Source organism: Prinia subflava, chromosome 9 (assembly GCF_021018805.1).
Source record: "Prinia subflava isolate CZ2003 ecotype Zambia chromosome 9, Cam_Psub_1.2, whole genome shotgun sequence".
In the NCBI taxonomy this organism is placed as follows: Eukaryota; Metazoa; Chordata; class Aves; order Passeriformes; family Cisticolidae; genus Prinia; species Prinia subflava.
In genome coordinates, this window is record NC_086255.1 from 1 (window position 1) to 143270 (window position 143270).

The 143270-nt window shown below is 39.1% G+C and overlaps 5 protein-coding genes across 36 annotated transcripts in view; 1 reads left to right on the forward strand and 4 right to left on the reverse strand.

Annotated features, from left to right (window-relative positions):
- Positions 1–4157: 4157 nt before the first annotated feature.
- On the reverse strand, positions 4158–13990 carry LOC134555068 (collagen, type I, alpha 1a-like). The gene is made up of 8 exons (XM_063406421.1): positions 13903–13990; positions 11306–11545; positions 9166–9617; positions 8371–9047; positions 7619–7741; positions 6476–6569; positions 5830–6031; positions 4158–4275 (listed from the first exon to the last, which is right to left on the reverse strand). The coding sequence occupies exons 1-7, from the start codon at positions 13988–13990 to the stop codon at positions 5981–5983; spliced, it is 1725 nt and encodes a 574-aa protein (XP_063262491.1). The 3' UTR covers positions 4158–4275; positions 5830–5980.
- Positions 13709–43499, reverse strand: LOC134554493 (mutS protein homolog 4-like). Of its 6 annotated transcripts, none has more exons than XM_063404997.1 (20): positions 41077–43499; positions 37651–37815; positions 36696–36859; positions 33254–33364; positions 32388–32503; positions 31615–31788; positions 29309–29481; positions 28489–28556; positions 25742–25816; positions 24616–24680; positions 23894–24063; positions 22956–23092; positions 22444–22547; positions 21492–21616; positions 20456–20656; positions 19197–19315; positions 18557–18685; positions 16895–17069; positions 15180–15268; positions 13709–14832 (listed from the first exon to the last, which is right to left on the reverse strand). In XM_063404997.1, the coding sequence occupies exons 1-20, from the start codon at positions 41222–41224 to the stop codon at positions 14647–14649; spliced, it is 2694 nt and encodes an 897-aa protein (XP_063261067.1). In that variant the 5' UTR covers positions 41225–43499; the 3' UTR covers positions 13709–14646. The 6 variants fall into 6 exon arrangements, with proteins under 6 accessions (XP_063261067.1, XP_063261068.1, XP_063261066.1 ...); XM_063404998.1 differs by lacking the exon at positions 41077–43499 and adding an exon at positions 39759–40626 and having other exon boundaries at positions 20456–20524; XM_063404996.1 differs by lacking the exon at positions 41077–43499 and adding an exon at positions 39759–40610.
- Positions 43500–43717: 218 nt separating this feature from the next.
- On the reverse strand, positions 43718–78192 carry ALDH18A1 (aldehyde dehydrogenase 18 family member A1). 7 transcript variants are annotated; one of them, XM_063405005.1, is made up of 20 exons: positions 77546–77676; positions 72709–72855; positions 71500–71657; positions 68261–68384; positions 65447–65670; positions 63795–63944; positions 63600–63704; positions 62126–62284; positions 61502–61592; positions 59760–59884; positions 57224–57368; positions 55513–55586; positions 54761–54860; positions 53482–53702; positions 49793–49930; positions 49488–49683; positions 49219–49340; positions 46142–46328; positions 45454–45549; positions 43718–44513 (listed from the first exon to the last, which is right to left on the reverse strand). In XM_063405005.1, the coding sequence occupies exons 4-20, from the start codon at positions 68352–68354 to the stop codon at positions 44332–44334; spliced, it is 2409 nt and encodes an 802-aa protein (XP_063261075.1). In that variant the 5' UTR covers positions 68355–68384; positions 71500–71657; positions 72709–72855; positions 77546–77676; the 3' UTR covers positions 43718–44331. The 7 variants fall into 7 exon arrangements, with proteins under 7 accessions (XP_063261075.1, XP_063261074.1, XP_063261076.1 ...); XM_063405004.1 differs by lacking the exons at positions 72709–72855; positions 77546–77676 and adding an exon at positions 77964–78192; XM_063405006.1 differs by lacking the exon at positions 72709–72855 and having other exon boundaries at positions 77546–77681.
- Positions 78193–79166: 974 nt separating this feature from the next.
- TCTN3 (tectonic family member 3) lies at positions 79167–94182 on the reverse strand. 6 transcript variants are annotated; one of them, XM_063405010.1, is made up of 13 exons: positions 94025–94182; positions 93239–93360; positions 89561–89691; positions 88517–88625; positions 88324–88442; positions 87193–87228; positions 86780–86854; positions 86552–86677; positions 85813–85908; positions 85518–85615; positions 84787–84952; positions 83993–84130; positions 79167–80732 (listed from the first exon to the last, which is right to left on the reverse strand). In XM_063405010.1, the coding sequence occupies exons 1-13, from the start codon at positions 94126–94128 to the stop codon at positions 80511–80513; spliced, it is 1542 nt and encodes a 513-aa protein (XP_063261080.1). In that variant the 5' UTR covers positions 94129–94182; the 3' UTR covers positions 79167–80510. The 6 variants fall into 6 exon arrangements, with proteins under 6 accessions (XP_063261080.1, XP_063261081.1, XP_063261082.1 ...); XM_063405011.1 differs by having other exon boundaries at positions 89561–89668; positions 94025–94161; XM_063405012.1 differs by having other exon boundaries at positions 89561–89668; positions 93239–93295; positions 94025–94159.
- Positions 94183–99203: 5021 nt separating this feature from the next.
- The window catches only part of CFAP46 (cilia and flagella associated protein 46), a 72026-nt gene continuing 27959 nt past the window's right edge, over positions 99204–143270 (forward strand). For 2 of the 16 annotated variants that reach the window (XR_010081271.1, XM_063405027.1), the window contains exons 1-35: positions 99272–99604; positions 99942–100066; positions 101482–101613; positions 104408–104472; positions 104984–105148; positions 106468–106591; positions 107965–108059; positions 108824–108931; positions 109843–109942; positions 111627–111725; positions 113120–113310; positions 115278–115506; positions 116530–116650; positions 119022–119145; positions 120041–120171; positions 121465–121610; positions 122131–122264; positions 123818–124030; positions 125342–125552; positions 125885–126034; positions 126796–126903; positions 128489–128670; positions 129623–129691; positions 130498–130629; positions 131954–132119; positions 134889–134973; positions 135067–135205; positions 135704–135887; positions 136321–136480; positions 137708–137931; positions 139712–139834; positions 140222–140389; positions 140752–140900; positions 142339–142437; positions 142697–142781. Coding sequence is in view for 13 of the 16 variants with exons in the window: in XM_063405027.1 (XP_063261097.1) it covers positions 99556–99604; positions 99942–100066; positions 101482–101613; positions 104408–104472; positions 104984–105148; positions 106468–106591; positions 107965–108059; positions 108824–108931; positions 109843–109942; positions 111627–111725; positions 113120–113310; positions 115278–115506; positions 116530–116650; positions 119022–119145; positions 120041–120171; positions 121465–121610; positions 122131–122264; positions 123818–124030; positions 125342–125552; positions 125885–126034; positions 126796–126903; positions 128489–128670; positions 129623–129691; positions 130498–130629; positions 131954–132119; positions 134889–134973; positions 135067–135205; positions 135704–135887; positions 136321–136480; positions 137708–137931; positions 139712–139834; positions 140222–140389; positions 140752–140900; positions 142339–142437; positions 142697–142781 (4785 nt within the window). In the remaining 3 variants the exon portion in view is untranslated. Of the gene's footprint in view, positions 99605–99941; positions 100067–101481; positions 101614–104407; positions 104473–104983; positions 105149–106467; positions 106592–107964; positions 108060–108823; positions 108932–109842; positions 109943–111626; positions 111726–113119; positions 113311–114743; positions 114949–115277; positions 115507–116529; positions 116651–119021; positions 119146–120040; positions 120172–121464; positions 121611–122130; positions 122265–123817; positions 124031–125341; positions 125553–125884; positions 126035–126795; positions 126904–128488; positions 128671–129622; positions 129692–130497; positions 130630–131953; positions 132120–134888; positions 134974–135066; positions 135206–135703; positions 135888–136320; positions 136481–137707; positions 137932–139711; positions 139835–140221; positions 140390–140751; positions 140901–142338; positions 142438–142696; positions 142782–143270 lie in introns of those variants that run through there. The other 14 variants (XM_063405019.1, XM_063405023.1, XM_063405020.1 and 11 more) reach the window with 11 other exon arrangements.

Below are 143270 nucleotides of genomic sequence, written 5' to 3' on the forward strand. Positions count from 1 at the left end.
CTAACCCTAACCCTAACCCTAACCCTAACCCTAACCCTAACCCTAACCCTAACCCTAACCCTAACCCTAACCCTAACCCTAACCCTAACCCTAACCCTAACCCTAACCCTAACCCTAACCCTAACCCTAACCCTAACCCTAACCCTAACCCTAACCCTAACCCTAACCCTAACCCTAACCCTAACCCTAACCCTAACCCTAACCCTAACCCTAACCCTAACCCTAACCCTAACCCTAACCCTAACCCTAACCCGTCGCCATCTTGAGAGTGGTGTCACGTGACTTCCGCCCGTCGTCGTCGCCATCTTGGTTGTGGTGAAGCCACATCCGGTTTAGCCGCCATCTTGAGAGTGGTGCCCCCGAAGGCCCCGGGTCGCTGGTTACTCAGGCGCCTCACCAAAATGGCTGCCTCAACCGCACCGCGGCTTGGCACAGCGGGCACACAGCTCTATCGCGCCGGGAAGCGCCGCTGAAAATTGTTCCCGGGCGGCGCCGTGACTTCCGCCCCGTCGCCATCTTGAGAGTGGTGTCACGTGACTTCCGCCCGTCGTCGCCGCCATCTTGGTTGTGGTGAAGCCACATCCGGTTTAGCCGCCATCTTTAGAGTGGGTGCACGTGACTTCCGCCCCGTCGCCATCTTGAGAGTGGTGTCACGTGACTTCCGCCCGTCGTCGTCGCCATCTTGGTTGTGGTGAAGCCACATCCGGTTTAGCCGCCATCTTTTTTGTGGCACCCCCGAAGGCCCCGGGTAGCTGGTTACTCAGGCGCCTCACCAAAATGGCTGCCGCAACCGCACCGCGGCGCGGCACAGCGGGCACACAGCTCTATCGCGCCGGGAAGCGCCGCTGAAAATTGTTCCCGGGCGGCGCCGTGACTTCCGCCCCGTCGCCATCTTGAGAGTGGTGTCACGTGACTTCCGCCCGTCGTCGCAGCCATCTTGGTTGTGGTGAAGCCACATCCGGTAGAGCCGCCATCTTTTTTGTGGCACCCCCGAAGGCCCCGTTAGCTGGTTACTCAGGCGCCTCACCAAAATGGCTGCCGCAACCGCACCGCGGCGCGGCACAGAGGGCACACAGCTCCCTCGCGCCGAGAAGCGACGCGGAAAATTGTTCCCGGGCGGCGCCGTTTTCAGGGTCGGGCGCAGGCAGTTGGAACGACGCCCATGGGTGGTCCTTGTATTTTCCCGCCTTTTTTGGCCGCCATCTTTGGAAGGTCGAAGGCGGCTCGACGAGCCGCCATCTTGAGCGGGGCATTAGGTGACTGCCCATACTTCCGGCTGCCATCTTGTTTGTGGCTCAAACCATTTCCTGTTGGGCCGCCATCTTTGTTGTGGCACGGCCAAAGGCACCCCGGTTTTAAAGGGGGGTGCCTGACAAAATCGAGAAAGGAGAAATTAGAAAGGAAAACATTAAAAAGGAGAAAAATTAAAAAGAGAAAAATAAAAAAATAAAAAATTAAAAAAGAAAAAATTATAGAGGTAAAAATGACAAAGGAAAAAATGACAAAGGAAAAAGTGACAAAGGAAAAAATGACAAAGGAAAAAATGACAAAGGAAAAATTAAACAATTAAGGAAACATTTAAAAATACAAAACAACTGCAAACATAAAAATAAAACATAAATCTAAATAAAAATTTAAAAGTTATTGAAAATAAAATAAAAAGTGAAATCATAACTATAAAATATTAAAGTAAACTAAAAATCGAAAAATTAAAAATTTGAGGAAACATTAAAATATTTTTTAAAAGTCAAAACAAAAAAACATGTAAAACTAAAACACAATAAAATAAAATAGCATGAAAAAATACAACAACAACAACAACAAAGGAATTCAATAAATGCAGCTCTCCCCTCCTTCCACTGCCTAACACAGCTCCAGGAGTGTTCTTGACTGTGATGCAGGGATAGGGAAAACAAACCCAGTGCCTCCCACAAATTCAGGTTTTCTAGACAACCCCCAGTTTTACCGGGAAACCAATTCTAGCCAAGCCAGCAACTCCCCTGGGATGAACATCTGCAGTACCGCGCTGTGTCCACAGGGCGGCAGCACTGGGACGGGCACGGGGCAGAGCTGCAGCACCGCGCTGTGTCCACAGGGCGGCAGCACCGCGGCCCAGCCCGGGGCTCCCCGCGCGTCGGGGACACGCAGACAGGGACCCCCGAAGAGAACGTGCCCAGAAACCCCCTAAAAGAAACGCCCCGAAAGACATCCGGCCGCCGCTTACAAGAGAACCCCTGCCACCAAGCAAATTCAAACCAAAAAACCCCCTCTGTTTTAAGCTCTATTCCATTATTTCTTTACATTTAGTATTTTGATATTGATCATTACCCTGTCTTTTTTCTAGTCATATCTATGGATATAATATATAGACTACTGTATATAATATAAGTAATGAGAAATATTATAGATTGCATTTACTTACGATATTATTTTTCATATTTATATTTGTTTTATTATATATATTCATATTTTTGTACTTAGTTTTTAAAATTCGTGTTTATTGCTGTATGTTTTAAACTCTATTAATTCAGTAACCTAAACACGACAGCACCCCAATTAAGCAGAATTACATTAGCCTGGTTTTCTAAGGGGGAAAGTGGTTTTAAATTAAAATAATATTGGTATAATTTCTCTTTCTCTGTTCTTTTGTGGGGTTGGTGGATTTTTTTTTTTTTTTTTAATGTTTGTTTTGTTTTGGATTTCTTTGTTACTAAACAATGAGAGTTACAAGATCAAGTCTACTTTGTTTTCTCGCTACCTGTGAAATACACCTCGATTTCAAGGTTATGTTCCTGATCCTGTAAATGGCTACAATGAGAATTGTTCGGGGGAAAAAGGAAAAAGAAAAAAGAAGGCCCCTTGGTCTTTAGAGCTTTCTCTGTTCAGGATTTCTAATTTAGCAGAAAATACAGAGATTTCTCTAGCTGCACTCTCAATTCTATCCGGACGTGGAGTGGACATGGATTTCATTTGTCACCTCCTCTGTTCCCACCAGCCAAACTTCTACATACTTGGGCTATAAAAAAGTAGATAAAAGAGTAGAGAGAGAGGAAAAAACCAAACCAAACCAAACCAAAGCAAAACAAAACACACCAACACAAAGAAAACGTGAAGAAAAAAAAAAAGTTTTCAAATAAAATTTCAAGTAAAACACAGAAAAAAATAAAATTAAAAAGTTAAAAAGGAAAAATTAGAAAGAAAATAAAAAGCAAAAATAAAAAGGAAAAAATTAAAAAGGAAAAAGTTAAAGAGAGAAAAAAAGAGGAAAAAATAAAAAGGAAAAAAATAAAAAGGAAAAAATAAAAAGGAAAAAAATAAAATAGGAAAATTACAAAGGAAAAATTACAAAGGAAAAATTACAAAGGAAAAATTAAAATAGAAAATTTTTGAAAGAAAAAATTTAAAAATACAAAAAGACCTCACTTATTAAAAAAAAACCCTACATAAAAAATTCAAAGTAATTAAAAATAAAAAAGTATAATCAACTTTACAAAGAGATTCATTATGGCAATTCAACACTTAGCAAGTTTCCCTGGGAATTTACAGACTTGTGGGCATATGGTGCTGAACAATGCCTGATTTACCAACATGAAATTGGTACATTTCCTTGGCAATGTGCCCTGAGCAGTACAAAAATTCCAATCAGCATGGAAAATATGAAAAAAAAAAAAATCCTTTACTAAAATGAGAGAGAGGAAAACCAGCAAATCCAAGGAACAAAGAACATCTAAATCCCAGCTTGCCTGGAAAACAAGCTCAGGAATTTCTAACAAGGAAAACTTTTGCAGCTTTGGAGGAATTTGGTGCAAGTTCATGGAATGATGATTTCAAATCTGCTTCCCCTGCTCTGATTTTAAAGGGAAGCGGCATTAAACACGTCAAGTTACTCCTGTCCAAGAAGGATCCCTATTTTGTGTGAGTAACAATCCCAAGAAACTCCAGTCTTACTTGTATTTGACATCTCAAAGTCTCAGCAGAGTTGGGAAGTTTCAATGAAACAAAAGAGCCACAATGCCTGGAACAACAAAATTCTCCTTGGCCAAAATCAGGACATTTATTTACAAATCCAGGGAGGAGGAGGAGGAGGATGACACCAGGAACACACTCCAGCTGAAAGTCACCGTTTATTGGAAAAGGCAGGAAATAAAATGGACACTCTCTGGTTCTGCTCCAGCAATTCTCCGGGAGTTGGAGAGAAAAGTGGGAACCTCAGACCGGGACAGGGCATTCCAGGGGCTCTGCCTCGCAGGGGCTCTCTCCTCTTTTGCCAGCTGCCTGCAAGAGGAAAAACAACGGGAGTCAAGTGTCAAACCTAGGCAGGATGTCCTTGGTTCAGGCAGATGGAACAGGCCCCCCCACAGAGCGAGTCCAGGCTGGGCGCTGGGGAGCTCCGGCAATCGGGGACCGCCCATGGCACCAAAGGGCTGGAAAAGCAGCCCCGGCTGCGCTGCCCGGGTTTGGTGCCGGCACACGGCAAGGTCTGGCCACAGGGGCAGCACTCAGTGCTGGGACCGCAGGAGAACGGCCCAAAGCCGGGTCCAACATCCAGCAGTGCAGGCAGCACACCCCGGGAGAAACTCGGGGGGAGAAGCCCCCCGGATGCTCCCTGCACACTCCACGTTCCCGGCCTTTGGCAGCTGTGCCAGGGCCTCCCTGAGAACACCGACCTCACCGTGCAGCTCCTGCTAAATAGGAGAACCTGGGGAAACCACGCAGAAATCCAGGCATTTCCAGTTCTTGAGAGCCAAAGCGGCAGCAAAATGGGTGCAAACTTCGTGCTGCTGCGCGAAGGGAAAACAAACCCAGTGCCTCCCACAAATTCAGGTTTATTAAAATAATCCCGGTATATTTTCTCTTTCTTTGTTCTTTTAGGCAATGGGTTTTGGGGCTTTTTAGTGGTTTTTATGGTTGTTTTGTTTTGTTTTCAGACCCTGAGTCTGAAGGTACTGGTTCTGCTCAGAACAGTTCATTTCCAAAAAGCAGTGAAACTAGGAAAGGTGCTTCCAAGAAAAACGTGGCCTAGGAGACACATGCAGCTGGGTTCCACAGTTCCAGTCCCCCTCCCAAAGGCTCAAGATATTTCTGTACTTGCAGCACAGGACTAGGAATCAGGGTGAACGCAAACTGGTTTGCTGGCTTTTCTTCTGCCAGAGATACAGAGCGGAGCTTTCCTGTTCCTCGGTTTCTTTTGTGTGGTAGCAGGGGTAATTGCAAGTGTTAAGAAAGTGATCAAAAATATCCATAAGCCTTCTTATAGTGATTAAAAATATCCATAAGCCTTACCATAAGGTAAACTCAAGACAATTGCTGCTGCCTCTATTTATCTGTCTTTTGAGTTGCTCACAAGGTGATCCTTCGCAAATGCTGGCGCTGACAAATCCAGCAGATACATACAGCAGCCCCAGAAGTATGTGTGGGCATTTATGAGTATTGATGTGGGCACTTGCCTCCCAGATTCTCATCTGCATGGGAAATAGATGGTTTGACAGGAACAGATCCTGTCTCAGCTTGGCCAGTCCCAGCTGTCTCTTACTAAAGAGTCACAGAGACCAGGAATGCTCAGGCAAGAGGTAATTCCTCAGATTTGCTGGATGTAAATTTGGGAGAAACATGGTAACTCATAGCTTGTACTGCTGGAACTCCCTCAAGATCCAAACCACAGGCTCTGTTCTCCTGTGTGCTGCTACCAGTGGGGCAGAGTGGGGAAATTCATTCTGAGTTTTTGGAGAAAACTTCAAATCTCACAGTAAGTAAGTAAGTAAGTGCTAGGTAGTGTTAGGTAACAAAAAAACCACAAACAAATCCCAAACCCAAAGAAAGGGCTCAAACCTGATCTCAGCAATTCTTTCCATTCGATTCTCTCCTCGCTTCTTTCATCCTGTGAAAGCTCACCCGGCTCTAACATTCTCTGTCCACACAGTAACTCTTTCCAGCCTTGGTCAGTGTCAGAGCCACACACTCAGCTTTGGCTGGACAACCTTCAGCTTCCACAGTCCACTTCCTCAGACTGTTCGCTCCCAACTCTTCCTACCTGCAGTCACAAGATTTTAGTAGAGCAAAACATCAACCTGATTTACCATGATTCATTTATGATTACTATTTCAAGATAAAGTTACAGCAAAAGCATTAAGTCCATTTCCACAGGAGGCAGAAGAAACATGGCTAAAAGTTAAATGAAGATCTGGAGAAGTGAATCAGAACGAACTAGAAACAACTGATCCAATTTCTGAGACAGCCAGAGGAACCTAATAGCTGTGCTTGATAAACAGAAAATGCTAACTACCAAGAAAACTGAAGGAAAAGTGGCTAAAAGTCTTGCAGAGCACAAGACAGCAATTACAGGAAGCAGTCCAGTACATGTTACAATGCACTGAATTGCTCTGAGTGGAATAAGCTGTTCTGCAGAAACCATTGAAGCATATTAAGACTTCTCAGAGGTGATTTCAACAAAGAATGATGTAAGGTTAAAACTCACCCTGTGCGGCACCTCTTGCAAGACAGCTGGACTTTCAAGAGGAAGCAGCTCCTCATGAATGCGAGCTTGCTTTTCCAGGGTTCCTGGCCTACAGCTGAGATGCCACAGGTTACATCAGGTTACAGAGCACTTCCCACTCTGAAGCCAAAAATCCAAACACAGCACTCCTTTAGAACCCTGAGAGACAGCCGTGGATTCTGGGGATACGGGATACAGTGAAAAATGGCACCAAGACACCAAGAACAGTGCAGTGCTGGCAGGCAGAAGCAGCATCCCTTTGCCAGAAAATGCCATTCTGCAGCCAAGTTAGTGCATGAGAGAATTTTACTGCCATGCAATAAAAAAAGTACTCTAGCAGTGGAATGAAGAAAAAAATCTCCAAACCCTGTCCAGAGTACCAAGGGGAATATCCACAGCAATACAGCAAAATAAATGGGAACTTCAGAAAAAAAAAGAGACATTAAAACCAGTCCAGATGAACAACCACTGTCTATTAGGACAATGCCTGCACAAAAGGACTCTGGTGCGGAGCCTTAATTGAGGATACAGTTTTTAATAACCCCTTTGAAGTGCTATAAACCAACTAAACCCAAGCACACTTTCATTTTCTAGACAGATTTTAAGACAGCTGAGTGAGAGTCTCAAGCACGTACTCAGTTGTCAGAGTTGCCTTTGCCCATCTTAGCAAGGACAGAGCAGATGTGGCCAGCACAGGGCAGAGCCACCCCAAGTCCTGCCCGAGCCCCTCTGGCCACACTCCCTGCTGATCATGCGGACCCCTAACAGGCTCCAGCCAGGCCTCTTTGGTGCTTGGTTTGTGAACTCTTCCAATCAAATGCGAAGGAACCCTCTAGTGCCCTGGACCTGGTGATATTTTCTGGGCTGGAATGCAACTTCCCACACAAAAGGCAGGCCAGGTTGGTTTGTTTTGGTTCTTTTTCTAGGATGTGCCTTACACAGGTGATGTTCCCTACAGCTGAGCACTGGGATGCCAACAGCACCAATACAGAAAACCACCGTGGGACAGAGCAGCAGAAGAAGCTCCCTCCAGCCTTGCCAGAGATGTAACAGGAGCACCCTCAGTGCCATGCCTGGTGAGGTCAGTGGAGCTGGCAGGCTGACCCATAAACATTCTGCACTTACCTTTCAACAGAGTCAGTACGGACACAGAACAAATCCCTCTTGCAGTCGAGATGCCTTGAGGCGTGCATGTATCTGCTGCCAAGGGTCCTGGAGCAGCCAGAGCAGAGTAGGGTTTCTACCATGCTGCAAGCAAGGAATAACATTTATTCAGAAGAAAATAAGGCACCTCTCCCCATCCCTTTTCTTAAAAATAAAAAAAAAATTTAAATCATGCATTAGAACTTTTTTAACCTTTCATTCATGCTTTACACAGTATAAATGATGAGCACTCATCTTTTAGCCTGAATTTGCATCAGCTCCTCAGGCTGGCTAACCTCAGCAAGACCAAGACCATCAGAATCGCTGAATTGTGGAAGGGGCCTTCAAGCTCACCCCATTCCACCCCCGGCCCTGGGCAGGGACAGCTTCCACTATCCCAGGGTGTTCCAAGCCCCGTCCAACCTGGCCTTGGGCACTTCCATGGACACAGAGGCAGCCACAGCTTCTCTGGGGAACCTGTGCCACGGCCTCACCACCCTCGCAGGGAAAAATTTCTTCCCGACATTTAATCTAAAGCTGCCTCCCTTGTCCATCACTACATGTCCTTGTGAGAAATCCCTCTCCCTTAGGCCATACGCGGCTTGTACAGCCCACCCCAGATAAGTGCTCCAGGGGCTCTCGGGCCACACGAGCGCTCCGGGCCCTTTGCCGGTCCCCAGCGCCGGGAACCCCCGACTCCCCCGGGACTGTGTCCAGCCAGGCCCGGCCCTCACCATCCGCACTCTCCGGGGAGCTCGGAGCCCTTCCGCCCCGGGTCCACGGCGACGCTGGCGGCCGCAGCTGCGGCGGGAGGCAGGGAAGGAGGCACGGCGGCAGCGACCGCGGCGGCGCGGGGGTGGCAGCGCTGGTACTCACTGCGCAGCAGGATGGGACCGCTGTCCTCGACACTGAACCCCAGGTGCGGGTGTCGCCCACGGGGCGCCTGCAGCCGGCGCACATGAACACCATGGGCGTGGGGGCCGCGTCCGCCCGCCGCTCCTGCTGCTGCCGGGCCCGGCCGGCGCCCGGCTGCAGCAGCGACAGCGAGCGCTCCAGCTCCGGGCACAGCGCCATCGCGTCCCGGCCGCCCGCCCGCCGACGGGCCGGCAGCGAGCCCGACAGCGCCTTGGAATCGCCCGCCGAGAAGGCGGCAGTGACGGCGCACACCGCCCCGGGACCGCCCCGGGACCGCCCCGGAACTGCTCCCGTTTTTTCTTCCTCTTTTTTTTTTTTTTTTTTTTTTTTCCCTCTTCCTTCTGTCAAACAAAGAGGAAAGATGTCTCGAATACACCTGCAGCAGAGCCTTGGTTCGGCCGCGGCTATAGGGTCCAAACCGGGCGAACTCGGCGAGGTTCGGCGGGGCTTGTTCGGTTCGACTCCGTTCCAGTCGGCTAAACGCGGTTGGGTTCGGCTGTTATCAGTTGCACTCGGCCATTTTCGGCCGTTCAGCTTAACTCGGCCGATCTCGGCAATGCTCGGCTCTTTTCGGCTGTTCGGAGATCCTCGGGTGTTTTCGGCTCTTCGGCTACACTCGGATCTAACCGGCACAGCTCGGCTATTACTGGATGCAGTGCCTTAGATTCCGCTCTTCGGGACAGCTCGACACGGTCGAACCGCACTCGGTGCCGCTCCCCGCGCTCCCGCAGCTCCGCTCGGCTCCCTGAGGGCGGCGCGGGCCGGGCCGAGGCGCCGCACGGGCAAGCGGGGCCGGCTCCCTTTAAACACGCAGCGCTCGGTGTTTTCCTGCTGCCGAGTCCCGCGGGCGACCCGGCCATCGCACGGACACGGCCGGGAGCGCGGAATCGAACAGGAGCTCCCGGGCAGTGACTGCACTCGGGCACTAAGAACCAGCTTCCAGCCCGGGGCCCCTTGGGGCCGGGCACGGGGGCAGAGCTGCAGCACCGCGGCCCGGCCCGGGGCTCCCCGCCCGTCGGGGACACGCAGAAAGGGACCCCCCAAAGAGAACGTGCACAGAAATCCCCTAAGAGAAACGCCCCGAAAGACACCCGGCAACCGCTTCAAAGACAACCCCTGCCACCAAGCCAATTCAAACCAAAAAAACCCCCTCTGTTTTAAGCTCTATTCCATGATTTCTTTACATTCATTAGTTTTATATTGATCATTACCCTGTCTTTTTTCTAGTCATATCTATGGATATAATATATAGACTACTGTATATAATATAAGTAATGAGAAATATTATAGATTGTATTTATGTCTATTCATGATATCATTTTTCATATTTATATTTCTGCTGTTATTATATCTATTCATATTTTTATATTTCTGTACTTATTTTTCAAAATTCGTGTCTATTTCTGTATGTTTAAAACTCTGCTAATTCATTAACCTAACACGTCAGCACCACAATTAAGCAGAATTACATTAGCCTGGTTTTCTAAGGGGGAAAGTGGTTTGAAATTAAAATAATATTGGTCTATTTTCTCTTTCTCTGTTATTTAGAGTGGGTTTTTTAATAATATTATTTGTTTTGTTTTGGATTTCTTTGTTACTAAACAATGAGAGCTACAAAATCAAAAGTCTACTTTGTTTTCTTGCTACCTGTGAAATACACCTCGACTTCAAGTTACTGCTGCTGATCCTGTAAATGTCTACAATGAGAATTGTTAGGGGGTAAAAAGGAAAAAAAAAAAAAAAAAAAAAAAAGAAGGCATTTTGGTCTTCAGAGCTTTCTCTGTTCAGGATTTCTAATTTAGCAGAAAATACAGAGGTTTCTCTAGCTGCACTCTCAATTCTATCCAGACTTGCAGTGGACATGGATTTCATTTGTCACCTCCTCTGCTCTCACCAGCCAAACTTCCACATACTTGGGCTATAAATAAGTAATGAAAAAAAAAGGGGCACAAAGAAAACATGAAAAAAAAAAATTTGAAATAAAATTTCAAGTAAGACACAAAAAGAAAAATAAAAGGAAAAGTGAAGAAAAAGGAAACGTGAAGAAAAAGGAAATGTGAAGAAAAAGGTAAAATTTACAAAGGAAAAATTTACAAAGGAAAAATTAAAATAAAAAAATTAGAAAGAAAAAATAGACCACATCCCTTATAACATCTACATACAAAATAAAAGTACACAGTAAATTATTAAAAACCACCTTAAAGCCACTAAACAGAAAAAAATTTTAAAAATTAAAAACTGCATCTAACAAAACACCCAAAGCTCCACCAGGCAAGCTGGCCTTACCAATCTGAACCCTTACATACAATAAACAAAAACAAAATCCCAATAATACCTTTCAGAAGTCTATTTTAAAAAGCTACTTAACTTAATTCTACCTCAAATACAAACAAATCCATCTTCTCTCCAAACCCAAATGACACAAAATAAATACCAAAAAATAAAACAAAACACTACATAGCACCAAAGAATGTAATATTATATGAAAACCACATATATATCTTCATTTAGGAAATAGCATAGCCATTTATATTCTCTACATTTAACTGTACCTATATATAAGTGCATATTTTTGTTTATAATATATGATTTTGAGCATTAAGCTGATGCTACAAAAGAAAATACAAAATGCCCTAAAATGATATTAGAATACGGTATCCTCTATCATCCTCCCCCGAGTTCTCTCTCGACTATATTGTCTAACACAAAGAAACCATTTTTTTACTTTTTTAAACGAGCATCCCATTTGTTTGCCAGAACCGCTGCTCCTCCTGAAACGATCGCGCTCCTCCCCCGGCGGGCAGGGGCGGCCCCGCGCTGGGCGGGGAGCGCCGGGCCGGGCAGAGAGCTCCGAACCGCGGCTCCCGCCCGCCGGCCCGGCACGGCCCGGCTCGGCTCGCTTGACTCCGCACGGCTCGCCTGGGTCAGCACGGCCCGATTTAAACCCTTCAAATGCTGCCAAAGCTGAGCTTTCCTTCAATTTAAGCCCTGAAACTGAGGCAACAGCAAGTACTCACCTCACCCTAAACCAATACAATGGCAAATAAATGTATTCTCCTCTTCAATTTAATCCCCGACAAGAACAGAAAAGGAGCTTGTTTCCTCAAATTAAATCTCTCCAATGATGGGAAAAGGGAGATTTTTACCTCAATTCAAACCCTTTAAAAAGAACAACAACAGGGCTTTGCACCCACTTTAGACCTTAGCATGATAAAAAAAGCGGGGGGGGGGGGGGTTTCTCTGGGTTGTTGTTTCCCTGAGATTCTCCTTGGGGTTGCTGGCCTCCAAGGTACTAAGGGTTCCCCCAAGGTTGCTGTCCCCTGGGAGTTTCCCCTGGGTTGCTGTTCCCAGAGGTAATAAGGTTTTCAGTCTTCTCTTCGCCCTGGGTGTTTCACACCGAAGCCAGAGACGACAAGTTGAGTCCAGCAGTTTGTGTTACCAAGCTGTTTATTCTTAATTCTCTATCAGTTCTTGTCCAGCTTTGCAAGGCGTCCCCAGCAAAGCAAGACACGCGGCTGGACCACCCCAGGTCAGAGAGCCCCGCACCTTAAGTACAGTATCTTCAACCCAACCACTGTCCGAGACGTATTTTTTATTTACAAAATTTTACCAATACCTACTACCTTTACTAACATGTCAGTTCTACTCTAAGCCAATCTCTAAAACCCAACTCAGCACAAGATGGGGGACGAGAACAAGAACAAGGACGACAAGGGACCACTCCCCAATTCCTCCATCTTGCCTCTTCAGCCCCATATACTAAGAATCCTAATTTCTATATTTATATTCTATAATAAACCATCCACTACTTATTTTAAATTCTTAGGATTTGTGATTCTTCCTGCATGTGAGTGTTCACTCCCATGGACAGCTATCAGAGTCAGTGTCCTCCTGGGATCTGTGTGGGTCTAACTGACCCCCCTGTACAGATCCCAGACCCCCCTGTACAGTCTCCAAACCCTCCTGTACAGCCTTCAAATCCTCCAGGGCGGCCAGAGGAATATCCTGGACTCCAACAGGGGTTAACCCTCAGTTCAAACCCCAAATACAACAATATTTTCCCCCTTCCATTTAAAATAGAACACAGGGATTCCCTGTCAACTGATACCCTTAACACCCTAGAAAAGCCAAGTTTTCCTTCAACCAATACCCTTAAGATCCCAGGTGAGTGGGGATGCCCCCCACTTTAAACACACGATACCAGAAGAGGAGTTTCTTCCCTCTATTTAAACTCCTTTGGTTCTCATAACCCCCATCTTTTTCTGGGGGCACCGGGGAGGGATTTCCAACACGAAACTTAAAAGGAGAAGATCCCCCTCTCAATCGCAAACCCACACTGGCTCAGCTGCTGCTGCCCTGTCTAGCACAAAGGTTTGGCCCCCATCATCTCCTTCAAGCAATGCCCCACACCCAAGTGCATCCAGCTGCTCCCCCAGACCCAAGGAGAGGCTCTCACTGTTGCTCCATGAGACAGCCCCGGGAGCCCACCATAAGCCTCTCTCTTCCAGCAGCTCCATGCCAAAGTGAGTTGAGACAACCCCCTCTTAAAGCAGCCCCGGCAGGAGCCGCCCCCTCCTCACCGTCACTGCTAATACCTGTGGCTGCAGTCTCTTCTGGGGCTGCAACGCACTTTGGGGGCAGGCAGAGAGCAGAGGCAAAGGTTGCCAGAGAGCCCTCTCTATTCCCTTCACAGCCTCAGCATCTGTTCTTATGGTTTCAGGCACTTGATTGGTTCATTCCTAGATAAAAATGTTATGGCAATATTTTCAAAACTACTACTAATGTTTAGTCAGAGTTTCCTACATTCCTGTATACAATAGAGTGGATAGAGAGAGGGTTTCTTTCCAAATGAATTTAGCGATTAATTCCTATTCTTTGGCAATACCTATGAAACAAAAAAACTTGACAGGTTTTAGTATTCTACACCCACCCCTCCCTGTGAATTTTCTGGCAGCTTTGGGATCCTCTGGGAGAGGGCACCCAGCACGACCCCTCCTTATTCCGCACTCACTGGCTTCTCCATTGCAGCGTGGCTCCCTCTCCTAGAGAGCACCAAATACTGCCCCAAAAGACATCAGAGTCCCCAAGTCTCCACCCCCTCCCCTTCAGCCTTTTTTCCTCACCCCCCCAAAGAAGGCACAGAATGAGTCAAGCTGCTTGGGACAGCAGCACGGCACTTTATTCCAGCCCTTTCCACACGTACATCCCCCCAAAAAGGGATTCTGCTGCAACAAGAAAGGGAGGAAGCCCCCAGAAGGGCTGAAGTTCCTCTCCAGCCCCGCTGTGGCGGGCCACCAGCCGCCCCACGGCACGGGCCAGGGACGCTGCCACGGCTCTGGCTCAGGCTCCACTCCTGCGCTCGGGCCGGTGGCAGCAGGTGGTTCCTCCCTTCCCCACGACGCTGCTGCTGCTGCCCCCGGGAGGCTGCAGCACCGGCATCCCGATCTGCGCTCATGGACCCATCCAGTCGTGGGATGGGAGCACCAGGGACGGACGATGAGAGGCAGAAAGAGGGAGTGGGAGCAGAGAGGACATAGGAAGAAAAGGAAGAACAGGGTGCAGGATGAAAACGATTTTAAAAATCGAAACAAAGCGGATGGGCAACATGGCAGAGAGGGATAAAATAGGAACAGGCACAGGGAACGAGACACAAGGATCCAGTGGGAAACAATGGCACAGGGAGCGTCGAGAATAAAACAGGAATAAGAACAGACAGCAAAAACTGCTTCGAGGCAATTTGGACACAGTTTTCCCTTTTTGCAGTCTCAGCTTTCTTTTGGGTCATGCCTGAAATTCTGAGTTCCTTAGTATTCTGCCCCAGTCCTTCCCTCTCCTCTCAATGCTGCTCTAAAATGATGAAATGATACAATTTACTGTCAAAAAGAATTGTGTTCCTCATAGAAGGCAAATGCTTTTCTTCCAGGTATGTCAGAGAAGAGAGGGAACCCATAAAGGATATGGTCTTCCATTACTGAGTGTAATTTAGACTAAGAATTAAAAACATAACACGACGTGAAAAGACAGTACTAATACTTTGGGGAAAACCAGCATCATCTTGCAGTCATAAAAGTTAGAACAACAGTCTATGTTATACATTACTGTTGCTCATAATTTTTTCCAGGTGTAGGACAACTGGCTTCATACTTTTTCTTCAGGGCTTTCAAATATACACGCAAACTGTCAGGGTCCAGTCGAGAATTTCTGGCGGTCTGAACCAATCTCATTGCTAACTGGTATGCAGCTCTCTGTTTCATCATCTCAGGAGTGCTTTTCTGCCTGTGCTGTTCTTAAAAATATACATACATTAAAATATGAAATAAATTATGTTCCATTATAAAAATACCAGTATTACCTATTTTTTACCTGTTTTTGATCTCACAGTTCTTGGGCTGCATACAAACATTACATCCAATACTCCTTTACCCTAAGGGTCACTTGGGTTGTCAGCTAACAGGGACCTTCAGTATAACAGGGACTTTCAGAACTGGTTCCAGAAATACTAAGTTTAATGAAAACTGTTTTCACTAAAACAAAGGCAGTGCTTATCCTGTATCCTTACAGAAACTGGAAATACATTTGAGTTGTATAGAAACTGTAAAATACAGCATTATAATTTTCTACTACGTACCAAAATTTGTTTTGCAATGTGATTTGTAATTTCCTTTGCATCCAAAATTATGGATGATGGTAGGGAGGACACTTCTGCAGCTTTTAGTCCTAAACATATAAAACACAAATCAGGATTTTTAATGTAATTTTTATCCTTACCTTCCATTTTATGTCTTCCAGAATTAACTTCACCAGTTTTTCTAAGGGATAAAGATTTAACTTTTACTAAAATAATATTGGTATTGTTTTTCTTTGTGTGTTGTTTTGTTTATGTTTGTTTTCGAATTTTTTTGGTTAATAAACAATAAGGTTTGGAGAGTTATGAACTAAGACGTCACCTTTGTTTTAATACTATCTTTGAAATACACCTCAACATCAAGTTACTGCTGGTAATACTGTAAATGGGTAGAATGAGACCTATTAGGAGGTTAAAAGGAAAAAAAAAACGGCACCATGGTGTTTACAGCTTTCTCCGTTCGGTTTTTTAATTTGACAGAAAATACAGAGGTTTTGCTAACTGCACTCTCAATTATATCCAGACGTCTAGTGGACATGAATGCCATTTTTCAACCTCTTTGCTGCCAACAGCCAAACTTCCAGATACTCAAGGTAAGAAATAGATATTTTTCCTGCCCTAACATGATTTTTTAACTTTTTCCTTTGTTTGTACCCCAGGAAAGTCTTTGGTTCATTGGGTGGTTTAATACAGCAGGTTCAAAAATGAAAAAGGGTCATGAAGAGCCCTTGTACCCTTTCTTAGAATGTTGCTCAAGTAAGGTAAAGCCAAGACATGAACACTGAGTTTCTAAAGGTCTCCTGCTCTCAGAGATTACTCTCTAAACATACGATTCTTCGGAGTTAGGGGTGGCATAGCATCTAAAACTGCGCTTGTGGCATCAAAGTTTAACTTACTCTAAAATTCTGATCAAGAAAAGTTTTAAGTCCTATTACTTGAAGTTTAACTGGAATAATTTCTAGTCTTAGGTTAACAATAGCTTGCAAAAGTCATGTGCAGCTGATTTCCTCTTGATTAAATATTACCTAAATCAAGGAATCAACATTCAAATTTAGTATTTGGAAACATACAGATTTCTTTAAATCTTTGTCACTCACTCTTTTCTTCTTTCTGGACCCACAAGTAATCAATCTGTACAATCTACACTATAATTTATTCTATAGTTGAAAGAAAAGTAAATCCACTTTTCAGAGAACACTGATGCTTTTGCAGACCCGCTCAAAATTGTCTTAGCCTAATATTCCATAAAATTCCTCTCCTTTTTTAAAGAAACTTGCTTCCTTTTTGCTAATCAAAAAGGGCCAATCTGCTGTTAACCAGTCATATCACTGCTTATGACAGACACATCTTTAAATCTCTCCAGCACATTCATTCACTTCCCTAAGTGCAGATTAAATGAACTCAAGTAGCATATGCTCAGACTCAACTCATTCAAACAGACATGAACCAGGGAGATACTAACATCAGTAAGATGTTTTTTTCACAACCAAATATCATATAAGTTCTTCATACTACCCGAAACTACTATCTAACTACATGGTTACTTAAAACACACAATTATTTGGAATAAATTATAGATCTGGAGATCCCTGTATCTCTCTGAGAGACACAAACTCAGGGGAAATCTGTCATCAGAAAAAATAATGTTAGATGCATAATAACTTAAATAATATCTTGTGCAACTTTTGCCAACTGTAAGTCACAGTGGAATCCATTACCATAGTTCTTTTCCTCTGTGTATCCCTTAGAAAGTGTGTAAGTGTAAGCAATTTTCTCCTTATTTCCAGCACTGCTTCTCACATGTTGCACTTCAAAATGGTAGTTTTCCACGTTAGGATATAAAGCGTCTATATGACATAGTTCCAGGAAATGTGTAGCAAACAGTGTAAATGCCTAAATAAGGAAACAAGAAAGAAAATTTATTTTGGCAACGATCCAGAAATAAATTATAATAAATAAGAAAAATTAAATAATCTCATAGATGTCCAGGTTTTCTCCAAAACACCGAAAAGCTGTCTTTACATTACTAAAGCAAATTAAAATCCTTCAGTGATGCATTCTACCACTGGCAAGTACACCTTTTCCAACTGGGGATTCTCCTGTTCATTTCTAAATAGAAGGAAAAAAGTATCAGAAACAAAAGAAAAACCATGATGATTACAAAATCTGACTGGTGTGGATTGGAATGACTGTCAAACGGTTGTTTAATTCTCTCAAGGAATTCTTTATCAAAAGTACAAGTGCCAGAAAGTATCTGAGCTTTTCAAACCAAAAAACCCACAAAAGGATGCTGAATAAACTCTGAGGAGAAACAAACACCTGCACACTCAAAAGGTATGTAACAGCCATCTGAGGTTGATCCCATAACTAGCAACAGATGTGAAATTTGGGTTTCATCTAAAATTATCTTCCAGTTTTCTAAACAACTTTATAACCTCTGTGACCAATTCATAAGTTGTGCAGAACTACCACTGTACTTTGAAAAGTAACCACCAGGTAGAGAGGTTCACTTTTAATATTCAAGGATACAGCAAAACTAAAACCAAACTAAAAGCAAAATTAAACTAAAGACTGGATTATTCTCTTTCTAGACAGAGTTACAAGCTTGCAAGTTGGAAAGATATTGTATTGATCAGTGTACTGGTTTTAGATGGACTAGAGTTAATTCTCTTCATAGCAGCTTGTGTTATGTTGTTTTGGATTTGTGACCAAGACAGTACTGATAACTCACACATGTTTTAGCCACTGCAGAGCACCATTCGCACAGCACCAAAGGCTGTTCTGCTCCTCCCAGCAAGCAGGCTGGGGGTGTTCATGGACCTGGGAAGGGACACAGCCAGGATGGCTGACCCAAACTGACCCCAGGGATATCTCACACCATACTACACCACCACAATAAAAACTGTGAGGAAAGAGGAGGAAGGAGGGACATTCAGCGTTGTGGTAACAGTCATTGTGAGGAAACACGGCATTGCAGGAAACAACTGAACATCTGCCTGCCAATAGGAAGCAGTGAATGAATTCCTTATTTTGCTTCTGCATATGGTTTTCTTTACTTACTAAACTGTCTTTATCTCAGCCCACAAGTTCTTGTATTTTTACCTTGCTGATCTCTCCCCCACAGCAGTATGGGGACCACGCAAGCAGCTGGGTGGTGTTTAGCAGCCGACGGGTTAAACCACAACAAGTGAACAGAACTGCAGCTTATGTCCTCAAGTTTCCTCTATCACTGTAATTCTTACTATGCACCGGTTATGAAAAATACCATATTTAGCCAAGAAATCTTTGCAAATGTTAAATTATGAGAAAATACTGTATATACTTTCAGGATGACAAAACAAGGCTTAAATTTGTTTCAAAACAGAATTAAACAGAATTACCTTTAAGTTCAACAGATATTCACAGGCAGCATAACAAATGCCAATACCTTCTTCGGCACTGGTACCTCTGCCAAGTTCATCAATAATGATGAGAGATTTATCATTAGCATTTTGTATGATGTACGTTATCTAGAAAAATATTCACAGTGTTATCATTCTTATGTGTTTTATTTAAAAAGGATTTTTTTTGTTATTCAGATGGAACATAATGCAGAAATTTTTAAAAAATCTCTTGAGATACAGCAATTTTAACTTTTCAAAGCTTTTAAACAGCTGTCAATTCTAATCAAGCAGACTCACACTACAGCACTCTCTTTTCCACTGAACTTACCCTCAAAATGGTATCAGTTTGTGAGTGGAAATTCAGAGAGCTCAGGCCTCTACAAATGACAACTTAAAGTTTAAGCAAACCCAAAAATGTTACCAAATACTATCCAACAAAGCACTGATTTTTTACTCAGACTGGAATATCTTTCTATTTAAGAGATGCCTGGGTTTCTACGGTTTATCATAAAAGAGGTGAAGGCTGAATTTTTGACTATTTTTCAAAGTGCACTTTCTCAGTGGAAATACACTAGTACCATTTCTATTAGCTTAACAGTAAAAATGGGCCTTGGCCTTGGACAGCTGTATTTCATACCTCTTTCATTTCCTTCATGAATGTTGATGCATTTGTTTCAATATCATCATCCATACCTATTCTGGTAAAAATCTGCTCTGCGATTCGAAAAGAACAATACTCTGCTGGGACATAAGAACCTACAAAACAAGTAAAATACAAGTTTCTCTCATCACTAGGACATTTGCCTGAATACGGCACTGAGAAAAAAAAAAAACTTTTACACTTGGTTTTTGTGCACATCAGAAAATGCATCTTACTTGATAAAGTTTGGTAAGAAAAAAGTTATTATAGAGATAAGATAATTAAAGCTTATCAGTGAAAGTTGTAAGAAATCATATGCCTGAAGCTGTTGGTCAGTCTGAAGGGATACAGAAAAAAACAATGAACTCTAGGATTGTTTTACATTTCTGTGGCCACTGGTTTGCTAATCCCGAGAAACATTAGTTTCCCCAAATCAAGATTACGTTGCCCTTATAAGACTTCAAAGCATAGAACTTTTACTGAATAGGAAAGAACAGGAACCTCTTGCCAAAAACTTCCCAGTTTGCTTTATTCATATTAAACTCATGTTTTTGAGAGCAATTCCTCAAGAACTTGCAATTATTGGGGACTGAACCCACAAATGCATGATGGATAAATTTTATACTCCACTGCTAAGTACCTTCATTCTATAGAGTTGACTTTTGCTACCAGACTAACTTTTAGAAAAAAGTCATGAGGAATTCCTGAACATAAGGAGTGAGTCTCAGTCAGACTTTACAAATAGTTGGTTTCCTTTTATAACTTTAGTAACAGAACCTTGCAGTATTTGATACGACTTTTATCCAAAGCAGTTGATTATTTATCTATTCATTGTACTTGTCTAGAAACATGTTTCTCTATGTAATTTAGGCATGCTTAAGGTCATGTGTTTCTTCTGGATGACTAACACACGTCTGACCAGCATACTTGAAGGACACTCACTATCAGTCTAGCATAAGGTGCTAGATTGGGTTATGGTGCTCCAAAGAACTAAGGCAGGTAACCGTGCTCCTCTGAAGATAGACTGGGGAGGCTTTAAGATTTACATAAGTAAGTTTCTGATGGCAGATGAAAAACCTTACAGTTGCCTCTGTCAGCAACACAAGAGCTGACAGAAGAAAATGGGCTACGTGTTATTATTTTATTTAGACATAATGTTATTCTGGAAGCTAAATCATTCAACTTTATAAATATTTTGAAGGGGGCGGGGGGAAATGTGCTGCAGAAGATGATTAATATTGTATACTCTTACTCACCAATCTGTGCCATAATTTGACAGAGAGCAATTTGTTTCAGGTATGTTGATTTTCCACTCATATTTGGTCCTGTAATAATGACAAAATTGTTGCCCTCTGTCAGGTATGTGTTGTTAGACACAGGTTTTTCCATAGCTATCTTTTCAAGAATGGGATGCCATCCCTGCTTGATTGCTAAAGTATCGGTAAATTCTGGACGAACTAAATGAGAAAAAAAGATGTAAAACACTGAGGAGTTAGTGTGGGAACTTTTACATTATTAAACCAGTATGTTTTGAAATAAAGTTAATTCTTCCAGAGCAGAGCTCTTGGGATGAATTACCAGCCACTTTTAGGTACAGATTCTGATTACCATTCAAGCTTTCATGATTCAAGACTACAGAAAGAAACCCATAACTAAAACTTTATTTCTAAATTAACATTCTGTGGTTTTGTTCCCTAGTAAGTAGAGCTGGACTCCAGTAATAAAACCACAAAGAGCTAAAGTATTTTTATAAAGTACAAGGGTTGTGGACTCCTGTTACTTCCACATATGTACCCTGTATTTGCATGGTAAACAAGAAAGTAGCATTCTTTCTATTTTTGTTATATGCTACCATATTGATTATTTGGGAATATACCATGCCTACAAAAGTCTATTTGATGCTGGAACTATCTCTATGGATTTCTGTCAGAATACAGTTATTTTCTGAACCGATTACACATGGCTCCTCTTTATCTACCAGCATTAATGGAACAGAAAAACGTGTAAACCGAGAATGTCCATACACTTCACGCTTTTGAACAGAATATGCTTAAACTGTCTATTTTGACAAGAGCGACTGGGAAGGCTTACGGCACCTAACTAACAGAATTTAATTTGGATGAATGGAAGCAGAAAGAACATCAGCATAAAACTAGCAAAGACAGACCAGAGACACTCACCTAAAGACTACTGAGATACAGAAAAAGAAATGGAACCAGACAAAACAGCCTGGTTATTCTCCATCAGAAGGGTCTTTACCTGGCCCATAACAGAATCAAAGAAGAAACTTACCATAATCAGAAAGAGTGCAGGCGTGGGCAAACGAAAGCAGCATATCCAGCATAGACACAATGTCGGACAGCTTGTATAAGCAATGAATGTGTTCATAGATCTCATTCAGTAGTTTACACACTATTCTGAAGTAAGACACTGATTTAGCTGTTGCACAGCACATCCTCAATTTATACAACTTACAGAAATAAAGAAACTATAATGTTCATACTGCATACATTAGGATAAAATGTCACTCATAAATCACAATCATGTCCCCCAGATGCGAGCAAATGTATAAATTTCTTTGCAGTAAAGATCTTGTGCCATCATCTCAGCTAACATTCTGCTCATCAGACACAACACACATACCTCAAATACAACAGCTCATATGAAAGCTTCACACAGAGAATGAACTAAAAATATAGCTATAGGATCAAGTATGTTTTATTAACATGTGAAATGTGACTCTAATTCCCTTAGATTTAGATTTTCCCTTTTTAAAAAACCCCTACATGGTTGCTAGAAAGAATTTCCATTCAGCTGACAGGTAACCTTACACTTACTAAGTTATGAATCAGAGAGGAGAACAAGATCACACGCAAGGACAAGATACAGAAATACTTCTACTCTAAATATAAGGAACTGACTAAAACTAACAATTCTGATTTTTACTGATGCAAAACTAATGCATTCATTGTGCCATTTTGTACAGATAATTCACCCATTAAAATTTTATATGATGACCACTTCTATTAATAAATGCCAATCTATCTGCAATCATGTTTAATACAATACACAATTTATGGGTTCTGTTTGTCTCAGGAGTACACTTGAACAGTGTTGCTTTAGACTATTTCTGTAAGTAACCGTAACTTAAAAGAAAGATAGCTTTAAAATCCCATATAATTAGCTGATAACTGGAGAAAATGAACATACTTAGCAAATATTAAATAGTTTTAACAGGTCTTACAAATAGGTCATGTGATAGATTTCTCTCAGGGACTCCTGACATCTTTCATTCATTTTTATTAAATCAGCTGAAGTGAAGCTGTATGTGTTTTTCATTTTCGTGATCTATGGGGAATTGAAACCAGTAATAAGAGCCTGCCTTATTATCAGAAGGAAAACCAGCTTCTATAAACCAAATTATGAACCATATGGGGAAATAAAAAACAATGCCCAGTTTCATTTTTACAATGTAATTTTCTATGAAAATTTCACTTAAGATAACAATTAGCAAGATATGCAACTTTATTCTTACACAAAACATAATTGCATGTACTTACACACTATTGATTATATAACTGAATATAGAGTAGTTATAAAAACATCCGAATTAAAACTTCATTTACTTTTAAATATCTTCACTGAAATTATTTTTATTGTTGTTTACTGTATAATGTATACTTTATTATTAATGTATTACATATAACAAATAAAGTATACAAATATGTTATGCTAAAACGTATTTTCTGCAGATACCTTTGTAAATTCTGAAGGAAGCTGGCCATTAGGTAGTGTTGAACAATCAGCATTCATCTGGATAAAAAATCCACGAGCAGAGCTGAAACTTGTTTTCATTGGTAGGCTGTACTTTTCTGCAAGTTGCGTTATCATACCTACATACCACATACAAAGATTTAACCCAAATTATATACATTCATGTACCCCCCTCCCCCTCACTCCCCACTTGTGCTGGTACAAAGTTGGAAACTGTTAATGGAAGGTTTCAGAAATACAAAATCTGTATTTTTCATGATGTATGAATCTGGGATTAGAATAAAACAGAAAGACAGGTGCTAAAGTTTCTGATGCTCTTTTATGTTTCCAACTACAGACTAAACTAGGATGGTACTTTAGCTAGAAATCAACAATTTATACTGAAAAAAGGAAATCAGTTTCAGAAGAAATTTTTTCTTCTATTTTGACAGAATGATAAACAGGAAGGTTACTAAAACAAAATAATGCACATCATGCCAAAACTCCTTTTGTTCGTATTTTCTGACTTTTAATACCTTCATCCACAGATAGATAAGGACTGCTTAGAATATAAAGAACAAAGAACTCAGATATTTTAAATGAGGAAGTTAAACCAAAGAGTTACATGTTTTATGCAGAATGTTTTAGGTGGAGTAATTCTGTTCTATTACTTCAACTTTTTTGCACTTTAGGAGGACAAGGACTAAAAGAGCTTTGAATATAGGAATCACCATACAATTATTCAATTTTATTAAAATAAAACTGAGTTTTTATCCAGAAACGGAGACTCTCAGTTGCTTATCAATGACAATCAATTCATACCACTATTAAACACTTTTTACATATGAGAAGGTTATAATACATATAATTACATGGCTTCTATATGTCAAGTGCAATGTACTTTAAACTCCAAATGAATACAAATTTTAGTTTAGAAATACCTGCTATGTCATCAACAATTTCTGTATATGTCCTACGAGCTATGTCAAGGAATTCACTGATGTTAGGCTTAACAGCATAGCACTTCTGGGTCCTCATACTCAGACATCCTTTTGTGTATCTTGTATCATCATTAATTACAGTTGTAATCTTCTCAAGTATAATTCCAAATCTGCAATATCAGTTGTATCACTAATTTTATGATATTTACTTGCATTATCATCCCCAAATTACAAGTAGCAGTATTGCAAATAAGTGAAGCTACTTTTAAACTTTCTACTGTTGAAACAAAACATTACATTTCATTTCTGTTTTCACCTCAGAATGAACTGTGACTATATCAAAGTCTGACTAAAAATACTATTCACATCTTTGAGACATATAAATTATTTCTCAAATATACATTTATTTCAAATACACAACACTTGATTTTTGCATTATTATGGATACTCTAGGAAACCACTACTCTTGTCTTTTCAGAATTATTTCTAAGGGAGTTCAGTTCAGCAGCATCTCCAACTCCACTATCACAGCTAGCTCTCTTGCTTGTATCCCTCTATTCATTAGCTGAAAATTAGATTTTCTGACCCTTAAAATCAGCTTTGAGCAAAAGAACTGAGCTATACCCATAACTATAAACAAGCAAAGATGCAACAACTTTTATCTTACATGCACTTTTGAGATAAGAGTTTCTAACACAGTAGCTAAGTATTATGATAAATACCTTGTATCTTCAAGAGAATTGTAGTAAGCCTTTAGCAGCTGTGTGTTGCAGCTTCTTAAAGCAGCCTGTTGAAGATTAAAATATGGACATAGCAGTTACTTCTTTTTGTAGCCTTTTTAGAGGACTGAAAGTTTTCAGATTCAGTGAGGCTATGCAGCAGTTGCATAAACAGTCTGTGGAATCTGAGCAGGAGTTTCAGTTAAATGTTTGTTATATAATCAGTTATTCAGGTAATGGTAGGAATCCTGCTCTTCACACTATAGACACAAATGCGTATTTCTGATTGGTGTTAAGAATCAACATACTATGTCGACATTGTCAGTATTGTGTTCTGTAATTACATTCTTTTTTTATTTTATCAATCCCTTCTGACTTGAGATATTCTATGAAATTTAATAAACTGCTGTGAAAAAGGCATATTGTATATGTGGCTCTACGCAGATATTTACTATATGTAATCTGATAGATAGAAAAGTTATACTATATTAACATTAGAATAATGTAGTGAATGTAGTTTTGTAATTAACAATAAGTTATAGTACAATAGAAGCTGTGTATGTGTGTTATATTTTTTTGCTCAAGAAGAAAAATTCCTCAGCAGAGAGATAACATTCACAGAGGCCCCTAAACCTTACAGAGGCCTCTAAACCTTCTAGTGAAGAAGAATTTATGGCCTCTTATCCACAGAACCTAACTTTCTCAAGGACGTATGCTCTCATGTGTTCTTTTAATTAACAGAAAGCTTTTGTGACAAGAAACAGCTGAAAATTACTTGTTTTACGTAAGATATGAATAGTCATAAACTGAAGGCTTAAAAAAGAAGACTTCTCTTTGTTCTGGGCCCTTCTCCTTCCTAGCCTTTGTCTGGGAGGGAGGGGGGACAAAAGCCCGGGCTACCTTCTTTGCTCTTGTTGTCTCATTATTTGTCCTGTCTCTGAAAACTTTTTTTAAACTTTTATTATTGTATTAATATTTTTGTAACCAATTTTTATTCTTTATTAAATATTCATAAATTTAAGAAAACGAGTGATTGGCATTTATCACACTGCACTTCATAAAAATAAGGACAAAATGGTCTGTACTTTATTAAAAAAAAAAACAAAACAAAACAACAAAGACTGCTTACTTTTAGAGGCTCCACAAGTTCTAAGGTATGCTTCAGGTAGATTAAATTAGTTATTTTTGATTCAGCAGTTTTAACCTGTTGAAAAATATTTCCAATATTGGAGGCGTTTGTATGACTGTTCCAAAAAAGTACTTAAGAACTAGTAAAACTCCTATTCTTAACAGTAACAGGCTTATACATTTAATGCAAATTCCTGACATGCTTCATAAGCTCCCTTTGACAACTTTGTGTCTGCACAAAAAATGTTTACCTAAACTTTACACTGCCTGCTGTGATAGTTTGTCCATCAATAGTTCAGATTTTCCTATGTTTGAACTGATGACTGACTCCAAGAACACCCTGCTAGCCCAAGCTGGAAAACTTTTCATCTTCTCTGTATAGTTAACTCTACACAAGTGCTACACAATTTGTAGACTTTTTCAAAGCAAATACATTAGGTATTATAATGAAGCACACAACCTTTTCCCATTAATGCTGTTAAACACAACATAACCCCGTTTGGTTGATTTCTCTTTGATTAATATACATACATTCTTAAACATCTGCTCATAAAGTAATAAAAAAAATTCAGTAAATATTTCAAAATCTTTCTCACAATAGTGACTGTTCTTCAGAATCTTTCATTCACAGAAACCCTTAAACTTTTTTTGTATGTCCCATTAAGACTCATGATAAAGAATTTTGCTGCTGACATTAGGGCATAGCATATGCAGTACATATGCATTGTGCAACAGGATTTTAAGGAAATAACACAGATAAACATAGATTGCACATGAACATAGGAGCATGATCCCATGTGAAATCTTTTCTCATTCATGTATAATATCTCTTTACTCTTGTGACTGAGGGCATCTCTTATCTTACAGTCATATAAAGGTTTTGGTTTTTTTGTTGTTGTGGGTTTCTTTGGTGTTTGGGGTTTTTGTTTGTTTGTTTGCTTGTTTTTTTGTTGGTTTTTTTTTGTAAAAGATAGAACTAAACAATGCTAAATGCATGAATGGAAGAATGTTAATCTCCAAATAAATATGGGCTCTCAGTCCGAAGAAAGAATCAGAGATCAAAAGAACCAATGTGGTCACACATACAAAACTGGCAGTGGAATGGATCTTTGACCAACTAATTCTTATAGGAATTTTAACTAAACTAGGGTTACAAGTGAATCTCTGCACATGATACACTTAACCCCAAAGGCAGTAAATTATTTCACCATCGACATGATTTTTTAAGTACCAAATCTCAGCAGGACTGGATCAAGCACAGTTTTTGAAGTGTAAGGCTTCTGTCTCTTGGAGTAACCTTGAAGTACCAGATGTTATATGTATGTAATGAATATGAATGTTTTTTTCTTAAAAAGACGATTAGTCCCTTTTGAAACTCATGCTTTTTCCTAACTACTTTGTAATTGCATGACATAACCTGGAGAGAGAGCAGTTATTAAAAAAAAGTTGACCTTTCCAAACCTATTTTTTAAGTACTGGAATTGTCTGCCTGGGGAGGTGGTGGAGTCACCATGCCTGGACCTGCTTAAAAAAAGGACTGGATGTGGCACTCAGTGCCATGGTTTAGTTGAGGTGTCAGGGCATGGGTTGGACTGGATGATCCTGAAGGTCTCTTCCAACCCAGTGATTCTGTGTGACTGACACCCTCCTTAGGACGAGAGAATGCTCATGCTGAATATACCACTGATAGATTTATCTGAAACTGTAGGCTTCTCAGAGTGCATCTCATCTGCTGACTGGTGGAAGGTTTACAATGAAACCTTTTATGGAGAGTAGGAATGAAACATACTGAATTGCCCAACCTAGCATTTGATAGCAGCAACTGAGCTAGCACTTGAATAAGCATGTCTGTTGCATGAATACTAAGCTCTGCTATACTGGAAACAGTCAACGATGAAAGCACTGCAGTAAAAATGTTTGGTGTACATGGTCCTATGCATACATAAACGCATCCTATGTGACAGTTTTAGTCATACAGATGAACTTACAAATTCACGTTACACACTTCTATAAGGAAAACTGGGAGCAATAAACCTTCTGGGTTTTGATTATGTCATTAAAGAGATTGATCTGCATTTATTACTGTCCTGTTTGAGTCTGTACCTGATTTGTTCAACTAGAATTGGACAAACTGTTCATCTAAGCAGGTAAATCAGCATGTGAGAAGACACTGAGAGGTGAAAGAGTTTTGAGTATCTAAGATGCTGGCACACAAGCATAAACATAAGGAATCATCAAAAGCAGCGGCAGAAATATCCAACTCAAGCACCGTAGGCAAAAGTAGCTTTTAACACCATCGTTTCAGTATGCTTAGTGGAAACAAAGTTGAGGTTCAGTAACCTCAGGCTCACTGTAGTTAACTGTTGGGTCTGGTCTCAACCAAGATTCACTGGTGAACTGTATGTATTTATTCAATTTTGGTATTTTATTACAAGTGTTAACATACAGACTGATATATGAGGCAAGATCTGATGAAAAAATAAGCTTGCTTTTAGACATAAAGTCACTAGGACTGTAAGTCACTGAATACTTTTTTCACTTATGCCGATGTGAAGAAAATTCCTCTCTCTCATCTAAGTACTGTTGAATAAAATGTACACTTATGAAGAATAAAGGTGAGGAGTGATGAAAGAGTCAACATTTTTGGAAGTACATGTGCATAAATTAAGATGAATTATAGACATCATATTTATATATTGCATGTTATAAACAGATAATTGATATTCCAAAGTGTATTTTGAAACATACTGTATCCTGCTTTGGAATCTGTACCAAAACTGAAAGTAGTTGTTCTGTATCCAGGAATTTTGAAATAACTGTAAAACAAAAGTATACACATCAGAAATTAAACTGAAATTGTAAGAAGATGTATTTTCTTTGAAAGCACACAATTACTTGGCTATACTAATGCTAATCTTTTCCTTACATTCTGTGGTCACAAATTATTTACAGGGTAAAAACTAGCTTAAAATAGCTAGTATCTGAAGTATTTTGTCGTGACTATACTTATGACTTACTATACCTAAGCATGCAGACATCTGTCAATTCAGAAATACTTTTTTTTCTTAGATTGAATTGTATTTCTCTTGTGACATAGATAAAGATTATATGATCCAGTTTCAGGTGGACTAATTTCAGTATTGTATTTTACCTTTCTCTGGACTGCATGTTTTATGAAGCCATAGGAAAAAATATTTATATGCAAGTATTACTTAAGGAATGTGTTAGCTTTTTCATGTATATATTATATATACTTGTATACATCAAACATAATGCATACCCAGCCACAGAGGTAAAGAGACCAACTCCAACTCTTTTAAAAAGCTCTTGGCTCAGAGACTTCTATATACTTTATCAGAGAAATTCAACTTTTCTAAGCAAAATACTTGAGAAAAGTATCACTATGATAATATAGATTACTTAAAAAAATTAGGTGTTCACTATGTTATCCAACAAACCATTAAAAATACTTTTCGAACATCCTGATTCACACTACATATCTTCTTATATTAGAAAAAAATGTTTAAAAAGACTATATAGTATTAGGTGTTACAAAATAAACTACTACCTGCTTGAAGACCAAAAAAGAGCTCCTCATCCTGGAGTAACTCCTGAACACAGTCCAGTCTTGTGTTAATTGTTTCAGCATCAACTAGAGGTTCCAGGATATTGGATCTAAGTCTTCGACTTCCACCAGGAGTTTTAGTATAATTTAGAACACCAAGGAGTGTGTGACCATTCCTTTGAAAATAACATAGATGTGAAGAATACATGTACCAAAAAAAAAGAGATGGCAAGTGTAAGGAGACATTTACAGGCAAGAGTATCCTACAAATCTGAGACATGTTTTGGCATGCTTAACATCTCCCTGTTTGTTGTGTATATTATATGAACTACAGCAGTTTAGGAAGCTAGGTAATTCAATGTAATTTAATATAATATTAGCCCTCAATTATATAAGTACCAAAATACATTTGTACTTAGTATTTTATTCATAGTAGTATTTCATTATATAGTAGTATTTCATTGCTACTGCAGTGGTAAAGTTCACATTTTCTCTCTAAATTAAACTAATTAAAAATGAACACAAGGAGGCAAATTATCAAGTTATAATCAGATATGAAATAGTAATCAGAACAATTTACTTGAAATACACCTCTGAAAATAATTTAAAATACTTAGAAGTCAAAAAGAGAAATAATTTTTGGTTTTATTCTTTTAAAAAACATATTTCAGTCAATATAGGAGCTAAATAACATGCTTATAATTTGTAAGTATTAGTTTCATCTTTATGGCTTTTATATGTTATATATCCCAGGGTTTCACACTTAAGGGTGATTACATCTATGTAGAATAAGCCCTCTATAATATTTACACCTACTACACAGTTAAACAGTTTTAGAAACCTGAAATCTTCCATGCTATTAGCTGGAAGAAGACCTGTGAAACACCAGGGCCATAATAACATATTCATTTAAACCAGAACTTCAGTAGGAAGACACAAGTACACAAAACAAACACCATGAAGACAGACACGTAGTTACATAGGTATATAGACAGAGTGAGCAGAAACACCCTGAAATACCATAGTATAAAAAAGCAAAGCAATAGTCAAAGAGAATTAAAAAAAAAAAGGGAGGGGGAAATTCAAACTCAGTCATATTAAGGGTGCACTTACTGTACGATGTAACCTGTGACAACACTGAAGTGGAATTCTACATTTGGGAGAGTATCCACAGCGCCTATCTTTAGGCAGCTGAGGACTTATTTCCCTGCACAGTTAAATGAAGAAAGACAAGTCCCTCTAGAATTAAGACTGGCACACAATTTGACTTAGGTATTTCTGGTTGTGCCTGTACTATTAACTTTTATTACTATTAACCATTTTATTAACTATTAGCTTCTGATACCTAAGACAAAGATATCTAACCAGGCTTCAGGGGTAAGATCTATGTAATAAAAAAAGTTATGTTTGGCTGATTCAAACTTGCCAGTGGATCAGCAAAAATTCTGCATCAATGATGCTAAAAAAAACCCAAAACAACAGAGAAACTTAATGCAGTTTACTGTTACTCAGTTCCTCCTGTAATCACCTTCCTTTCAAAACCATCTGTGAAATTAGGAACAGAAAAACATTTTTTCAGAAATGTATCACTTCAAAAGTACTTTCCTATGCAAGGCATTCTGTGGTTCTATTGTATCTCCCCAAGGGGAAAGCTCTTTTTACATCAGGGTGATTAAGTGGACATCTAAACAGGTGGATCTCAGAACCTGACAGGCGGCAAAATGTAAGTTCCAAGTATTTTGCTTGCTAACCAGAAGTGTAACAGTCTGGAGAAGGCAAGCCTTGAAGTTTCTTCTGCTGATGAAGTGCTCCAAGCATTTATCTCAATGTGGAAAACTACCATGCAATCAAGTACCACATTGTACATTCCCATCATTACAGAAATTACTCTTTCCCACTATTAGACCCAAAAGAAAACAACCTTTCAAGGCTGAAGCATGTATCTTGTGTAAAATGAGTAAAATGTAGATGTTTTAATCCAACATAAGAAACTTGCAGAAATACTATGTCTTTCATTTCATATTGTGAAATTTTGCATAAATAACATTTTAAAGTCTGAATAAAACATACACATCAATGTAAAGATGATTATGCATCATCTCTTTCTACCATTCACTTCAGGATTTCCTGTGCTAGAAATTTTGTGCTGAATTGTTACATATTTTAAATACTTTCTTTAGAAGCTCAGACTGGTATGCAAATTCTCTCATATAGAAATAAATATAATGGTCAGCTCTTTGACACAAATGTCAAGGAAATTTAGCAAAATCCATCTTTATAAAAACATAACTTGGAAAAATTATTCTTACCGCGAATCTCTGTTATTGATCACTAGTTCAAGATTTTGTGCTGATGATGAATCTATCATAGCGGTTTTCTCACTCCCCTGGAAACGCACCTTTAGTGATTTAGGAGCATAAACAGCGTTTTGAATAAATTCAACATATTTCAGCAAAGCTGCAGCAGCTGCAAGACTGTAATACCTTGGAAAGAAACAATCTTCTATGAATGTTGAATACTGCTATTGAAATACCACAAAAGTAGTGCATTATAGAAATAACGTTCATACTACTGTGGCTTGGCAACTACTGTGATTGATAGCACTGAAAAAGCAGTATATTTCAAATATGCACAAACCCATGTCTAGTGAAAATACATTCATCAAATATTCATAAATGTTTTAGTTTCTGTACACTTGACAGCCTACACTATATTGCTGATATAGTGAACATACATATTTCAACAGATACATGTGACTTGAAGACCCTGGTCACCAAGTATCAACACTTAAAAATGTTGATACATAGAAAATGATAACTCTTGAAAGGTATCTTTAAGGAAAGAATGAAAAAGTAGAAAGCTGAGAAAACTCAAAAAAACACCCAACTATGTAACAGGATTTCTATTTACATTTCTAGATATGTCAGAAACACTGGAGGGCAAATAAAAAGACAGCTCTGTTATGATTTTCTGACTCTTGCTACATGACAAAGACACGTCACGAGTACATGTAATGAGTACATAAAATGATTCTGTTAAAAACTTATCTGGACACAGTATGCTTTTCCTTATTTAAACATACTTTGATTGGACTTCCATGAAAATGGTGCTAAATTCAGATGCACACAATTGTTCTATATACTCCAAACCCTTTGTTTCATTGAAGTATTTTCTCTGGACAGTTGAAAAAGTCACATTCTGTGAAGATGGGGGTGAAAGAAAATAGTTTTAAAAGTTACATCAGAGAGTCTTCTGTATTTTTCTAGTGATATGTTTCCAAGAAACTATCAACTGATCCTGCAATCTGTCTTCATAGAAGTATTCATTCTAGCTTACGGGCACAAGTAGGTCAATGTAACTGAGGGTGTGTGATGCACAAGTGATCTATGTGACAAAAAGGGGAGAGAGATCAGGAAGCAGAAGAGCACTCACAAAGAAGCTATCAGCTCTGTAGGCATGAAGCAATTCAGGTAGTAATTAATAGTTTTTTTTAAGGTTCTGAGGCTTTAATACTCATAAATGACTTAGACCAATTCATCTCATCCTCTTTTACCCTGACAGTGCTCTTTTTCCTATTCTATGATACACAAACCTCATTGATTTATCAGGTTGAGAGAACAAGGGAGAAACAAAGGAGAATATTTATTTTTTTAATTTCTGTATCTTTCCTAGGTTTGGTACTACTCAAATTACCCAATGCCACAGTTTCAAAACTTCCAGGTTTCGTCAGCAATATACCTATCTCTGTAATTGTCAGTATTAGGAGTGGCAGCATGGGAGCTCCATTTAGTTTATTAACTGTCATTCTAAAATTAGACCTGAAAATCATAGAAAACAAAATCTGTCTGCACTTAAGATTCTAAAAGTTGTGCAAAACTCTCAAACCAACCATCATTTAATAGTGATCAACAAGAACTCTAAAACACTGAATGAAATTTTAGATCTTACCTTGAAATGTTCTGTTATCAGATTGAACAATTTTGTTGTGTTCCCTGCGTCACAAGCAGTGTTTGACATTATTATTTCTAGTGGTGTTAAAATCTTGAGTTTAGTAATAACCTGAAAAAAAAAATCAAAATAATTCAATTAAAAAATTATATAATCTAAAATATTTTAGACAATAATGAACAGCAATAACAAAATACAGAACCCTTGTATTTTAGAATCAGTTCAAGATTGAAATTTTCTGCTAACTTCTACATTAATGAGTCAAATTCATATGTATCTAAATATACACAAAACTAAATTAAAAACAAACAAAGAAAATTTAGAGCTTGTCCCCTGTTATTTGAACACAGAATCATGCTTGTTGTTGAAGCAAGAGATGAATATCCAAAACTATCCCATGGCTATGATGGGGGAGAAGGACTTATTTCAACAGATGTCAGCTTTCTGGGCTTGCAGCTGGAAGGTTAATTGTGCTCTGGATGAAGAACAAATCCAACATGTCTGAATACTACTAATCTTTTGATTGAGACTAGTTTTTTATTTTGTTTAACCTCCTCTACTAACATTTATCTCAGTATTAACATGGCAAAAAAAGTGTATATTTTACCAGCTTTATGTTATGCACACCCCCTGTAGGGATTATTAGTAGACTATATGCTCTTCTACTGTATAAGAAAGGACAAACATGCATTTATGTTCATTTATACCAGCATTCACAAATTCTCAAGGGAGAAACATGAAAAATCAGACTACATTTTAACTGCTTAGAGGTTAAGATGTGCACAAAGGGACAGATGATGTCCTAATGAAAAGGTAAACAAGCATAAAAAATACACAAAATAAATCATCTAAGGGCATTTGGGATGGGAAGGCTGTCATTGCCCTTCATATCTGCTAACCACTAGGAAGGTTTTTTCCAGTGGCATCACAGTTCAGCAAATCTTGAAGAACTTAAAAGTACAGAAAATTTTCCTGAATGTATTTGCTGAACATTCAAAAACAGAAGTATGCACAAGAAAGAGAAAATACAGTAGGCTGGATACCAATCACTAGGTAAAGCATGGATTCTGAGAGTGTAACAAAACAGCTGATCAGCAGATCAGACAGAATTGTTGAAAGGAGTAAGATGAATATGTCTTTACAAACAGATTGTGTGAATCTGCTTGCAGATAGGCTCAGAGACTTGTAGATAAGGAATTAAGGGGACAAACCATCAACTTCAAAAAGTGTTACTAATTGACATGGACTGCTGCTTAGCCAAGGTCATGCTCAGCTCCTGAACTTTGAGAAGAACAAACACTTAATAGGTTTATGAATATTTAACTTCCCCACCCAGGATGGATTTAGCTCTTAAAGCTGATTTTAATAGTCACCTATCATATGTTATACACAGGAGAGCATAGTAAGGGGCACATTTAGCAGGCAGATCGGGAAGTCTGTACCTCCCAAGTACCTCAGCCAATAGGGAATGGGCAAAGGTTCTGCAGCTGGGAAGATCAGGAAAAAAAGGAGGCTACAGTCCTCTAACAATTTGAGAGACCCCATGGCCTTTGCCTTTGTTCAAAAATAAAAGGTACAAGACTCCTCTGTCTCCTCCTCTGGTGACATAAATTTTTTCACACATTGTTAAAGGTGCAAGAGATTAAAGCAAAAAATCAGGCTGGTAGGACACTTCCTGCATTAGGGGAAAAGTATGCTACCATCTCTCTTTTTTTGACTGAATGGTGAATGCAGTATCAGGTATGAGCATAATGGAGAACTCAGTAATCTAAATGGAAAATTAGGAACATATGTGCACAAATAAAAACGCCAGCTGTTATAATGGCTAGGTGGGAAAACAATGAACAATTCTAACCATGGTGTGCGGGGCAGTTATAAAGGATGTTCAATATGTAACTGTGTGTGTTCAGACCATAACAGGCTCTAAAAGCACTAATACTTAAATATAAAACAAAACAAAGAAACCCATTATACAACATGTTATGTTACCCATTACAACAACTGTAACGTACAATGTTGTACAATATACATTGTACAAGGACATATTACAACATCTGTTTTAGTAAACGTATTTGATAGTTGTTTATATCCTGAGTCAAAGCTACTTACTGTACTAATAGAGCTTTTGTTTCTTTGAATATTGTAAAGATGCTACAAGCCATGTTATTTTCTAGCATGCTTAACTACAACAGAACCACGAAATAAGACATTCCACTAATGCTGTTGCTGCATAATCCAGAGATTACTCTCTAAATTAATGTAGCATATGCAGTGCTGGCTGTAAATTGAGTGAATCTGATTTCAAACTTGTCGGAGTCTGGAACATCCCTCTGGCCACCCTGGAGGGTTTGGAGACCGGACAGGGGGGTCTGAGATCTGTACAAGGGGGTCAGCCAGCCTCACACAGAGCCCAGGAGGACACTGCCTCTGATCCCTGGCCATGGGAGTGAATGCCCACATTGTATGAAGAATCACAAGCTGAGAGAATTCAAAATAAGTAGTGTTTCGTTTATCATAGAATGTAAATGTAGAATCTAGGATTTTTATTATATGGGGTTGAAGAGACAAGATGGAGGAATTGGGGAGTGGCCCCTGTGCTCCTTGTTCTTGCTCTCGTCCCCCATTTTCTGCTGAGCTGGATCTCAAGGATTGGTTTAGAGTAGAACTGACATGTTAGCATAGGTAGTAGGCATGGGTAAAATTTTGCAAATAAAAAGTACGTTGTGGACGGTGGTTGGGTCGAGGGTACCGTACATAAGGTGTGGGGCTCTCTGACCCGCCCAGTCCTGCCACGTGTCCTGCTCTGCTGGGGATGCCTCACACAGCTGAGAAAGAACTAAGATAAGGTACCCTGCCAGGGAGGCTTGGCAGAGCTGAGAAAGAACTGAGATAATGAAGAATAAACAACCTTGGAAACATGCACTGGCGGACTCAGCTTGTCGTCTCTACCTCTGGTGTGAAACACTTAGGGCAAAGAGAAGACTGAAAACCTTATTACCTCTGGGAACAGCAACCCAGAGGAGAATCTCAGGGAACAGCAACCCTGAGAAAACTGACATGGAATATTTATGTAATCAACGCCAGAACTGTAATTACTCTTGTGTGTGTGTCACACACACACACACATTTATGCAGTTCTGTTCTCAGAGTTCATTTGCCTGATGAAGAATACTTGCAAGTTCTACTACCATATACTGCCCAGTGCTCTTCAAAACGAGGCATCTCAGTCCCACAAGAATGCATTTTGCAGAAAGGCTGTTTTTCTTTTGAAAAACATTCTTTCTTAATATCTGAGGCACAATATGGAAAACAGCAGTCTTTTCAACCCTGCACATTTTCTAGAACTTGTTACTTCCACTTTTGAGAAATCCCTTTCACAAACTAGAAGTTTAATTTCCCATTTTTCAAGAAAGTAAGTCATAATAATTAACCCATAAAATACCTTGGCATAAGTAGTATTGTCTGCAAATTGAGATAGTATCAACTCAGGATTTTTTAAATCTATACTGGCCATTCCTACTTCACCTCTGGCAAGGCCTCTTCCTTCCACTACAGCTACAATAACCGATGCAACAGTATGAGCAGAAACTGCAGATGAGGATGTAACTGTAAAACAGTTGTATATGTTCAGTTACATTCAATACAGATCAATGAAAGATTGATCAAGGAGCATCACAAATGACAGGGCAAGAATAAAAAAAATACAGATACATGAAAGAATCATTACCAGTTCTGTCTTTAAGAATACTAAAGACTGAACTGATAATGATTAGTCAGACTGGGAAGGAACTAACTTTAAATCCCATTATTTCTGCATTACCAGAGCACATATGATACGTATAACATGGCACTAGGCACCATTACCCTGTAACACCATTTTGCTCACATGAAGCACTGCAAAATGTCCAATCAGCTACTGTGTAAATGTTGTGAAGGACTAGTGTTCTACACCTCTGAACATGCCAACATAAATAAAACTTGCATCAAGAAACTTGAGAACTATGTTATAAATTATGTCAAATGCCATTACAAGCCTAAAAATAAACCTTGATTAGAAATGTGCATGAATTTGGGCTCTTAAGTGACCACACTACATGTCCACAAATATAATTTGATTTTGGACAATTTGAAAAATGTCTGAATTCTAACTACACTGATAATTCAGACATGAATGCAAGTAAGTAGCAAGAAGATGCAACACCAATGCATCTTCTCAGTACATGAAGTAGTATTTTCTTGTTGGTGTATTGTTCCTTGGCAGCATTCTCTGTGGTACAACACACGTGTTTTGAGTTTATTTCAGTATCTTAACATACAACATTTAAAATAGAACTGTTTAATAAAATAAAGTCAGAAATGCAAGTTAGCCTGTTTCCTCCAAGAGCTGTTAATCTTACCCGAATATCCCATAAGAGAAGTATGGCTTCTGCAACCAGATCTACCAGAAGAGAGAGGTGTTTTCCCTATACATGTGCTATTCAGACCTCGCACAGAAGAAGAACTCGTGAGATTCAAAGTATTAGCATTTTCTACACAAGAACTTTTGTCCCCAAAATATGATTCTGAGGGGAGAGAGAAATAAGTAAATTATGAAAACAGCCACGAACAATTTTTATCCACAAAGCAATATACAAAAAAACACCTTACAAATCTTCATTTTTTATAAGCAGAGATATGAAAAAGTCCTTCTATGAAAGTTCTCCAGAGTATAAAATGAAATAAAAGTCAGACTGCTTTGAAAACAAGCTTGCATTAATATGATTTTCTACAAAGAGGTTACCTGCAGTGCCAATAAAAAAGGATTTACATTGTTGAACTGAAATAATACAACAGAAGTCACTTTACTAAGAATCACTTCCTATTCTAATGAATTCTAGGTTTATGAAAGAATGCTATAAATCAACTTTATCTCACATTTGCCCATTATTTGAAAAAACATTACCTAAAACTTCACAAGTGTTTATGAAAACTTTTTTTTTTGAAAGCTGAGCATTCCTTTTAAAAAACAGGACAATAAGAAAAAACAAAACAAAGAATCAATTGGGAATGATAACCCCTTGAACTGATGGGGATCAACTCTCAGAAATCATACACTAATTTGGGATGTATTTAATAGCAGTTTCTTTTACACATGTACTTAAGATCTACCAATGTTTTTAAGTCCTCCAAAATACCTTTGTCTCAAAGCACTTTTAAGTTTCAATAAATTATTTAAATAATTTACTTGGTTTTTTTTAAATTCTCTTGACATGACTGAAGACATCCTTAACCTAGTTTAGATAACTGCTTTTTAAGATTTTTTAAAAAATTGAAAACACAAACAGCAGATCCACTTAAAAAACTCCAGGTGTCATAAAAAAGCCAAACACAAATGTTTCTGTTTCTTGTATTACATTAAAAACTGACACACAAGACAAAATACTTAAGTACTGTCTTTAGATGATCAATTAACTGCATGACTCTATTAAGGCTCATTGGTACAAAAATATCTACAATACTGGGGTTCTGGAGTTTGTTTGGGTTGTTTGGAGGGTGACGTGGGATTTTGTGTTTGTTTGGTTGGGAGTTTTTTTAATCTTAAAACTGTGACAAGTGATAAAAATATTAGCTCTTTGGTTGGGGATTTTTAAAGAGTGGGCACATCACCATTGGAATGCATACTGATAATTTTTTAAAAATAGTATTCATTTAGATTTCGGTGTAAGTTCAGTCAGAATTTTGGCAGAAGAGACTTCCTGTAGAAGGTACTGAATCTGGCATAACAGGGGGAAAACAGTAATTCTGAAGACCACATGAACCAAATCTGAAGACCACATGAACCAAATCATATACAAGTATTTCTCAAACCCAACATTTAAATCATGCCCCATTCGAATTAGCATTCTATCTGGGATTTTTAGGATTCCTCAGTAATCATATGTATTACCCAAGCCCATTTTCCCTAATTTCCAATTTATACATAATTTATACACACGTACATCAGAATTCATTGCAACAAGTGTTAAAATATTTTCCAACGCCTTTCATAGCTTCTTTTGTTCTGAAAATATCACAATTTAAACTTTTTTTTTTGCTGCCTGCCAAGATACAGACTTTGATAGCAGATTTTTGTAAAGGATGGCAAATCGCAGTATTGCATTGTAGGAGCACAAGATTCTTACCACACATCGGGATCGACAGGCACTTCAAACTATTTCAAAGGCTGGGCCAAAAAGATAAAAACAAAACCCAAACCAAACACTGTGCAGTAATTCAAACACGTTTACGGTTCCCACCAGAGAACTCAGCTACTATTATCTAAAGAAAATAAGACAGATTTCTTCAAAGAAGTGCAAGGAACGATTTCAGTTGTTCTGACCGGCTCAATGAAAGAGGTCGCTATGACGGTTAGTTGCTGCTGCCCCATCTCAGTAAGCACAGCTTTTAACAGCCCCTTCGGAACCCGACCCTAGCAAAGAGAGCAGGAGCATAAAGAAACAGATGAAGGCCCGGGCAGAGACCGTACCCCCCCTTTCGGAAACTGCCGGCTTCACCGCGCTGCTCCTGGCGGCCCGGCCGGCTGCGAGGCCTTCGCCGCTGGAGCCGCCCGGCCGTGTCCCGCCTCTGGAGGAGCCCCCGGTGCTCTCCGAGCCGTGCGGCGTCTGCAGAAGCCCCAGGGTGTAGTGGGGCGTCTGCTCCGCCCGCCCGCCCACTCCTGGCGTGGAAGAGCCGCGGCCCGTGTAAGACCCCGAGGTGGCGGAGGCGGCCGCCCGCCCCCCCGCGCCCGCCATGCTGCGACGCCTCAGCACCGCCTCAGCACCGCCCCCGGCCCGCGCCCACCGCCGGCGATGGCGGCACAGGGCCCCGCGGTGCAGCAGTACACAGAGCTGCTGGCCCTGCAACGGGTTTCATTAAAAATACGCAAGGGCCACAGCAACGCAAGGGAAGTGCTTGCTCTGCTCTTTAAAACAGGAGTACTGCACTTAAACGTAATTTACCCCGCATTAATTCTTCACCATTATGACCGTTTTAGCAGGAACTTCAGCAATGTTTTCTTCCTGGTCAGGAGTTTGGATACAAAAAGTTCCCCAAAGTAACCCCAATGCTTGTTTACCTCTGTAGTTGTCTTAAAACACGTGCTTGTAAGAATGCTTTAGAACCCTAACACTGCTTTGTATATTAGCATCGTGTAACATACACCACTAAAATGTTTCAATTCACACTTTGACTAGGCACAATTTTGTCTCTGGCACTAAATACACCTGCATTATGAAACACTCCACATACTCACACCTTTTTAAACCTATCATCTTACAAGATCTTTAGAAATCACAGCAGAATTAGGAAATTACATTGACCAAAGTTTCATCAGAGAACTCCAATATTAATTAGATTTCAATCTAAAGTGAAATGTTCTACACTGCTATATCACCCTGTGAAATATGAAGTTTCATGTCTGGGATATGAAGAACATCTGTGTAGTTGTAGTTGTGGAACACGGACATGGGACAATTATAAAGATGAGTTCTAATAAACAGCCGAGGAAAGCATGGAAGGAAGTTTTTGAATAACTCATTTGCTTGCAATTACTTATTATAAATCTGAAGCTATTCTGTAATACGTGTCTTTTAATTATAACTTTAGAAGCTTGCTTTGTATTAAAGAATTTTTAACTGTGGTTTTAGACTGTAAAAAGGCTTTTAGACAAAAGAAGGAAGTAAGGAGGGCCTCAGGCCTTTTCACAGAAGGTTGGAAACATCCTGGATACAAAAGAAGGATTTCAGCTCACTGATTTATGGTTCTTGAAAATGGAAACTGGACATCACTATTGAAGATTGACAGACCTGGAAAATAGATACTGGACCCCCACATCTGGAAGCTGGATGCCACCACCTGGGATACATATCCTGGATGTACATCCTGGAATACTGAAATATCGAAATAGATCACAATAGCGTATAGAACTGAACAGGAACCAAACATTACCACCATAGATTTATGACTGTTAGATATTGAATAGTGACGTTAAAAATTAGAAATGGAAACTGCTGAGAAAAGCTTATGAATATGTATGAATATAGCCAATAAAATACCAGCAAGTCCAGCAATTGGTGTGCAGTTGGAAGGGAAAATCCTTCTACTGTACCCAGCACACTGTCTTTGCTCACACTTTACCATGCTAATTAATTAATTATTAAATTGAATTGCTGCTTGATATATTGGCCGTGTCAAGCATCTCATTTCTAACAACCCACAAATTAATTCCCAGGCTGTCTCAGTCTGTTAGAGACTAGAAACTCTGAAGACTATTCCATTTTGTCTACAGAACATGGAAAAATAGCAACTTTTTATCTACTAAACAGTGTTTTCCTGGATGAAAAGAAGTGCACTTGCAAAGGAAACAGTAATAAAAAAAACCCCAAACTTTTAATTTTTTTATTAACCTTTACAAGTTAAATAAAACTTGATCAGTGCTCTCATTCCCTCACACTCAGCACAAAGCCTTTTTTGTAAGGCTTTTTATTGTAACTTTTTTCCAAACCTTGAAAAAATAAAATTCCAGGCTTTGACCAAAGAATTCATCAGGCAAATAGGCAGTTAAAAGGAGTAGAGTTTTTACCTTATCTAAAAGCCTGTAGGCCTTAAAAATTCATTAGAAATGCTTGAGCATTCAAATTTACATTTAGTTTTTTAAATTCATGCCAAGTAAAGGTCTATCAAATATTGACTTTGTCCAGTTCTACTTTAACACAGCAGAAAGAACAGAGATATTGAGCCCCACCTGTAAAAGACAAGGCACATTCAAGACCGAGCCCACTCCACTACCACACAAACTACTTACTGCTCCCTGAAGGCCAAGAGCCTGGCGCCCTCAAAAGACAATCAAGATAACTGTGCCAACTCTCTACAGCCCAGAGAGGAACTGTATGGTCTTTGCCAAAAGTATTTAGATCAATGTACTACCACACCACCCGGAGGCTGTGCTACCTTGTCCTTAGTATTGCTACACCCCTGGGCAGGGCAGCTACAACCGTGACACGGACATCCAACACCATAAGCACTGAGACTGTGTGATAAGTGCATAAGCAAAAATGACTTCCATAGGGAACATGGCACCCATCAGCAGAGAGGTCCAACAGTGCCATGACAGTGCAGGTGCTCTACAGCAGCCCTGGAAAGTGGTGACTGCTGCAGCCATCAGAGGAGACGTGGATGAGAGCCATCAAAAGAATGATGGATGAGCAAGAAGCCAAGCTTTAAGACAAAAGACTGTTACTTACCTGGGGATGCAATCCCCAGAGACAACTCTGTCAAAAGAGAACTCACAGAAGTGGAACTGAAGGCACCACCTGGCTCACCAATGTGAGAGATCACCGCTCAGAAACAATTACAATATGACAGACACCAGACAGATCCACACCTTAAGCTAGAATTGGAAGACAAGAAAGGCTTGACAAAGTGCTATGCTGATGTGGCAATGTACCTGCGACTCACGGGAGGGCTACCAAGGTGCCTGGTGATCACTTAGAACTATGGAGACACCAGGACCCGAGGAAGGTAGAGTGTACAATGCAGAAGACAGACTTAACAGAGTTTACACAACACAGACACATGCTGGAACTGCCTTCCTAGGCACAGTCCTCACATTGTGCTCAGAACTAATGTGCTCCCTTGACCTGCTCCTGAATGGCTCTCTCCCGTAGACTGACTTTAAACTCCTTGTAATTCCCAACCTTGCCTCCTATCCCCTCAGCATCCTTCCTTCCCCTTCACTTCAGAGGAATGAGGTTCTGAAGCCATCTTCCTTGCTATTTGCCAGCAAGCCCAGGCAGGCGAGCCTCAGTATTACTGCCCTGCTCTAGGGCACGCCCGCTGCTGGATGCATGTCCCATGCACCTGGGGCCGAGTGCACGCACGCACTGCCCGTGGTTGCAACAGCACCGTGGCCCTCATGACCAGGCAAAGGCCTCCTCACAACCTCTGCACTGAGACCCCTTGGCGCGATCTGAGCTCCCCTGCCGTGCCACCTTCAGTGATCAGGAGTCATCCACACCTACCGAGGCGTCCCACTTGCCTCACCCATGTCCTCTGGCCCTTGGCATCTGCTCAAAGGGGAGATGCACCCCGCGCCATCATGATGCCCCTGTGACCGAGAAACGGGTGCAACAGCACCAGATCCTGAGCATGGTGCGTCTGCCACCCATGCCAGGACAGCAGTGAAGAGCGGCGGGCAGGAAAGGAAATGGTGCCCTGATGGGGCAGTAGCACACCGGGACGCCCCGGCAGCACCAAACTGAGCAGGATGACCTGCAGCCGGTGGGGAGCTCTGGCCGCCAGCCGTGCGGCAGGGCTGCAGGGCACCACGGGAAGTGTTCGTGCAGGTGGAGAGCTTCATTCTGGACAAGCCATCATTGAAGTGCTGTCGGAGTAAGTTTTATATTAAACCACAGAAATAAAAGCTTTTGATACAAATAAGTAACAAAATTAATGTAGCAGACAATTATTTATCTACAATAGTCAACAATACAAAGAATTAGATATAAAAGGTTTTTTGGTCAAAAGCTTATTATACATTTGGAACATCTGTCCCCCTATCTCAAGACTGATCAAATAGAAAGAAATTAGGCATAAAGCTTTCTGGCTCTCAAGAGATGCCATGATCCTAAGACTGAAAAAAAAACCCCCTCAAAACCAAAACTACAGAGTGTGTTCTCCAGAATAGATACTTGAATAAAACAAAACTTAGGGAAAAAAAAAAATTAAGCTCCACCACCATATTTGCTACAGGGAGCACTGGGATCAAAAAAGGAATGTAGTTGATACTGAAATCCTTCCTTATGTTACCTGTATGATTTGAAAATAATCTTTCCTTGGGAGAAGTGAGGTTAGTTTGCAGATACTGTCTAAGGAACTAAAAGGGGGGGGGAGGGGATTCTCATTGATGGGATCATTTTGTATTCACTGTACTGCAAAATGACCAAGAACAACGTTTCTGAAGATTGAAGATTCTGAAAAACAAACTCCATCACCAGAGATTATCCTGAAGCCTGTACCTCTTCAGGAAATAATTATACCCCTGGGTTTTCTCCCCTGGGTTTTTAGCTGGCATTTCTCTGAGGGAGAGGGAGGTTTTCATGAAGATATTTCATGCTCCCATGCTCTGAAAAGTCAGAAACAACATGATTATCCCCCCTCAGCAACCACTTTGTAGTTAAGAGTCCTTCAATTCCCACTGGTCCACGTGCATGGATCCGCGAAGTACTAATTCCCACTTCAGCACCTGTAAGAAACACCCAAGATAAAGGTAGTTAATCCTCTGATGATCACTTCATACTAAATGTTTTTGCACCTCTAAGTAAAAAAGCTGCCTGCCTTTCAGGGGCCTGCCATTCTCTGCTCCTCTCCAAATACCGGTTCCATTTACCTGATAGAGAAGCTTGAGGAGATCAACTATTACATTATAAATTGTAATGTTTATATAGTTCTGGCTGCTACAGTAACTTCCAGAAAGAAAGATGCAAGAGAGAGAGAGAAAGAGGTATCTCTTACACTGCTCTCAGACTGATCTAAAGGCATAATCCTTAAAAAAACTAAAAAGCTAAACTGGTAAAGATTATGATCTTATGTCCTTTTTTATCACATTGAGGAGATATTGGAAGACCTTAACTGGAATTTTTCAGTCACATGGAACACCGTTCCAGCTGACACAGTAACAGCGGGTAGTCGGAATTTCTGATTCTCTACCTCATCAAAGAATGTTTCCCTTGTCTTCTGCAATTCATGGTAGGTGCATCTGTTTATTTAATCAATTGATACTCAGTTTGGTTCCTGCCCTTCATCCCTTAACACTGCAGGACTGCCACACTGGACAGGATCTCAATCTGCCCAGCAGGACTGAAGCATTGCATTCTTTACAGCATCAGTAGAAAGAGAAACAAAAGGAAAGTGGTTCAACAGTTTCACATCCTGTATTGCATTGTTCTATCACTATATGCATGCAGCATACTTTACTGCAATTGAACTGAGCTTCAAAGGATTAAAAACATCTTTATGTGGATAAAATTTCTAGGCTTCAACTTTTTGTACAGTACCTTTCCTGAAAATCTTTTATTAGACAGTAAGATAAGAGACTAATTCTATCTTTCAGGGTTCATACTGTCACACTTTTCACACACCAGAAAATTCTGTAGTCACAACCCTGCAAATATCTTCCCTCTTACCAAGTCCAAACCTATAGCCATCAGAGAATCGGGTACTGGCATTCCAGAAAACACAAGCGCTGTCCACATGCTGGAGGAAGAACTCTGCTGTTTTCTCTGGGAAAGAGGCAGAGACAAAAATAAAATCCATTGCCTAGATTATGATCATGTATTCCAATAAACACAGCAGCTCTCTGTTAGTCTCAAACATGGAATTGTTCCAAATACTGAGAAATCCTAAACTCAATTGCTATTGCAGGTAATATTTGAGAACTACAATGCAGAAATGCCACATGCAAGATGTGAACTTGGACATCAGTAGCCCTTAGCAACAAGACAGACATTCAAGAGCAACTCTCTTTCCAGAATAAATCACTAGCTCATCAGGTCCTGTGACAGTGCTTACGGTATCAAATGCATGCCTTTTAGTGGCATGCATTTAAACTCAGCAAGAGGTATAGAAACAGAAGTCTACTTGAGTCACATTGGCCAGCTGCAGATCAACATGACCTTAACTGCAGCTGATTCTCAGAAGTTCTGGGCTTGGTTTGGTTGGAGAGTCAACTTTAGTCTTGGCACAGCTCTAAGTAAGGTTTTGAACTGGCACAGACCCAAGAGACAAACTACTACAATGTAGTTAGTTGCACTAACACCAGGAATTAGCAGTCAAACCAAAACAGCAGCTTAAAGAAGGAGCCTGGTCACTAACCATTCTCTGTGATAATAACATCCGTATGGGAACTTCCATACTTGTGGATATGTTCAACAGCTTCTTGAACGCTGTCCACCACCTCAATGCAGCACTCTAGGTCCCCATATTCTGTGCGCAGAGATTTCACTTCTGAAGGACTGAATGTCAAGTAAGATGCAAACTTTGGGCCAGCATGAATCTTCACCTGCAACACCAGAAACATTTTTTTGTGGCTACTGATCATACCAGAGCCTTTCAGGTGAAAGTGTAGCTTCTTGTACTCAATATGGGATAGACACCCCTCCCTGTGGTGCTGTGCTTTGGACTTCTGACTAAAACAATGTTAAAAACACACCAATGTTCTGGCTGTTGCTGAACAGAGCTTGTACAGCATCAAGATTCTCTCCTCCCCCCTGTTCCATCTCTGTGCCCCTGGTAAGAAGATTGGGAGTGTGCAGGAAATTGGGAGGGGACACAGCCAACAGCTGTTCAGAACTGACCAAAGGGCCATATAATGTCATGTGCAGCAATACAAATGGAGGGGAGGGGGATTTTGAAGAAGGTAGCCATTACTCAAGAGACTGGCTGGGCATTGATTTTTTAGTGGCAGACAGCAAGTAATTAGCTTTGTCTTGTAGGTGTTTTGGGGGACTGGTGGGTTTTTACTTTTGTTTTGGAGTTTACTTTTTCATTGGGTTGTTTCATCCTCTTTGTCCCCTTTCTTCTTCCTCTTTCCTTCACTTATCAAACTGTCTTTCAACCGACAAGGTTCCTTGCTTTTGCTCTAATTTTCTCCTCCTGTCCCACTTGGAAACAGGGGAGAGTAAGCAGGCAGCTGGATGGTGCTCAGCCACCAAGTGGAGTTAATCCACAACATGCATGCAGCATAAGAAAAGAACACCTATACTTCAGGAAACTTTGCACATAGATGAATTAGCTACAAGGTGCAATAACTGACATGTAAAGTTGGCTACCTACCATGACAAACCCCTAATTCGGGACTAATTTGAAATTATTTAAAGCATTTATAAATGCTTTTAAATTATTTAAAGTATTTATTTGGAATAATTTAAAGCAATTGTATCACTTAGTCACCAGGCAGACAAGACCAATACTTCCAGTATTTCCTAGCACTGCTAGGAAAACAGCTACAATACAGACACCAGCCTTTAAGACAGCAACTGCAATGCAGAGAATAACGAAAGGAACGCTTCCAAGTTTGCATCTACAGAAGTCTTAAGATTTTGAATGACTTTTATCCTTTCACTTTATAAATTGATACCAGCCCTCTCTGAAGCACTTCTCAGACACAAAGGAGTTACTAGGTCCAAACCCAAAAAAACACACAGATATTTTTTGTTTGTTATAAAGAAGATTTTAACACATTATCAACCTTTGCTAAAGCACCTAAACAATGAGAGATAATTTAGAACAGATACAGTACAGAAATTCCATGCAAACAAAACACAAGGAATTTTGACAAGACAAGCATAACTGGGAAATAAGTCCTACGTCTACTGAATGTGAAGGCTTTTGAGATGATATCTGTAAACCAGCATTTACTTGTGCAACTATAAATTACTTTAATTGCATAATCCTGCCCAATATTTGCACGTTTCTTGTTGTCAGGTCAGATTAGAGAGAGAGAATATCCTCTCCACTGTGTAAGAGGATGGATTAGGGTTGGTGGTGGAAATGTACTAGTAGTCATATTCCTCCCATACAAAATACAAACATCTACCCTGCACTCTACCCTTCCCAAGAAACAACTGAACAAGACATTAAAAAGCCCCAAACATTACTTGTTCCTTGACTACTTATCAGCTTCGCTTACTCTAACCCTTTTAACATCATTGAAACATATGACCTCTCTATCCTGCATTAATCACTGCCTGTGCACTCATGTATTTGTCAAATACACAGTGCTGTGTGAAAACCCTTGATTTACGTGCAATTCATACTACTTCACGGATATTTCTTCCTGATGCATTTCTACTACCTTTACTAAAAAAACATTGCTTGTGTCTGAAAAATTAATTAGTATGCTGGCCTTCTGATTTCCTTTCACATACCAGGAGGGAAAATTGGTGGGAATAAAGGGCATGCAAGAGGAAAATTTTAAAAAACACATGTATGAAGCAAATTCAGAAAGGATAAAAACAGGAAAGGAATTCACTTGGGTAAGTGGCATCGGGCTGGCAGAACCCCAGCTAGCTCTGAATCCTGGCTGTGCCAGAGGCCGTACCCAAATCTGCCAGCAGTTTCGGGTAACGGTGCACAACAAGGCTGTACTTCTACTGCAACAGGTGTTGCAGAGTCTAGGTTTCAGAGCAAGGACTAGAGAAGGGTTATTCCATATGATTTCTCAGAGACCTTTATTGCCCAAGAGGGAGGGATGAAATAAAGAGGACGTGCCAAAGCCTGTGTGCACTTTTAACCCGGTGACCAAGGGGTGTGAGACAAGCAGGTAATTGGCCCCAGGATAGACGGACAGGTGTTTTTCTAAAACATAGGGCAGGGTCAGGGGAAAGATGGACAGCTGACCGAAGCTTCCAGAGACAGGGCAGGGGCAGGAGAGGTGGACAAAGAGACAGGGAGGAGATACCTTTGGATGGTACCTGACTTATGGGGGGGGGGGGGGGGGGGGGGAAAGAGTGGAAATAGGGAGGAACCACTGGGATATGAAACTCCAAAACAGCTTAACAGAAACCCACCACCACAGGTAAGAAGCTAAATGAACAGATTCAGGAAGACGAGGCTTTGCACCTGGCTGAATTTGAAAGGGAAGAGAAAGGGAGAGAAAGGGTTGTGTATATGCTTTTATGGCAGAAGATTATTTTTGCTATATACAAGGAAGTATATAGCAAAGGTATCTGGTAACAGCCTACAGCTGTCATGAATAAGCTGCTTTCAGATAATTTCTACAGAAACACTTGACACTGTGTGAAGAAGCAAAGTTCACTGACGTGTACAAAGACACATATGGGTAACTGAAACGTTATGCCATGTAGACAGGGCTACACCAGCCAGACCAAATGCTTCTACAGTTTTATTAAAAAAACCCAGACAAAAACCACAAAGTATGAGTGACTAACCTGTTCTACTCTCAACATGTCTATGATCTGATCAAACAATGGCGTTCTCAGCAAGTCTCGATGAATTAGGAGAGTTTCCAGAGCATTACAGGCAGCAGGGTATTCACACTTTGAGTCTCTAACTGAAGTTTAAGAGTAGATAATTGGTTACATAACATTTACAACACAGATTTTTGGATATTATATAAATTATAAATTACCATAACTACATTGCAAACTCCAAAGTTCAATTATATCCATGAAATTCAAGTCACCCTCCCAGAGCTTACTTATTCGTGTGACCTTCTCAACACTGGCATCCGTGTCAACATACACATGACAGATCCCTTCACTGTGTCCCATCACTGGAATTCCCTTAGCAGCTTTCTGGATATTCCTGACTAGCTGTGACGAACCACGTGGAATGATGAGATCTATCAGCTTATCCAAACGGCAGAGATCTTCTACTTCCTCTCTCGTATTCACCTGTGGTAGTTGCAATACAAAGAGTTTACAGTTTGAACTCTCAAGTTTTGCTCACGCTTTTTATACACACCATAGCAAAGAAATATTTGATTTAACTCTAGGCACTTACCAGTTGCACTGCATCTCTGACTCCGTGAATAGAGAGTGCTTCTTGTGTCAGATGATGAAGGATTTGATTGCTATGTGCTGCCTCTTTTCCTCCTTTGAGTAGTAAGCCATTTCCACTGGCTATGGCCAAAGCAGACACCTGTTAAAGGAGTTTATTATGGGGAAAAAAACACTCTTAAATGTAATCTGGTTCTTCTGTCAGAACAACATCCACAAAATAAAACCAGGATTTTTTGTTCAGTTGACTTACTCAATATCAATCTACAGTTTTCCTTTCATGGCTCTAAAAAACCATTACAAGTAGCAACACATTTATGCCTAGAAATTAAATTTGCTAGTTTCAAGACCAAACTTGAGTTTTCAGGATACTATTACCATGGGGAAACTAGAGTGAACAAATCAGAGGAAACTATGGACATAGGGCTTCATACAAACTAGATAGCTGTGTGGGCAATTACACCAAGGAGAATAATTATAGGAGCAAGAACTCTTGTCTCTAACACAATTCCAGCAGAGAGTGGCAAATAAGCTCTTCCTAGGAACAGGAAGAACATTTTCATCATGCTGTCTAGAACAGCAGTCATAAATAGACAAAACGTCCTCTAAGTGTGGAGAAAAAAAAAATTGAGTCAATAGCCCAAGATCATCTTTGCTTCCATGTTTATCACCAGAAGAAACCGGTAGACATTGCTGTCCTTCTGTTTAAGGTGTCAGACTGCACCCATTTAAGTCTAGCAATGCAAGAGGTTTTTGTTCTTTTCTACCTCAGAGTATGTCAGGTGTGATAAAGCTCATTGTCAAAACCTTTTCTTTAACCCATTTTTGTATTCTTTGTCCCAACTTCGTTCACAACGGCCTCACAATTTGTCCACCTACTTAAAAAAACAAAAAAATTTGAAAGCATGCACTCCTTTGGAAAATAAAATCACCTCCTCTCCAGAACCTTTAGAAAAAACAAACTCAGTATGTAATTTTGCTGAATTACTATCCTCTGGGAAAGATAATATGTATCATTATCATCACCTGTATACATCATCACCAAACCTACACTCATTAGAGAGAGTATCTACTGTATGTTGAGATGCAAATGCCAAAATCAGCCAGGCTCACGCCTAACAAGAAGGTAGCTTGACGGCACACTTTAGATTCTGATTCATAAAATAACCAGCTAAATACATCTTTCCCCTTCTAGCATCAAATGTAATAATAATCAGAATGCTTGGTATTCTACCTCATTTGAAAAGAATATTAAAAAATAAGAAGCACCTTAGAAAAACACACTGAAGTATAACTGTCTGGGAAGTCTGCCTTACATAACTATCATGTGTCTTTTTAACTTAAAAAAATAGACCTTAAAAAGCTATCTGATTGTATTTTAAAAGTACTTTCCAAGTATCTGCCCCTCCAGATCAGTATCACAAAGGAAAACTAAACAAATAAGCTTATTTAAGTAAAGAGGCATAAGATTAAAAGAAAGGTTTTGACCAGGTTTGAAAAAATAAAAAGAATACCAAGAATTAAGACTCAAAAATCAAAAACTTCTGGGATTAAAAGCAGAACACAAGGGAAGGAGTTTCAAAATGGTTCCGTCTTAAAGACTAGTAAAACATACTTCAGAGCAACAATTGGATTTGGTAGAATCTATAAAAAACAGTCTCTTGAAGGATGCTTGCAATTTCGCCCTGCAAGTATTAGAGGCAAACATGCGGCTTGTATATACTTACTAGAAGCTTATTAAATCTTAACCCAAACAAGTATGAGATGCAGTAGTAAACTAAGAGGAGGGAACTGCTCCTCAATCAGAGACCCTCCTACCATCAAGTGCAGGATGGAACAGAGATCATGCAATTCAAAGACAGAGTTATCAAAAATTGTCCTCTGAAGTTGAATCAGTGTTGGGGGTTAGATTTGTTTCTTTTCTATTTACAGAATTTTTTCCCATAAGCTGCTAGGACACTAACTACTGGGTACTTATGGGTACTTAAGGAAAAAACAAAGTAGCCAAAGGAGAGGAATGAAGCACCTGGCTTCACTCTTTCGGTCTCTGGGAGTTTCTCTTGGAGGGGGAAGATACCCGAGTTTTGGGAGCAGATAAAGGACCGGGCTGGGGGCAGCTGTTCTCTGTTGCTCTCTGCATCGGAAGGAGGAGGGTCAAGCCGTTGCTTACTGCGGAGAGAATTCACTGTCATCACGGTAGCCTAGTCCTAGAGACCTACTATCATCTGCTTGTGTGCCCAGAACTCTGAGCCTGCCTTTGCCCACCCTGCTGGAGCTGGGCTGCCGCTGTCCCACACCTGCTGCTTCTTCAGCACTGCTCTGGGTCTTTTGCTACCCTGTAGCCCTGCACGTCCTGCCCTGCCAGGATGCCCTGCAGTTCCAGCTACCACCATAGAGATTCTAGTACCTCTCATCCACCAGCCCGGGATTTCTGCTCATTTCCTGCCATTCCAGCTTAGTGCTCCTCAGAGTCCTGCAGGGGATCACATTGCCCCCAGGGTTTCGTGAAGCAAAGCTTCTCTTCCATCCCTTCCTGTCTTGGCTGAGAAGGGTATCATGAGGTTCTTGTTTTCTGAATTGTTGTTAATGCCATAGTTATTGTTGTTTGTTTGCCTTGTTATACATACTAGTAAAGAACTGTTATTCCTACCCTCATATCCTTGCTTGAGAGCCCCTTAATTTCAAAATTATAGTCATTTGGAGGGAGGAGCCTCCATTCCAAGGGAGGCTCCTGCCTTCCCCAGCACATACCTGTCTTTCAAACTATGGCAATCAGGAAGCCTGATGTGAGTATAAGGATAAGAAGCTGGCAAGAAGCAAAGCAACTACCAAGACAAGCTATCCTAAGTCTGTAAAACAAAGCAGGGGAAGGAAGGGCAGGGCAGGGCAGCCAGGAGTCAGTCTGGTGTAAGTTTTAAGATATAGCAAAGAGAAAGAGGAAGACATCAGCTATGCAAGAGACCTGGGCTGAAGTCCAGGAAGACAGAGGCAAATTCAACAAGGTGACATATTGGTTATCTGTAACAAACAGAGCTGGAAGTCAAAGGACACTAGTGTCTTCTTGTTTCATAGGAACTTCTCTTACAGCATACTCCTTTTCATTGTGAAATGGGGACTACTTACAAAAATCTGGCATGAAGTACAAATGTGTCCACTGGTTGAGCCTCCCATCCTCTTGAAGTGGCTGTACCCATCATTTTCTACTTAAAACACCTGCTCCTATGTTAGAGAACGCCTCAATCAAGCTCCCTAGATACCTAACGTTTATTGTGGGAAAAGATGTTACTAATCGGGGGGAGGGGCTTTTTGTTTTAATTTAAAAATCTACTTCAGTTGCTCAGTAAAGTAGTTGGGAGTTAGAGAGTAAGACCACGGTTGCCTCTGCAACATTAGTTCAGCATCTATAATTTCATGCATTTTACAACAGTATTTACTTGCAGCAACACTTCCACACAATGCTGCAGGGGAAGGCATTTGCCATTAACATACCTGCCTTATTCCTGGCATAAGACAAATGATTAACTGAACACTGCAGAAGCAAGTTCTGAGAACATCTCTGCATAAAAAATAGGTAGGCCAACAAAACTAATTGTAGATGAATCCGCAAGAGTCCTTTGAAACAATACTTTTTGTAGTCTCTTGCTTGCTCACCAACAGAAATACCCAACAGTGTAATCTACCTTCCTTACAAACCTGGGGAAGACAGTCAGGACGAGATTCAAAGATGACGAGAAGGACACCAATTGGCACTGTCACTTGCTCCAAATCCAAGTCTTTAGCTATTCGAGTTCGTCGAATTACACGGCCAACGCTGTCCTGCGAGGATGCTGCAATCTGACGCAGACCAATAGCCAAGCTGTTCAGCTTTGAAGTAGACAGACTTAGGCGTTTTAAAAAAGGGAGTGCTAATCTCCCTAAAAGAAAGAAAAAGTTGTGCTGAAAATAGATTGGTCTTCCTGGGCTCAAGCAGAAGTGACTTGAATGAGTGCTAAATCTAAGGAAAATTAGGATATTTCCCACACTCCAGCAATCCCACACCTGAGATTAAAAATGCACAACATCAAGTCTGGTAGTCACAATAAAACCCCTCAAATATCACAGTAATTTCACCCACCACATTTTCAATTAATGAGGTATAAGTGCTTTGTACATGAAGCAACTGCACAAACCACCAACATCCAGAAAGATAAGGTTTGTTCTATTTCATGTACTGAATACGTGACTGAATTTCTTACAGATTTCTACCCTTGCAGTATTTCTGGAAGGTCCAGGCAGTAATATCATCTTTCTGTTTTACAAATAGAAACACCAAAGTGCAGACATGCGAAAAGCATTTCTGTGCAGACTAGGCAAGAACAACTTGAATTTTCTAGTCTCAACATGTTCAAACAGTTAAGTTAACCCAGCAATGTCCCCTCAAATACTCTGGTCAGTAGTGTCCTCCATAGAGTATTACAATTCATGATGTGTCCTTTTCATGTATTTGCTATGCCAACGTGTACACAGCTCAATTCCAGCTTCTCAATGAACACATTGATCTAACATAGAAGAATGGGTTTCATCTGAGCTACCTAAAGAGAACCTTCCTCAATCAGAAGAGGACAACTGATGCTTTGGCAAGCATCAATTGAAGTGTAGAGATGACAGCCTTCCCTTCAGGAAACAAACATTCCATTAACCAGCCCAGAAAACATGCACTGTATGCATGACAGTAACAGAGAGATTTCTTCCATTCTTTTTTTTCTTCTTTACAATACGCCACTTGGTGCTTTGCAGTGCATCAGTATCTTCTCTTACAAAGGCACCTGTTTCATGCAATGAAGGAGGCTGCAGCTGTTTACAATGACAAACTTTCAAAGTTCTGGATTCAATGATCTGTGTCAGCCATACTGCCCAACACCAGGTGACAGAAAATTGTAATTCTGCTCATTTGTCCTGATGCCCAGAGAAGTCCAAGATAATAGTACAGTACCTTTATTTTCAGCCTCCTCTAAGTCCTTTTTGTTTGCCAAGAGAATTTCTTCTCTCTGGTCTGTTAGTAGGTCAGCAAGACGATAAATAATCTCTGCTCTCTGAAAGAGAAAACAGTTTCTGAACTGACTTCTTACTCAAAGTCCATGGTTTGACATTTAGTTCCTACAGTCCATTTATGCTGACCACATCCTCTCACTATCTTAACTCTCCTGATACTTGGCCAGTTGATTTTTCCAGCCTGCATCACGTTGAAAAAGCAGACTGAACACTGCCTCAGCCTTTACCTTGCTTTTTATTATCTTGCTTTTCTTGCCCAGTCTTCTTCCCCAAACTCACATGTCCTTCCTTTAAGGGCACCTTGTACCACATCACACCCACTCAGTTACAGAGTAGTAATTGTCTACAGCTCCACTTTTGTATACATGTTGTATGCTAAACTTCACACAGGTGTGAACAGAATAGTTATTCCAGTCAATTCTTCAGAAACTCTGATCACAATTCACTTCTGTGTGTTACTTGATGCTACCAAAATTTTTATAAACCCCACATGAAATCCTGTATTACTTCACAGCCCCAAGGAACTCGATCTTTTTGCTTTTCTCATCTTTAAGCAGGCTACAATACAAACAATGGATCTGGCACAGAAATAACAGATTCTTATCCCAAGGGGCCCCTTTATGTTGTAAGTCTGTGTTGTAAAACTTGCCGCACACGGACAGTATTAACAATTTGGCCATACTGTTCTGTCACCTGCTCAGGCTGCAGAGCCGCCAAGGTCCTGCCACCAGCTCGAGCCATTTCAGCCTGCTGTTCTACAGTAGGGCCTGCAAAAAAACCCAAGAATATGCTATGCAGACAAAGTAACAGCATAGGCAGAAGTGAGCACTAGCCTATTTGTCTTTCAATTCTTTGTTTGGAGCATGAAAGCTGGCAGAGTTTTTAACAAATTCAAGAAAAATATTGTATCCTAAGACAGAAAAGTCTGTACCTGACACAAAAATACTGTCATGGTCCCTAAATAAAAAATCATCACAAAGACTCTGTCTCTGTGTCACAGCAAGTGTGTAACATGTATCGAAAAGACTTGACAAAGGGCAAAAGAACAACAGGATAGCTAAGTCTTTAGGGCATAGTAGGCTACTGAAAGAAAAGAGACAAACTTTGAAAAGTATCCAGCTGAGGAATGCATGCATGGGAACACACAAACAATAATGGAAGCCAAAACCCTAGTAAGAGTTTGCAGAAAAGTTGCTTTCCCTCTGTCTTTGCATGCATTTTAGAAGCAAGGTGCTGATATTATATAAAACACGTTATATTTCTGTTTCAAGTCACCATGTTCAGGTAGCATTTCTGCAAAGAATTCACAAGTAGCGCATGGAACAACTGCCATTTTTAACTCTCCTGAAACAGCCTGTAAACCAGGTGACTTGAACCCAGCTTCCATCTAAGAAGAGCCCCATGGAAACTGCCAGAGTAGAAATTATAGAGCGGTATACTGGGAAGTATAAGAAAAGAACTTGTGGACATGAGATTAATTAGACTAATTTGAGACATCTTAAACTTGCTTTTTGAAGTGATATCCTACTTTACAAAATACGGTATTTTTTAGTGTTCTTGGAGAAAAATGATGTATGTAAGCAGATATAATTGGTTTTTTAAAATTACTTGAATTTCCAAAGTGAGGGTTTTGGAAGATAGAAGACAAAGAGATGATTGCAGTAAACACCACAACAGCCCACAGGGACAGACTTTTGCTACTTGGCATATTTGTGACTTGGAATGGGATCACAAGATTAAAAGCTTTACTGCTGATACTAGCTTCTTATAGTGGGGCAAAACAAAAAGGCACTAAAGCATAATGATACCAAGTGCGTTTAAAAGATGATATGACATACTTATGTAGGAAATCTATTATGGATTACTACACACAAAGAAATTCACTTAGCTTAAAGTGCAAGTCCAAAGTATCACTCCGGTATCTATTCTGCTAAGGTCATGGATCTTTGGTCTGATTTTATCCAGCAATTATTACACAGTTCCAGCAATGCAGTGGCAGGAAAACATTCCTACCTACCATACCAGAAGATTTGAATCGTAAAAGAAATTAATGATAAAAAATAAACCTAAACACTACCTTAGTTCAGCAGCACATCCTATATCCACATTTTCACATTGAAATCACGGATACTTGATGTTATTTCTGAAGATTACAAAACGTAAAACTTCTACTCTAGTCATTGCTTTCTTCAAATTAAAGTCTGATGCATCAGTTTATCAGCTGGAGGGAAGAAGAGTAGGGAATTCAGCAGCTTCTATCCCTACTTTAGACAATACCTTTCAAAATCCATTTTGCAAGCAGAGGGTGGTTTCCCAGTTATTGCACAGCTCTAGACAAATTTTAACTCTTAATTTTTCAGGAAATCTGTACAACTCTCAAGGTACACATTAGCTCTGTACTCACCTGCAGGTTTTACCTCTGAAAAAAAAGTTCCAACTTTTTTCCCTTCTACAATATCTGTGATGACATGACCTGAGATCTTTGGGTGGGTTCCATTTGCAATCACTACTGAAGTGCCTCCTTGCAGGGCCCACAAAGCTGCTTTCACCTACAGGAAAGGACAGAGTCAGTTGCAAGAAACTCACCGGTTATTTGAATCATGACTCTCAACAAGACTTCTTGGTCCACTCTGATGTGTAGATTGATCACTTATGCTTTCAAAGAGCATTCAACATACTTTGGGAATCTCTGAACGTCAGTGTTGGAATACTGACATTTGCTTAACCCTTCTGCAGTATGTTAAATTTACATCAGGATTAGCTCATTAACAAGGACCCTTTGAAATTGCTGTATATTGATTGGTCCTAAGATTAGCCTCTTTGCACATTTTTGAGCAGAATACAATTTCCCTCAAATCCCAGATGTTACCTGCTGCCAGTGGTTTCCTTCATTTCTTTTCCCTATCAATGGGCAATATTATCCACTACTATATTTAATTATGCATCATTTATTTAATTGCAAAAGCTTCTCTGCTTACTCACTTCTACGCTCTCCTAATATGGTTCTACAATTTAGTATTACTATAGTTCTATAATTTGGTATTACAGTCTCACTATGAGACAAATGTCAGATTGGCCTATCACGTCAAACTTGGCTATCAAAAGACCATCAGTTGCTTCATTATTGCACAAATTTCACGTTGAAAATTGAGATTTGTTCTTTGAGCCACCATCTGGTTTGTATTATTGATGCTACAGTTTTCCAAAAATGCCACCTACCTTCTCAACTGCAGCAAATTTTTCTTACACCTGCATCAAGATTTGCCTCTACGTGACTCGAAAGACCAAGTAACTCTGATTATTACTTTTACCATAAAGTAGCCTCTGACCTTGGCAGCTTTACCTTTAATACCTGGAATTGTTTAAACTATCCTAGAATCCAGACAAGGGTAAGCAATTTCTGAATAAGCTTTGTACATCACATAGTTACAAATGTCTCCTCCTTTTGCCACCTTCCTGTCCATGCTCTGATACTTAAAGAGTGTGCCTTACCTGATTCTTTAGAAAAGAGAATAATCAATAATGTAACTGGTGAAGAATTTTACTTTGGTCTTTTCCTGCTCAGTCACGATCTGCTTTGGTTTTTACGGACAACTTTCCAGATACATCCCAGAGAAACCTGCAGCAATTAATACTACAGTAGTGCATACCTCAGCCTCATGAGAGACATATGCTGAAGTTGCACAACACACCCATGTTTATGTACCCACAGCAATGAATACTGAGACCACTTGACTGCACACAGCACAAAAACCCATTAACCTTCCCACCTCTACTAATCGTGCACTTAAAAACTGAAGTACCTTGGTCTCCACCAATATATCCTTCAGAAGTAAACAGCACATTGTACAAACTCAGAAAGCAGAGGGAGGTACCATATCAGATTTAAGAGATGGGGATTCCCAAAGTCTTTGAATTATCACTTAAGAAAGAATTGAGGAGTGACTCTTACTTTAATTTAAAATACTAAAATACAGTTCCAAATGTCAGCTTTTAAAATCTACTGGAAAGTAATTCTTTACTTGCTCTTTTCAATTCACATGGACCTAAAAGAAAACCAAAGGATCCCATATACCACTTCAGGGTACTCAAAGAATAGCTGAGGCTGGAAAGGATCTCTGGAAATCATATAGTCCAACTGCCTGCTCAAAGTAGGGGCAGCTAGAGCAAGTTGCTCACGACACCATCCAGTCAGGTTTTGAACATCTCCAAACAGAGAATCCACAGGCTCTCTTGGCAACCTGCTCCAGTGCTTCAGCAACCTCATTGTAAAATTCTTACATTTCAGTTTAATCACGTGTATTTCATTCTGTGCCCATGGCCTCTTGTCTGTTCCCTGAATACCACTGAGAGGAATCTGGTTCTGCCTTCTCTAAACACTTCCTTCAGCTACTTATACCCAAACCACCTCTTTTCCGGTGTAAACAATCCCTGCCCTCAGCGTCTCTTAGTGTGACAGTGCTCCAATTCTTTTATCATATTCATGGCTCTCTGTTGGTTTCACTATATCCTGCCATGTCCTTCCTGTATTGCAGTGTCTAGAACCAGACACAACTCTACAGACACAGAGTTTCACTAGAGCTGAGCAGATGAAAGTAATAATTTTCCTTGACCTGCTGGCTGTGTTCTTTTCCATACAAACCAGGATACTGCTGGCCTGCTTTGCCCAAAGGCCATATTGCTGGTGTGCTTTCCATTTGTTGTCTACGAGGACCCCTATACCCTTTTCACTGAACCTGCATTCAAGGCAGTCAATTCTCCAGCCCATACCAGTGTCCCTAGGCATAAGACTCAGCATTTCCTTTTACTGAGCTCCTATGGTTTCCACCTGCCCGTTCCTGCAGCCTGACAGGATCCATCTGAACAGCAGCACAAAACACAACCATCTCAAGCAGCTCCCCTTCCTTCCTGATTATGAAGCAAATGTTCCATATTTCTACCTTGGCTTCCATGCCACCCATTCCCACTCGGGATTTGGTTCCAAATGTTACAGACTGCTGGTCTCCTGGGTAGAATATGTCAATAAGCTTTGCATCATCAGACCCTGGAGGGCTGTCAAAGAGTCCTGAAATAAATAATAAAAATCAGTCATATACCCTCATGTCCAAAGCTCACCTATGGAAAAAAACAAAAAAAAACCCCCAAAAAACCCAAACACATAAAACCAAACCAATCAACCAACATGGGGCTAAAAAGCTGTGTTCTGCTTTATTGGATTGAAAACTTCCACCGAACCCTTCTTTTTGTGGGACTGAAAGCGCAAAACTCTCAACTGGCAGACCCAAAAGGTATAGGTTGATTGAAAGCCTAAAAAATGAGAAACCAAAACCTCACATGCTGAAAAGCAGCAAGCAAGCTGAGAGGTAATGACATTTGGTTCAGGCTTGAGACAGTTTTTAGATGCTCAAAATCAGAGCTTATATACACGAACCCCCATCTGAACAGGCAAAGAATAGTCCTCCTCACCAATGACTAAGATACTCTTGAATGGTGGGTTGCACAGTGAGAAAACAGGCAATTCAGAAACATGTAAAAAGGGTAACGATTGAATTCTACTAAAAACGAACACAACGCTACAGAGACATACTCTTATTAGCATTTTTTAAAATCAAGAAATTTAACGTCACTATGCTTGGAGTTGAATGACACTTCGGTTGACCTAACATATTAAACTTCAACTCTACCACTACACTTCCCAGAAATTCTATGTGCACAAATACTGCCACAACAAATTAGAGAGCACAAGTGCAGTCTATCTGTGCCCACCCTTGACAGCTTGGGAAGTAGAGGGCATCTTTCCATAAACAAGCTGTCACATTGAATGAATAAACTTGGAGGATAGGTGCGCTGATTTTTTTTGGTTTTTTACAAACTCTTTTGACTATTGCTTTTATGAGTTTTAACACAGTCATTTCAACTAGAATTAACATGAAACCTGGCTGCATCTGCTAAAAGAAACTGTGCTTATGGAAAGACACATCTTTACTCCTCAGGGCCTCAAGCATGTACTGAAGGCCAGGATCTACTGAAAGAAACCCATCTGGAGAAGATAAAAAGAATATGTGACTTAGGGTGGTGTGAACTGCATTGATCTGAAACTGTATCCACTACCATTCTCGCTCTAGAAAAGGAAGTTCAACATCCATAGGTGATAGGCTTACGTCACAACAGCACAGCTCAGAAGACTGGGGCAGTGTAAGCCAAACGCAAGGGAAACAGAAAAAGCTAGCAAGACCCAGATATCTCAAAAGCAATGACCAGGATTTGCAATTGCATTGATAATTCACCAACAGAACCTGCTGCCAGAAGAAATAAACTATTGTAGAATAGTATTTGGTATATACGCCTAATTCAAGACACAGAGCTTTTATCCCACATACTATTCCTGACTGTCATACAACTCTGAGAAGCTAGCAGAAGTACCATAGTACACGTGGTATTCTGGGATCTGGAACAGGTCTCACATGCATGCTCACCCACCCAGATTCAACAGTGTGTCAGACAGTGTTTGGCTTATGCCACAGAATTACGTTGGGTATAGCCTTAAGAAGTTACTGTAGTACATTCCAATTGTCCTTGTAAAAGAGACAAACTGAAAAGATCAGTAAAACAGGAAAAGAGGTTGGTTTGACAATCTGAGGTGCTCCACTAAAACCAGAAACTGAATAAATTACTCACAAACCTTCTACATCTGAAAGAACAATCAGGAGATCAGTTTTCATTTCCACAGCCAGTCGTGCTGCCAGACTGTCATTATCCTTCACACTAATTACCTGCAATACACATGCATATCAGAAGCAGTGGAATAGTGTGAGGAACTAAGAAATACCTGGTGCCAACATAAAAAAGCCATCTGCCTCAGCATTAACAAGTCCTTCTGAGCTACTGGAAACTTCAAAGGTGATCTTTGTGTGAAAGTATATGTGCTTCAGAAAGTGGTATCCAAATGACAAGCAGTGCCATCAGTACTTGCACTCTCTACCTTAGTGCCCAGTGAGAGGGCAAGAGGCACTCACTGACACTGTTTTAAAAAGGGGTGCTGGATTAGATGACCTGCAGACATATGCTTGCTTTTGGTAAAGCAGACAGTATTTGCCCTGGTTTCACCCCACAACACTGTATAATGCCAAATACAGACAAGTCAACACAGTCTTCCAGTACCCTCTGTCCACATACTGATTCTATATCTTTGTTTCCCTGCTGCAGACTTCAGAGGTCCCAGGTTATAGCATTAGTCAAGTACACATTAGCACTGCACCATCTGCAAGCAGGACGCCCCCCCCTCCCCTTGCAATACTTTACCCACATTTACCCCCTGCAGATCACTGTTTGGCTCTGGAGGTGGAACAACTGCATCGTTAGTGTTAATTATAGGGACAATATTCATCCTTAAAAGCTCATGTAATGTTCCATTTAAGTTGCGACGCTTCTGTTCGTCATGAAAATCCAGATTGGTGACTAAAATCTAAAAGAAAGAAAAAAACTACTTAGCCTACCACCTTTCCTATGAGAACCTAATATAAACTTATGTATTAACAGAGCAGCCGTGCCTTCTGGGTCACTAAAGAAACAAAAGCCACATTTCAAAGATATAGAATACAAGTGAGAAATGTTTTTTCCACAATACTGTCAGATTTATTCCACTGAAGCCTGTAATAGCCTATCTCAAGCTGGTAGGTCACACACTCCAAGAATGAACTTAGAAAAAAATATCATGATCAGAAAGTAGATGCTCATGATAACTCCTAAGATCCTAGACAATTTCCACAGATTGCTCAAGATGCTGCCTTTCTAGTTTTCCCTCCCATTTTAATGTTCCTACTTGTAGCAAGCAGAAGGGATGCTTTATATCAAGACTTTTCTTCCACTCACTAGAACTCTCTTGCTCTTCTGAAACAATCTTGCCTCCTGCATGCAGATAGCACCCTTTTCTCTTGGTGTTTTAAGACAAAAAACACCCTCAATGTCTGAGTGTCTGCTCTGGAGAGACTTTTTTGTTGTTTTTACTCTGCAACTGGATATCTGAGAAGCAAACAATTCCACCACTCAAATGTACAACAGCACTTGGAATCATTGTGTATGCTAAGCTTTTTGGAATGGGCAATTAATTCTTTTGTATCAAAGGAATGATAGTTGTCTACAGATTTGAATAATACCTATAGTGATTTTCAGCTATATTATAAACAATTTGGCTATATTGGCTCTACCATATTATGGTAAGAAGTTCCTCCAAGAAGACTTCATACTTCATACTAAATTCATAATGAATTTAGGCTCCTAAATTCATGACAAGTGTCTAAACAAATAAGGCCTTACAGTTCAAGCCATCCTGTATTTTCAGAGTATCTAAGATAAGCAAAATTTCAGCATAGTTCAACTGATACAGCTGCAGCCTTCAGTATAAGACCCAGGCCAGGGATACCATCACCCCCAAGTTGCAAAGGTTCGAAGAGCAGATGGACAGCAAATTCTGAAGTGTGGATATGCACTTCCGTCAACTTTACAGAATGTATTGCAGTTTAAGTCATTTGCAGTTTTTAAATCCTCACTTTGGACCACCAACTTCAGCTTTTGTGACGAGATCTTAACAGACTCTCTCTGCTATAAAAGAACAGGATACACCTCAACTCCAAAAAGAAAGAGCATATTCATTGTATTTTGACAGTAGCTACTCTGTTTCAGAAATATTTAGCAAGGCATTCTTGTATAAGCTACCATTCATGGGACAACAATAAGCTCCAAAAGCAGCAAGTCAGTCTAGGAAAAAAGGAACGCCTTACTTGAGCTGCACAGATGCTGTACTGTGTAAACATGGCCTCATACAGAGCCATTAGTCCACTCTGCCCAGCTGCTGCACAGGCTCGGGCCTCCAAGACTGGAATAGCCTACAAAGACGAAGAGCAGCTGTCAGGCAGTGACTTGAACAGATAGTACCCAACACTAAAGGAAAAGCAGGAGTGCCACCAGCCTCTCACCATATCTTTCAGCTGACTCTGGCCTGAATGAAGTGCTTGCCTCACACTCTGAGAAAGCAAGATCTCATGACGCAGCCGCTGCTTTCCAAAAGCTACAGCCCCACTGGTGACAATCATCATCTCTCGGCCCTGATTTTGTAGCATTGAGACCTGTAGATAAAGGAAATAAGAAAGAAGGCCTGGCGTATGATCAGTGAGAGCAAGATAGTCCTGGCTGCTACAGCCTTATGCTCACCAATTCCTGCTGACACAAGCATTTTGATTTCTCTATGGATGCACAAAGCAAGGCAATCACCCTTCACAATACTTCTGCACACCTTCCTAGCCTCTTGGGAGCTATGTCAAGGACTGCATGCAATCTGTAACTTCTCATAAACCTTTTCACAATACCAGCTTTTGTGACAGAAAAATGCTTGAATCCATCCATTCCCAAAGCTACCATTATACAGTAACTTTGAATTCTGGAAGTGAAGATGCCAACTCTCAATAGTAAAGTTTTCGATTACTTCCTCCTTACATGTATCTGGCAAGATTCCTTTCAAATCCCCACAGCTGAATGTCTTACGTGAATTTAATATATTATGTTAACTTTACTTCCCAGAAAGGACACGTCCAGTGCTCACCAAGATAACCCTTTCATTTTGGAGAAGAAATACATGAATTGATCCCATCAGTTTTTCCTACAATCAGTGAGGTTTCAGGCATTTCTCTGGAGGAACTCTGCAAATGCTCAGGTGATCAAGAAGGGTTGACTTGTATTGCAGAGTTCACATACTTCAGTGGCACCTTCCCACTAGAGACAACTAATGCCCCAGCCATGTCTTATTTATTGCACAAAAACCTCACTGTGCAAATCTCTCCCTCTATACTGGGTTTGGCCAAGATGGACGTCCTTTATAGGGGTCTGTATGATACTGTGTTTTGGATTTCAGTTCTAAAACAGTTTTGGTAAGATTCCAATGTTTTGCCTATTACTAAATAGTGCTTGCACAGCATCAAAGCCTTATCTTTACCCCATGCTGAGCAGCACTTGCACAGCCATCCAGGCTTTTCTTGTTCCACTATGTCCCATCCCAGCAGGTTGGCTAGCAGTTGGGCACAAAGTTCAGAGAGGACACATTTGAGACAGCTAACCTTAAGATGGCCAAAGGGATTTTTCACACCATACAATGTCACGCACAGTAACATAGTTGCAGAACAGTAAAATGCAGGAGGTTGTTTTCCAAGGTGGCCACCACTCAAGAACTAGCGGGGCATCGGTGCACTTTTGTGAAGTAGTGATTGCTATCATGGATTTCTTTTCCCCTCTCCTTGACTTATTCGACTATCTTTATTTCAATCCATGAGTTTTCTTACTTTTGCTCTTCCCATTTTCTTCCCAATCCCCATGGTGGTGGGGCGGAGGTGAGGGGAGCAAACAAGAATCTGTGGGGATGCTTAGCTGATAGTCACAATCAACCCACCGCACCTCCAAAAACAATTTACTGAGTTACATGGTTTATAGTACTGCAGCATAGGGGGCTGAAAAGGTAAAGGCTAACACATTGTTTTAAAGAGTATCAATATTTTATGATAGTTTACTACAATCTTCTGTAGCATCCAGCAATCACTGAGTACCTGAAGTTAACACAAATGTTCAGTCACAGAATTACCTGCTCTACAATAGAAGCCAGCCTCCCAAGGGCCAAGCCACACTCATCCCCTCGAGTAACAACAGCACTACCCAGCTTTACTACAATCCGTTTTGCATGCTTCAGCTCGCTGCGGTGCGCAAATGATTTTCCATGTGCACGGCTGAGCGGCATGGTGATAAATGGAATGTTGCTCCAACAACGGATGGATTCATTCCTTAATCTTTGGTTATGGCAAGGGAGATCTGTGGATAAAGAAAGGACAAAAAAATCCCACTTTTAAGGGTTTCATTCAGACTTTTAACCCTTTACAATACACACTTCCCAGTAACTCAGAATGAGAAGCTAGCTTTCAATTCACCAAAACAAAGTGAGAAACAGGAGTATCTGAGCAGCACTAACCATCCCTAAGGTACAGAAGGTGATATCCTATGCATCACAGAGCTCTGACTCTGGGAACCCAGAAGACCAAACAGAAAGACACTGTAAAGGAGCCTATACAGTTCACACCTCAAGGACTAGTTTTAAAAACAATCTCCTTTGCCTTGCCTCATTAGATACAGTTAAGAGAGTTTTCCTGTCTAAAAGTAGCACAGAAAGCCTGATGGTTAGAAAAGAACCACAGCTTTTACAACATCTCTAAGCCAGGCATTTTTGCACATTGCTCAACTAGGGAGAATTGATGGGGCATGACAGACTTGGAATAGGCCTCCTGAAGATGTGCTTGTGCTCCAAGCCTGTCAATGTTCAGGAGGCCTTTAGACAATGCCCATAGTGTGCTTCAGCTTTGGGCAGTCCTAAAGCATAAGGATGTGGGACTGGGTGACCACTCTAAGAGTCTTGCAACTAACTGTTCTATTCTAGTCAGTCCTAACCAATGTATCATCTGAAGTTGCAGAGGCTTCTTTACAAATCAGTGAACTGAATCCTATGCCATGGTCAGAGTTACCCGATTATATTTCATATGTTCAGTATTTCTAATTTTTGTGCTTTGTAATACACAGCAGATTCATTTATAAGTTAAAGTGACTGTTCTTGATGTTACAGGAGAAAAACAGGAATAAACATTGTGCCACATTAAAAAAATCCTTCTAATTTAACAATGCTTTAATTAAATAAATCTTTTGCTCATTATACACACACAAGTAGTTTAGGTGACTAATCATAAGTGAAGGTTGCACTAATATGTCACATATTAAAACAGAAAACAGAATTTAGAGAGGAGTTTCATTTGCCCCAATTTTCACAAGGGAATACTTGTGAATCTAAATAAGGTCTACAATTCATAGGAAAGACTGGGCAAAGGAGTGCAGTTTGACTGTTGTTTCTAGCGTTACACCTTACTATTTAGTATTTGCCTAACATACACAGTATAACCAGAAAGGAATTTATTTCCCGTTCTCTTGGCTTCAAGGTTTGGAAGGTTCCAAGAAGGTAGCTGCTGAGAGCTAACCAGTATATGAAAATAAACCATTTACTTTTTTTAAGAAAAACAAAGGAAAAGACAACAGTTCTAGAACAAGCAGAGAATTCAATTCATCCCCACTAAAGTCCTAATCATTGATCTTGCTTTATGATTGCATAAAACTATCTTTTTTAGTTATTTTATATTGGACTGAGATGTGAAATCTCAGTTACACATGCAAAACATTTCTGGAGATGCAAGCCCATTAAGTCGCTCCACATGCAATTAGGGAGGAACTGACACAGTCATCCAGTGCAGGTTTTGGACGAGCAGGCCTAAAGACATTCCGGTTTTTATATCCCATACCTGTCAACAGTTTCACTTCCTTAATAAAGAAAGGGACACATACGAAACACACTTAAGTATTTGGCACTGCAGATCCTTTTATGTAGCCTGTACAAGGCTTGCTTCTCAGGAAGCAAGCCTTGTACAATCACAATTTGTGTATCAAAATACACAAGCTGAACAGAAAAAAGCGTGGAGAACAAAAAAAAAATCAGTGATAAATGATCACTCCAGCTTTAGATCACAACTGATGAAGTGACAAGAGTTGCTCCACTGCTGCATATTATCAATACTTGCGAACAAACTTCTCATAGTTAGCACTGTGAAAATTACTGACTTCAGAAAATGAGAAGTATTTAGAAATATTACAAATACAGAAGTAACAGAGCTGTAGTTCATAAAAAAGAAATTTAGAATTTTCAAGATTTTAACATCTAATTCATACAGTTATTTATAAAAGAGAACTGCTAATACACAGACCAGTAGGAAATTAATCTTGTATGCAATGATAAACAGCTACTCTATTGATCTAATAGAGTTTATCTATCCTTGCCTTTTGTATTTCAGACCACTAATTAAGCAGACACTGAATGGTTCTCTTAAATAAGGTCTTCAGAGAAGAACTATTTTACAGAACACCTATGTATTTACACTCAAGTTTCCTGCATGCATCTTTCCATTTGAATTTAATCCAAGTAAATTTGAGTTTTGCTCTTTGCTTTACTCAAAACATCTCAAAATGCAGATGGAGAAGCAGACATAATCAGATCTTGTTTTCCAGGAATGCATGAGGTTGAAATAAAGAACTTACACAGCAGCAGTACTTTTACAACTAATTTTTTTTCCCTTGAAATGCACGTCAGAAGGAAAAATACACAAACTCAGACATCCAGCTGAATATTATCGAGTTAAGGGAGAAAGTAACATTGAGAAAATAGAGCCTCAACTACAGTTCACATCACGGGTTGTAAATTTTGAACGATGTTAACAAGACGATTTTCCTTTCAACATAGGAAAAGAGCATAGGTATGCCCAGACACATACTGACCAACATTTTAGAAATGTGTGCTTTCTCTCATACATACATAAACGAGAAATGGCTGCGATGGCATGTGGTGGTAACACAAAGCACCATCCAGAGGGACGGACAAGAGGGCTCAGAGCAGCTCGACACAACATTTTGAGATGCCTTCTGCAAATCAAGGATATCTGCAAGTTAAAACGAAGGGAGGAAGTGGGAAAAATGGTTAAATATCAATGACTTACCATCTGTATTTCTTTCTTTGCCCACTCCCCCAGTCCAGCTCCTCTTTCCCTGTACCATCTTAACACAATTTCCCCATGCTCACTCTCAATTTTGCAGAATTTGCACACAGACTATGATACAGAAGAACTGACAGCCCCTCTTTCCCACCTGCTGCCAGATCTTTGCTAAAGGTAAAGAATAAAACATGGCTCCCTGAGAAGTGAAAACACTATTAGTGAATGTACCTACAACGGATAAAAGTAGTATTTTTTTCACAGAGAAGGCTGGAAGAAAAAAAAAAGAAAAAAGTAGAGAGGTTGTATCATACAGACTTCTCTGTACACCCCACAACAGAACATCTACTATACTTCTCATGAATCTCAGCCCTATGCAATATAGGAAATATGCTCATTCACTTTTCCCTGAGCACTATCAAATTACAAGACCTTATCCATGATTACAAGTAAGGACACAAATTTCCAAGCACTTGGCATTAGTTTCCCTTGACTGAACCAGTAAACACTTGGGATTCTTCTAACTCTAAAATTCACCAGAGCAGATACACAGCAACCAAGGAATACACACTTAGCCATTTCCTATGACAAGTCTAGTTCAAGTAATGCATTTAAGTCTCACCAAGGAAACAAACAAGATTAAGAACAATCCAGTTCTACACAGTATTTCAACCACAAAACCTCTCCTTCCCCTTTTACAAAGCTTTGCTTCCTTTACTTGCTTTCAACTCATTTTCCAGCACCACTGAAATAAAGCAAACAAAACTGCACAAATTATGGTACACAGAGAAAGCATTGAAAAGAGGACAAGTGGACCTCTGCACTGGAAGACTGCTATTACAAATACCAGGATATTTACAGCACTGACAGTTCTGGCATATGTGTACATGAACACTTGAAGGGGCCTCATTACCCTGCATCAGTGCATTATTATCTCTCATTATAATCCTCACCAAAATATACAACTCTACATTAGATAAGGCAGCCACCATCCCATAATGCTCCTCCTGTTTTGTCTAGTAAAGATTACATTGCACGGCATTTTAATAATATTAATCTGCAATGTCCTCCAGTTCTGTATTTCATCTGAAATGGCAATATTGGCCACTGCCAGGGTGAGGCAGACAAAGGACTCTGAGCAGATCATGCAACTAAGCAAGTAGTCAAAGTTTTCTTCTCATAATAGGGTAAGCTTAAAGAAGCTGGGGCACAGTACTAACTAGACATTCCCCCTCTGAACCCTTACCAGGCACCTCATGCACCTGCCCTCCAGGCTTGCACAATTCCCACTATTTATGTTTCAGCCTTCCACCCTGAAGCTCATCTTGAACTCTACTGTCAGACGCTGTCTTCTCAAGAGGGTCTTAGCTGGGTCTCAGAGATGCTCAAAATCCAGCAGCTCCTGACATGAGTCCCTTCCACCACAAATACCCTGAGAGGAACTGCCCGCTCCCCTTCAGCTCCCTCTACAGACTATGCCCCTTAAGGGACAGAAACAGGGACTCTACCTTAAGTTTCACCTGCAGACACTTCCTGTTACCTCTCCTGCCAGACCTTCACCTCCTGCTATAGTAATAACCTCCAGCTGGCACTTTGCTGTCACAGAATACAGACCCACAAGTGGCCAGATCAAGCTGTGCCATCTCCTTGGCTGCTCCTACTGATCTGCTGGAGAATCACTTCACATTCTGACTACAGGCTGCTTGCAACTAAGAGCAACCTTGTCCTTCTGGAAGACTGTCTCCTGTTTCCCTTTGCCAGAGACAAATTTGCTAAAAGCATGCAGACAATGAAGAGTTCAAAGTGTCAGACAGTGTGATCTTTCATTTTGAAGCAAAAAGATTAGAAAAAAAACAAGGTATTTTAGAAACTAGCTCGTGAGATATTTCAAGGAGACCAAGTTAACAAGAAAACAGAGTTTAATGCAGCAGCAGGTATCAGTACGTGAAATGGAAACGGATGCTGCCAAAAAGCACAAACAGAGCACAGTTTAAACTACAGGCTTTCTTTCAGACTTATCCAACTTCTTTCTCTCCTCCCACTCAATAAAGGATTTTAAGTTAATGTCAATCCTCATTTTCCATTCCACTCACATATCCACCACTTCCATAGCTGAAATGGTTCTGACATTTAGTGACAAACAAATAAAAGAGGTGTATAATTAAAAATAATTTTTAAAAAGCAAAACTTTCCTGCCTTTCTTGGAGAAAGCAATTTAAAAAAAGGCAAAATGCATTATTCAGGTATTCCTCCTAGCATCAGCTTTTTCACTACCAGAAAAATCTAATTCTTCCAAACTAGTCTCCAAACATGACCTTTAAAAATATAGTTTTCCTATTATCTCTTTAAATAATGAAACTTATCTTTGTATTATTGTTCACAAAAGCAATGACCTAGTTTTCATGTATTTATTATTGTAAAAATAGCTGTTAAGTAGCACAGTATATTTAGATGCTGTTCCAGATTGGTGTAAAGAGACTTAGTTACCTTCCAAAGCAATCAGCGATGTCAAATCCTAAAACTTGTGCCTTGAAAAACAACAGTCTATAACACAGTGTTTTAGACTGTTGGCTGCAGAGCATGTCCACAATTGTTTGCAGTGAACTGATTAAATTAAACTAAACAAACAGTTTTCACAGTTTTAGATACAAAGGCAAATATCTGAGTGTTGAGATATTCCACAAATGAAAATCTGGAAATCAAACTCTGATCAACAGAACTGTTTTGCAAAACACTTAAGAACAGAAACAGAGATAAATCAAGTACAAAGGAAATGCACACAATTTCTGCGAAGTAAGTCTTTCCCACAACACAAACTTTAACTCCTCGGTAACATTCAGAGGCTTTTACTACTTAAACTGCTTCATTACCTTAACAACTGAAACTTCTGCAAGGGGAAAAAAAAATCAATGTGCAGCTCTTCGTGCAAACTTTAACCCTAGAAATATTCTCAGAGGGAAGTCAGTTCAGAAGAACTGACTAAAATAAAGGAAAACTTCAAATAAATGGTCTTTAGAGCAACTTGCATACAGGTTCACCCGGGTTCTGCAGATGGTATACTTACAGAAAAGAGATAATCCAAAGCAGCAAGTACCACGCGCTTCCTTTATCTCAAGAACGCATCCTAGCAGTACAGTGCGGTCACAGCAGTACTGCCTGGCGCGGCGGAGCAGCACCTTGTCCTGGCCTCGGAACCCTTCCGAGTGCCTCACAGGGCAGTACCTGCAGGAGCTTGGTGTTAGTCCATTTTCCCAGACCCAGTCTATAAATCAGTTCTGCAGCACAAGAGGGGCTGTACAGCAGCAGCACCGGCGGCAGGGCCGGGCCCCCGGCGGCCTCCCTGCGCAGCGAGCGCCGAGGGCCGCGCGGGTCTCCCCGGGGCTTCCGGCCCCGAGCCCCGCGCGCCCCGAGCCCCGCGCGCCCCGAGCCCCGCGCGCCCCGAGCCCCGCGAGCCCCGAGCCCCGCGAGCCCCGCGCGCCCCGAGCCCCGCGCGCCCCGCGAGCCCCGCGCGCCCCGAGCCCCGCGCGCCCCGAGCCCCGCGCGCGCCGCACCTGCCGCCTCCCGCCGCGCGCCCGCGGAGCAGCAGCGCGGGGACCCGGGCCGCACAGGGGCGCGCTCCCGCCGCCGCGGCCCCGCTGAGCCGCCGCAGCCAATCCCCGCCTGGAGCGGCCTCGGCCGCAGCCAATCCGCGGCGGCGGCAGCAGCGACGTCACGTCACCGACCGCCTCGCTGTCCACGCCCGCGCTCCTTCACCCCCCCGTGCCACCGGCAGATGATGTAATTCCACTCCACGTTGCAGCACAAAATCCTGGCCTTTGTAAATTACAGCATTAACAACTGTTTAGTCTAGTCCCAGACTAGTCCAGACAGCCCTACCCACAGCACAGGCTGCTGAGGCATCTCCCACAGCGGCCTCCCTTAACCTGGATTCTCCTCGCTCTCACACGTTTGCAGTCTGGAGCAGACAACAAATGAAAACGATCTGAAGCCAATCTTCTGAGAGTGGCTTTAGCTCCTTAGGCCGTTTACATCTTTCTTTTCTCCACTACAGCCAAAACCTCTTCACAAGTGCAAGAGTGCTGGCTTTGCTTTCCACTTACCTCCCATATCCCATCTGAATTCACTTCTACATTAAGAGGATCGGGGCAATTTAGCACCATGGAATATCCTCAGCACTACAGGACGTACAGGGATCATCGAGTCCAGCTCCTGGCCCTGCACAGGACAGCCCCAACCATCACACCACGTGCCTGAGACTATTGTCCAAACGCACCTTGAGCTCTGTCGACCTCGGGGCCACAACCACTGCCCTGGGGAGCCTGTTCCAGTGCCCGACCACGCTCTGGTGGAAGAACCTTTTCCTGATGTCCAGCCTAAGCCTTCCTTGACACAGCTCCAGTGGTTTCCTCAGGTCCTGTCACTGGTCACAGACAGCAGAAGTCATTGCCCGTCCCTCCACTGCCCCTCGGGAGGAAGCTGCAGAGTGTGATGAGGTCTCCCCTCAGTCTCCTCCAGACTGCACAAGCCAAGTGCCCTCAACAGCTCCTTGCACGGCTTTCCCTGGAGACCCTTCACCATCATTGTGACCCTCTTTTGGGAGGAGCTATTCTCCAATAGCTCTGTATCTTCCTTATGTTATGGCGCCAGAACTGTATACAGTAGGTGTGAACTGCACACATTTAGAAATTTGGAAAACACCTTTAAGATCATTGAGTGCAACCACAAGCCTAACACCATCAAGTCCGCCAATCCCTGCCTGCAGCAGCCTTGCATGCAGCCAATCCACAACTGTGGTGCCCCTAATGCAACCCTAAGTGTCACATCTACACAGCCAAGAAGAGCATTGTCAGCTACCACAGGCACTGCCAGGTGTTTTAGATCCCTCCAGACATGGTGATTCTACTACTGCTGAGAGCAGTGGAAGGATGCCAGTGCCTGACTACCCTTTCTGTGAAGATGTTTTTCCTAATATCCAACCTAAACCTCCCTTGGCGCTTCTTGAGGCCATTTCCTCTCATCCCATCATTGGCTGCTGGGGAACAGAGCTAGACTCCCACCTGGCTGCATCCTCCTGTCTTGCTTGTCAGAGCAAGAAGGTTTCCTCCGAGCCTCCTTATCTTCAGGCTGAACTCCCTCAGCTACCTCAAGGACTCCTCGTAAGAGGAGTGCTCCACACCCTTCCCCAGCTCCATTCACTTGTCTGGACATACTCTAGTCTCCCACTGTCCTTCTTAAAGTGAAGGGCCCCAAAAGTGACTTCAGGATTAAAGTTGCAGGCCTCACCAGTGCACAGTAAAGGGCAGTGGTCACTACCCTGGGCATGTGGCCACACCATGGCTGATACAAGCCAGGTGCCAATGATGCTTCATCACCTGGGCTCATATTCAGCCACGGTCGACCAGCACCCCCTGGTCCTTTCCCACTGGGCACTTTCCTGTCCTACCCCAGCCTGGAGCACTCCATGGGGTTGTTGTCACCCGTGGGCAGGACCAGCACTTCACCTTGTTGACCCTCATACCACTGGCCTTGGCTCGTCAATCCAGCCTGTCCAGATCCTTCTGCAGAGCCTTACTGCACAACAGCAAATAAACACTCCTGCCCAACTCAGTGTCATCTGCAAGCACTCATCAATGCAACTGGTAGAAACCACAAATCTACAGTTTTTCATCTTCAAAGACACCACAAAATCCACAGTAGTCCCCCAATTTAACCCAGATACTAGTTACACTGTTTTTTGTCCTCACCTATGTTATATTACCACTGTTATATCCCTGTTGGAATTCAAACAAATTCCAACAGTATCAATTTCCATATTGTTGCAAGGGAGTTGTTCTGTGGACTATTTTTGTTTATTTGTTTGGAAGGCTGTTTATTTTTTAGTTTTGTTTTGTTTTTTTAAATTGTTAACACATCACCTTCTGGGATCAGGAAACAATCTTAAATGAAGGCCTCAAAATTGTGGAGAAAAGTTCACAAAGAATGAAGAACATTCATGTGGTGGGAAGTAGAGTTCAGGACATTTGAAAAAACTCAAGTGTCTCAAGAATTAACAGAAAATCCAACATACAATTATCTGACATGAACATATCACTCTCTCCAAACACGGGAAATGAAACAACTCCCCCAGCTACCCCTAAAAAGAAGAAAAAATACCAAACCCACAAGATCCTCCCCATGCTTCTCCCCCTAAAAAACCCCAAACAAAAAACCATAACCCAAAAATAAGTTAGAAGTCATCACTTTGTTAGAAGACTATTTGGAGATCTTTACTTTGCCAGAAGTAGAATTTGGTTTGATTATCATAGTGCATATAAGCCCTGCTCTCCCCTCCTCCCCACTCCAATTATTAGTATTTGCAGAATGAAACCAATGACAATACCAGAATGTTGGTCACTCACTCAAAAAAAAAAAAAACCAGAATGGTGATTAAAGGTATATCACAGCAGCTGAATTTTTTTTTTATTAAGACAAGCCTATTTTTATAGTAAGTCAAGCCTTTCCAGAGGTGGGCTTTGCTGATCCTTGTGGGTCCCTTCCAATTCAGAATATTCTGTGAGTCTGTGATTCATTTTGAATAGTTAAGAAGAAACGGAAATGCTCTCATTTTAAGCTCACCTGGCCAATTTTTTAATGCAACTTCTTTAAATGGTGCCTCCACATAAAAAGCAATAGGTTCCCCATAACCATTTGCAGAGGAGCTTCTTTTCCAGATACTCAAATAGATGTCAAATTGGTACGAGAAAATGCATATAAAATAAATCAGTACTTTCATTTGCCACATGAAACCAATAGTTTGTACAGAAGGATCCTTGCTGGTAGCAGGGAATCCTAGATTTCCTACATGATCAGCAGTTACTTACCTCAGTATACTTCGCAAGCATACTAAGAAGTGAGCAATGTAAAACTGTGGTTTCAGACAGTTAAAGGTAGCAAACCTTCAGTAATCCTAACGAGAGTTCCATCTTCAAGAAAAAGCATGGAACTATCCTGATGGTAATAACCATATGTGCAGGCACACATGCTTCAGTCCACCTACCCGCATCCCAGACGTAATTGCAAGAAATACAAATACATCTTTGTGCAAATTCCCCAGCTAGTTAAAAAGACAAAAAAACAGAAAAAAAATATCACAGAGTAGCTGCTTTACTCAAACTTTCTAAGTGAAGAACATAAGGACAGGTTAATTTATTCAAGCATTATTAAACCACTAATAAACCTCAAGATAGCATTAATTAGCATTTTTCAAGCATTTCCTTCCTCCTAACATCTCTTTACTCTTGCCTCTATCAAATCTTGCTACTTTCTTCTACCACCTGTTTTGAGCACTGAGCAGCAAAACATCAAGTTCGACCAGCTGTTAAGATACAGATGATACAACTAGCATTCCAGTGTGGTTCCAGTTTCCCTACATCCATCAAATGAAGGTTCTACAATTGCCAGACATCTCTCAGGAAAACAAGTAAAATAAAACTCATAGGTAGAACAGCAGTCTGTCAGATGCCCAGATAAAGTAAATGGGTAGGACAAGAAAGCAATCAAAACTAGCTGAATAATCTCCTAGTTTCCAGCTTTGTGGAGACTGGGGTTATTCACCTTCACACTACTGATGATTTTACGGTCTTGCAGCGCACCTACCTCCTCATTCCTCCATCTGCTGTCATGCTTGAGTTGTCCCTGAACAATTCTAGCACCAGAGGTGCACCAGTTTTGCCACCCCTTCTGATCAAAGCTGCAATTTTTGTCCCCAAGAAAGACAGCTTGATTATGGTAATAATCTGGTCAGAGACTAACTGACCCACCCATATATACAGGTGCATATTACCACCAGCAAGACAGAAGCACAGCAGTTCTTTAGACTGCACTGCCACTAATACATCAGCATAGGATGCTCTTGCTTTCCGTGTATCAAGTCTATGTCATAGATAACTAATGATCTCCATTGCTCTTCCTCCACCTCCCTGATTAGCCCAAACACAGTGCTGCACACTAGCCAAGGGAGAGTCCAGAACTACAGTAGAGGAGAGAGTACTCAAATTTGGATGAAGAAAGGATTCATACACTGGCATAATATGGCCTTTTATTCTGCATTTCAGTCCTTAAGTGATAATTTCTACCATTCAATTTACTTTTTCTTGCTACATCTTGAACTGACTTTTCAGAGTATCACGCACAGCAACTCTGATGTTTTCTTCCTCAGATGCTGCAGCAAAACATAAAAATACTATTGCTTTTGTATTCCTAGTAACACCACATGCAATAAGAACAGCTAAAGAATTACTGAAGCTAAGCCTGAAAGATGCTTACTTTGCTATTGAACGCAATTTTTGACAACTGCGACAAACAGTAGCTTAGAAGAGCAAGGAAAGATAGCAAAACAGTAAATCAGCAAAGCAGTTTACACAACAAAAAATACTCACTGACATAAATATGTAACAGGTAATATTGTTTCCGAAGTGATTAAACATAAATACTACAGAACAAAAAAGAAGAAAAGTTTATTTTAACCCTTTGTATATTTCTTCTCAGTATCCTCAAGAGCAAATCTGGGAAGAGGAAGAAGATAAACACTACAAGCATCCATCAGTTTGAGGGCACAGGTGTAAGTAAGCAGATGGAAAATTTTTATAAGCATATGGAAATATTTATTTTTCATTTGAAAAAACAAAACTCCTGACTTCATAGTATAGAAACAGTTGTCAAATAATTTTCATAAACCATGCAAGCTTTGCCTAAGTCTCCATTTATCTAGAGTTTGATTACTCTCTGCAGAGGGCTATCAGGTTACTCAAAACAAACCCTCATCTGATCCTGTTCTGTCTACTGTGAAGAAACAGTATGTGAAGAACACAGGGTTATCACAAAGTCAGGTCAAAACCTAGGGAGTGACTGTTAGCTGTCATGCAACTGTCGGGAGAGTTTAAATATTTTCTTTGGGTATGGAGAAATCTTGTTAAGTAGGCACAGGAGACCGGCAAGGAGAAAGAAACCTCAAAAGGAGCAACAGCTCCGCTCTCACAGCTCTCCGGATGGATAAGGCCCGTGCAGCTCTTGCCAGGTCGTCTGGTGCTGGCAGAGGATCAAATTGCGATTTCACACTGCCGGTGACTTACCCGCAGCAGTAACGCTGTGAGACCGCCGAGAAAAAGTGACCCCGAATCTGTACAGCTCTGGAAAGTCTGCAGGGTCCGAGAGACCGGCGGTGTGCGGGTGCCCCCCGGCAGTTCTAAGGCTGAGCTCACTTCCTTCCCTCCAGAGCCCTCTACCTTCTTTCGCGAGCGGCGCAGCAGCCGCTGCCGGTTCTCAACAGACAGGGAACGCGCAACCCCGACGGACGGCGGGCACAGCCCAGCACGGGACCGCCCCTCTGCGAAGGGACCCCCGCACTCCCTCTGCCACCTCCGCCCTGCCGGGCCGAAGCCCCGCGTCCGCAGCCCAGCCCACTTCTCCGCTGGGGCACGGCCGAGGCTGCCGGGGCCGGCTCAGCTCCGCGCTGCCCTGCCTGGCTCGGCTCGGCACGGCCTCACTCACCCGCCCGGCTCGGCCCAGCGCAGCCCAGCTCGCCGCCGCCTCAGTCACCCTCGCGTCGCTTCCGGCACCGTCCCGCCCGCGGCTTCTACAATTGCTCCTGCTTTGAAATCTAGAATTACTTCTTCCGAAGAAGCGAGGTTTGTGTTTGGAACGAACTTTAAAAATTATCTAGTAAAGATGTTTTCACCCGGGCAGTGTAAAAATGGACCTACTGCCTCCAAAAAGGGAGATGTTGGAAAGATGGCTCTACCTATGCTGGCAGCAGAGAGATTCAGTTTTGTCTCAGCCCTTTGGCAAGGAGTACAAACACTCCATTCCTGTGCATCTGACATATGAGTGTGTCTTGTGTGTGACACTGTCATAACGTTGCCTCAAACTGAATTGCAACACAGGCTATTTCAGATCGGGCAGGAGGGAAAACCACAACGTGACAAAGTAGACATGAAAATGAACCATCATAGGAAACTGCAGATTCTAAACCCACAAGCACTGTTGTCGTGTGGCTAGAATTTGAATATGCCTTAATTCAGCCTGGACCAAGTTATGGACAAGGCTCTTTCGAGCTATTTTTTGCTATGACAAAATGTGAAAGGAGCCAAACATGAGCTAGAAATTTTGACATGTTGGATGTTAGATAATTACAGCAGATAATTACAATATGAGGTGATGTATTCTTACAGCACTTTGTGTATTTGCAGCCCATAGAGTAAACAGTATCTCTGTGGTTATACATAAGTGAATTACCTCGATAATGTAGAAAACAAGGATGCCAAATCCATTTCATTCGAGCACTATCCCAACACATTTAGCATTGACATGTGACATTTGGGAAGTTTCTTCAGCTAAGCCTTTGTAATTCAGTTATTGTCACCTCTAAATTAATTTCCTGGATTCCACAAATTACGGACATGAAAGGACATGAGACACACCACAAATGTGTTCTGAGAAAAGCCCTTCAAAGGTATTATAGGCAGATCTGAGAAGCCACATCTATCTAAATACCAAAGGTTATTGCTGTATTGTGTAACAGTACAGTCCTGTGTAATACTGGAATGCACACGGTTCTGAATGTTCACACCAGCTTCTTTGGGCTGCCCCAGAACAGACAAGGAAGCTGCAGACACTTGCACAGCATTCCCAGCTAATAAACCATGCCAACAATCACAAAGATAAATATGTGACGTTAACGCAGAAGCTTTTAGATGGATTTTACTTTTGTTTTATTCGTATAATTTCCTTTGATATTCTGACTAATTACAAGCTTTTCAGTTTATTTTGCACTCCTTAAGCTTGTAATGAGGAGGAGTAACAGAGTTGCTATGTGCAGTATAGGTACAAAAGCAACAAATACATTTTATTAAAAGTAGGCTCTGATATTTTTGGTCCTTTATTGATTCTGCTGGAGTACTTGGCATCAGTTGGGGCAGATTTTTCCATCATCTGAAGAAGATAAATAATAAAATCTTTTGCTAAAAAAATATATTTTAATCTAACAGCTTCCTGGAACAACTGAGCAGATTTCCTGTGTGGTGGTAGAGGGCAGACTAGATAATCAGAACACCTCCTTTAACTTCAAAAACAATAAACTTATTTCCTGGTCCTAGAGACTGGGTCAGAGGTAAGGTATTGCAGCAAGCTTCAGTCTCATACCTACAATTTTTTCTAAAATATTCAATGTTTTAGCTTCAGAAATATTCACAAGACCTTCTGATGTGCTACTAGAATTTAAGTGGTTATCATTTCCACTTCAGTTCTTATCTGGAACAAGAGAGTGCTTCTTACCTAAAAAAACTCTATTCAGGCCCATTTCTTCAGGGGAAAAAAAAAGATCAGGAAAGAAGATGTTATGACAAACCACTAAAATTCAGCTGTATTTCAGAGTATGTGGCATTTACAATTACTTTGATCTGTGCAATACTGTTGCCAACATAAACAGCGATTAAACCATGAAAATTTCAATTGAATATCTGTATTTCAAAAGACACAGAAAAGCAAGATTCAAAAAGTGTCACAGAGGTGTGGCTGTCATCATCTAACAAGGACAGGTTAGGGGTTACTGGCACACGTGTCTACTCATAAAATAAGAATTCAGGCCACCTGGGAGAGCTCCTGTATTTTAAATGTTCAGTTAGTTCCATATAGAAAAATCAGGTGCTTCTCCAACAGGGAGCTAACTGAAAACAGCTCCAAAATGCTTTAATTGAACTTTGCTTCGCTCTCCATACTCCTTGGTTTAGACAGCATTCTTGGTTTCTGGGGACACAGACCAATCGTTTTAACATTCTCTTCCTTGTTCTTCATTAATGCAATGCCCCTGGATCTCTGCCTTTCTCAAGTGTGTCATTGCAGTGGCCTTCACAGATGGTTCACATACAGAGAATAGGGACATGAGAGGACAAGCTGTCTGCATGACTTAATCCAAAAACAGAAGGCACACAGATATCACAGACATGGTATAAAAACCTGATGACAAAAGTCCATCATCTGGATTGTATCCTGAATACATGAATTCACTCATCAAACTTCAAATACAGGCTCAATCTATTTTCAAAAGTAGAAAATACTAGACATTATTAGAATCAACAAGAAATACCCAGCCAGATCACCTCTGTAACTTCTTTCTACATTCAGGGCTACCTTGAATGGGAAAAAGATATCAAATGGGAGCTTCCAGTGCATTTGGGGCTGGCCTCGTGGAGGTTCTGGCCAATCTGTCATGTCAGTGAAGGTAACAACCGTTGTCACAGGTACCATGCTTGTGTTTAGAAACTGCAACAAGAAGGGAAGCAAGAAGAGTTTAGCAGTCTTAACACAAAAGGCTTAGCTCAGCTTTCTAATGGGGACTCACTGTAGATGACTGGCAAGCATGATGTCTTTGGGATGGTATGAGTTAAAGTGTCCTAAGTTTTCAGTGGAGTAAGCCCTCTTTCCCAAAATTGATACTTAGCAGGTAAATTGAGGGTGTAGTAAAGATCAGTAGCTACTGTGCATCATATGCTACAGATCTCCAAAATGGCAGCAGTGACTCAAGCTCTGCTACAGGAGGCCTTATACCCAGAAGAAAGACATACCAGCTAGTTAGTAGTAAGAACAGATGCAAGCTAGATTTATTTTTCATAAAAGACCATCTAGCTCTTTGGACAAGTGCTTGCTACCAGAAGGAACTGTCACAAGATGCAATCCTAATAAATGTCAACAAACTAAAGCAGGGACCCAATACAATAATAAATTTATTGCTTACATTTTAGGATGTTGTTTCAGGAAGGAGACAGATCAGTGAAGATCAAACAAGGGACTGAACCTTTAAGGTCTCAGTCCTTTTCTGTTTTAACAGAATGCTGCAAGAAAATGAATACACTAACTCTTTAAGCTACATGGAGTTTCATGGCTACCTTTGGCTGATTTAAGACCATGCTGTTGTCAAAAGACCAACCTCACTCCCTGCCCCACCTCCCAGCTCTGCATGCTAACACTGAGAGGGCATTTACTGTGAGCATACCTTCTGTGCTTGCACAGCTTTAAGCCAACCTGTGAAATTACCACCTCATTCATTTCCCTGAGAAGTATGTCAAAGATTGCCTTTAGAGCAAAATTCCATAGGAAGCATTCAAAAAATTTGCAAGATAGAGTTCATGACTCTTAAGGCAAAAATACTGTGACTCCTACTGGGGAATTTTTGTGGTATCCCTCAAGGTGAATTAAAAAATACTTCTGTGTTTTAAATAAAAAAGAAAAATGAAACGAACAATGCATTGGGTACAGTCCTGGTTCTACATGGAGTCTGCAAAGAGACATCATGAGCAGATTCCTTGTGCATCTTTGCACCTGCAGCACCAATCCTGAGAGCCTCAGCATGGGGCACTTCAGCCAGCTCTGCATCCATCCCCCAGGCCTGCTCTGCTGCCCAAAGGTGGCCCCTGAGCAGTTCCCATTCCAGAATGGCTACAAGACAATGCTGAGGCTATTTCTTCTCTCATCACCTGGAAACTTCACTCACTTGCAAGGTGTCCTAACATTCCTGCTTCCAGCCAGTTTAACACCTTCTTGCCTTTCATGCCAGATCAGTCCTTGACCACAACTCACCACTGCTGAGCAGTTAAAAGTGGAATTTCCCCAACATTCTGATGGATGTAAGTTCTCCTATCAATGAGTAAACACATGATAGGCCACGTCACTCTAGTCAACAAGAAGCCTCAAGATGATTAAGTGACTGGACCTTCAAAAACTGCCTTAAAATCAGAGAGATCAGTGCAGGGAAAATAACCCCATACACAAACCCTCCTGAACAGCTGGGAGAAGGCAACCATCAGCAACTTCCAGCATGCTCTTGTAGAGCTCGACATGATTTTAAAATGTCCTGTATTTTCATGAAGTCCAAATACAACTGTGATTAGATATTGTGGATAGGTATGGAAATCAGGATGTCTTCCCTGGATTCTCTGTTTTCTGGTCAGTTACTTAGGCAACTTTGCAGTAAGGCAGTGTTGTCTAAATAAAAAAAGATTTCTCTAAAGAATAATTAAAGGAACTAAAGGAATAGTTCTGTAGGCTAAAGCTGGGAAGTGACATAATTTGAAAGTAATGTGCAGCCTAGTATGCTTAAAAATAGCTGCAATTCATAACTACTGGCTATAGAGCAAGTTGGTCCTTTGCTAAAATGTCTTTACTAGCAATCCTAATTGATGGATTGTCACTGATGAAGTCAGTACTGATTTTAATAGCATGGGGGTTTTTTGCTGCCAGTAACTTGCCTTCTTATGATTAGCTTGGCAATATAGCTTAAAGCTCTAAAGTAATTAGCATCAGTTGCTCAAGCAAATCTAATCTGAATCTCTTTGTTCTTGATTAGCTAATCCTGAAGGATTTGCCCCCTGCACTTTTACTAGGAATGCAAATCTTTTTCCTCAAGAAGAGATTTTGTTAATGAAGCCACGTAACAGCTGATTTAAAAAATATTTTCATGCCATGGGGTATCAGTTTGCCTCAGGACAATATGAGTTTTACATGGTTAACATCTTCCTATCCTCTTCTCTTCATGTATTTTGCAAGAAAGGAGAACAAAGGGATACCACGAGATGCATTCAAACAAGTGTGTAAAAATCTCACTTAGACTGAGTCTGAAGTTCAAAGAGTTAACAGATCAGACAAGACACTTTCCATGTCATACCTCACTGCCATGAAGATGCCCAGGCGGGTGTCAGCTGCTCCCCCTAAAGCCTTTACAGAGAACTGTAAGCTTTGAAATGTATCTGCTGCCCAAAAGACTATATGATGTCCAAAAAAAAAAAAAAAATCACAATGGGATCCCCTGAGATATGCTTGAGAAAGACTGCTCATTGTCCTCTGTGGACATGTTAGCTGACATATTCCTGCTGACATCACAGAATCACCGAATGGTCTGGGCTGGAAGGGACCTTTAAAGGTCACCTAGTTCATGCCTTCTGTAATGAAGAAGGATGCCTTCAACTAGACCAGGTTGTTCAGAATTCTGTCCAACCTGGCCCTGAATACCCTCTTTCTGGCTTACAGCCTTCCTTCCCAGTTCTCCAAATATACTGCCATCAGCATTAGTCACTTACTCAGCTAATGGTGGTGATTGGTGATTTCAGAAGATCTAGAGGAACACAAATATCTTCTGTTCTGTGGAGTCTGAAATATTACTCAACTCAAATTCCGTATCAAGGCTTTAAGAGACAACTAAATAAACACGGAGTTACTGAATGTTTGTAACTACAACTTCATACCAACCATAACTGAAAGTTTAAAGATTGAGTCCTTAAGTGGTTAGAAAGTGGTTTAGAGTTGGAGTGAAGGTATCTTTTCCAGTTATACAACTGAGTGAGGACAGTACTGAAAAGACCACGAAACAACCTTCCTCTATAGAAGGCTACCATTGCAGCCAGACAACTGCTAAACTTCAGTAAATCTCAACTTTCTTAGTTTCAAGACCATTTGATTCCTTGGTTTTTAAATAACCTGTAAACCTCCTTTAATTACCTCTGTGTGAGGGAGGGTTTTTAGTTCCATACCTTGAGGAGACGACACTGGTAAAAGTGCCGTGCACCCAGTATTTGAGCTTGTGGGTTGGACAGGAGGCCCACTTTAGTCCACAGTATCTGTATCTCCAGGGTCACAGGAACCATACAACAGGAAGTGCAATTCACAGCCTGAAAATAAAATATACCCTAATCAACTTAATATAGTATTTTAAAAGTGATACAGGACTATTATAGTCAAAGTCTAGTATTTTGGATAATACAGGTCACATAACCTAAATCAGTAACTTCAACACTAACTCCGTAACTTCTGGTCAGGTCAACCACCCATTTTGGAGCTACATCCATCTTATCATTTCAGTTCCCATTAGGATTTATCTCAGCTTTCCCACCTGGATTTCACATTCCACTTAGCCATCCCCCCACAGATTAACAATTATTACAATACAACTGGCTCACAAACTTTAACCTTATTAGGTAATATGATAGGACATAAATATTCCTACAAAAACTTTCCCTATTCTGGAAAAGCAGAAAGGATTATAACAATAATTAATAGGGAGTAACCAGCTACTATCAGTTCCAAAAGGCTGTCAGAAAACTATATAATATAACACTAGATTCAGTATTTAATTCTTTTTACCCATTTAAATAGCAGGAGCAGGATTTAAGAGATAGGAAATCTGTCAGGGTTTGTTGGGTTTGAGGGTTTTTTTGTTAAGTACTCTAATAACATGAACTATATAATAACTGCTTTCATGTATTAAGACCCCTGAGTCACAGGAATGGAAAAATATTTACAGGTGGTCTTTTTGCTTTCATATTACCTGCACACTGCAGTTCTGAATCAGAATTGTCATCCACTCTTCTGTCTGGGTTGAATGAGCACTGCCAGTTATGGCAAAGTCTTCTGTTCTGTTCATCCCCTGAAAAGCCTTGTATAACTTCTGCTGCGTGTAACTACAGTTACTATCTTCCAGTACTGGGGATAAGCTGGAAACGAGAAAAGAACACCTTTTACAAAGTGATTTCCAGGACAAAAAAATCCCTAAAACCCAAAGCACTATCAACATCCTTTCTTTGCTCTTAGAATGAGTCAACAAGTATTGGTATTAAACAGATGCAGTTTCAATCCCCACTGCAATTAGAAGGAAGAAAACTATGGCAGGGTAATGCGTGATAAGGAAAACTGACAGCTCTTTAGCCATCTTATCACATCAGTGGTCCTACACTTGCCCTGTCAAAAGGGGACTCCAAATCATCAAAACAACCACTTTCTAAGACTGACTCCTCAACTCTACTCTTGCCCAAGACATATTGCCAGACTAGAGCCCCAAAATGTCCCAGAAGAACTTCACAATGTTCAGATTATTCTAGCAGTCCACCATCTTTCCTATATTCAAATTCTCTTAGGAGTATATGAAAGATCTGTAGAAACCCACTGGTGACCTCAGCGAAGGACCTAGGGTCCACAGCAGTACCTGAGAGACTATGGAAAAACATGCTGAGTCCACAACTTCCAACTGTCAGAAAGGATGATTGCAGAGTGTGTTGTTACCTGATTTTGCAGCCTGTTCTCATATTCCTTCCAAACTGTACTGTGTGTCTGAGGAACTGTGAACAACTTCCATCACTTTCACTCCTTAATATGCTCATCTGAGAGACTGCACATCAAGAAGCCAAACAGAAGTATAAACAGACAACACACAACGCTAATCTTGTACCTAACAATCCACTCGCCCCATATTCCTCTTCTTCCTATCAGGGCACTATAAAAGTCCAGACAGTGCAGTGCTAGACATCAAAAAAACCCCCACAGTGATAAATAAAATCTCATAGCAGAAAAAGGATACGTGTTGCATGGCACCACTGTTTGCAATCAATAGTGGTGCTCCAGTGATATAGCCAGGGTTTCCACTTCTAGGCAACATATGAGAAGGAGTCCTGGTCTACAAAGATGCAAAGGGAAGAAATAGAAAAAGAGGAAAATATTAGCACCAATGACATCCATTCATTTTCAAAGATCAAATTCACATTCTCAAAAATGTAAATGTAAGCTGTTTTTTGAATGACTATTACTGAACAAAAAACAACAAAAGCCCCCCAAAACCGCAAACAAAACAAACAAAAAACAACTCCCCCAACCCCAAACAAACAAAAAAACCCCAAATAAAACAAAAAAACAAAACAAACAAACAAATCAAAAAGCCCAAAATCAAACCAATCAAAAAAACCAAAAAACTAGACCATTAAAAAAACCACAAAAATCCCCCAAATAAACAAAACAACACCTAAGACCAAACCATCAGACCAAATCAAGAGCAAAAATAGTCACATTAAAATAATCAGCTCCTTGAAATTTGTGCAATGAAAGACTCCATGCTTGTGCTGAGCCTGGATTTTTCTACTCGCAGTTACCTTGAGACCAGAAATGCCTCCCCTCCATCTGCAACCATCTGCACCCCAGGGTTCTGTTACTACTATACCACAGTGACACTGCTCTAACCTTTTCAGGTCTCATCTGTACAAAAATGAGTCACAAACTACAGACTACAAACTTGGTAGAATTCCAGGGAGGATGGGGATACTAACCCAGAAGTGCATGGTGAAATGCTGCTGCAGAGAGGATCTGGAGTTCACAGAGATGTTGCTCACTTTGAACTGGACAGAAACACTCTGAATCCCACTCGTGCCACTATATTCTATCTCATAGATCACCTGGAAGTCCAATTTATAGAATAATAGGAGACAGAGTAAGGTAATAGAGCAATGACTTTAGCTTGTGTTAAGCTGCTCTAAAAGGAAAGAAGATTCACGTACCTCAGAAACAACATTGGTGCATGTGTTGTCTTTCATGTGGGGAGCTCCAGGTGGTGAGACTGCAGTGACATTTACCTGTAAACAGTACACATACTAACAGTTAGTATTTGTTTAAAAGGAGAGCGCACTTTTACTCTTTTTTACTGCTTTTCCATCCAAGTCAGATCTACTTCCCTGCCGTGATCTGGAGGGCACATCACACTGCTCCAGATCCCAAATCTTTCTCCAGGAAAATAAGCTACCTCCCTGACTTTAGTTCTATCTAGGCCCATTCATTTAAAAATACACCCTTACTTATGTCCTTTTTTCCTATACTGTCCTACTTTTGTCAAGAAAAATCTTGCCTCAGACACAGTACATTCTCATTTTCTCTTCAGAAGCAGAAATTCTTTTCACTGGCAACAGAGACTGACCTTCATGGACTGCATAACGGTGTCATTAATTGGGACCTGGGGAAAATAAGCAAACCATTTTACAATACCAATAAAAAGCTGAGTAAATTGCTATGTTTGCAAGTGACTGAAGCCATAAAATCATTACAAAAGAACCTGATATTATATTGATAAAATTATTTCTATTTATTCCAGACATGAAAACTTGTTATCATTTTGTAATCTATAAATCACAGACATAGTCCACAGAAGGCATTTTAAAATACTAAAAGATAAATTTAAGCTTGGCCCAGGTAACATCCTGCAGAATGCAGGTACTTTGATGTGTCACATCTCTGATTCATTCCTGAAACTCTGTCTTCTGCAATCAAGTAAGTACTTCAGCGTCCAGTTCAGGAAAAACTGAATTTTGGCAACAGTGACAAAGAAAGCCCTGAAAACATGAATGAAATCTGATCAACAGAATATTCTCTACTAGTTAAGTAGACTTAGATTTCCAATATAAGGGTGAACTGAGTCGTCAGCCTTAATAAGTACTCCTTATTTACAATATTGTTTTCTCTTGGAAGAGCAGAAAAATTCTGCAAGGTGAGAGGAGACATTTTCATGTAAGCATTCAGTAAGACCAGTGGGATGAACCCAGAAGAGTAAATTGGTTACTTTAAACTTACGGTCAGGATAAATAGTAGAGAAATTGATATGGATATAAAGAGCGCTAATATTAATAAGGGGCCATCAGTATGATTTTAGAGATAAAATCTTATGTAAAAAAAACCACCCTAATTCTTTACTGAGAACTTGTATTGCTTGGTTGATCAAGCTGATGGAACAGACAGGAATACTCTGATAAACAATCCATTTAAAATGTGAGAGAATTTTAGATAAACCATTAAAACTATGAAGTATCAATGAAGTACCTGTTAAATACATTAAAAATTTGCTAATAACAGAAATTTATTGGAAAGTAGTTTGAACTGAAGGATTATCACCAGTCATAACATTTTTAACAGGTTTCCCAGCAAGAAGGCCTCAGCCTTTGGGAGACAGGGACATATCAGATGACCTTCAGTTTTACAGTTACCTGAAGTCCCACTGGAAGGCAATGCAAAGCCAACTAAGATTTTGAACAAAAGCAAGAAATATGAAATGCACCTTTAGCACAGTAAAGTCACGGTAGTAGGAAGCAGCATCTAGGGCAGGGTCAGTCATGCAGCTCTTGCTCAAGTTGGCAAAAATCCGAGTACAGCTTGTGCTTTTACTGTCCAGGAAGCCTAGGTGAGTTAAGACATGACGACACATAAAACAGATGCAGACCACCCTAAGACATTGTTCTCCCTTTACTAACCAGCAGGATTTCCATCAACACAAAGTCCACTGGCTCCCATTTTTACTGGCTGTCTAAGCATGCTCAATACAGATGATGAATCAAAGTAGATCAGGATTGGATCACCAGCCTGAAAAGACAATTTGGAGAAATCACAAAGTTAAAGTGGAATACTAAGGCCAAGGGTAAGAGACAAATCTATACTTTGTGTACACCCAGTTTTGTCTAAAAGGTTGTCCAGCCTCTTAAATACACAGCAACTGACCAGAAACTTTTTATTCACTGAAAGTACTGAGAGATAAACAGATCAGCAATGTGCTCTGGTAACCAGGAGGGCCATCTGTGTCCTGGGGTGCATCTGGCTCAGCATCACCAGCTGCAAGGGGGAGACTGATGTTCCACTCTGCTCTGCATCCTGGTATGGCCTAACCTTGAGCTCTGAGGGCACTTTTGGGTGCTCCAACATAAGCCATAATGCTACTGTAGAGCATCCAAAAGAAGGTTACAAAGATGGTGAAGGGTCTCCAGGGGAAGCTATACAAAGAATGGCTAAAGTCACTTGGCTTGTTCAGTCTGGAGGAGACTGAGGGGAGACCTCATTGCACCCTGCCGCTTCCTCTCGAGGGGCAGACACTGATCTCTGCTCTCTGTGACGAAGGACAGGACCCAAGGAAATTGCTGGAAATGTGCCAGGGGAGGCTTTGGCTAGGTATCAGGAAAAGGTTATTCCACCAGAGGGTGGTTGGGCACTGAACAGGCTTCTCAGGGAATGGTCACAGTCTCAAGGCTGATGGAGCCCAAGAAGCATTTGGACAACACCCTCAGGCACAGGCATTTGGACAGCTCTCTCAGGGTGGCATTGCTGGGGCTGTCCTCTGCAGGGCCAGCAGCTGGACTTGATGATTCTTGTGGGTCCCAACCAACTCAAGATATGCTATGATCCTGTGATAATATGGCTGGTACGTACAAAATAAGAATCTTTCGATCTGTTCTCATTAGATGGCATTACAGACAGCTTTAGTAAAAGCATATGTGCAAATTGATTGTTATTTTCTTTCAACTCACACGATAAAAAGCAGAGAACGATGGCTGAACTTGTGATGGTGCTAAGAAAGAGTGCCTGCCATACTTCTTTAAGAACTCCACAGAATCCGATTCTTTGATATCCTGTGCCTGTTGAAAATAGTTCAGCTTTGCTAGAGATTGAAAAGAGGAAAATAAGAAATCCACCAATATTAAGTTACTAGAAAAGATAACAGTAAATACTGTGCCAATATTTTTAAAAGGAATAACTTAAGTAATTGTAAGCTAGCTGGTGCCTTATATTATATTAATTAATCCATAATAACACTTCTAATAGGCTAATATGATCTACAAACAGGATGATATCATGAGTACGGTTCATGGGAAACAGATATTAACACACAAAGTGACTTTCCAAAAGGCATGAGACTCCTTAACAGCTGTCTTAATATGTGCTGTAATTTCCGTGAGATGGCCAAATTAGACACACATGAAATTTTAATTACAAAGTACTACCCATTTGTGAGTTCACTAAAAGCAACATTAAAAGGATTCAAAGCATTTAAGTAAAACTAGCAATTGGTAAAACTCAAGATTAGTATGAATAGATAATAGGCATCCTAAAAATCCAGATTTTCTATTGGTATCCTACAGTGCTACCTTCCTGACCTGGTGGTATTCAATAGTATGGTTATGATGCTATAATTTATTAATTAATCATAATTTATTATGATGGTATTATTTATTTATAATATGTATTAATTTATTACTGCTAAAGCACTGTTATAAAATGGCAAATTATTAAAGGCATGCTACATAGACTCATCCTAATAGGAATAACTTTTCAATGCATTCAAATGAAGCGTCTTAGAACAATCAAGGATTACATATCCTACTGACAACAGGAACAAGCAGCAGTATTCTCAATTACAGTAGTATCAAAAAGAATTTACATAATCCAGTAGATTTGGGAGAAAGAAAAAGAACAGTAAAGAAAGAACCTTAAGCTCTCAATATAATTGTGCTGTTCAAGGGCAGAGCAGATCCTCAAAGGTACAGCACAGCTAGCAGAAACAAAGCTTTTTAATATCCAAATGTATCATTAATTAAGCAGTCAAATAAATCTCTCAAGGAGATAAAAGTCAAAGGAATATTAAGCTCCTACAAGGTTCACAAAAATAGCAGAGCAGCTCATTTAATAATCACTTGAGGATATCATCATTAGATCAAAAAAGAAAACATTTGCAGTCATGCTGCAGCCATTTAATTTATTTAGTTCATCACATACTCTTCCATTATCACTTACTACCATAGGTTAACAACATTACATAATGCAAAATATACCTGAAAACTGGAAGGAAATACCTTCTGCAGCAAAACTTAAGATATTCAAACTGCTTAAGTTTAGATACTAAAGGCTATTTAATCTTGTATAAAAAGGCAAAATAAAATTTAATCTGCTAGCAATGGTTTCAACGAGGTGAAGTCAACCTGTGCATCACTTTTACCGGCCACAATAATCCAACAGGGCTCAATTATATCTCTGGCAAAGGTAGCTCATCACACCATCCTGGAAAAGCTGCTGCCACAATCAGTTGAATAAAATCTATGTGTTCCTATATTTCCATGGGAAAGGCCACTAAGGAGGAGGCTGTTTCTACCAGAAAACGTTATGATCCTTCAGGTGATCCCAAATAAAGTCCTTCACATACATTCTTCCAACAACAACATAGAAAAGGAAAGGGCCATGTGAACAGTGAATTCTATTCCCAGGTGTACTACAGCTAACATATACAAGCAGTCAAATGTTCAGGCCTCTCCAGTGGGCCTAATCATGTGATAAGATACAGGACCCAAATATCAAACGACTAAAAAAAATCTGGTGCCATCAATCTGGCCACAGATAATTCTTTCTGTGCATAATATTAAAAATTCAGAATCCTTTTAATCTTATTTTTAGAACATTATGAGTGGTGTGGGAAAAGGGTAAAATTTAGATTCCAAGTTATAGGCTGGAAAGCCCAGGAGCCTGACAGCACTTTAGGCTGTGGTTAAACCCTCACCTAAATTCATCTTTACTGTGAGACCTACTGAAAACTGTAATGGGTAAAGTTCTAGCACTACTACCTATCATATTATGAAGCTCTCGTAATTTCTTTGTTCCTCCCTGTATGCAAAACACTCAGGCAAAATCTGTAAACAGCTAAAAGCAGGACAAGATCATAAAAGATAATAACCTTGTTTTGACTAGCTGTTGTACCTATTAATCTCCTGAGTCCCTCCCTCTCAGGGTTGTTGTTTCCCTGAGATTCTCCTTGGGGTTGGTGTTCCCCAAGGTACTAAGGGTTCCCCCAAGGTTGCTGTTCCCTGGGTGTTTCCTCTGGGTTGCTGTTCCCAGAGGTAATAAGGTTTTCAGTCTTCTCTTTGCCCTAAGTGTTTCACACCAGAGGTAGAGACGACAAGCTGAGTCCGCCAGTGCATGTTTCCAAGGTTGTTTATTCTTCATTATCTCAGTTCTTTCTCAGCTCTGCCAGGCCTCCCTGGCAGGGTACCTTATCTTAGTTCTTTCTCAGCTGTGTGAGGCATCCCCAGCAGAGCAGGACACGTGGCAGGACTGGGCGGGTCAGAGAGCCCCACACCTTATGTACAGTACCCCTGACCCAACCACCGTCCACAGCGTACTTTTTATTTGCAAAATTTTACCCATGCCTACTACCTATGCTAACATGTCAGTTCTACTCTAAACCAATCCTTGAGATCCAACTCAGCAGAAAATGGGAGACGAGAGCAAGAACAAGGAGCACAGGGGCCACTCCCCAATTCCTCCATCTTGCCTCTTCAACCCCATATAATAAAAATCCTAGATTCTACATTTACATTCTATGATAAACGAAATACTACTTATTTTGAATTCTCTCAGCTTGTGATTCTTCATACAATGTGGGCATTCACTCCCATGGCCAGGGATCAGAGGCAGTGTCCTCCTGGGCTCTGTGTGAGGCTGGCTGACCCCCTTGTACAGATCCCAGACCCCCCTGTCTGGTCTCCAAACCCTCCAGGGTGGCCAGAGGGATGTTCTAGACTCCAACACCTCCCAACCTAAAATACTAAAAGATTTAGGTCAGAAACAGATGGAACTGTGGGTCACAACTCCCAGACAAACAACTAAAAAGAGAAAACTGTAGGTGTTTAAATGTGAGACCACAGCAATACCACTGAATTCCAGGAACTGGATATTGAATCACTCAAATGAAGTACAATGTGGAAAGCAGAAAGAGAAAGAATGTCAATGGCATATCCTACAGGATATATGATTATCAGTGAAAAGAAACGATCACCAACAGAGAAGGATGAAAATAAGCACATATAATGAAGAATCCAAGACACAATATGAAAACGCTTTCTGAAAACAATGGCAGTGTGGTATTTCAAACGTCAACCCTTATCGGCTGCTCTATGTGTAGCCAACTATGTAAGGTACATCAGATACATAAGCAATGGATAAAGACTTATTTGTGCTCACCTAGAAACCCTACCCTAAATAAAAAGGTAATAATATTTTTCTTTGTTTTTTCTTTGGTGATCAGACCCTGATTCACTATGCTCTCCCTGAAACAGTAAGAACCAAAATAATTAACAACAATTAAAATGTGTAGCTCAAAAAAAGTATTATCTAAGGAGAAGCAATCTATGAACAAAATACATGCAAAGATTGCTTACAGTCATCCAACTGCACACAGAACAGCAGATCACGTCCACCAGGATCGGAAACGACATCTGTAGAATAAGGGGTGTTACTTCTGAAAATCAGTGACTTTTCCACACACACTTGACTCACGGACCTGTAAAGACAAGCCCCCCCCCACCCAGCAAACTGTAAAATGGACCATACTTGCATAATTTCGTATTTTACATTACATAATGCAAACAACCCAACACAGTATTACTTTTCATCAGTTTAGATGAGCTGTTGTACAATTTGCATTGATAATCAATTACAGAAAGCCTCTGTTGTCACTGTAGTAACTTTGTGGACACTCAGTGTAATCAGAAATCACTCTGACATTTTCTGGAAGGAAAAGTGATTAAAAACAAAATCAGTGTCCATATATTACAGCTCCTCTCGATACTCATCTCAAGGGCAATCTTCAAAGACAGACTTTACTCTTAATAGCTGAGACCATCTTCCTCACTGACAGCAGCTCGCGGTCTGTAATTGTTTGACCGTCTCCTCATAGTACTCCAAAGCTCCTTTTTCTTAAGCCCAGACTTCCCAGCTCCCACCGCCAGCTGCCTCATCACGGAGTAACCAAGCCTAGCTTCATCTCGTCCATTGCGTTGTCGGCCGCGGGACGCTTTTCCCAGTCCCCGGCCCGGCGCTAAGCTATCCCTGGGCCCGGGGGCGCGGCAACACCACCGCGAAACACAGACGGCCAAGCCACAGTTCCCGCCGGGATCTCCTGGCCCGCCTCGGCCGGCTCCGGGCAGAAGCCCATCCCTACCCACCTGCTGCCGCCGGAGCGACGGGACGCGCCCGCGGGGCTGAGGGCGGGCAGCAGCAGCAGCAGCAGCAGCAGCGGCGGCAGCAGCGGCGCGCCGGGGCCGCCCATGGCCGCACACCAGCGCCGCAACCCCGCGCAGCCGCTGCGCCTGCGCGGCAGAAGGGGCCGGGACGGGAGGGCGGGGCAGCGCTCTTCTAAAATACCATTTCGGAGTGAATTTCAGGTAATTGAACCTGCTCTGTCGACAGCTACTAGAAGTCAAGTACTATTAATGAATTCATATTATGGCATAATGATTGCGTTAAGAGCAGTTGTGTCTAACATTAAACATGAGCGACCCTATTCTGCTATCATTTAAATGATAAAAATTGAGTGGGTCATTAAGCAATCACTGCTTTACATTATATGAGAGTGCATAAGTTGGTCTGCAGAGCTGCCTAGGTAAAAACACAGTGTTTCACTAGTTCTAGACCCTGTATCACAAGCATTTCTACACAGTGGACCAGATAGGAGAAGATTCTTAATTTTGACATCATGAAATTTTTTCCCAGACAAATGCTAGAGCTTAGTTAAAATCCCACATAGATAAGTCCTGGGAGAGTTTGGCTTTTGTAGTTGTATCTTTTAAATAAAAATATTTTGAGGTACTTTGTAGGAGGTTCTTTTTCATACAATATTTATTTAACATCTGACTCTGACTTGCATAATATAGTGGAGATTAAAAAGTCGGTATGTGTTCAAGGAGTCAAATAAGGCAAATTCGTGAGAGGAAGCATGTCAAATGTCAATAAAAATGCAGGTACTGTAACAGGGCCTGCTCAAGTTTGCTGGTTTTGAGCTGTTGGAAGCTTCAAGGATTCCTTACTCTGGAAATACTACAATACCTTGTTTGAAACTCTTCCTTAGCCTTCTACAGCTCATCTCTATCAAAGGAAAGCTCAGTGGCTAGGCCTTTGTTCTGATCCTGTTCCACTCCTGTGTTCAGTGTGTACTAGATTTTCATCAGAAGCCAAGATGGAGAAGAGATAACTTAAGCCATTATTTTTTTTTGCAAAGAAGGACAGCACAGATAACAGAGGCATTGTGTCATTGGATATTTACTTATCATTTGCTGTCTTTCATTCTGTATAAAATACACCCACTCCACAGTAGATTAACTGCTTCAATGATTTGGTTATAAGTGCTTTCTAGGAACAACTAATTAAACGTAAATAAAAACAGATTGATTTAACTTTTTATTCAGAGAATTGACAGTGGAAAATAATGATACAACTTATGTGATCACGATCGATTTCCGAACAAAGAGAATAAGATTCATAGTGTTTATAGATAATACTTCCAGTTTGTCTAAATCTCTTTGCAGCCTAGAACTTTTGTTTCTCCCCTTCATTGCTCTTTATGTGCATTCATGGCTCTACATTAGTATGCAGCTTGGGAATAAATGGAATCTATATGTCCAGTCTTCTGAGGGTCACATGTGAATTCCATGGGATGTAATGAGAAGGGACAGCACCTACAGTACAGATAATGAAGCTGGCCTTAAGCTGCCTTAGGACAGAACAGAAAGAAAGGAGCAACAGTTGAGAAAATGTTGCTGAAAACCATTTTTGTATTCTCTTAAATGTTAAAAAAGCACACTACAACAAAGCCGTTTGATAAGGACAAACACACAACACATGAAATGAGATGTTTGAACCTGCAAAACACAGTGCAAAAGAATTAGGAAGTAATTATAATAAAAAAGCATATGGAGCAAACCAATGGTTCCTTTGACATCAACATAATTCTTATTAGAGAGTATTAGGTTTGTACTATTTCTTAATCTCTCTAGACCCACCTTGCGTGTAGGAGGACTGGAATACGGCATGTTATCTAGTACCTCACCTATTCAAGGAAAAGAAAAGAAATCCTATAGAAGGCAACTGGACAGTAAAGTAATCTCCCTGGTGCACTTTCTTTTGACCATTTGCAGGAGATGTTCTATTTTTAAAGTTTTTACTGTGTGGGTTAACATGAGTACTTTAATCTCTTATTTGTACAGACAGGTGGCTTTAGTGGCAGTAAAAGACACAGAACCTTTAGCAAAAGCTACATCAATTTGCCACTGGTTTCTATTTTATAAAATATCAGGATGTTATAAACGCCAGGACAAATTTATTGCCAAATTCAATAGTTTGGTTTATTAACATTCAAATTACAAAATTTAGAATCAAATTATAACAATTTCAAACAATAAAAACAAAACAATACGAACCCCACGAACAGCGAAACTTACTTGACCGAAGTTCTCCCGGGAAAAGTTGAGCCAAGGGTGACCCCAGAAACACAGGACCTGGCTGTCGGTGTTTCTAACCGGGTTCATGCCTTTGCTCACCTAAAGGCCCAACTTAAATACCCTTAACTTCCCCTTCGGCAACCTTCCTCCCATTGTTTCTCTAATCATCGGCCATTAACTTTATTTACATTAAATCCCGAAAGGGTCCCCGGGCACATTCAAATGCTAATGTCCACAGTTACTCCTTGCTTTGAGTAGGTGTGTGATGACCGTTGTAAGTCCTTGCTGGCACTTAACATTTGATCGTTGCAAGTCTTTGCTGGCACGTAGGATTTGATCGTTGCAAGTCCCGATGAGTTTAGCTGCACGTAGGCAGGGGTAAGTCATCAGCGCCTCGTGTTCTCACCTTCTATTTTTGGAACCCGGAAGATCAGGGAGATGCTTTACAGAAGTTCGTGAAACGTGCGGGTTGAGCAGACACACACATATCTTTATGCAATATATATCACAGTTCCCAATCTACAATCATCTATAGAACATGAATTAAATAACCATATTTCCCACACAGGAGATCATAACTTTTGTTGGGTAACAACTGGGAGGATGAATACCTATTTCTTACATTTCCAGATTTGAATAACAATCATTCTGTATTGGGTTGTGATTTTAGAAGTGAGAAAGCTTAGTGAGGTGACATATAACCATCACCCAAATATACAGTTCTTTTTTTTTTTTTTTTGGGTCGGTTCCCTGATTTAATTCCTTTCATTTAATTTAAAAATTAATTCAAATGATTGATTTTAACTTGAACTTGTTTGTTTCCATGTTTTCTTGGTCATTTTACCATTACATAATTAGTAGATTTTGATAGTTACAGACCATGTGACCACTTTTCAGTATATAGCAGCCAGTAATTTTCCATTGAAATTGGAGATAATACAGTCAGACTCTTAGCACAGTGTCAGAGACAGAAATATTATAATTTATTAATTTATGACTTAAACATTTTCATGAAAGACTTTTGCCTGTTGTGGCTGGACTGTATTACAAAAGCTGCAGAGAAGACCACCAAACCCTGAATGGGCTCCTGATAGAGGCTTTACACGGCTCGCTGATGAAGATTAGATAAAGTAACAGCTCAGGGCTAGGGACATTCACAAAGCACAAGCTTAACACCTTCAGGGTGGAGATCACAGCCGCAAGGCTATCAGCTGCCAGGCTTCTTCGCACAGACCTCACTCCAAAGGGTGAGAGGAAAAGGGCTTTGGTTGTGTTGGAAAATCACATTCCTTCCTTCCTTCCTTCCTTCCTTCCTTCCTTCCTTCCTTCCTTCCTTCCTTCCTTCCTTCCTTCCTTCCTTCCTTCCTTCCTTCCTTCCTTCCTTCCTTCCTTCCTTCCTTCCTTCCTTCCTTCCTTCCTTCCTTCCTTCCTTCCTTCCTTCCTTCCTTCCTTCCTTCCTTCCTTCCTTCCTTCCTTCCTTCCTTCCTTCCTTCCTTCCTTCCTTCCTTCCTTCCTTCCTTCCTTCCTTCCTTCCTTCCTTCCTTCCTTCCTTCCTTCCTTCCTTCCTTCCTTCCTTCCTTCCTTCCTTCCTTCCTTCCTTCCTTCCTTCCTTCCTTCCTTCCTTCCTTCCTTCCTTCCTTCCTTCCTCCTCCCTGCCTCCCTCCTTCCCTCTAAATAAGAGATACTACTTTTTTGGCAACAGCATCTGACCTCGTTTGGTTTTAGTCACTTTTTTTGGGTATATTTCGAACCTTCAAAGTTCTTTCCACTTTATACACAGTGACTTGATTTTCTTTGCTCTTCTGGGTTCAAAACAGATTATATCACCCAGGTATTTCATGAGGATGAATAAGAAATAGAAAAATTTTAAATGTTTATATTATGGCGGTGCCATTTTGGCTATTATCTACATTGCAGAAGTCAGTTGATTCAGTTGAGCTTTCACATACTCATTTCTATATGAGGAGACGCTAGTCTTACCTGAGTCTGGGATTCTGCAAACAGACATCCAGAAGTGTCTGAGCTGTAGCTGAGTAAGAGTTACAAAGTTTGGGTACAAACATCATACATATTTATATATCATGGTAAGCCAGAGTAAGCCATTGTTATTATTATCTAAGATGATTACACAAGACCAATATATTGGTTCTGCTTCAGAAACTGCGGCCCACCTAATTTCAGATTAGTTTTATTTCTGTTCCTCAGTATTCACAGAAGCAAGTTACTTGATTTAGATGGGCACTGTGGCCAGGGAGGGATTACGTAGAACAGGTAGGAACTGAGTCTAATCCTGAATTCTTTACAGACCCTTGTACTGGAACAGCATATTGGTACAGAGTTGCAGGCTAGTTCGAAGTGCAAAGGGTTTAGGTTTAAAATTGAATTTATGTATGTAAACCCTTAAATTGTCTTCATGACCACAATGATTTCCCTCACAGAATCTGGTATGACTCAGTAGTTGAGGGACAGTGGTGACGCTCTAAACACTTCATTTGATATGTGTTGATGTCAGTGCAGTCAGGCTCCTCCTTCTCCTTCTCCTTCTCCTTCTCCTTCTCCTTCTCCTTCTCCTTCTCCTTCTCCTTCTCCTTCTCCTTCTCCTTCTCCTTCTCCTTCTCCTTCTCCTTCTCCTTCTCCTTCTCCTTCTCCTTCTCCTTCTCCTTCTCCTTCTCCTTCTCCCTCACTTATGACTTCTTCCTACACCGGCAGACAGAACCCCAATGCTCTTAAGCATTTTGTTCGGCTTTAGTCCAAAGGTTCAGCCACTGGTGGTGTATGCTTTATTTCAAAAGGTTTCACGTTAGAAGCTTTCAACATGGGGACAAAAATTACTGGTGACAGCATTTCTTGGCACTACTTTCCTGTACAGGAAGGCACCAGTGGTTGCCTAGGTGAGCCCTGGCGCCGCTCCGGTGCCGCCCGTTGCCGCGGCAGTTTGCCGGCAGCTCCCGGCCGCCACCGCGGGGGCGGCTCCCTGCCGGCCGGCCCGGCCCCTCGAGCGAGGCCGAGGGGCGAAGGGGTGGGACAGAGGGGGGCAGGGGAGGTGCGCGTGTGTTGTGGGAACGCTGCCGGGATACGCGCCTGTGTTGTGGGAACCGCGAGCGGCCGAGGGGCAGCCTGTGGATGTCTGGCGGGCACCTCTGGCAGCCGCATCCCTCGCATCCTGTCCGGGCAGGCGTTCGGGACCTTTGGAAAGGCCTCGAACTCGCGGCTCAGGGCTGCCCCGCGCCCCTGGCGGGGAAGCCTCGCCCAGCCGCGGGATGGAGCTGGCGCTGAGGGAGCGGCTGCTCGCGGCAGAGAGCGCAGGAGGTGAGCGGGCGGCCGGCGGCTGCGACCTCGTGACCGTCTTTAAAAAGAAATGAAATTAGAATCCGACTTCAAACGGGAAAACAGCTTGATCCTAATCTGTTTTCTAAATTCGCTTTCTAGTGTGCTAACGGTAGTGATTTTAAATAGCAAGATAATTGTTGATACTTCATCTTAGAACTATGCCTAACCTCGAACAATGTGTGTGTGACATTATTTTCCTTTAAAAAATTCTTGATTTATTTCTGAAGAGCAGAGACCGGATATCATGTAGCTCATTTGAATGAATCATGTCAGTACACCTGGAAGCAAAAGTTCTTTATTTCTTTTTTTGTTTCAGATGTTCAGGCTTTGAAGAATGCTTATGAGTTAATCAAATCAGCCAGTGAGGGACAATCTGCACTTGATTCATCAGATAACATCAGCACCGATTTATATGTTTTGTGTGCTGAGCAAGCGCTTCAGGTTTGTAATTAAGATCTTTTATCTGTATTAAATAAAAACATGTATATGATGCACTGTATTTACAGCTGTTACAGTTACCACTTTAAAAATTTCAGAGTACCTGAGGAAAGTATTACACCATTCTGGTTTTGGAGAGCAATTGTTTAAACGTGTTTTCCATTAAAACTCCACCCCTAAATCCTCATTTTTTTATGATCAGTCAGCAAAGTGTGGTTTGTGAAGTTTGTAATCTTATCCAAATTAGCAAGTGTACCGTAATGTATACAAAAATGTTTGCTATGCCTGTTTTTTCTTGTGATGGAAAACTTAACATTAAGCAATTTGGTTATGACTGAAGAAAATATGTTTGTAAACATTCATACCAGGCAAAAAACCCTAATAAAAATAACAACACTGGTCCATTCTAATGATGAAAGGGTGTTGCTAACTGAAATGACTTCTATAAAATGTGGTAGAGATTTTTAATTTTTGAGTATTTTAACAGTTTATGGTTGGGTTTTAAGCAGACAGTTGATAGTAAAACTTTTGTTTCCCCCCCTCAAGCTGCAATCCAGTCAAAATCTGTCTGTGGTCTGAAAATTGAGATGTAGCACTGACGCATCGTGCCAGCTAATACCTTCCTTGAAAAAAACCCCAAAATTCTATTGAGAATTTTGTCTTTATGTTAACAACCGTGTTTAAAAAGGAAACATTTTTTGGATACTCTAAGCAGTTCTATGACTGACTGAGGAGTTTTGGTAAATAAAGAACCTTTTTTTTTACATACATTTGGAATGACAAAAATATGCCTTTAATAAATTGTCATAGGCTTATACCACAACTGGTATGCATCTCTGTGGATGCTGAAAATGAGAGATCAGGCAGCAACACGGTGCCTGTGTGAAACTAAGTCACATAACATTCTCACACAGGCCTGAGAAAGTGGCTTGAGAAAAAATGAGGAGGAATTAAAACAGTCCTTGGAGAAAGAAAACAACCTTTGCAAGTAGTGGTTGTCTAGCTTGTTTACTTGCAAGAAATGGTCGAGCGGTGTTTTCCTAGCTGTCCAGTTACGGTCTTGTGTTGGTTTGCTAACCAATTGTCTTGGTTTGAAAGACAGATATTCAAAAAAAACCAAATCTAACCCCCAACACCAATGAAACTTTACTCTTTCAGAACTGTCTATAAAAGAGGATTTGGAAGAATAAAGTTTGCTCTGCTCCTTGCTAAATAAGCTGGGAGTCTTGTCGTTATTCTCATGCCATCATTCTCATGCCATCCTTAAAACAATAATGACACATCTCTATGAAATATTGCTTACATACTGGTATGGAGTTAGATGTTATCCTTGATTAGGCATGCATTTTAAAAAGCTAACAATTCTTAATTATTTGTTGCATTTTTTAAAATATTGAAATGCTTTTTTTGTGTTTTAGCTGGGATATGAGGAAATTAGCAGTGATTGTCTACAGATGTATTTTAAAGGAAGATTTCCTGTGAACCAGTTTCTTGGCAGAGCATATTTGTGCCAAGGCCAGTTGCATGCTCCACACTCTACAGATAATTTGGTGAGAAATTATGAAGGTTGCTTTATATTAAGCCTGGCTTTACAACTATTTATTCCTTGTTGCTTTCAGTCATTTAAAATACACAAGGATAATGTGGACTGTGGGAAAAATCAAAGGAAATATATTAACAACTGTGTGAGTAAACAAAACTTATCTGAATCAGACTAATATTTCAAATATTTTGGAGAAGACAATAAAAAAGAATACTTGTAAAAATTTTCAGGTGATTGTTTTAAGTCACCCTCTTAACTTTTTACTTAAATATGATACTTTCAAACCAAGTTAGCTATAACTGTTAAAATAATTATTGATTTTATTTGGGAAGCATTTTGTAGGCTTGTGGGAAGTGAAGGACAGAAGAGGCCCTCAGAGAGGTTGTACAATTAATTTCTGTGGTGATATACTTCCAGCACTCATCAGGAACATTTCCATATGATACTTGGATATGGCTTTTTGTAATGAGAGGTGGAAGCAACTCAGCAGGATACTTCTGCTTCTGTGTGCTGCTTTGAGGTGTTACAATTCCCTGTATATGAAAAGTAGTTTATATTTCTTGCTGATTTTAAAATGAAGTTGGATCTGTTTTCTGTCTTCAGTATTTCACTTGTCCTTTACTGTGATCTGTCAGCTTTGATCATCTGTTTATGGTATCTAGCCCCCCAAAATAGCCTTAACAGATGTTCAGAATCTTAGAGTATTCTGAGTTGGAGGGGACCCAAAAGGATCATCAAAGTTCAACTCCTGGTATCTGCATAGGACAACCCCAAAAATCCCACCCTGTACCGGAGAGAGTTGTCTAAATGCTCCTTGAGGTTTGTCAGCCTTGGGGCCATGACCACTGCTCTGGGGAGCCTGTTCAGCCCCCCTCTAGGAGTAGAACCTTTTCCTGATGTTCAGCCTAAACTTTTCCTGAGACAGCTCTAGCAATTCCCTTGGATCCTGTCCACGGTCACAGGGAACAGAGGTCGGTGCTCCCCCTCCATTGGCTCAGAGGAGGAACCTGCAGAGTGCGATGAGGTCTCCCCTCAGACTCCTCCAGGCTGAACAAACCAAGGGACCTCAGCCAGTCCTTATGTGGCTTCCTCACTAGGCCTTCACCACCTTTGCAACTCATAGTTTGTGTTATTTGTGTTCACAAATATACCTGAGAGATGTTTTAGTAGTTGCTTTGAGTAATGTGTTTGAATTAACTTTCAAGCTAGAATCTTTTCCCTGTTACATTTTCTGTACTTTGTTTCTTCTTTCTGTGGGCACAGGTGCAGAATAATTGGTCAATGGTCACTTTAAAACTTCATGCATATTTGAAATGTCCAATTATGTTTCTAAATTAACAAACTATTCTGTTATGTTTTGTGAATCAAAATCAAAATTTGCTGTTTTCTTCTTGGCTCTTCTTTCTTCTTCTTAGAAGTTAGAAGCGGTCCCAGATTGTACAGTCCTGGCTTGGTTCCTTGTGTCATGCGCTGTAATGGTCTTCTAAGATACCCTTCACATCAGTTGTAAAGTTTTTTCACTGCTGTGTTCCTAGATAATTTATGAAAGTATACGTGGTGCAACATCTCATGCTGTGTGACTAAGTAATCATCACTTAGAAAAGATAAATTTGTCCTTATCTTGCTTTCCATCCTAAGGAATCCTTCTTAATTGATTAAGAATCTTGTGTTCTTAAGGGCCAAGTGCAACTTCTCTAATTTAGTACATATTTCATCTCTGGTTTTTTCTTTATCTAGGCAGTTCCCATTTATTGCTAAGTACCCTTCGTATGCCATCCCAGAGCTCAGTAAGTCACTCTTAATTCTCTTGGAGATTTTAGTTTCTCTTTCCTAGCATACTGTGGAGACCCTCTCTGGTGTCATCCCATTCCTACTCATTCAGTTCCACCTTGGCTTTGCTATTTGCACTGCATTGTTTCAAAAATCCCTTTTATAGTGTCTCACCCATCTTTACACCCTGCCTTCAGGAATTTGTACATACTGATGATATCTTCCCTGAGCTGCCTTCTTCAGGCTCAACAGTCTCAGCTCTCTGTCTTTCCCCATAGGAGAGATACTTCAGTTCTTTCTTGACCTTTGCAGCCCTGTCTTGGACTCTCCACAGCATCCACATCTCTCTCGTACTGAGGAGCCCAGAACTGGGAACAGTGTTCCTTGTGTGGCCTCACCAATGCTGAGTAGAAGGGAAGGATTACATCCCTCAGTCTGCTGGCTACACTCCTCATAAGGCATCCCTGGACACTGTCAAGCACCTTTGCAGCAAGGGAATGCTGCTGGCTGGTATTCTTTGACTTGGTGTCCATCGGGACGCTCTGAGGAGCGGCGTCACAGCTCCTTTAGTGATAAAAAGGGCATGCCTGCCACATCGTTCTATTGACAATTTTCTGTTGCAGCCTTTTTGAAGAAAAGAATTCCTTGAGATTTTTAATGGGACAAAGGAATATAACCTTTTTTTTCCTGCTGGATTTGCTCGTGGATATTTCTGAACTTTTTTGCTGAAGCTTAAAAAGTATGTGACTTGGTCATTTTGGAAAATTTTGGTCCTGATAATTAATATTTGGGAGAAATGAAGTTGAAAATAGAGTCTTAAAATTTGAAATCAGGAAAACATATAAATAGGCTATCAACCAGTTTTTAGTTATTCTGTTTCTATGACAACAGCTTACTCTGGGAGTATGTTTTAGTTGAGATTGTCTGAAAATAGAATTTATGAAATATGAACATACTGAAATAGGAAAAGAATCTACTGGTTTAAAAATGCCATATACAAATTACACTAGCTTTTCTTTGTTCTATTCTAGGAAGAGTTTGAAAAGTTTGTGCAGTTTTTTATGAAGGCAATAGATTTTGCAATCCATGACAGAAGGTAGGCCCTACTAACAGGATTAACTCTAAATCCTGGGAAATGCTACTGATCTGTCTTTTCAGTTGTTTGTCTTGATTTTCATTAGGTAGCATGGAGCTGTGTTGTTCGGATTATTTTTTTACGTTTTTCCTTCCATTTTGTGATTTCTGTTACTGCTGTGCATGCTATAACAACATAAGAATACTGCAGTCTTACACTGACAGGATGAACAATCCTGTTTAAAGCTGGTAGATATCTCAGCATTTCTTACCCTTTTATAGTTATGCTCTATAGAATGAGAGCACCATGCTAGCTTATTTTTAAGTGGTTAATTATTGAATAGTATATAGTTGCAAGAGTTACCATATTCTTCTTATGCTGTACCGGTCTTTTCAGTTAGTAGTCAGGATTGCTTCTAATGAAAAATGAAAGTTGCATTTTGTAACTTCTTAGAAGTATCTTACAGTACTTAAGCTCCAATTTTGTTTATTTGAGTTAATGAAATGCTATTTCTTTTATTCTTATTTTTCAGGTATTTTTTTTTGATATATAATGCTTCAGTTCTTTATTGGCAACTTGTGAGGCCATTTCTTAAGCCTGGATTCCGCCATTGCCTTATTCCCAGCCTTTCACATATTGTTACAGCATTAAACCAAATTGATGAGCAAGACAATGAATGGCGAGCAGAACTCATGATGTAAGTTTAATTGTATTTTTCATATGGGCATTCTGTAATCCTTTTGGGATTGCTACCTGAGGTAGTCTTCAATAACGTATATTTCACTGGTAATGTTGTAGATGTATTTATTGTGAAAAACTTAACTAATAACTTTCTGAAGAGGCAAAAATGTACTGAACATAAAAGGTGCTTCATTTCAATGTTTACTTTAAGCTTGAAGTTTTGGTGACAGAGATAGCTGTGCCCTAGGTTGGATCTGAAGTTGCACAGTCATTTTGGATGTAGTGTTTGAGTCATTGATAGTAACCGGAAATAAATGGTGTATAAATATCAATGTATTACCGTTCTTGCATTTCCTGAGCAAAGTTGGAGCAGAAACCTTGAGATAACTGAACTGAGAAAAATAGTTTTATGTGCAAAAGGAGTGTCCATGTAATTTTTCGAGGTTCCACAACCTTTTCGCAGAGATGTTTTGATCCCCTGTTCAACAGACTGATTCCAGTTGCTCTTGCACTCCTACCATAGTTTTTTCCCTTTCTGTTTGTGAACTTTTCTGTTTCTTTGGTCTATGACTGTGGTTTATTGCTGTGTAGCATTTGCTTTATAAAGTGAAACTGGAGGGAAGTAACAAACATTCCAAGGGGTGTGCTAAGGACTATCTGGAATACCATGCATGCAGGTTCTTGGTACCCAACCCTTGCTGGGGTATTATGAGAACAAACAAATGCACACAGTGTGTTTTAGTTATAAAACTAATGGTTGCATTTATTTTTTAAAATGTTGTATTTATTTCTAATTTTTTAAAAAACTATGATTATTGTTGTTGTTAATTTATGTTGTGGAGTCACAGGCTCTTTTTCAGTCAAATCAGATAAAGTATAGAAAATCCAGCAGATATATTGCAGTTTCCAATATGAATAGTTTTCTTTTGCTAAATGGCTTTGAAATACTAGCCTTTCCAGTAGTTAAGTGAGAATCTTAGAATACATCTCACAAAAATGTTTCTCATACACTTTTAAATAATTCATCTTTTTAATGACAGATATCTTGTTGAGAAAAGTTTTCACAAAAGACCTCAAAATTTTCCAGGATTCTTATTGTGATCTGCACTAAATATATGCAGTTATGTGTGTGTTAGCAGCTGTGTATATCTGGAAGAAGCAAAAATGTAGAAATTAGAGGATTTCTTCTGTGTTGAGTCAATGCCTTATAGCACTAATCCCTTGTACTGCATTTAGAAGTGGTACCTTGGATACAAGGAGTGTTAAAAATATAACTAATAATTATTTTGGAAAGTGTTAATAAATATTTAATACAAACATCTATTTGATCTGCAGAAATTTACTTGAGTGCTTCCTCGATGCTTCAAAACTGGAAGAAGCAAAAGAGTTTTCATCTACTGCAGCAGTCTTTATTAAGGAAAATGTTCCAGATAAATACTCTCAAATATTTTCTTTAATGGTAATGCTGAAAACTGTTTTAAATTCCCATTAAGACAGGAGCTCTGTCTACATTTCGTAATATCATAGTTATAATTGTTATATAAGTTATTTTCTTCATTTAAATTTTGTGAGCTACCAAACAATTCAGTAGACATGCAGAGATTTTCACAAAATGTGTATTTTTTGATACTATAAGCTAAAGAGCTCCCTGCTGCTCCATGTTTTTTTAACACACCGCGTGTTAAATCTAAAAATTGGCTAACCCTAAAAATTATGTTTGGGATTAATTACTATTGAAAGAGAAGATGTAGTGAGAGCAATTTAACCTGACTTATGCCACTGCGGACACATTTAGTATCTGTTGACTTTTCTCATGCTGATAAATACTTAAGTGATTCAGTTTGAACCCTATAAATAATTCTGGAAATTGGAGGATATAATAGTTCACATTTCTTGCATGCCCTTTATTTGGGAAATAAGAGGGTGAAGACAAATGTGTCAAAAGCAGAAAGAGGCAAATAAAACGAAGTGGCGTGCAGCCGTATTTTCTTTCATTCTACGATAGTGTCTGTTGTCTTTTTCTGTCCACCCTCCAATCACTGCATTCCAAAAGTGTATGTTTGTATTACAAATTTTTCTAACGTTTGAATTAAGAGAACCAATATATAACATTCCAGAGGTGTGATAATAGTGAAGTAATCACTCTGGGGCAAGCTTGAAATTGCTTTTATATTTTTTAGAAGAATTATTGAGCAAGGCTGTTTGACAATGAGCTTAAAGAGAAGAATGAAGTAGTTCTAAAACTGTGCTTGGGCTACAGAAGTATGATCCAAACTATTGAATGCTTTAGTAGCAGCATACTGGAGTCCTGCAAAACTCAGTGTTCCAGTACAACTTAAGTAATCAGTGTTGATGGTTGTGGGCAGTCAGTGTGAGAGTCAGAAGAAATGATCTGCACACTATTAATGTGCAACTCTACAGTTAAATTGAAGTAACTGCAGTTTATTGTAATGTCTTCATAATATTTTTCCCCTGCCTATAATCTGTAAGTACAGATAAAATTTAATTTGGCTTGTTTCTCTCAGCTGGATGAGATGATTTTAGAACGAGTTCTATCAAAAGGTGTTAAAAATGCCTTAATTAGGATTCTAACTCAGAAGGTTGTTCCACATTTATATTTCTGCTAATAGTTCTGATCCTGACTATTGGAAGGTCAGGATAGCCCTACTGGTGATCCTTGTATTATCTATGCAGAACAACATAGATTATCATAGTAGCCACATTGCCCTTAAAGTCCATGAAAACAGTCAACATACTTGCCTTATTTTAGCCCTGTTGAGTTTTGGTCCTTTGCTTTTTTAATCAAATAATAATTAAATTGTTATTTTATAGGTGTATCACAAACTAATGGATGTTTCCCAGGTAGAGAAGGAAATACAAAATTCCATCCATCTTTCATTTGTTTATAAAATGGAGGTGTTAAAGTTGTAAGTATGAAAATGTATCCTTCCATTTGTACTTTAATGCTACATATGACAGAGGTAGGATCAAGTTCAGGGATCCCAAATGCTTGTAGAAAAATCTACTGCAGACTTTAATTCCTCAGAAGGAAAATTAAAATGTCAGAGAGCCAGATCTGTTTAGAGAACAGCGTCATCTAAAAAGTGAGCTAGCTCTTTGGGGATGTAGGGTTAGTGTATAGTACAGATATTGTCTGGAGAAAGAATTTGAGAGTCTGAAAGACATTTTAGTATCAAATGGACTCCAGTTCCATCCCCAAGCTTGGTACAAGAAAGTAAAGATGAAGTGGGGAATCCACCTGAAAAACAATGTACAAATCATGGGGCATAATGCTTTTTAAACTCTTCAAATTTAAAGGTATGAGAAAAATTTGAAAATTAGACTTCATAGCAAAATCTCATGTATTTTTTTTCAGTGTCTCAAAACTTCTCAATTTTAAAAATATTGATTATTTTCTTAGTAACAGTGGAGTAATTTATACTGACATTATGGGAAAAGAGTCTTGCACACTTTTCTTTTTGTTGTTCTGGAATAAAATGTACCGTCTAAAATATTAATTCACATACTGAAGTTAGGTTTTATTGATTTTTTTTTTTTCTTGATATTTTGATATCTCACTGATATCTTGGAATAAGAGCCATACATTCTGAAGCTAGAAGAGTTATTTCAAATTTTTAATGCAATAACATTTCTCATGAAAAATTATGACCCAATTACTCATATGTTGCAGGCAGTGGGACAAAAATGTATTTCCAAGTGATGCCACCACAAATCTCAATTCTTTATATGTGCTTTTGAAACAATATGATGTACATCCAGCATCTCTTCTCAATGTGAAGTGAGTTTTATTTGTCATATTCCCCTGGAAGTTGATGGTGAAGCTGATCCTACTTCCACTGAAGTCTGTCAAAATTCTTGATGACCTTGCAGAGATTGAAATATTACTTATTTGTTTGTATTAACACATAGATCATCTTAAAAAAGGATGAAATCCTATTAGGCTTTATGACAGAATCCAAGATTAAATAACTTCTTCCATACAGCTGTTAGTATAACATGATTAACTCTTTCCATAATAATTTCTTATTGATAAAATGAGATTTTTATAAGGTCTTAAAATTCACGTGTACTTTTCAGACTGTAGTGAATTTTTAACTTTTCCTGGGGCCTTTCCCAACACATCAGCATAAGTTTGAAAGACTAAACTATTAGACTTGACAGTCTTCAGGTATCTCATCACTTCTCCTGTTCTGAACAGTACACTGTGCTCATTTGGTTATTTTCAGACATCCAAACAGAATGTCCGTGTCTGTGTTCTTAGTTCCTTAGTCCCAGCAGACTGATGATTTAACTGCTTTGTGTGGCAGTTCATTGAGTTGTATTTCAAATTTTTCTGCAATCTGTTTCTTACTTCACCATGCCTGTGCTTCATGCATGTCATTCTGTATTTTTTGTCTTTTTCAGGGACTGTTTGTGCAGACTGCATAGGAGTATTCTAATTATTTTCCATAAACAGATTGACTTTTGTATTTTTCATGTAGCCAACTTTGAAGTCTTTCTTTTTTCCTTGTTAACTGTGAGCATTACTAGTATAATTATAACATTTAACATAACAATAATAATTCCTGTAATATTCATATGAGTTTAAGTTTTTCAGATACATTGCAAAGTTACTTTCAAATAGTGGTTTTTTAATTCCATAGAAGAGCAGGATCAAATTCTCTGAGTGATGTTTTTGTATTTTTGAAGGATTGCTTTGATTCTGGAATTAGCGCATTTTTCTCTGAAAGTAAACTGCACTGAGCTCGCAGCTCGTTGTATACTTGATTTGAAGAGCGCTCCAATTACTGTAAGTTCTAATTATGTGGGTTTGGACTTTTTTACACACCCCCACACTCCCACATCCCTTTTGTGTTTACATTTAAAAAACAGTACTAATGATTCTATGGTATTCTGTCCATCTGTGTATTGTTTATATAGTCATTGATATAAATAATTATTTGGATACTTGATCTGTTTGTAAACTAGAGAAGTAGATGCAAGGTCAGAAAGTAGGGTGTGGGTAGACTAGGGTGATTAGCAATGCAGTTTGTTTTGGCAAATAAATATTAACTGTAAAGTTTTGCTTATACTTTTAAAATGTTACCTGTGCAAGAGTTTGATTAGAAGTTAAATTCCAATTTCTATTATAATAATCCCTCTTAGAGTTACTCATAAAATTCAGCTTATTCTCACAGAATTGTTTTTTATTCTGTGTGTCTGATTCAGGCCCTTTATTCTAAACATTTCCTGAAAGTCCAAAATCATATACAAATCCATAGCATTCCACTGGAAGATGAGTTTAAATCCCCTAGATCAAAGATTCACAAGGATTTAGTCTAAGTATTTGTGTAGAGAGTAGTGGGAAATATCTGTTGTGTAGCAGTAATAGAGAAACTTGGCTTCCATTTCAACCTTCTCCATTGGAGTTAGTTTGTTTTTAAGTGACCATCTTCTGATTGCCCAGCATCATTTGACAGTGATTTCTTGTTCTAGTAGAGTAAGAGAAATCTATGCCAAAATTTCAGTTCCTTGGCTTTTGCCAAGTACTGGCAAATTTCTCAAACACAATATGAATTTCATCTCTGTGTGTATTTGTCATTAAGTTTTTCACAATCTCTTTTCTTTTCCAGTCATGGAGATGTTAAATTACCAAAGGTCATGCTGAGTCATTTGATAATAATTCACAATGAATTAGGAAAGGAGAGGCTATCTGAATTTCCTTACTACACCAATTTAACCCAAAGACAGCATATCTGAGGTGTTTCTATGATCCATACATATAGTAGATATCATTTAATAGTCAGGTCTTTCCAAAGCTGTTAAAAGTGTAACCTCATTTTTCACTTAAAGGTTTCACTGCCCATCAAGCTGAATCCTTTCTGTCTTGACTAGAACCTGTTTATTCCAAGCATGTACCTTTTTAATAACAATAATGAGTAAATGGAGGAGGGCAGATTTAAATCAGATATTGTGAAAATATTCTTCCTTGTGAAAGTGATGAGGCCCTGGCACAGGCTGCCTGGAAACGCTGTGGCTGCTCCATTCCTGGAAGGGTTCAAGGTCAGGTTGGACGGGGTTTCGGACGTGTTAGGATAGTGGAAGGTGTCCCTACCCATGGCAGGGTGTTGGAACTGGATGGGTTTTAAGACTCCTTCCAGCCCAAACCATTCTGTGATTCTATGATTCTATTAGAACGGAAATCAAATTACAATACAGGAGGAATCAGGTGTACACTGGTTTTCTTACTGCAAATTCTGTCAATGAACAGCTTAAAAGTTATTTTGCAGCCTCCAGTGAGTTAAAAAGTGACTGCAGTTCAAAAAAAAAAAAAAAATTCTATTCCCTTTGTATTATTTCAGTTAACTTGATAGTAAAGCAGGATTTTCAGTAGGAAAGTACAATGCTGTGTTACTGTAATTGCATGGGTTTAATCTTTATTGTATTTCTTTTTAATAATTGAAATTAGCATTTTGTGCATTAATCCTTCATAGGAGCAAGGGAAACTTATTGAGATAGAATGTCTGGAATGTGAATATGAAATGAAGAAAAATGACACTGAAATTGTGACTTACACCAAAGGAGTTGTTGAGGTATGTTCTTTAACTTTGGGAGAAAAGTACAAGTTTAAATTTGTTAAATGTGGAAAATTGCATTTGACTGTGTGTCTTAATTACATTATACTGATCAGGAATTCTTTTAACCTTCACATTCTTTTAAATTGGACTTCCAAGAAGGAAATGGAGACAAATAAACCAAAGTTGTGTGTTGCTCCCTTAAGTCTTCTGTCTGACCGTAAAGGTTCATAATACATTACTTTTGAAGAGCAAAGATGGTAGCATTGAGGCATGGAAGGGCAGCACTCTCATGCTTTCATATTTTGCCTTTATGGGATCTCTGTTCATGGAATATGTTGAGTTGGAAAGGAGTACAAGGGATCATTCAGTGCATCTCAATTGATCATTGTTATGATCGATCTCATACAAATTCTTATGTCAGAGAAATGCAGATTGTTCCTGATCAGTTGTCACACTAAGGAAGATTTCCTTGAATTTCTGTGGTCGGTTGGCTCAGTTGTAATTCAGACCATCAAAGTTAGAAGCCTAAATATCAGTATTGTCAATGGGGTTAGAGAGGTGCCTACAATGAGCAGTTTAGACCAGCTGTTAGAGTCACCTAAAGTTCCTACTGTGGGAAATAGGAATATGTGTAATGGAAATTGGTGGTGCGAAGACTTACTCCTATCTAGGCCTGTTACCATTTTGGAGTTCAGAAATTCCACTGATCTTTTGAAAGAAAACCTCTTGTTAACGAATTCTTCATAATATGAAACACTACTAATACTATAATATAAAACAGAATATTTAGGTATTTCTAAACTGTAAGTCTACAGTGTATGCAGTTGAAAGTTGAAGAGGGATATTGGTTTTTCCTGTTTTTTCCCCCGGTGGGTTGTTTGTTTGTTTTGGTTTTTATTTGTGTCTGGGTGGTTTTTTGCTTGCATAACCTCTAAAAATAATGTAATGAATTATGTCTGTTACTGTAGGTAGCATTGGCTTTTAGATTTAATAAGAACCAAGTTCAATTGACAGTATGGCAGATTCCATTCCTAATACTTCTTGTCCTCTTCTGTACTGCATCTGTAGCTGAATTTGAAGAAAAACCTAAAATGACTGCACCTTCTGAATTCACAAGTATTCTCAATCACCTATTTTTGTTTATCGTAAGAATGGGGACTAGCTGACAGACTTCTGCCAGAAATATGTGATAGCAGCCTGGAGCAGCTAAAAGAAATACTCCTTAGTTATTGATGCGGGTTTATAAAAAAAAATAAATTAAAGGAATTATCAAGAAAAAAGTTTCCAAAGTCTGCTGGCTGAGGGACTGCTTTCTACTGAAGACTGTCCTAAGAATAAAATTTGGAGGAACATGTAAGAAATTCCAGTTATTAAATGCAATATTGCTAATTAATTTTTCATATATGTAGGCTCAGCTGAAATTGATAAAAAATCTTGAATTCATGTTAAAACGTGCAGTTCAGTTGGGAGATCATGGTGTAATTCAGGTTGTTTGTGCAACCCAGTGGAATCTCTGCTTACCACTACTACAACACAATTTGCATCAACATGTGCGAAAGCCATTGATCTCAGTTGCTGATGTCCTTGAAGAGATTGACAGGTAATTTTCAATGCTGTGTAGTTTTTTGAAAGGTCTCAAAGCATCAAACTGTTTTAAAAGCTCAAGTTCTGTGATATTAAGTATCTTTGAGAATTTTCCACTATCTTGTAATAAATACATGTCTGCATGTTGCATACATTTCCCTGTTAATCACTTAAATATAGGTTCCTTTCAGGCGCAGTCTTCCACTGTTTAATGACCTGTAACAAATATTGAAATATTTTAGGAATTTAAAAATAGTCTAGTTAATCAAAATTATGTGAGAAAATTCCAAAGCTGCAGTATATGTGTTAGGGTTGGTCTAGATTTCTGTGTTAACATCACTTTTGTTGGTTAAAAAAACAAAATTCAAAAAATTACTTTTGAAAAAACATCATGGCTTCTATATTATATGTCAAATAAGATACTTCTTGCAAGATACTATTTTTATATGTTTGGTGACACTTCTTTTTAATTGAAAACCTACTGTATTAAGAAAACCCATTATTTTTTGAGGTATATTCTTCTATTTGGTATTATGTTATATCTACACTTAAGCACCTAAATGTTTTCACCTTTTTTGTTAATTTGAGTCGACAAGTAAACATTACTATTTGGTACTTAACTGAGTTTGGACCTATGCATTATCTGACTGTTACGAGCAGAGATCAGAACCTTTGCAGTAGAGTGAGTTGCAATTGATACAATCTGCCATTTGAGCAGGACAGTAGGTGGTTTCTGCTGCAAGTATTGCACAAGAAGGTGAGGAATATAGTTTCAGTGTTTTTAAATTTTTTTTTTTTAGTTGCAAAAAGAGTGGGTATACACATGCATGAAAGCACTATATTGTATTACTGTACTGTTATTCAAGCCTTTCTTATGCTTTCCATATAGAGAATGCAAGATCAGTGCAGGCAACTTTGAAATTTGTACTAAATGTTAATAGTGACAAATTTTCTCTAAGAGCTTGCAGGGAGATTTTGGAGAGATTAGGATTTGAAGGTTTGTTACATGTATATTCTTAACAATCCAGTAGACTCAGCCCCAACTCTGATGTGATACTGTCTCTAGAGATTGAATGAAGTAATTTGTCTCTATTAATTTGTCTTAATTTTTGTTTTGATTGCAGCATTAATTGTGGCTACTTTGGTCCACAGGAAAAGGGTGGTACTTGCTCAGTCCAGCTGGCTCTGATATGGACATATATTAGTTCTATGGCATCATATTTGATAGGCTTGAAAACCTTTCTTCTCTGTTTTTTTTCATAATATTGCTTTAATTTATCTGATTTTTTGTTTTTCTTCCTGAAAATAAGCAGCAGTAGCATGTAGAGCTCTGATCTGTCATGAACAGCCTCCTGGGGCAGGTGATGGATAAGGAGCTGAGTGTACCTGAGACTGCAGTTTTTTCTCTTGCAGTTTTTGGTGAAAACATGCAGAGTGGTGAAAACACACAGAGTGGTGGCAACAACACCTGGGTAGAGACAGTACTTAGAGTGAGTGTGTATGCCTAAGGTGAACCACGTCTTTAAAAGAGCTGAGCAAGTATGACCAGCGCTGGACTTTCAGGAGTATTAGCTTTCACTTAAATGTTGGGAGCAGAGAGTGAACTTCTCTCAAAAGTCCTTATTCAGCACATTATGGTTTCTCTGGCAGTTAAGTACGTTTGAAAACCTCTTCACTTGATTTGTATACCTAAGGGGTACTGAAAAAGAGTTGTACAGATATATAAAGATCAGTTAGTCCACAAGATGTGTTGCTTTCTCCCGAAGGGTCGGTGAAAGTAATATACAGTTAAATTTTCTTACTAATTTTAGTTAAAAAGGCATAATAGTGAAAATTAAAGAAACAAGACAGTTAAAAAGGGAATATCATATTTAATACTAGAGTCACTTTTAATTATTGAGTTTCATCTTTGGGTGAGTTTTAGGTCTAAGAATTTTAGTGTGCCTTATTTTAACAGTTTACGCTTAAATTTGTAATCCTTAGCATGTTGATTTCGTTGCGTTGCCAAGTTCATATGGAAATAGCTCGTATTGAAGAAGATGGGGATAGCCTAGAGGCAGCTCTGGAACATTTGCAAAAAGCTATGCACCTGAACAGCAGTGGGCAGTATCAAGAACATCTAAGACTGAGTTTTAACCGCCTTTGTTTGAGTGCAATGCTGTACGAGTCACCTGAGCACCTGGAGGATCGGGCGGTAATGTTGATTGAACAGGTAAGCAGGAGGAATCAGGTCTGTAGCTGGAATAGGCTTGCTTATTAAATTCCAGCAGGGGAGAGACAGCTGTTTAGTAGAACTGCATATTAGTAGAGCCAGCACTAGCTTGTTTTCAGCAAACTGTCTTTGCTTTGTTGCCTTGAAGTGGTTGTGCTGCTTCACAGTCTGAAGATTGTAATACAAGACTTTTTTTCCAATTCTTTCAAAGCTTATTTCTTGGGGGAAGGCAGGGAGTTGTTAATTAGCAGAAATATCAGCAAAAAAAGAGTAGCAGTTGTCAATTATTAGGATTTCATTGCATGAAACAGTGTTTTATTTATTGAGAAGCACAGTGTGCAAATTGCTAAACACCCTAGCTGGCTATGAGATAAATTGATGTTATGTGACACTTAAAATGCCACTAAGTAATATCCTCTACAGTCACAATATAGGCACTATCAAGAGTTACTGCACCTAATTCTGTTGTGCTGCCTTAGCACAATAATAAAATCATGAATAAAAATCATGCTGGCAACTGATTATTTTCTTGGTTTAAATGCTTTTCCATGTAAGCTTACTCTGCTTAAATGTTGCTTTAAAAAAACCCCACACTTCCTCTGACTTTGGCTAGTTCTTAGCAGACCAGGCTTTTTTTAATACTTTGTAGCAATTCCTAGTTACTGCACACTGGATATGTTACTGCTGGTTGTAAATAAATTCTCTTATTTGTTTGAGAAGGTATAATGTAATGTCAGGTTATATACTGAGGAATATACTGTAAAGATTCATGGGAAGCAGAAATAGTACTTTGTATTAAATTATCTGTGGTAATTATATGAATATCAACAGAAGTTCCACAGTCACTTTCAATGACAATAATACTGTAGAATGGTGTGTAAGATACCTAAAGATAGACAAATCCTATGGGTATTTTTTTGGTAGTAGCAAGTTATATGATGTGTATTCTGTTACGTTTAGTAAATAAGATCTAGTCAAAATATAAAATGAGCCTTATAACAATGGGTTCTTTCCTTTATCTAGGCTAAAAGGGAAAAAGTAAAAGATAATGTGAGGAAAAAGAGATCCCTTCTGGTAAATGCAGGTGTTGCATTAGCTCCTGACACATTTCAAATAGTTCTTGACAGTGAAAATGAAGCTAAAGGTAAAGTATGTGCATATGACTAAAAGTTACTATGCTTTGCTTTGCACACTCTTAAAGGCTGGACGTAGCATCTGGTGGCAACAAATAGGGAACATTGCAATACAGATGAAATGATAGTTTTGCTGAATTCTGTGGCAGGCTTCCTGTCATTTTCATTAGGGATCTAAAAGTTGCATGGTGACACTAGAAAAGGTGTTGATTTCTCCTCCAAATTCCTCTGAATCTTACTGTTGTGCTGTAGTGTGCTGTAAGTAGTTCTATTTTCACTGTGTATAGCTCCTGAATGTTTTTAACCAAGGTAATTTTTAAGTGGTGTTTTCAGAAATTTCACCCAATAATATGCCTTGTTAATTTCGTTGGGTAGTCTTCCTATTTGTAGTTGTCTTTCACTTCTAAGGACTTGCTTTTGAGAGCTCTAGTTTTGTACAGATTTAGGTGTGAATTCATTATTTACTTTCTAAAACATGGAACATAAATGGACACACTCCTTATGCCCCAAACAGCTTCAGTTTATGATTATACACCCTCTGGTTGAAGAAAAGGGGAGAGGGAACAGACTTCCCAGATTGCTTAAACTGTTTTGTACTATCTTGGCAATAAAACAAATGTGTGTGTGACTACTTTTACTAACTTCGAGTGGAGCCAGTGTACTCCTGCAGTAAAGATAATGCTGGAGGAAGGAAATGCTACAGAAAGAGTCCCCTTGCTTCCAGAGCAGTCTGTGTGTGCTGTAGAAGACCATGCAATTGTCTCGTACAGTCTGTTCTGCTAGGCCACAAAGTTCACCTTGTGTATCCCTGTTTCAAACTGGATCAACTAATCACCTACAAGCCAGAGTCTTATTTACAGATCAGCTATTCCACTCTGTGCAGTCCTTTTAAGAATGTGAAAACTATGTTGCTGGAAAACATTTTCGTACATTATTTGAAGTGATAAAATTTATTGTATTTGTGAAATTAAGAGAATTAAAATCATGGACATCTCCTTGCTTTTAAATTTTAATTTGCCAACTGTACAATTACTTTTGAAGTTCCTCAGAATAAATCTGAGCACACATTAGTCGTCCAGGCTGAGTTTATAAAATGAGTGAGATTATTACAACACTGAAACTATTACAAGATTTCTTTTGACACAATATTTTATAAATTTTGTTCTGAAAAATTTCAGTTGTTTCTCAGGCTGTCATCCAAGCACTGAGTTTTTGCTTTTTCTGTAACTTCAGTTGTCACAAGCTTACACGAGTGTATTGAAAGAGTAAGAAAATGTATGTGCAAATTTATAATATAAAATTATAGGGTTATTTTTTTTCTTTTCAGTTGCATAAAAAACTTTCATTCTATTTTGACATACATGCTTGCCTTATTTAGTGAGAACCATACCCATAGATCCAAATAACAATGTCCTCCTTTAATCCACAATTCTTTTCATTCTTACATGATACAAGTGTCATTGTGCATTATACTGGACAAGTTCTGTTAGTTGCTCTATGTGTATAGTTACACAGAGGTATCATGCTGGACACTGCATTGCAAAATATATTTAGCAAGAATGGTAAGATGTTCTGCCTTCTTTTTGTTGTAAGTGAACTTACTTTGGTGTATATTTTAAAGTCAGAAGTACTTTTTATGTATTTGCTGAAACGTTTTGTCAGATTTTTTTAGGATCAAGTTAAATCCTGTTCTGTCTGCATTATGTTAGAACCCTTGCTGAGATTCTAGTGAATGTATAAACTCATTGGACTTTCCAATCCATGTCAAATTACTTGTATTCTAATGCAAAGCATGTCTTCTCTGTCATTAGACTACAAAAAAATTTCTCTTTTTGATGTATTTGTACTGCTGGAGTAATTTTTTCCTCAGGAAGCCAGCGTCTTTCTCCCTTGCATAATTTCTGTGCTGGTTTTTTTTCAGTAATGTTTCTGCCTAATACCTTGTTGACTAAGTTAAATGAAAGTTAGTATTCTCAAAACAAAACAATTGAAAATGTGTTTTATTAGATAAACATTCTTAAAATTCAGCATGAATGTGTACTTTACGTATTACATGCTTCAGTTCCTCTTGTATGAACCTAACTGGAGCACTACATGTCCTATCAGAAAAGAGGTGTATTTGAGATATTTGGATACGAAATAACCATAGACCAGTTTTGGACGGGACAACTGTATCTCAAGGTGCAGGAGAAAACCAAAATAGATGCTGATGGAGTAAGTTTTTTTCAGTTGGTTGGTTTGGGAAAAGCTTGAAGAAATGAGAAAAGGGCTGGATTTTGAGTGTTTCAGCAAGGAATTATCGATCTAATTGCTTACTGTTCATGTGGGTTTTTAAATTTCTAATATATGAAAACTACCTTTAATTTTTATTTCTTTACGAAGTTTCCTCAGGTAAAAATGCTAATCAAATAAGCTACCTCTGTGCAAAAGCTCAACATCATACTAAAAGTGTGGAGAAAGTTGATAAACATTTAAAACACTTAAGAAATGCAAATGGCAGAAAAAGGTAAGTGCTACAGACCAGAAGTGTCTCTTTCATCTTTAGTAGAAGTCTCTAAGAGGAAAGGTTCTTTCTCAGAGGTTTGTGGTGGATGGTACCTTGTAAGAGGCTGAATATTTCAGCCTCTGTCAACGTATTGAAACACACGTATAATTTCTTATCCGGAAAACTCTGTTAGATTTCTGTGCTATGCAGAATTTTATTCTTTCCCCGTTTCTAATCCACTCTCTCACACGCACACTTAAACTCACGTGTTCTATTGATACGAACCCAACGTACAGAGGGATGTGTGGATTGAGGCTCGTACTTGATGTAGAATTGAAACTTGTGAGTGTCTTTTTAGGTCCTTGTACCACATCATGTGCTACAACTTTTTTGGCAAAACTACTAAGTAGTTCATCCTGAGAGTCAGAAAGATTAATTTGTAGAAAAATTACAGGTTTAAATTTGACTATTTATATATAATTTTGTCATTCTTTACTTAAAAGGATGTGTCTGTTTTCTTGCTGCACTAAAAATTCCTGTGCTGAAATTTAAAGGCATCTAAACTATTCTAAATCCAGACTTGTTTTCAAGACTTATTTTTAAATTCTCAACATTAGTTTTGAAACATTTAGTTTATGAGATAGAAAATAAGGGTTGTCACACATATTTGAAACGTCAGTAGAATTACCAAGGCAAGAATTTTGTCTCTTGATATGCTGAGGACATTATTTTTAATTGATAAAATAATAGCATTACCTTGGCAGCTGACAAGAAGTATTCCATTTATTAATTTTGATTAGATGTAATTTTTTTTACTGATGACCATCATTATTGAAATGATTATTTTTGTAGATCCTGAAATATGGAACCTAATCCTTCTTGTTAACTAATTTCATTTATGCTTTTTCTTTGGCAGAATTATGCTTTGGGCAGATTTGGCAAAAGTTGCATGTAAACAGGAAGTGTGGGATGTCTGTCGTGCAGCATGTAGGTTTTGCCTCTTGTATGATGATATTTTGTTTAGGGAGGCAACAAAGCACAAAAAATGTAAGTGACAAATTATTTTCAGTGTTGTAGAGGAACTTTTAAATCATTTATTAAAGTTACTAAAAGGAGTCAGACTATTTTCTTTCCTCCCGTTCCCTAAGTTCCCAGAGTTTCTTTTCTGGCACTGCATGTTGGCATACATAGAATATTCTTTCTACTTTCAAATCTAGAAATCAGTCCTTACGTTTTTTTGTAGAAGTCCTACTCTGCCATCAGAAGAGTTTCACCAGTGCTGTAGAGAACCACTTCTGTGAAATACATCTACCTGTCTTAAGAACGCAGGCAAATTCCCTAATGGTCATCTAGGTCCATATCATTGGTTATTAGTCACTTTGTATGAGTCACACGTTAACATTTTTTACCCTTTAATCCTCTATTAGTGAGTGGTTCCTCTGAGGTATCCAACATTGTACCTTGTTCCTTGAGGAAACCTAGCACACTTTAAGAGTTTTTAACCTGGGGGCAAAAGCACTTCCAAATCACTCTCCGCTTGCTGCTTTTAAAGCTGGTTTTGTCAGGGAGTTAGTAAAGCTCATATTTAAGAATAGATGGAATGGTTTTTCTTTTCACTAGCCAAAGTTAATCAAACCTATTCCATGTTATTTCCAAGGTCCACCTAAATAGGACATCAATTTGCTGGTTTTCTTTCACAAGTTTTGCATCTTCAGACTAGCATATGTTTAGTCTTTTGTCTTGATTCCAAAATAAGGGAAAAATAAGTACACTAACCAGAAACTGAAGACAACCATGCGCCAAAAGCGTCATGAATAGAAACTGGTGTGTTCTTACAAACTTTGTGTTTATTTTAAAATAATCTTAGTCCTTTCTCTTTGTTATTAGACCAAAGAAAAAAATGCTATTTTTTCTGTTTACTGATGTGTGCCAGAAAGTCAACCCAGTCCATGATTCAAATTCACAGAGACTTTGGCCTCTGCCTAATTCAGTTCTATGCTCTGCTTCCATTAATGCAATAAAATTGAACTAGAGGCCATGGGGTCTATTCACACTGAAATTTCCGTCTGCATGTTGTGACTGGAGCAAGTTATTTGCTGCAAATATTGGAGATTATGCACAAATGCAGCAAAATCACAGGTAACAAATGCCTCAGCACTGCTTGAGAACAGGTTTTGAGTGCAGTAAATGGTACTAATGAAAAGGTTTGTTGCTTGAAATAGTTAAAAATCTTTTCTTGCTAAATATTTCTTGTGAATTTAAGAATATGGAGGGATTTGTAAATTTAAAAATGAAAATGATGATTTGCATGGAAATAATTATGGGTTTATTTATTTTTAGCACAGAAAAACGAAGCTAATACAACTATGATAGTTGATGGTCAAGCTGACAGCTCATCAGAAGAATCATTGCTGCCTGCTAAATCCTTTTCTTTTGAAGCATATTTACTCAGAATACTAGCAGAAATAAGATTTATTAATGCAGAGGTAAAAAAATTACACAACTCTCATTCATATTTGTTTGGTTTTGTTTTATATACAAATCTTGAAGCACTGGAATTTTGAGTTTAGTTATTTTCTATCTCCCTAGGAAGTAAAGGAAGAAGTGGTTTCATGAAGCAACCTTATCAAAAATACTCTGTGAAAGTAACTATAGCAATAGTTTTACTGCAGGTGCTGATAACACTTCTTTACAAGAGATTCTACTGTAAATTTTTGACATCTGACATTACATTTCTGAATCCTTGAAGTACCAGCATGATTCAAAAACTTAAATATATATGTTTTTTTCTCCATGTAATTATTAAGTAAAATTAGCTGCAGACAATTTTAAGCTTACGAAGTATTAAGCATTGTTTTTCATATACTTGTACATGCCTGTGCAACATTTAAAAAAGCCTTTTGTATTTTTTTAATTTTTGAAGAGGTAACAGCATTAATATGAAGTCGTAGTCTGTTTTTACAATGACAGCCTGGGTAGACAATTTATTTCTCTGTGTCTTTTCAGGCAACTGTTCACCTATTAAGATTGCAGGGAATCAAACTGAATGATCGTGCTGTACCTCCAGAAGGTACATACCAGTGTCGTCCGGGATGTGTTTCAGATCTTCCTGAAAGTGATCCAGAATGGAAAACATACAGGTACTTTCTTGGAATACATATCAAGAACAAGGAACTCTTAACAGATCATTATTATCAGACACCGATGATAATTGCAAAAGCTATTTCTCCTTAGTAAAATTGTCACCAGTCTTCATTTTTGTAGAAAGTCATGGAAAATGGGAAAAGGATCTAAAAAATAGTTTGAAATATTTTTTCTTAGGTTTCCTTTCATTCTGGAGTGTGGATTTTAATTTTCATTTAACAGTTATTTCTCTGAAACTAGAAGCTAGTATTCCAAGCTGAAAAATTACTGGATTTTTGTATATTGACACTTAGATCATTGAATTCTGTATTTAAACATATGTTTCTCCAAATCAAAAAACTTTTTATCTTGCTTTATAGCTCCCATACATATAATGATTTCGTAGTACTGAATGCATATGATGAACTATTCCAGTTTGCAAATGTAGTGTGTTCCATCCAATCAACTGAAATGAATTTGGGAGAGTAGAATGTAACTAGTACTGTTTTTCACTAGTCTGACATGATTATTTTTTGCAAAGGTGAAGAAGGGGGAGAGAGATTTCTGAAGATGATGCTTAGACTCTCTGCTGTTCACATAGTAATACCAGCCTTGCTGTTACAGTGGTCATGTCCTGAGAAAGCTGGATGGCAGAGTTGTGTCCTTACTTCTGTTCATTCAGTCTGAAAATTAAGTAAAGTTTCTCACACTGTCTGCTTGGAGGTGTTCAGTAGAATGAGAAAAATTATAAACTGATCAGAGCCAAGGGGCAAAAAAGATGAGAATTCTGTTGCAAAATTTTCTACTAGTTATTTTTGAGTTTACCTAATTAGATTAAAAACCCATGGGAAAAAACGGTCTTTGAACTGGTACTGTGTCCTGTACCATTGTTGACATAGTAATACTCAGTGTCAGTTTATGCTTTTGACATTATGACTTTGTAACAATGGCAATTCTGTATGATCATTCAAGATTATATTTTTAGTTTTGTTTTTTCTAAGTAATAGTACATTTTGATAATTAAGAAAGAAAATAAATTTATTGAAAGGAAGTTACGACATAGACTTTGAAAAAAATGTTATTCTATTTAAAACAATTACAGCATTTCAGAGCACCTGGAAATGTCTTTGAGTGCAAGAACACATGCAGTTCTGAGTAAAAAAGACATGTCCTTAACTCTCAGGTGGCATGTCTCACTTATATCTATATTCAAGTGGAGCCTTGACATGGTTATTTAATGATTTCTGGCACTGATGGGTGGATTCACACATGCGTTTAAAAAACGTGAACACGTGGATGAAACATGAACCATAGACACTGATTTTGAAGCTAATAGCATTTGAATGTCAGAGACTACTCATTTTGTGTTGATAGTACTTCCTTTTCTGAACCATCTTCTCACTGAAGTGAAATACAGATCAGTGAACGAGAACTTAGTAAATGCAACTGAAAAGTAACTACATTTTTCTTATTCTTGGTTGAGATGTAGTCCTGTGTACTTAACCTTACTACAGAATTCCTTCTAGTGTTTAAGCTTTGGAATAACAGCTTCTTTATACTAATTTTATAGTTTATGGATAGACAACTTATCTCGGTATGCTATGGAAAACTTTCAACGTGCAGCTCAAATAGGAGAAGAATTGAATGAAGCCTGGATTGTTCACAATGCTGTGGTGTATGTCTTAAATTATAACAGACATCTGATTTCTTCAGGAAGACAGAGGGACATTATTGAGTATCTGCAGACTCTTCTTGGAGCCATCAAGACTGTTGGGCACAATGGGTAAATTTAGATGTTTGGATATGAACATACTCTTTTTTTCTAAAACATAGAAAATATTATTGCAAACATTGAAAGTTACTTTGTGCTGTGAAATATTTATTGCTGGCTTTCATTGGTACTGAAAGAAGCCTTGGTATATATAGAGTAGCTCAGGAGGTGAATTATGAAAATTAAATGTTAATCCTTTCTGTTTGTTCTTTGTTACTACACACCATAAACCATTGTAACTTTACACCAATAAATACTACTTTCTCTTGAGTGTGGAATAGCAACATATGCATGTGAAATAGCATTTTGTTAAGTTAGTGAGAAAACTGGGAAAATTCTCTTAGACTCTGAATTTGCACAACAGCATCCATTTCCTTGCTGTCAGTTCCCTGAACTTGAATTATTTTGTAAATATAGTTCATTGCAAATGTTTCAAACTAATGTAAGGTGATTACTACTGGTTCTGAAATAAGAGAAAATAGAAAACAAAATAAATAAAGGGAATGTGCTCGTTAGTAGACCATGAAAATGGGAACACAGATACTATAGTGGTTTAGAGAAATCCTGTTCTGCTGTAAATGCAGTGGGAGAACGATTGACCATTGGGGAGTGGATGCTCTAGTCAAAGTCTGACCATGGGACAGATTCCTAGATATTTTGGCACTTTGTTGACAGTGACCTCATCACTAGGGTAGAGTAAAGACTAGCAGCAAAGAAGTGTCTTTTAATTGGGGAATAAAATCTAAATTTCAGCTGGTGCAGAGATGAAGACTGGTAATACCTGCTTATTAATTTTGATACTTACATCAGTATGTACTAACAGTAATCTCTTAGTTGTAATTAGCTTCATGTTTTCTCAAAAAAAAAAAAAAAAAAAAAAAAAAAAAAAAAAAAAAAAAAAAAAAGAAGAAGAAAAATCTGAGCTTGAGAGTGGTTTGGCATGATAACCATAAACAATATGAAGGGCTTGGTTTAGGATACTTTTTTAGAAAATGGTTGCTGTTGTCATAAATGCCCATCAATAAAAAGTTGTTTAAAATGTTGGTCTGTCACACAAGGGGCTTTTTCCTGTGATGAAAGGGAAGCTTCAATTACAAAAAGACTGAGAAAAATTGATGTTAACTGAAAATTGATTCTGGGTTTTGTAGTTTTAATCATCAAATTGCTTTATCAGTGGGCGGATTTTTTTTGGTAACACCCATAATTTTGCTTTCTGAGAAAAATCCTGGGTTTTCAAGTAACGTGTACTTCTTGAAATCAATAACTTTATTCCTGCTTTTTTTTGATATGATGCAGTATGCCCTTCTGATTTTTGTTCTACAGAAGTACTGAAATTTTACTGATGTTATGTAATGCTTTGGCTCGAGGCCTAATCATTTCTTGGATTCCAAAGCCAAAACCTGCTGAGAAGAAAGAAGATACAGCAATAAAGAGTAGCAGAAAAGCTGCAGCAAAGAAACAGGAAAAAGGAAATATCATCCAGTCTTTTTCAGTAGATCCTACTGGACTTCCTGACATCAAAGCTGCCTTAGAGGTACAAACCCCTGATTTTTTTGTAGTCCCTTTCATTCTGCTGTTATATGTTACAAGTCCTATAAATTCAATAGTAGAAATAAATAAAAAAAAGCTACCTTCTTTTACAGTTTCTGCCACCACAGATCCTCCCCAAATGCACACTGGAGCTCCTTGCCAACTTGGGGCTGAGGACTGTAACTTCTGTTTGCCTTGGGTTGACTTAAAGGAGATATTGTTAGGCTTAGAGATGCATGTGCAATAATTTAATAACTAATGGATAGCATGTTCCATACTGGAAACTTTCCACATTCTCCTGTGTTTTACATGTTTTTTTCTCTTCTTTGTGTTTAGATTTGTGAATTTGCCCTAAATGCAATGACTGGAACCATACCTAAGGAAAAAGTCTCCATTGCTACACAGCAACAGGTCATTGCTATCTGGGTGAAAGCAAAGCAGTTAAATCAGCAGCAGATCAGACACGAACTTGGGATTCAGGAGGAGGTATGATTTCCCTGAAATCCTGCATAATGTTGAAACTTTACAAATAAAAGTTAAAATTCATAAATTCATTTAATAATGACTGAAATTATCAAGGTATTTTCTTCTGTGTATTTGATCAGAATGTAAAAACAAATTTTGGCTGCCATTCCTTATGGATGTGGCAAATTTTTCACATTGGATATAGCAGTGAGTCTATGTTCCTTAACTCTTTGTTCTGTTTGTTAGCTGCCATGGTGATGTTTGTCATATGATGACTGATGAGCAAAGTTGATTTCAAAATTTGAATTCACACATGTAAAGTAATAAAATGGCTGCATTAAAAGTGTTAAGAAAAATCAGCTATATTTATGTCAACATTTACTGTGGCCTCTTTATAGACTACAGACCTAGTAAGCTGGAAATAAATACTTAATTCTTATATTTTTATTTTATAGTGTCTGTAAAACTGGAAGCCCTCATTGGCATATGAAATTTGCCTTAATTGTATTGTTGATGTGGGCTTTTAGTGTTGAAACTTAGTATTTCAGAGTTCACAATGTTAATTAAAAATATATAAATACAAAAACCTGACAATTTAAGGACACAGTAGACAGCAGGAATGGCTTACAGGAAATTGAGGTTTTCAAACAACATTATTATTATCATCATTATCATTATCATTATCATTGTCAATGTCATTATCATTATCATCTTGTCATCTCAATGTTCTTAATAATTCTAACTTGCAAGAAAAAATCTCTGAATTTTTTATTTCTGCCTAGAATAAAGATGAAACACAAAATCCTCTGGTGAGAATTCTTATTGGTCTGGAAATGTACTCATGTAATGGCTTGGATCTCATGGATTTCACTGTTCCTAGCTTATCTCAGGTATTTTCAGTTTTTTTAAGAAGCTCGTGAGTTTTAAGAAATTGCATACTATGAATTTGATTTCAGATTCAATTTTAAATGGAGTTTAAATTATTTTTGAAGCTTCTATTGTACCATTATTTTCTTTAACCAAGAGATTAAGTATTTATGACAGGAAGGAGATTTTTGTGATGAAATAATTTTATTTATCCAAAGACCAGATAGCATTAGAATATAAATATTAGGTTTATGCTTGTGTTGCTCTAGCAGATTGTTTCAGTAACCATCAGATGAGCATACTGGGTTCAGGTGAATTCTGTACAGAAACATACTTCTAATCTTTCATTTTTTCTTCTGGAGAAGAAAACTTAATAGAAGCGTAAAGTTGTTTGGGTTAGAAAAGCCCTCTGAGATTGTGGAGTCCAACTGTTTCCCCAGCAGTGCCAGGGCCACCAAGTGCCACATCCACACAACTTCTTAATTCATCCAGGGATGGGGACTCCACCACTGCCCTGGGCAGCTGTGCCAGGGCTAGACAGCCCTTTCAGTGAAAGAATTTTCCCAATATCCAACCTAAACCTCCTCTGGCATGACTTGAGGCTGTTTCCTCTTGTCCTGTCGCTTGTTACCTGGGAAAAGAGACTGACCCCTCCCTGGCTGCAGCCTCATTTCAGGTAGTTATAGGGAGGTTTGGGTTTGTTTTAGAAGCATTCAACATTTCAACAGAAAACTTCACGTTACAGTGAATTTACTTTTGACAGTTGCAAGGCAGAACACAACTACACTTGGTTACTATTGATTGACTGTGTGAAATGAAACATGCAGGTTGCCAGGACAACCACGAAACTACTACTGACAACTAGGATCTGGGTCCTTATAAATATATAGGTATCTAATTCTATAGATTTATGTCAAATATTATGAGTTAGCTTCAGCTATCACTTCACTGGCATAGTTTTGTATAGCAGTGTTGTATCTTTGTTTGGACCAATTCATTAACAATTAACACTTTCCTAAAAAGGCGGAACTTTGACATGTGCCAAAGAAATTAAAACATTTAGATCCTATATGAAACTATCTGTAACTATCTGTATCTATCTATAGGTATATATGTTTAGGTTGGAAAAGATCTCCAAGATGATGAAGCCCAAGCTCTCCCAAGCTGCCATATATATAACAGCATACATAACAACTACATATTACAATTACAGTGGTTGTTGCAAAATACTTCTATGTCCCTTGAAGTATTCTTACTTTTACTTAACTAAAATGGGCTCTGAATTTTGAAAATCCTATTCTACTGATTTTTGAAAGATGACTGAAGACATAGAATAAGTCTTGGCAGATACTTCTGGCTAAAAGGCATGCACAATTACAGCTGGATTTGCACACACTATGTTAATACTTACTACACAGGGAATGAGGCCTCTCTATTGTTTATTTTGATTGTACTTGTAGCTTTCTAATTTTCTAGATGGCTGTACCACATACTTATTCCATGCCCAGTTGAGTTGTAACAAAGATACAGCTGTAAGCATGTAATTGCTGTAGAAAAAAGCATATAAAAACCTGGATTCTATTTTATTTTATTTTATTTTAATCCTAGTTAGTGAATTTGGCTTTAGAATGCAGTTGGTCAGATTCCTTAGTGGAACTGCAGACACTGACACGACTGACATATTTTGCATATGTATCACAAGACTATGAAAGAGTGATGACTTGTTCCAAAAGGATCTTGGAATCAGATGAGAATTTTGTTCACAATAGAAATACTAAGAAATATGGCATGTAAGTACATAGAATTTTGTATGATATGGTAATGTACTTGAACTAAGTTTTGAAGAAAGTAAAGAGGGTAGATGTGTCTTGTCGCATAACAAAAAATGGAAGAATATTTTTTCCAAAGAAACTGTGCAGTTAGAGATGAAAATGAAAGTAAAAGGCAGTGGGAGATCCAGATTGTGGCTCTGGACAGCATTCAGAAAGATAGATGAAGCTTGCTATCCAAGTGGGTCAGAAGTGTGTACATCTCTGTGTTTGGGTGTCTTCCTGGGAACGTTGCTGCTCTGAAATGATCTCTGGCAATCATAGTATTTTAACAGGTTTATAATCTCTAAGCAGAAAACAGCTGATTCTACTTCTTTTGCTGGTGCAAATGGCTTTCAGAGCTCATCTGGCTCTAACACACTGAAGGGCTACATAGTTCACGGACCAAGTTGGAACTGGGGATGGTGAAAGATAGGAGCAGTTCCTGTATTCCAGGCTCTGCTGTCAGATCGTCTGACAGCCATTATATTGCCACCATATGGGTGAAGTAGGAATGTAACTAACTCCTTTGAAAGTCCAGTATCTTACTTAACTGATACTTAACGTTCAGCCAAATGTTCTGGCTTTAAGAAAACAAAACAAAAGGCATATATAAATGGATTTATTTGTGGAGTCCTTTATTATCAAAAAGGTGATACCCTTAAAGCCCTATATTTTTTAAAATCATTTCCTCCAGAAGCAGAATTAAATTTTATCTGAAGAGGAAAGAATCAACTCCATTTAGCAATTTTTTGGAATGTAGGAAGTTTGAAATAAACATGTGAAAGACTTCAGATACAATATAGTGTTCATTTTTTCTCTGCAAAATAACTGAACTTATAAAAACAGTATTCTGTTCCTTGAAACTCAAAGTTGTTTTCTGCATGACTTTAAAAACGTGTAAAATTAAGTGAGTTATCTTAATTTTAAATAGATTCAGAACTTCACAGAAACGCAGCAGAGACTACTTGCGCACATCTAACAATCTGCAGACTAATGAAGGGTAAAACGTTTGGTTGTGCAGTCCTGAGCTGTCAGTGCTGTTTGCAGAGCAGGGAGGGCGGAGCGCCCCGGCCGGCCCCGCTCGCTCACGCCGCGGGCACTGGGGCCCTCTTGTGGACACAAGCCGTGACTGCACGCGGCTCCGCTCTCGGGGCGCTCTTGGTAACAGAGACACCGAAAACTGTATTTATTCTTTTCTTACTAAGTTGCTATTAGTCAATGGTATTAACCAATGGTGTCAATTTATCTGTGTATTAATTTTTAACTGATTGTTTCTGGGACTGAAAGCTACATTTTCTTCTACGTATATTAGAGTAGGATCCGTATCAATGTCTCCAGAGCCCTGGGCATACTTTACCAGACACAAGCATGACAAATCTCAAAAGAAAGTATCAAAATCTGTTCTACTTTTCTTGATTTCTGTTTCTAATTGCCTGGTGTATAAGTTTGACTTTGGCCTGTTCTTTGGGTGGTTTTTTTTGTTGTTGTTTTTTTATGTACAACAGTGAAAAATAGGGAGAAAACTACAAATCTGTATTGTTTCCTTGGTAAAAATAGGTATTAGTTTTTTAATTCTGATTTCAGAGCTCTTTTCATTAGAGGTGTGAAAAAGATATTTTAGTCTACCTTTTCATACAATATTCAGTTTTTAAAATGTTTTCTAATACTAAAAATCAAAAGAAGGATTTGTAGCTTCCAAAGCAAGAGACATCTATATAGTAGGAATTTGAATACATCATTTATAGGAATTGGTATGATCTTAGCCTGTAAGACTTAGCACTTCTTGGAGTATTTGTCTTTATGCAGGCTTGGTAACAGGGTGAGACAAGAAATGTTAAGCATTACAGCCTGTATACAAGGAAAGAGCATAATGGAAAATTTGTCTGGAAGAAAACATCTCCGTGTAGCAGCATCAAAAACCTTTGTTCAGAGTGCCAGGTATGTTTTATGTTGAGAGAAAACTAATATAAAACAGATCTAAAATTTATTTACAGTTTTGGGTTTCATCATGTTTTTCCCAAGACTGATAAAAATCAACATAGTTGTGAATTGAAATGTTTAACCAAGGATTTGACAGATTTTTGCACTTTAGTAGATTTATCAACTACTTTCCACATAGCTGATCTTGTAATGTCATAGAATCGTTCCATCCTCAGAGGGGATCTAGTTCAGACTCCTGCTGAAAGCAGGGCCAGCCCAGGGCTTTATATGGTCTGGCTGTGAAAACCTCAGGGAATGGAGACGTGGCAGGCTCTGTGAGTAACCTGCTCCTCTGTGTGGCTGGACCCATGGGTACACGAACCTTTCTCATTTTAACTTCTGCCTGTTCTTGCTTGTCCTGCCGTTCCTTGGGAGGAGCCTGACTGTTGCTTCTCAATAACTTTGTTAGGTTATTGAGAAACTTCTCCTTGTTAGGTCTCCCAAAGCCAGCTCTTCAACTAGACCTCTTCTCAAGGCAAGTGCAGTCCAGTCCCTGGCTCATCTCAGTGGCCCTTCACTGAGCTCCTTGTGGTTTCTCCATGTCTGACATGTATTGGGTGGTCTCGAGCTGGATGCAGCAGTCTAAATGTGATCTAAAGAGTGCTTTCTAGAGAGTCATCAGATGGACAGTTTCAAAAAACTGCTTTTTTTTAAACAGTAACACTATTCAATTGGTGATTACATTATACCAACCTATAATTTTTCACTAAAATGCCAAGCTTTTTCTCACTCAGATGAGTACTGTGTTGTGTCACAATCTGGAGGATTACTAACTTTTATTATTTCAAAGTGTCATTTGCATGAAATATGCTCAAAGCAATTTGCATGCAGCTAGAGGCATTTGGGACATATCTTTATGTTACAATCGTACTGTACTAAGCAAAATCCATGGTATGGTAGTAATTACTGTGTTTTATTTTAAAATATTTTATACAATGAGAAATTAACATAATAGGAAGCCAAAAGGGGTATATTATTCCCCTGAGAACATCTTGAGGAGGTTTCTGCTATTTTTAAAATGAATGCTCTTGAGCTAAGATTATGCAGAAATACAGTAAGATCATTAATATGCTACTTATTTATTCCTAGTTCTGCTGAGTGTGAGAAGTTGTTCGGTATATGAAAATGGAAAATGGCTGTTCTGTGAAGCTCTTATATTAAGTCCTCATTGCTGAGGTGATCCATAGATCAGCTAAACTCAAATGTTCCTAGAAGTAAAATTGTTTATTATAGCTGAAGTGTGGTTGCTTTTCCTTATTAAGCTCTGCTTCCCTTTCTTCAGATATGCAGGTGAAGCTGGAAATTACTCCCTTGTAATGATTGCAACTAGGCACTTTTGGAATGCATGTTTACCTTTGCTAGGCTTACCACATGACAGAGAACAGTTTAAAGAACCTACAGAAATAATTCTTAAGAATATCATTAAAGCAGAATCTAAAAACAAAAAGGTAAGAATTTCTAGTAGGTATTGCTTGTTTTTAGTGATTGATGCTGATGGTAAAGAAACGTCAAGATACCTTTCCTATGAGGCAAAAGTGACTTATTTGTTGTAAACACATTTCTGGTTTCTTACCTTCAGTCACATGCTCTTATATTCTATTTGGTGATTCTTTTAGTTTTGGGCAATTGTCAAACTCAAAACAGTTTTCTGCAAAGTAATTTGCTGTCTGGTTTTCACTGTGGAGTTTCACTTCATGAAGCTTACAAAAAACAATTTTTAGAAAATATTCAAAATCCAGGAAAAAAGCCACTTCTGGAAAGTATGATAATAAATCTGGAAAATATTGTAATAGATCCTAAAACACTAACTCAGAAAAAAGAAATTTTACTAAGTTAAGGTTTCTCCCACCTGCAGACTCAAATTTCTTCCATCTGCAAAGGGAAAGTTTTACTTTGCCTATCAGGTTTTTAACAGACTGTCTAGGACTTTGGTGTTAGGAAGGAGTTAAAATTTAGACTGTACTGGGAGTTTGATAAAATTAAATACTAATTATGAACAGCACGTGTAATCCAAAGAAGTCATCCCCTTGAAATAGTATGCAGGTGATGTGTGTCATATAACACATCTCACCAGGTGGAATTTCTTCTGCACACTGAAACTTCCATGCACATTTACAACTTTTCTTATTTCAAAACTCCATGGAGCTTATCCATATTTCTTTCTAGATTTGATTTACATGTCAATGAAGCTGCAGTGAGTTTTCCTGTACATTTCCAGGGGCACAATTTCAATGAGCACTTGAAGGGATTGATAACTTTTGTATCCAAGCTCAGTGGTACAAATATGAGTCTGCATCTCAGATCATCAGGCAGGGTAGTAGAAGAATAGAAACCTTTATTTCGATTTCTTGTCAAGCCATGTATAAATCAGAAATAATCAGAGATGGTGACTGGTCTGCTTATTCTGGGTGTGTGGGAACTGATGAGTTCAGTGTGTACTTGGAAGCACAGTGATAATTGTAAGTTTAATGGAACTTTGACAGTGTTTAGATACATAACAGTAATTGCCCACAGACACAGTCCTAAAGTTTGTTATTTGTAGAGATATATTTAAAACCAATAAAAAGGAATACTTCATTATGGGTATGTAGTTAACTCTCCACCACAGCATAATTTCAGAGTGAATCCTTAATAAGTGGTATTAAAAAGCAATTATATGTAGATAATGAAAATGTATAGGTAGCATAGGTATTTTTATGTCTACAAATGTTAGTAGTTCTTATGAGTTAGAAGTGAGTAACTTCTGCTAGTAGTTAGGAAAAACATTTCCTGTTAGTGCTCTATATTTGATTATTTCTGGAGTTACTGAGTTTTAAAAATAGATATACCTTGTAGTACCAATGGAAGAGGCAGGAACTAGTCTCCAGTGATCCTTGACCAGGATAACTAGTCAATTTTTAAATGCAGTCACATCTGGAAAAGGATCTACCAGTAGATGTCCAGATTTTCATCTACCAGTACTCCCAAGTCCTTCACCTCAGGACTGCTCTTGTTTCATCCCCCAGTCTGCACTGGTACTGGGGTTTGCCCTGACACAGGGGGAGGGCTTTGCACTTGATCTTGTTGAATTTCCCCAGGTTGCCTTGGGCCCACTCCTTGAGTCTGTCAGTCCCTCTAGGTGACGTCCCTTCCTTCTCGTCAGTCAACCACACTACTCACCTGGGTGTCATCAGCAGATTTGCTGGGAGTGCACTCAATCCCCTTGACTATGTCAGCAGTGAAGATAGTGAACAATACTGGTTCCAGTATCCCTGGTATTGGTATCCCTTGAGGTATTCCACTTGTTACTGCTTTCCCCTGGATATTGAGCCATTTGGACATTGAGCCAGTGACTCTTATCCATCTGACAGTCTATCCATCAAACTTCTGTCTGTCCAAGTCAGTAGCAACAAGGTTACAGGCCACCATATCAAAGGCCTGACAGAAATCTGAGTGGGTGACATCCATAGCTCTTGTCCATTGATGCAGCCACTCCATTGTAGAAGGCCACTAAATTAGACAAACTTGGTGCTCTCATGGAAGTAAATGCTGATTAGACCAAATCTGATAAATCTATGATGATGCTAACGTAATACTTACCAAAAGTTGTTACTATAGCTTAGTTAACTTCTTAGCATCATTCTACATGTATTTAATGGTTAATGTGTCATATGTGGATCTATTTGAGAAACAAGACAGTGAATTTATCTTTGAAGATGCAGAACTGTGCTGTAGAGGAGAGGAAAACAGCAAGTCTCTGACCTTTGGGTGAGAATTTTGATAGTCAGATTTTCATAGGTAAAGAGTGGAGCCTGCTTTAGGCAGGGGTGTAGCCAGAGAGCTCTGTACGATCTCTGTAAACCTCAGCTGTTCTGTGACTCTCTGAGAGTACTTCAGGATTTCACATTATTTAATGAGTGCAGGTGATTGAATATTACTAAATCTGGTTATTTTTGTATTGGGTTTGTATTACAGGACTCATTCTGGAGAAATGTCTCTGTCATTCATCTGGTCAAGAAGCTATTTAGGTTGCAAGTTACTATTCATATTAATGATATGGATTGGTTCACAGACAAAACAAAAGTGCAATAATACTTAGAGATATATGTTAAATGAAAGATAATGGGGTGTTTTGGGTTTTTGTTTGTTTGTTTGGGGGTTTTGTATGTGTTTTTGTTGTGGTTTTGTTTTGTTGTTTGTTTTGTTGTTGGTTGTTTTTGATTTTTTTTTTTTTTTAGGAAAAGAAAGATACGTGTTCTTTGCATCAGTGGATTACACAGGATTTTCAAAATATTGGGTTATCAGTTGGATGCTTTGTCCCAGGCATGTTCTTCCTTCTGTTGCTCTGGTAATGCAAGAAACCTCAGTATTCTAATTCTGCAGCATATTAATAAATCATTTAAATATACTTCAAAGGTGCTGAGGAAGATCTGACATTAAGAACCTCCTTATATGGTCTATTATTCCACATCTATGCTGATAAAGCTGACTGGGAGATAGCACTAAAACTCCTGGATGAAGCTATTCAAGTTTTGCCTCAGACAAGACACAAATTGTAAGTTGGTTGACTTATTTTTATTAAAATAAGCATTTTGATTCTTGAGAAGTATAAAAGTCTTGAGTATTTTTTTATTTTGCATTGGGAAAGTATTATGATTACTTTTTAGCATCCTGTCCTTACAACACAAAACATGCTTGTGTCTTTTCCATAAAAAAGACACACACGGGCAGTGTTTCCTGTGATTAATCTGCTAATAGTATTTTTAAATTTATTTTTTAAAGAACTTGCATACAAGTAGTATCTTACTTTCCAAGCAAATAGATGCATGAAATGTGAGTATTTAGCAGAAGCTTTATTAAATGGAAACTAAATTATCTAGGGTACTGTTTACATAATCTTATCTGAGTTGGTTTCATATCCTTTTATGCCAGTTTATAAGATTTGCATTTTTGTATTATACATATACGGATATGAACCAGTATATATGTCTTACAAAGTTACTTTACAGGTATAGATGCAGGTAATTTGCAATTTATTTGGTCTTTTTTCTAGGCTGATTTTCAAACTTATGGCTACAGTGAGGGCAGGATCAGGATCGAAGTTTATGACGGCCATTCAGAGAGTCAGTAAAGAAAGTGAAGATTATTTGTCGCATGTCTGGCGACATTTAGTGACAGTCTCCGAAAGTATTGTTGGACAGTTGAGCTGTTTTCAAAATGCCATCATTGCTTTACAGGTTTGTCAGTTCTTCCTGTTTGTTCCCGTGCTGATAGAAAGATGTTTCTCAAGTGATTCATAGGACTGCAAGTTCCTAAATGGGTAGGGAGGCCATATGCTTGACCATTACTTTTTATAACTTTGAGATTACTCTTCAGTAGGAAAACTCTCTATGGTTGAATCTTTATATCCAGTAAAATTTTAGTTGAGTCCTGCCAAAGAAAAATGTCTAAGAGTAGCAAGCAGTTTTAAAAAAAATGAAGATTGACCTGGTGGTGGAGTTTTCTGTTTCGTTCTGTTTATCACAATTCTGATTATGTGATGCCAGCAAAACTGCTCAATGTCAAATTATTATCTTTTGCTTTCCTTAAGACTACATGAAACTTTAGAATATCATTTTGATGGCTTACATAAACAAATACAAATTAACTCCTCCTTTATTACTTTTATAGAAACAAGAGGATGAATGGCAGAGAGTTGATTACCTCATGGAATTTGCTGAATGCTTATATAGTAATCAGTTTCCCCTCAATGATGCTATTAAACCTCTGGAGTGGGCAGTAGATCTCCTGCTTCATATGAAATTCCCTATGGAATCCACACAAGAGGAAGGTATGTAATGGGTGTTTCTCCTTCAGACCAATTCCTCAGCAGGAAACACAAGTGAGATTTTAAATTTACAGCTTAGTTATCAAAAAGAGGGGCACAAGCTTGCCTGTATTTTCTTGTGCATTTACCATTATTTATTCAAAGCAGGTTCAGTTTATCTGTGAATTCTGTGTTATGCTGTGAAGACCTACTCTCAGTCTTCTGTTATAGTAAGATATTGCTCCCCTCTGACACAGGGATTCCTGGGGTGTGAGGTGTTACCAGAAGGCAGTGCTGGACAGTTTGTTTCAAGTGAGTTCTGGTGGAGGGACAGGTGAAACTGAAGAAAATAGATGCTGTGCCAAGATTTGAGTACCTAAGTCCATTAGCCTTTCCTTGGCTTTATCTTAGCATTAGTTTTTCAAAAATGACTTTCAAAGGGATGTATGCCTTCAACTACTTCTGTAACTGCAAAAATTCTTTGCTCCTTTTCCACAAATATCCACTTGGTCTGGTATGACCTTAGTGATCTATTCTGATCGGATACCCCAGTATTCATTTGGGAGAAAAAGTGTCTGATTTCTAGACCCATACTGTCCTGTGTGACACTAATGAACATCTGCTCTGCTGTTCTTTTTTTGTGTGGATAGACAACATGGATCAGACAAGTTCATCTGGTGCTTTCCTTGAGACAGATAAATATGCAGTGTCTCCACTATCACACAGTTGATTAGTAACAATTGCAATATTCTGGTCATACTTTTCTATTTGTGTTTTTGTTGGGGTTTTTTTACAGTCCTGTGGTGATTTAAGTTTTGCATTAGGTCTGTAATGATCCTTACCCCGGTTTCACCTGTTTGCTTATGATTACTATCTTTGCACCACTTAAGTTCGAAGAAAATTTTTACAAACCTCTTAATGGAAACTCAGAGGATATAATAAGGGAAATTAGATTCAAATATAAAACAGCCTGAGTTGTAAGGAACCTCAAAAGATCATCTGGTCCAGCCTTTTGTGGTTTTCATTCCTGTATGGGGCTTACATCATTTATTATACAGAACTGTTACACTGTTGATTAAAAACATGGTACAAGTAGCATTGCATCATTTTAACAGGAACATCTTTAGTAGACAGATTTTCCTTTTTCTTTTGTTCCCCTAAATATTTTCATTTTCAATTCAGAAATTTTAACTTTTAAATACCTTTTTACAATGCTGTCACTGTGGGCATTTGTTTGCTTTTTTTTAACAGAAAACAACGCTACACCGAAATTGTTGCCTACAGAAAATGCTAAGATGGACAATGGAGGAAGTGGTACCATGCCCCAAATTAATTTGGAAGTTTTGAGTAATATTAAACAACTGGAAACTTTGTTTAGAGCACAGACATTAATGGCTTTATTTTCTGGTCACGGTTCTTCTTTTCATCAGCAGCACTGTTTGATGGCGTATGCCTGTATCGTCCGTATCTGGCAGGTGAGATCACATGAGATTATGTGTTGTGTTACTATAATGTGGCCAGTATATTTCACATTTCCTTGTGTAATTATTGGTAGCAGCTATTCATTTGGTCTTTAACTTTGTCCTTAGAGTTTTCTGTTTAATGGTGCAGTTAATGCATTTTCTCAGGGTTAAGAATGAAACAAGAAAATTGTTTCTCTCATGAAAATAAAGAGCAACTACAGATAAAAGCAGTGGGTCATTGTTTCTCTGGAGTCCATTCATATGTTTTGTGCAATAGGTTCTCAAATTTTGTATTTTTTGTTTGTTAAGGGATCTCGGTAGTGGCAGAATACATACTGAAGACATTTCTGGCAGTTCTGAAGAATGGTGGTTTCAGGTGGACCTTCATGAAATTGAATCAAAAGGGCTGTCATTTGACTGAAAGGAATTGTAGAGGCTGGCCGTGTTCACTGATTGATTTCTCTAATTACTTTTTCATAGTTAGAGCATTTCAAATCAATCAAATCTACTTCATTTCTCATAGATACACCCAACAGAAATGGCTATTCAATGATCATAGGAAAACAGTTATATGTTAAATAAAGTAAATATTTGAAGGGACTAAATTTGTAGTTGATAATAGTAATGCAACAAATCATTATAGGAACAGTCTCAGTTTGGGCTTACCAACTAGATTCATAAGCTATAGCTTGTGTATAGTTTTATTCCCATTAGAAGTAAAAGCCTGCAATTTGTTACCACTTAATTGTGGTAATTATGAGCAAGAATTCATTGTGAAATCAGTTTAACATGTGATGTGAGACAAGAATTTGCAAAATAAAAAATAGAATATTGATATTTTCAGATTTATACAAGCATAACTTTTAATATCTAACACTTGACTGTGTGTTTTACTAGGGAAAAAACTACCTGAAGACAGTACTACTGTTTGAGTAAGCTATTAAAACTAAGAGCTGATGCTACTGTCAGTGCCAGTTGCAGGATAATGATAATAATTCTAAGAATCATATTTACAGCTGAACAGTATTGTCAGAAAAGGAATAAACATGTAGTGTTAAAGGAATTAAAGAACTACAGGACACCTTGTTTTGGCTTGCAAAGTAAAGCAGACCTGACTGCAGACCTTCAGTTCAAAGCAGGCTCTTTAGTGTTAGGACTCCATGAATAACTCAGTAGCAGATCTAAAAACATTATCAGAAAAGATCAGCTGCCTCTGACTTTTTAGAAGATGTATTACTTTTAATTTGAAAATTACTTTTGTTATGTACTTGCTTGTACAGAGAATGTTTCAGTTAATTCTTTTGTATGCTTAAATATTTAGAAATCTGTTTTATATAATATTCAGCAGTAGCGTTGTAAAAGACTGACCCAGAAAGAGGAAAGAGTGACTCTGCTGTCTTGCAGATTACTTCTTCATAAAATTCATCCCTTGTAGAAAATGAAGTGAGTTAGACTAGAGGCTTGAAGAAAAAAAAAAATTGATTGGCAACCACATAGGTTAAAAGAGGTAACAGAAGTATTTATGGCAGGGATGATCTTGTCTTTTGACAGCTCTGCTGCTTAATTGCATTGCCATGATTGTCCTAAATGCTTGTACAAAAACCGCAAGCATCCAGGAGTCTCTGCAATTGTTATTTTTCTGAAGAAAACTATTACACAAGCAGAATATATGTGACAATTGTTAATAGCTATAGATAGTGACTTGCAGTTGATAATAACTATTACTAGAAACTGAGATTATTAATAATATTGCAAATTGAAAATAATTAATTGTAGTTATTTGATTGTCTAGGTGTCATTGTCAGCATCAGGGATTGTTACAAAAACATTCTCAACAAGTTCACAACCTACAATTCCTCAGAAAGTGCAGTCAAAAGCTCCTAAAATAGACAAGGACAAAAAGAAAGAGAAACAAGTAAGACCTACTTTTCTGTGGAATTAAAACAACCCTCTTTGTCTAAGAGACGTTTCCTTGGGCGCATTTGATAAATAGTTCAGATTCTTTCCTGTACTGACTCTCATAACCTGGGAGCAATTTCTCTGTGAATCTGTGGATCATACCTTCACTCTTGATCACATGGTCTTGACAGATCATGGATTTACAAATACTTTTTCTGTCATTTGTTGCTTTGGGCAAGATAGTGCTGTATCGTAAAACCCACAGTCTAGAGATCCAAAAAACACCCCAAATCTGAGAAAACTTCGAAGGATATTAAGGAAATGTGTTCATTTTTTTAGCTGAATATTTAATACCAATAGGATTGTTAATTTGATCTCATAAGTATTATTGTTTTTATTATAGGTTGAAGTTTCTGTTGCAATGGAGAAGCCTAAAGGGAAAGAATCAGTTGATACCTTACCAGAAAGTGTGGAAGAATGGGCCCAGTATGACTGTCCCAATGAAATCAGAGATACTTTTAAACAGAAAACAAATAGTTATGGTATTAACTGGGATAATTTCCCAAAACCTGTAAGTATGCTCCTCAAAATTCTAGAGCGTTTACTATTTAGGAGAAAATCAGTACCAGAAAATGGTTGTATTTTAGTTTTACTGTCTGTGTATTTTCAGACAACTGTCACAAATACTTTTGTATTGTAGTATTCATTAATACTTCAAGAGGTGTTAGCCTGTCCTCTGCATGCTGAAATGAAGTTAACTTAGAGAAGACATTTACCAGCTTTCTGTGTACCTTGCTGCTTTTTCAGCTAGAAAATTTCTTTGTGTCTTTTTTGAGGTTTATTTTGGAGCTGAAGATGTAATCATTAACTTAAAATTTATTTTCTACAAAATTAATGTTTATACTGACTGAATTTTAAAAAAAATCTTTTCAGACTTGCACTTTGTATTTTATGGACCTTTTATCTAAAGAACTACAGAAAATTTTTTGCCCCCACTTGAGTCTTCCAATCTTTCAGCTAGCTGAAGTTATTGCTAGTGAAGTTCTGGAATGTAGAAGTCTGTCTGATCTCTATCACCTTCGGTTTGTATCCTTTATTTATTTAAAATAAAAGAGAAACTGAATAGAGTGGATCATCCATTAATATTTCACTAATTAGTAACAAGAATTTTTGTGACTTACTGTTTTATATTTATAATGGCTTTTTATTTTCCTTTCTTTTTTATGCATTTTAATAGCATTTTGACAAATAGATTTGTGGAATAAAAGCCACTAAGTTTATTTGTTACTAAACACGATCTTCCACGTGTGAGCATGTGAGATTATGAAGACAGGCCACTTTTGTATAAAAAACTTTTGAAATGCCTTACTGTCATCTCACTGAAAAAAGCAAGGTCAAAAAAAGTTTCTATGAAAGTCTTGTCTATTAAGTATTCAAAAGAAGAATCCTTATTTGCATCAAAAATATATTCTCCACCTTAAGGGCACAAAATAGTTGCCCTGGTAAGTGCATTTTTAGAGAGATTGGTCTTTGTGCCCAAAATTATGTCATTTTTTATGGATGATAACCCCTAAAGTTTCAATTTTAAAGTATTTATTATGCATGCAATTTATTATACATGCAAGAAAATTTGTGCTGTTCTAGTTAAAGCATTTTATCATGCTTTTTTGATAGGTATTAAATAATGTTTGCTTAATAAGTAACAGTAATAAGCAATAATTGTTTGCTTATTCTCTGATAGTTCATGAAATACCACATAATGAAGCTTAAAGATGCCTGAAACTGATCCCACTGAGCAGAATAGATATTCATGTATGCAAATATATGTTTTTCTCTGCCATTTGATTATTGAGTTGCTTTCTTAGGAGACTAAAATGGACTTTCTGGTAGGAAATTATTTTCAGTCAAGATTTGCCAGACAATTTTTTTTTGTTAATTCCGCAACACTTGTGTTTATTTCATGGTATTTTGTATATATCTATGACCTGATGTCTATATATAGATAGATGTGTAAGAGTATGTTAGTCTTTACTCAGGACAGAAAAATAGGTTAGCACTTATGCATAGAGGGGCAGAGGGATGGTGGTTGCATGCTATAGTGAGACCATATAAATATTTTCATACTTTTAGTACATAATTTTTGCCATTAAGTTGGAGCAATACAGGTTTGATGGACAAGACTGGGGCTACTGGTGGATGTCCCATCCCTGGAAGTGTGCAAGGTCAGATTGGATGGACTTTGGAGCAACCTGGTCCTGTGAAAGATGCCCTTGCCCATACATTTAGATATCTTTAGAAGTTCTTTCCAGCCCAAAACATTCTTTGATTCTGTGACCTCTATCAATGGATAATTTCCCCTGTTTTTATTTACAATCTTTGTTATTGCCAGTATCAATCAAGACACGAGAAGGCAGGACTGACGAATGTGGAGTATATGCTATGTATATATAATGTGCTTATATGAAGCAACATATGAAGGATTCGGATTGTTTCTTAAACCTTTTTTCTTTATATTTGTAGACTTGCCCTGGTATGCTCAGATTTAAAACTGAGTCAGGCATCTGTGTATCATGAGAAAGCTGCTGGAGAAGTATACATCAGTGAATTTGAACAAGCAATGTATGTTTTCACTGCTGAGGTGGTATTTATTTGGGACTGCTTTCCCTACAGTTGATAAGTGTTGTTGGGGGGAAATAGTAAAAAACATGATCTCAGAACACATCTTTGGTATACTAGCTATGCCCTAAAATTCTGTGCATGTTTGGTTAGTGTCTGTCTACAGAGTAGTGTATGGTTAAGATTCCTAATACACTAATACTTCATTATGAAACGCTTTTTGAAATGTACTTGAGTTTACTTTTTCTTTCTTGTGATTTAGGTGTAGGCAAGAGATTGCACTGAAAAAAGAAAAAACTGTATGCATGAAGACAGAAGAAAGAAAAATACCTTTTGAAAATTCTCAGGTTAGTGGTAGTAGGAATGCGAATATCCTTACTTCAAGTGAAAAGGTTTTTATTTCTACTTCAGTTTCTGTACTAAATTACCCTTCCTTTTTTAAAAATACACTTGCTAGTTAGTTTTTAGATAATATATGAGAAATACATGAACACAAAAATCATTAAAATTCCATGCCACCAAAATTCTGCTAGCAATCATGTGAAGCTGAGCTGGGTTTATCTGGCATATTATTTATATCGAGGAAGAAAAAGATTGGAATCTTTAATCATACAAAGTAAAACTACTTTCCTACAAATGGATTTGGGGACTAATGCAAATAGATTGAAAAGACTGTGAAGCTAAAAAGATACTGTATTCACTCTTGGTCTCGTTTTTTCCCCTTCCCCTTCCCCTTCCCCTTCCCCTTCCCCTTCCCCTTCCCCTTCCCCTTCCCCTTCCCCTTCCCCTTCCCCTTCCCCTTCCCCTTCCCCTTCCCCTTCCCCTTCCCCTTCCCC

What these genes read in the sequence shown, in the direction of transcription:
- LOC134555068 (XM_063406421.1), bottom strand. Translation starts at nt 13,990, where the DNA reads ATGCCGGTGCTGCAGCCTCCCGGGGGCAGCAGCAGCAGCGTCGTGGGG. An exon ending in CCACCGGCCCGAGCGCAGGA is followed by an intron (nt 11,546 to 13,902) that starts GTGGAGCCTGAG and finishes CTGTTGCCTCAG; the next exon opens with TTTCAGGGCTTAAATTGAAG. An exon ending in CTCCCCGGAGAGTGCGGATG is followed by an intron (nt 7,742 to 8,370) that starts GTGAGGGCCGGG and finishes CCTTGCTTGCAG; the next exon opens with CATGGTAGAAACCCTACTCT.
- LOC134554493 (XM_063404996.1), bottom strand. Translation starts at nt 40,023, where the DNA reads ATGGCGGGCGCGGGGGGGCGGGCGGCCGCCTCCGCCACCTCGGGGTCT. An exon ending in CTGCACTCTTTCTGATTATG is followed by an intron (nt 20,657 to 21,491) that starts GTAAGTTTCTTC and finishes TTTCTCATTTAG; the next exon opens with TTCGTCCAGAATTTACCGAT. An exon ending in ACATTGCAAAACAAATTTTG is followed by an intron (nt 14,833 to 15,179) that starts GTACGTAGTAGA and finishes TTTTAAGAACAG; the next exon opens with CACAGGCAGAAAAGCACTCC.
- ALDH18A1 (XM_063405004.1), bottom strand. Translation starts at nt 68,354, where the DNA reads ATGTTGTGTCGAGCTGCTCTGAGCCCTCTTGTCCGTCCCTCTGGATGG. An exon ending in AGAGTCAGCTGAAAGATATG is followed by an intron (nt 63,705 to 63,794) that starts GTGAGAGGCTGG and finishes TCGTCTTTGTAG; the next exon opens with GCTATTCCAGTCTTGGAGGC. An exon ending in TCAGAGATGCAGTGCAACTG is followed by an intron (nt 49,684 to 49,792) that starts GTAAGTGCCTAG and finishes CAACTACCACAG; the next exon opens with GTGAATACGAGAGAGGAAGT.
- TCTN3 (XM_063405010.1), bottom strand. Translation starts at nt 94,128, where the DNA reads ATGGGCGGCCCCGGCGCGCCGCTGCTGCCGCCGCTGCTGCTGCTGCTG. An exon ending in CTGTGTGCAGTTGGATGACT is followed by an intron (nt 89,692 to 93,238) that starts GTAAGCAATCTT and finishes TTCAATCTCTAG; the next exon opens with CAAAGCTGAACTATTTTCAA. An exon ending in ACCAGTGTCGTCTCCTCAAG is followed by an intron (nt 80,733 to 83,992) that starts GTATGGAACTAA and finishes TTCTTGTTGCAG; the next exon opens with TTTCTAAACACAAGCATGGT.